The sequence below is a fragment of the Ranitomeya imitator genome, chromosome 6 (genome assembly GCF_032444005.1).
Source record: "Ranitomeya imitator isolate aRanImi1 chromosome 6, aRanImi1.pri, whole genome shotgun sequence".
In the NCBI taxonomy this organism is placed as follows: domain Eukaryota; kingdom Metazoa; phylum Chordata; class Amphibia; order Anura; family Dendrobatidae; genus Ranitomeya; species Ranitomeya imitator.
Window position 1 is genome coordinate 102,562,782 of NC_091287.1, and position 144,179 is coordinate 102,706,960.

General features: G+C 44.6%; 2 protein-coding genes across 3 annotated transcripts; one reads left to right on the forward strand and one right to left on the reverse strand.

Annotated features, from left to right (window-relative positions):
* The first annotated feature begins 14,149 nt into the window (after positions 1 to 14,149).
* On the forward strand, positions 14,150 to 60,373 carry LOC138642064 (ras-related protein Rab-5A). Of its 2 annotated transcripts, none has more exons than XM_069729973.1 (6): positions 14,150 to 14,428; positions 41,484 to 41,735; positions 48,074 to 48,225; positions 50,928 to 51,050; positions 54,310 to 54,403; positions 59,281 to 60,373. In XM_069729973.1, exons 2-6 carry the CDS (start codon positions 41,570 to 41,572, stop codon positions 59,394 to 59,396), a joined length of 651 nt encoding a protein of 216 aa, XP_069586074.1. In that variant the 5' UTR covers positions 14,150 to 14,428; positions 41,484 to 41,569; the 3' UTR covers positions 59,397 to 60,373. The 2 variants fall into 2 exon arrangements, with proteins under 2 accessions (XP_069586074.1, XP_069586075.1); XM_069729974.1 differs by having other exon boundaries at positions 14,269 to 14,405.
* A 9,377-nt stretch (positions 60,374 to 69,750) lies between these two features.
* On the reverse strand, positions 69,751 to 107,062 carry PP2D1 (protein phosphatase 2C like domain containing 1). The gene is made up of 3 exons (XM_069732243.1): positions 107,013 to 107,062; positions 101,428 to 102,386; positions 69,751 to 72,566 (listed from the first exon to the last, which is right to left on the reverse strand). Exons 1-3 carry the CDS (start codon positions 107,060 to 107,062, stop codon positions 71,899 to 71,901), a joined length of 1,677 nt encoding a protein of 558 aa, XP_069588344.1. The 3' UTR covers positions 69,751 to 71,898.
* Between the last annotated feature and the right edge of the window lie 37,117 nt (positions 107,063 to 144,179).

A 144,179-nucleotide genomic window follows, 5' to 3' on the forward strand; every position in this document is an offset into this window, starting at 1 on the left:
TAAACAAAACAAGTCATAACTGGTACAGGAGGAGAGAGGACCCTGCCCGCGAAGGCTCACAATCTACAAGGGATGGGTGACAATACAGTAGGCGAGGGTAGAGCTGGTCATGCAGCGGTTTGGTTGATCGGTGGTTGCATGTAGGTAAGTACCAGGAGACGAGGTCACAGATGTATGGAGGGGACAGGTTGTGGATGGCTTTGTACGTCATGGTTAGGGTTTTGTACTGGAGTCTCTGGGCAATGGGGAGCTAGTGAAGGGATTGACAGAGGGGAGAAGCTGGGGAATAGCGGGGGGACAGGTGGATTAGTCAGGCAGCAGAGTTTAGAATAGATTGGAGGGTGCGAGAGTGTTAGAGGGGAGGCCACAGAGCAGGAGGTTGCAGTAGTCAAGGCGAGAGATGATGAGGGCATGGACTAGGGTTTTTGCAGATTCTTGGTTGAGGAATGAACGGATTTGTGAAATATTTTTGAGTTGAAGTCGGCAGGAAGTGGAAAGGGCTTGGATATGTGGTTTGAAGGAGAGATCAGCGTCAAGGATTACCCCGAGGCAGCGAGCTTGTGGAACTGGGGAGAGTGGGCAGCCATTTACTGTAATGGATAGGTTCATTGGGGGGGTCACGTGAGATGGGAGAAAGATGATGAATTCTGTTTTGTCCATGTTAAGTTTCAGAAATATAGCGGAGAAGAAGGATGAAATAGTGGACAGACATTGAGGGATTCTGGTTAGTAGGGAGGTAATATCTGGTCCAGAGATGTAGATCTGTGTGTCATCAGCATAGAGATGATACTGAAAGCCATGAGATTCTATGAGCTGTCCCAAGCCAAAGGTGTACATGGAGAAGAGCAGGGGCCCTAGGACTGAACCATGTAGGACTCCAACAGATAGGGGGCGAGGTGAGGAGGTGGTGTGTAAGTGGGAGAAGCTGAATGTCCGGTCTGTTAGGTATGATGAGATCCAGGATAGGGCCAAGTCTGTGATGCCAAGGGATGAGAGGGTCTGTAATAATAGGGAATGGTCCACTGTGTCAAAGGCAGCCGACAGGTCCAGGAGGAGGAGGACAGAGTAGTGTTGCTTGCTCTTGGCGGTTAAGAGGTCATTGGTGACCTTAGTTAGGGCAGTTTCAGTGGAGTGGTGTGACCGGAAGCCAGATTGTAAGCGGTCGAAAAGGGAGCAAGAAGAGAGATGGGAGGACAGTTCAAGGTAGACGTGTTGTTCCAGTAGCTTGGAGGCATAGGGGAGAAGTGATATAGGGCGATAGCTAGATACAGAGGATGGGTCAAGAGAGGGCTTTTTGAGGATAGGTGTGATTGAGGCATGTTTTAAGCTTGAGGGGAAAACACCAGTTGTTAGTGATAGGTTGAAGAGATGGGTTAGGGTTGGGATGAAGACTGTGGTGAAGTTTGGGATGAAGTGGGATGGGATTGGGTCAAGTGCACAGGTGGTGAGATGTGATCTTGAGAGTAGAGTGGAGAGTCGATCTTCTGTAATGATGGAGAAGTTAATTTTGGAGGTGGAGGGCTGGGAAGTCGGGAGGAAGGGCTCTGGGGGTTGTTGACCAAAACTTTCTCTGATGTTATCAATCTTCTGCTTGAAAAATGAGGCAAAGTCTTCAGCTGAGATGACTGGGGAGGGAGGAGGTGCTGAGGGACGGAGGAGAGAATTGAAGGTGTTGAATAACTGTTTAGGGTTGTGAGACAGGGAGGATATGAGAGATGAGAAGTAGGTTTGTTTAGCTGTGGCAAGTTCTTATGGCACTTTGTGTTTGCTAACTGTGTAAGAAGGCTAATGGATGGTTAGAATACCCTTGAAAACCATTGAGCAAGTATGTTAGCACAGCTGAAAACAGTTTGGCTGATTAGAAAACTTATAAACCTGAACTTCCTTTGAGCTAGTTGAGAATCTGGGGCATTACAGTTGTTGGTTCCATTAAACTCTCAAAATGGCCAGAAAAAAAGAACTTTCATATGAAACTCGACAGTCTATTCTTGTTCTTAGAAATGAAGGCTATTCCATGCGAGAAATTGCTAAGAAACTGAAGATTTCCTACAACGGTGTGTACTACTTCCTTCAGAGGAGAGCACAAACAGACTCTAACCAGAGTAGAAAGAGAAGTGGTCGGCCCCGCTGCACAACTGAGCAACAAGACAAGTACATTAGAGTCTGTAGTTTGAGAAATCGATGCCTCACAGGTCCTCAACTGGCAGCTTCATTAAATAGTACACCTAAAACGCCAGTGTCAACGTCTACAGTGAGGGATGCTGGCCTTCAGGGCAGAGTTGCAAAGAAAAAGCCATATCTGAGACTGGCTAATAAAAGGAAAAGATTAATATGGGCAAAAGAACACAGACATTGGACAGAGGAAGATTGGAAAAAAGTGTTATGGACAGATGAATCCAAGTTTGAGGTGTTTGGATCACACAGAACATTTGTGAGACGCAGAACAACTGAAAAGATGCTGGATGAGTGCCTCACACCATCTGTCAAGCATGGTGGACGTTTGCAACGCCATGCCATACCCTGTGGACAGAGCTTGATTGGAGCCAATTTCATCCTACAACAGGACAATGACCCAAAGCACACCTCCAAATTATGCAAGAACTATTTAGAGAAGAATTAGGCAGCTGGTATTCTATCTGTAATGGAGTGGCAAGCGCAGTCACAAGATCTCAACCCCATTTAGATGTTGTGGGAGCAGCTTGACCGTATGGTACACAAAAAGTGCCCATCAAGGCAAACCAGCTTGTGGGAGGGGCTTCTGGAAGCATGTGGTAAAATTTCTCCAGATTACCTCAGCAAATTAACTGCTAGAATGCCAAAGGTCTGCAATTCTGTAATTGCTGCAAAGGGAACATTCCTTGATGAAAGCAAAGTTTGAAGGAGAAAATTATTATTTCAAATAAGAATTTTTTTTCGAACCTTGTCAATGTCTGGACTAGATTTTCAACTCATTTGATTAATAAAAGTATGAGTTTTCATGGAAAACACAAAATTGTCTGGGTGACCCTAAATGTTTGAACGGTAGTGTACATCTTGAATACTTTGTGTTCATGTGATGAGGGTTTTTTTAGCATTTTTTTCCATCACGTCTATAAAGAATCAAAGAAGTGGCGTGTTACTTCTGAGGCGGATTCCTCCTAGTCTGTGCCTGACGCTGTCAAGGCGAAAGGCTGCAAAATACAATGTGGGGGACAAAGAATCATCCCCCAAAAAGCAGCGTTTACTGAGGCAGATTGTGCTTGAAAAACTTGTTAGATTTTTCAGCCACAGAAAACAAACTAGGAGCCAATAATGTAATAACGCTCAGGAGACAGTCGAAAGCGCGGCCTTGTTTTATGGGTACTGCTATAGGACAGCACTATTTCAGTATTAAGGCCACGTTCAGTATTTGGTCAGTATTTTACCTCAGTATTTGTAAGCAAAAACCAGGAGTGGAACAATCAGAGTAAAAGTATAATAGAAACACGTCACCAGTGCCGGACTGGGGTGACAAGGGCCCACCAGTAACATTGACTTTGGGGGCCCACTTTTCACCTGCATGCAAATATTATAGTACCATCGTTCACAAATTTACCTATATCTCTATATAATAATAAACTGGGTAGCGTGGTTAATGAATGAGATGCTGCTTTTTTCTGTACAGAGTGAATCAAGTGAATTATGCCAAGTTTGTGTGTGTGTGTAGCCCATTCACTATCCCCATCTATTCCCCAACCCCTGAAGATGGCTGGACCATGATTGTAAATACATCATTGTAAATACACACCTGTACTTTGTATCTCTCCCACCTCATTGTAGATTGTAAGCTCTCACGAGCAGGGTTATCTTATTTTGCTTTAATTATTGTATTGTTAACGTTGTTACTTATGACTTGTGTTTGAAACTGTTAAACTGTAAAGCGCTGCGGAATATGTTGGCGCTATATAAAGATTATTATTATTATTATTAAGTCCTGCCCATACAGTTGGGTTGTGGGCCCAGATTTACACAGGGGCCCACCAGGGATTCCCGTTATCCCGTGGGCCAGTCCGAACCTGTTTATTACACATGGAGGAACGACAATTATGGCAGCTAAATAGGAAAGGGTTCTTTACTGTCAGAACAATTAGACTGGAATGCCGACCACAAGAGCTAGTAATGGCAGTTACTATAACAACATTTAAAAAAGGTCTGGATGCTTTTTTAACAAAACATGACATTGTGAGTTACAAATACCGTATATACTCGAGTATAAGCCGACCCGAGTATAAGCCGACCCCCCTAATTTTGCCACAAAAAACTGGGAAAACTTATTGACTCGAGTATAAGCCTAGGGTGGAAATGCAGCAACTACCGGTGAATTTCAAAAATAAAAATAGATCATTATTTCCCCCTAGCTGTGCCATATACGGTGCTCTGCACCGTTCATTGTGCCCCCTAGCTGTGCCTTATACGGTGCTCTGCACCGTTCATTGTGCCCCCTAGCTGTGCCTTATACGGTGCTCTGCACCGTTCATTGTGCCCCCTAGCTGTGCCTTATACGGTGCTCTGCATCGTTCACTGTGCCCCATAGATGTGCTCCATATACGGTGCTCTGCACCGTTCACTGTGCCCCATAGATGTGCTCCATATACGGTGCTCTGCATCGTTCACTGTGCCCCATAGATGTGCTCCATATACGGTGCTCTGCACCGTTCACTGTGCCCCATAGATGTACTCCATATACGGTGCTCTGCACCGTTCATTGTGCCCCCTAGCTGTGCCTTATACGGTGCTCTGCACCGTTCACTGTGCCCCATAGATGCTCCACATTAATCTGTGCTGCCGCTGCTACTGCTGCAATAAAAAGAAAAAAACACATACTCACCTCCCTTGATTGCAGCTCCCAGCGTCTCGTTCCGGCGCCTCCATCTTCCCGGCGTCTCTGCTCTGACTGATCAGGCAGAGGGCGCCGCGCACACTATATGCGTCATCGCGCCCTCTGCCTGATCAGTCAGAGAGCGCAGACGCCGGGAAGATGGAGGCGCCGGCCGGGAAGATGGATCGGCGCCCGGCGGCTGGAACGAGGACAGGTGAATATAACATACTCACCTAGTCCTGGCGATCCTCGCGCTGTCCCCTCCTGTCTTCGGCGCTGCAGCTTCTTTCTCTATCAGCGGTCACCGGCACCGCTGATTAGAGAAATGAATAAGCGGCTCCGCCCCTATGGGAGGTGGAGCCGCTTATTCATTTCTGTAATGAGCGGTCCCACGTGACCGCTGAAGAGAGGAAGAAGCTGCAGCGCCGAAGCCCGTGGGACGGCAGGGACAGCGCGAGGATCGCTGGGACTAGGTAAGTATACCCCAGCGCCCTCACCCCCTCACCCGCCGACCCCACCGCTACCGTGACTCGAGTATAAGCCGAGGGGGGCACTTTCAGCCCTAAAATTTGGGCTGAAAATCTCGGCTTATACTCGAGTATATACGGTAATCTAGCAATATAAAATATATAACTTTGAAGATTGGTTGAACTTTATGGTCATAGGTCTTTTTTCAACCTACGAAATTATGTGAACTGTACATTAGGAAAATGCTTGAAATATAATTCCCTATGATATTATTTTACAAGTAATTTCCCCTTTTTTTTCTGTGTGAAGTGTCAGCTATAAATCCAATCTCTGGATTTAAAAAGTGTAAAACCCTCCTAAAACACTTGCACATTTAATCTGTTTTTCTTATGGTGCCTTAAGGTACCGTCCATTTAGCGACGCTGCAGCGATCTAGACAACGATGCCGATCGCTGCAGCGTCGCTGTGTGGTCGCTGGAGAGCTGTCATACAGACAGCTCTCCAGCGACCAACTATGCGAAGTCCCCTGGTAACCAGGGTAAACATCGGGTTACTAAGCGCAGGGCCGCGCTTAGTAACCCGATGTTTACCCTGGTTACCAGTGTAAATGTAAAAAAAAACAAACACTACATACTTACATTCCGGTGTCTGTCCCCCGGCGCTCTGCTTCCCTACACTGACTGTGAGCGCCAGCTGGCCGTAAAGCAGAGCGGTGACGTCACCGCTGTACTTTACGGCCGGCCGGCGCTGACAGTGCAGGGAAGCAGAGTGCTGGGGGACAGACACCGGAATGTAAGTATGTAGTGTTTGTTTTTTTTAGCAACGATATCGTTAAGGAAATCGTTATGTGTGACAGCGACCAACGATCAGGCCCCTGCTGGGAGATCGTTGGTCGCTGAGGAAAGTCCAGAACTTTATTTCGTCGCTGGATCTCCCGCTGACATCGCTGGATCGGCGTGTGCGTGACGCCGATCCAGCGATGTCTTCACTGGTAACCAGGGTAAACATCGGGTTACTAAGCGCAGGGCTGCGCTTACTAACCCGATGTTTACCATGGTTACCAGCGTAAACGTTAAAAAAACAAACACTACATACTTACCTTCAGCTGTCTGTCCCCGGCGCTGTGCTTCTCTGCACTCCTCCTGCATCCTGTGTCAGCGCCAGCCAGCCGGAAAGCACAGCGGTGACGTCACCGCTCTGCTTTCCGGCTGACCGGCGCTGACAGTGCAGAGAAAAGCAGAGCGCCGGAGGACAGACAGCTGAAGGTAAGTATGTAGTGTTTGTTTTTTTAACGTTTATGCTAGTAACCAGGGTAAACATCGGGTTACTAAGCGCGGCCCTGCGCTTAGTAACCCGATGTTTACCCTGGTTACCGGGGACTTCGGGATCGTTGGTCGCTGGAGAGCTGTCTGTGTGACAGCTCTCCAGCGACCAAACAGCGACGCTGCAGCGATCGACATCGTTATTGGTATCGCTGCAGTGTCGCTTAGTGTGACGGTACCCTTACAGCTGCTTAAAATGTACTGAAACTGGCCAATACCCCATCACCATTTTTTTTTTCGACCAAAATTTAGAAAATGTAAGGGAAGCGACAGTTTAATAAAGAGACACAAGTCTTTGGCACACGGACACACGGTCCGCAAAAAATCAATGACATCTGCACAGAAGCATTGATTTCAATGTGTCTACGTGTGTCAGTGTCTCCTGTACGTGAGGAAACTGTCACCTCACGTACCGGAGCCACTGACGTGTGAAACCTGCCTAACAGCACTTGTGCTGATCTTTATGGGGTGTGAAGAGTCCCACCGATCTGGTAATACTGGCCTATTCGAAGTATCAATAATCTAAACCTCAAGGCGCTGAGTCAGAAATTACTACAGGTGAGTAGGAGCCCTAAAACTGTGTGCCCACGTTGCGTTTTTTAAGCGTTTCTGACACGTTTTTCCCCCTGTAGAAACGCTTATAAAACACTAACAAAACGCATCCCATTAATTTTAATTGCATTCCACAATTGCTGTGCCCATGCTGTGTATTTTTGTGCAGCGGAATCACATCGTGGTAAAATACGCAGCATGTTCATATGCTTTACTGAATCGCGGCGATTCCGCCGCCATAGACTTGTATTGGTAAAAATGCATGAAAAAGCGCCAAAAATGCATGATATATATATGTGTCTCACTGATACATATATATATATATATATATACTAGCTATTGAACCCGTTCTACGCCCGGGTGGCGAGCATTTATATTGGTATATTGTCTCCATCATGGTATGTGCTGCTCCATCCTGCGTCCCCATCCTGTCATGCGCTGCTCCATCCTGCGTCCCCATCCTGTCATGCGCTGCTCCATCCTGCGTCCCCATACTGTCATGTGCTGCTCCATCCTGCGTTCCCTTTCCTGTCATGTGCTGCTCCCATCCTGCGTCCCCATCCTGTCATGCGCTGCTCCCATCCTGCGTCCCCATCCTGTGATGCGCTGCTCCCATCCTGCGTCCCCATCCTGTCATGTGCTGCTCCATCCTGCGTCCCCATCCTGTCATGCGCTGCTCCATCATGCGTCCCCATCCTGTCATGCGCTGCTCCATCCTGCGTCCCCATCCTTATGTGCTGCTGCATCCTGCGTCCCCATCCTTATGTGCTGCTCCATCCTGTTATGTGCTGCTCCATCCTGCATCCCCATCCTTATGTGCTGCTCCCATCCTGCGTCCCCATCCTTATGTGCTGCTCCATCCTGCGTCCCCATCCTGTTATGTGCTGCTCCATCCTGCGTCCCCATCCTTATGTGCTGCTCCATCCTGCGTCCCCATCCTTATGTGCTGCTCCATCCTGCGTCCCCATCCTTATGTGCTGCTCCATCCTACGTCCCCATCCTTATGTGCTGCTGCATCCTGCGTCCCCATCCTTATGTGCTGCTCCATCCTACGTCCCCATCCTTATGTGCTGCTCCATCCTACGTCCCCATCCTTATGTGCTGCTCCATCCTGCGTCCCCATACTGTTATGTGCTGCTCCATCCTGCGTCCCCATCCTTATGTGCTGCTCCATCCTGCGTCCCCATCCTTATGTGCTGCTCCATCCTGCGTCCCCATCCTTATGTGCTGCTCCATCCTGCGTCCCCATCCTTATGTGCTGCTCCATCCTACGTCCCCATCCTTATGTGCTGCTCCATCCTACGTCCCCATCCTTATGTGCTGCTCCATCCTGCGTCCCCATCCTTATGTGCTGCTCCATCCTGCGTCCCCATCCTTATGTGCTGCTCCATCCTGCGTCCCCATACTGCCTCTGACCCGCTCGGCGCCGAGTGCTGGGGGGCCTGAGCAGGCGGGGACACCGGCGCGCTGTGGGGGTCAGGTGCCGGTATCGCCGCCAGCTCAGGCCCCCCCAGCACTTACTATACTCACCTGTCCGGCGTTCCATCGCTGAGCGCCGCCATCTTCCCGGTCTCCTGGCTGTGACTGTTCAGTCAGAGGGCGGCGCCGGCGCGCATTAAGCGCGTCATCGCGCCCTCTGAACTGAAGGCCACAGACCGAAGACCGGGAAGATGGCGCCGCTCAGCGAGGGAACGGGGACAGGTGAATATAGGCCGATACTCACCCTCCTGGCGGTCCCTGCTTCTGCGGTGGAGATCGCGGTGTGTGTTCAGTGTGAACGCACACCGCGAGCTCCCGGGAGCGTCGCTCTGTGAGGCCCAGACTGCGCCGGCGCTTGCGCAGTCTATAGAGGCTTCGGACAGAGTGACGCTCCCAGCGTTATATTATAGATACATATATATATATAGAGAGAGAGTACATATGTTTTTATGTTTTTTGGAGCACATGGATCCCTTGTATATCCGTATGTCGGTTTTGCAAGCCGGCGAGAGAATCTCGAAGTACGGATGCCATACGGATTACATACGGAAGATGCCATGCGCAAAATACGCTGACACACCCTGCCTACGGATGAGATACGGACCACTATTTTGGGGATTTTTCTGCGTATTACGACCTTAAATAACGGACTGTATTTTTATATGCGGAGTGTGAGGCCGGCCTCAGGCTGCCATCACACTAGCAATATTTGGTCAGTATTTTACATCAGTATTTGTAGCCAAAACCAGGAGTGGGTGATAAATACAGAAGTGGTGCATATGTTTCTATTATACTTTTCCTCTAATTGTTGCACTCCTGGTTTTGGCTTACAAATACTGATGTAAAATACTGACCAAGTACTGCTAGTGTGAGGCCGGCCTTAAGATTACAAATACTGAAGTAATATACTGACCAAATACTGATAGCATACACTGATTCAATTATTTGTAGCCGTATTAGGCCGGCGTCACACTTGCGAGTTTTACGGACGTAAGAGCGCAGAAACTACGTCCGTAAAACTCGCATAACATACGGCACAATGATTCTCAATGGGTCTAGTCCTATCAGCCGTATATTACGGATCCGTAATATACGGCATTTTACGGCCGCACAAAATCGCAGCATGCTGCGTTTGTCAGCGTATAGCGCAAAAAATACGCCAATGCAAGTCTATGGGAGAGCGTATAATACGGAATGCATACGGACCATGCGTGTGCCTTGCGAGAAATACGCAACTTACTGGCAGATGTCCGGAAATGTCCAAAGGACTCAATCAGGCAGGTGAGACATGCTAATTAGCTGAAAAAGCCAGACAGTGAACCCGGAAGTCTGCTGCACGCCTCCACGGAGTGAGATTCAGCATGGCCGGCATAATTAATGTAGACATGCTGATCATTTTGGTCCAAGAGAGGCCTGTAATCTGGGACCAAAGAGACCCAAATTATGCCAACAGGGCACAAAAAGAGGCTGCATGGAGGAGTGTGTGTGGGTCCCTCTTCCCACATTATGACCAGCAGCCACGTGAGGCACAGCGACAGATAAGTAAGTACACCCATGTTTGAAATGTAATGTTCTTGTGAAACAGCAGGCCTTTACTACTTAGAATTTAACATCAAGAATGTCTTAAATATTCATGAAAGAACTAGAAAGCACACCAGTAGATACATGGTGTTGTACCTGATAAAAGGATTTCATTAATGTTTTGAATAGGTGTCCCTTACTAACAGTGTTTCCCATGAATTGTCCTTTCTGTGATAGAGGTTAGGGGACTCTGTCCTTGTGGCCTTGCTTCATAATTGTGTGTGTGGTTTGTAAATTTAATATTAAATGTGCTCCACAAATGCCTATTTGTATGCTACACTTAAATCTGTGTATTCAATTTCACCTTGTGTGAGCAATCTGCATAATGGTGTAATGAATGTGTTTATTTTTTGTTGTTTTAGTGGGTGATGTTACAACAAGGTGGCGGAATATCCGTGACCAGTATAGGAGGGAGAGGCAGCAGCGGGAGAAAAGTGGAGCCGGGGCACCTCCTAAAAAAAAAAAATACATCTACTTCGACCGCCTAACCTTCCTTAACCCCAGCATGGACCTCAGGCCGTAAGTACAAACATCACTCACTGTTTTTTTTTTTTTTTTGATACAATTTTACCTTAAAATTTTTAAAAAAATAAATTTTTAATTTTTCAGAACTCAGTCTAACCTCACTGACAGGGAGACAGGGTCTGAGTCAGAGCTGGTCATTGACCCAGTTGGGGAAGGTGAAGAGGTGGCTGGTCCATCTGCTGCTCCCTCCGGCTCCATCCCTCATGGATCCTCCACATCTGGCCAGGCAGCTCCATCTGCATCAGAACCACACCCAGAGGCCCCAGAGTTTGCATCTTCCGCCGCAGCATCATCAGCAGCAGCAGCACCACCACCAAGCCAGGATGACCCTGGAAATAGCAGCAGCCCAACTGTTGCCCTGGATCCATCCCCACAGGCTGCAGTCAGACCACAGCGTTCACGCCGCAGGAGAGAGCTGATCCAAAGCCGGCGAAACGTTGATGCTGGGGTCATTAACTATTTGGCACGGGTTCGAGAGGATGATGGGGAGGAGGGATTTACAAGGAGCCTTGCCCAGTACTTAAGGTCCATAGAGCGGGAGTTGAGGCTGCGTTTGAGAGGGTGTTTTCAGATCCTTGTTGACGCATGCACCCCCCCAAATAACCCATACAATCTCTTGCAGATGATTGAACAGTGGCAGATGTCACCTGAAAATATTCTGCGGCCTCAGAGATTACAAGGCCTGGCTGCTCAACAAGGATCTGAAGCACCCCCTCAACGTCAGCCAACCCCTCAACCCCAACCCACAACGAACCCACAATGGCAACCTCAGCAACATATGGCAGGATATCATCAAACATCCCAATATGGCCACTTGTCCTCACCCAGTGCTGGAGGCTGGTCCCAACCTGGGTATGGACAATATGGTCATTTTGGGTTGGGGTATGATTCCCGGACATATGGTCAGCAACAGCAGGGGTATGTCCCAAATCCTCGGCCCACTCTTCAAACTTTCCAGCATCATAGCTGGGCTAATGTCCCTCAGGCCACTACAACATCTGCACAGGGTGCTGGACAATTGGCCCTACAAAGGCCACCTGATGCTGACCCTGAGCAAGCTACATCTCCTGCACCAACCTACCAGGACTTGCAATTTTTTTTTGGTTTTTTTTTTCCTTGTTATTTTTTTGAGGTTTATATTCTTTTATCCACAATATTGGTTTAGATTGTGCATACATAGCAGTCTTAATTGTGGATTTTGTAAATAATTTTGTTGCCACTAAAAAAAGGCAAATTTGATGCAAAAATCTGGTTATGGGCCCCAAAAAAAAAAACCATAACAAATGTTCTACAGTAAAAAGTTATATTAATACCAATCAAAGTCTGGATGCGCTCGAATCATTCTTCCATCACACACACATGATATGCTGACAACCATATGTGAAATAATTAAAGACAACAGACCGAGTTTATAAATTGGTTAACACATACTTCATAGATCAAAATAATTAAACATGCAAAAATGCATAGTCTTGCCAGGGAGTAGCACCTTGAGGAGTCAAAAAATAATTTGTAAAGACATCACGAACTTTAAGACCAGAAAGTGGACGGCGCGAAGGAGGGACATATGGGGTAGGCCTACTAACATTGTTCATGAGGTGATCTTCAAAATTTTGAGAGGAACAATCATGTACTCTTGTGAAATTATGTAGAATTGCACAGGCTTTGATCACTTCATTGATTGTAGCCTCACTCAGCTGGATGGCAGACTGAAGAACACGCCATTTGGCAACAGGAATCCCAAAGGCGCACGCAACCAGTCTCCGTGCCCTTGCAAGTCTCAAATTAAACACACTCCGCCGGTGGTCAAGGTTGCGCCTGGGGTAAGGCCTCATGACGTGCCTCGTCAGTTGGAAGGCCTCATCTCCAACAAAAACAAAAGGCAGTGCTTCCGCATTGGAGCCTGGGAGTTGTTGTGGTGGTGGGAGGTTCAACTGGTTGTCACGTAGCCGCCGACCCATTATGGACGAATTGAAGACCCTAGAGTCTCCAGTTCGCCCATAGGCACCAATGTCTACAATTATAAACCTGTAGTTACTGTCAGCAACTGCTAACAGAACTACAGAGAAAAACTGTTTGTAATTGTAGAATTGGGAACCAGAGTTCGGCGGCTTACGCACCCTGATATGTTTCCTTTCCCATCCACAGCTCCAATGCAGTTAGGGAAGTCACAAGTGTTTTTGAAACCAGTGGCGATTTTTAGCCAATCCTCCTGTTTGGGCTCAGGCATCACAACTTCCTGAAGTTTATGCCATATTTGGGAACAGGTTGTCCGAGCAATGCCTGAAATTGTCGACCGCCCAATCAGAAACTCCAGGTGTAGACCCGCATAGGACAAGCCTGTGGACAGGAAGCTGAAATACAAGAAAAAGGTACAAAAACCATTAACATGATGACTACGAAAACAGGAATAAGCACAAGTGTATATTTCATTTACTATGACATTATTTAAAATATAAAAAGGTTAATTTTACTATCTTAAAATAATAGCATATTAACAACATTCTTTTATATGTGCTTGTGGCTTCATGTCCAAGTTAAGTGAATGAAACATAGTAGGACACCACACAGTTTTGAACAAACAAAAAACAGTATGTGCGAATGTTGAATACATACCGTAAGGTAAGGAGCAGACGCTCCTCAGCAGAGATGGCTTTTCTCATCCAGGTGTCCTGATAGGTGAGGCCAGGACGTAAGATCTCCAACAACATGTCAAAAGTCCTGATGGACATGCGACTATACAGGTAAAATTTGTCTGGATGTGCCCTCAAAGCTGAATATAGTCTCTGGAAATGTCCTTTACTCTGGCGTTGGGTCAATAGAGGATGGACCCACAATCTTCGTCTCCTCCTTCGCGGATCAACATTGACCGGATATGGCTGGCCAAAGTGACGAGACAACACCCAGTGAAGCAACACCCGCTGAGTTGTGCTTAAATACACATGGTCAGACATGTTTGTAAGGTCCAAGCAACACACCCAAAATATGCTAGAGAACATATAGGGCAGATGGGAGGGGTCCACCTGTTGTAGAGGGCTTAAATAGTGTGGTTAATTATGGTTTAAATGATTTGCAGGCCATAAAACCGTTAAATGTCCATTTTGTGAGGGTGCGTGAAAAAAACGCCATACGGATTACACACGCACATGCGCAAAATACGCGACCACACCTAAGAAACGCAGTAACTACGGAAGTCGATTACGGAGACATTGTGGCGTATTAAACGCGTAGTACGGACGTATAATACGTTCCGTATTGTCTTACGCCAAGTGTGACGCCGGCCTTACTCGTGGACTTCATTTGGGGTCTGTTATTTGAGGCATGTGTGACTTCTGTGCACCCTATCTCCGGCCGGCACTGCTTCTGCGTGTTTTCCCAGCTCCACAGCACAAAGTGACTCGGTGACTGGTGTACAATACGCGTGTGACGGAGGAATGAAAAACTAGGAACAAGAAAAAGAGCTGCGATTCTCGAGGACTTTTGTCCTAGCGACTTCCCGTATGGTGCTGACGTCATCGACATCATGTGACTGGGCCAGACCGGAGCCGTCGGGTAGCCCAGGAAGCTGGCGGAGTGCAGGCAGGCGCAGCAGGCAGAGCCAGCAGAGGAGTCCGTCCGCCTGATATGACTGTGCGGCTGCCGTGAGTGTCTGCTCCGCTCCCCGGTAATGGTGACAGGGCTGTGGGAAGGGGCTGCCATTGACGTGCGTGTGTTGTTATTTACATGGCGCCTCTGGCAGGAGGATCCTGAGCCCATCACACGGCTCAGCCTCAGTCTACGGGGCTGGGACCGGGCCACGGACACTCGGGGAGGACTGGGGCCTCCGATCATCACAGTGAACGCACGGTGGAGGCTGCAGCGATCAGGAGCCGTATATAATGGGTGATCACGTACTGGGAAGCCCCAGATGTGGCCAGGAGGCTAATAATGTTTCCTGTGCACCTTGTGTAATACAGAATGCTGACAGTGGTGGGCAGATAAAGATTGTAGGTCAGATCGCCCAATCACATCTGCTGCATAGATCCCCAGACAGGCGCGGCTGGATGAATCGCTGCGCACAATGCGGTCTGATGATGCGTATACGTGCACCCCCGCCATATATACGTACATGTGAGGGCGCGATTACACCAACCCTGCTGTATACGTCTCTGCTGCCCGTATACGGCACATTCCACTTGTTGGATTTCGGCGCTGATTCCGCCCCCAAATCTATGGAATCCCCATCCAGTGTTGGGGTATGTGCTCACTGAAGGGGTTTTAACAGGTTTTTGGGTAGAAACAGTGTAAAATCTACAAATCCTCCTCAAAAACGCAAAACTTTTCAAAAGCTTGATGGTTCTGCTCCAAAAACGGCAAAAAGGCTGCATGTGTACTTACCCCTAGGCCAAGAGAATCAGATCAGTTATGCAAATCCCACTGATTACTCTCTAATGATGGCGTGATCTGACTCTCTCCGATGAGGAGAAGATGGAGAAAACAATGTCTTAATCTGATGCAGTCTGTTTCTCACGCGCTCATTGACTTACATGGAGGAGTGCAATCTGAATATCAGTTCAAAGTCAGGCGTGCAGCTTCCCCCAACCTCCTGGACACCTGCACATCCCCACAGAGGGACACTGGTCCCAGTGTGATTCCATAGTTTATTGGATCGATGATCCGGTCGTCTGTACGACCCCTTAGGCTGCGTTCCCACGATCCGGAATGAGCAGCACTTCAAACGCAGAGTATTTTTGTTGTGTCCAAAGTGCTGCCTTCTATTGAATGCCGGTGAATCCGCATGTACTCCCTGAACGTGCAGAATTATCGCATCAAATACATTCTAAGGCCGAGATCACACCTCAGTGTCTCCGGTACGTGTGGTGACAGTTTCCTCACGTACCGGAGACACTGACTCACGTAGACACATTAAAATAAATGTGTCTCTCTGCAGATGTCAGCGTGTTTTCACGGACCGTGTGTCCGTTTGCAAAACACGGAGACATGTCGGTGTTCGTGGGAGCGCACGGATCACACGGACCCATTAAAGTCAATGGGTCCGTGTAAACACGTACCGCACACATATGCTGTCCGTGTGCCGTCCGTGTGCGTTTTTCCTGGAAGACACGGACACACGTACAGCACACGGACCCTAAAAACGTACTCACGGACATCACACGGATCCCACACAGATGGCCTATGTGAGCACACGAACACACGGACACTGATAACTCCGGTACTGGAATTATCTGGACGTGTGAGACTGGCCTAAGGCCGGGATCACACATACGCGAGATACAGCCGTATCTCGCGTATGTGTGATCTAATGATGACATTTCTGTTGCGGAGACCAGCGTCTCTGTAAGGCCGGGGTCACACTTACATGTGCAATGTGAGAAACTCGCGCATCAGGCGCTCGGGACCGGAGTGTGCGACTTCATAGAAATACATGCAGCTGAACGTTCCGGTCCAGAGTGCCGACGGCAGTGCCCGGGTATTGATGTGCAAGACTTGGGCGAGGTTCTCGCATTGCACACACAAGTGTGACCCCGGCCTAAGAGAAATTGAAGTGCTGCGGTCCTGAAATACACGCCACATGTCAGTGTCCGCAGGTTATCCGCAGGCGCACAGTCGGTCAAAACCACATCAATTTCTGAACGTGAGCATGTGCCCTTAGTGTTTTGCTATATGCTCCCCTGCTTAGTGTTTTGCTATATGCTATGTTCACACTTAGTGTTTTGAGTAGCAACTCTTCAAAATCCACTTCCAAAAATGCTTTCCACTTCATTTCTATGTAAAATCTGCACTGCCATTCATATGAGGAGTTTCTTTATTTTTTTCCCTCCCTGAGGCCGTTTTCACACGTCAGTGGCTCCGGTACGTGTAGTGACAGTTTCCTCATGTACCGGAGACATTGACTCACGTAGACACATTAAAATGTGTCTCTGCAGATGTCTGCGTGTTTTCACGGACCGTGTGTCCGTGTGCAAAACACGGAGTCATGTCGGTGTTCGTGGGAGCGCACGGATCACACGGACCCATTAAAGTTAATGGGTGCGTGTAGACACGTACTGCACACGGATGCTATCTGTGTGCTTTTTTTTTATACTCATAGGGTTAAAATTTAAATAAATTGTTTCAGCACACGGATGGCCTACGTGCACACACGGACAGGGATAGCTCAGGGACAGTTTCTTCACATACCGGAAAAATCTGGACGTGTGAGACTGGCCTGATGAGGTTTTCAAAAGCTTATGGGGAATAAAAAAAGAAATGACGCGTCACTACTTTGGAGAAGATCACCGCTCCACAATAAGCACTGTCCAGTTAAAAGGGTGTGAAAGAGTCTTCAGGAAAAAAAAATCTGGAGTGTGAACATATCCAGAGGGCTCATGCGAACATCTGTGAAAGTGGGACCGAGAATGGACCCGGCTGCAGTGCACAGACGGGCATATATAAGGCTGTTAGTTAGATATATGCATACGCTATAAAGTCAGAATAACTAATGAATGACCCCGTGGACCACTTATTGGCTAGCGGGTTCTTTATCACATAAATGTAACTCTCAGTAAGGCTATGTTCACATTAGCGTTTTGCGTGTTTGCGTCGGACGACGCAGCGGCGACGCATGCGTCATGCGCCCCTATATTTAACATGGGGGACGCATGGACATGCGTTGTGCTGCGTTGTGCGATGCATGCGTTTTTTTTGCCGCAAGCGTCGGGCGCAGAAAACGCAACAGGTTGCATTTTTCTTGCGTCCAAATTTCGGCAAAAAAGGACGCATGCGTCGCAAAACGCAGCGTTTTTGCGTGCGTTTTTATTTGCGTTGCGTCGCCGACGCAGCGGCGCACAACGCAAATGTGAACGTAGCCTAAAACGTCTATACTGTACAAGGCCAAATTTATACATTGGTGATTATTTTTCCAAAAAGAAAAAACCAACAAATCAAACAATTTTTTTTCGCCTTTGTCCATGTGTAATTTGTATTTCTTGCTTCTAGCGTTACTCAAGGAGAGACAGAAGGAAAGTGGATGAAGCCATTAGTGGCTGTGTTTTTTTTACTGGTCCATTATTGTGAACTGGTGAATTTGGCCCCTAAATTTAATACATCTCAATTTTTTTTTCTTTTTGCTGACCATTAATCCACAAAAAATATGGTCATGAGAAAAAGGTCGTAAACTAGTTTTTGTTTTTTTAAAGATGGATAGCACACAGTCATGAATCTTGAGGCTGTCCAGTCCGGATCAGGATATTTTTGGCCTTTCCGAGGATTGCACTCTCAAATAAAGTCTGAGTACGGCCCGGTGGAATGTGTGAATGCAGTCTAAGCAACTTTTTCCAAAATATATTGGCAAACCTGTCATCTGATTCATGCAGCCCGGACCATGGGTAAAATCAGAGTGTGGCTGCATAACTGCATCTAGGTAGATTTAACGTATCTGCACACAACGTCTTCATTTCAGCGGAGGAGCCGCCAAGGCTTTCTTAATTTTCTAGGCTGGCTGGCGTTTTCCTGGCAGCTAGCGGTTTTGCTTTGGCGCGTTTTTCATTTGTATTGCCTAAACGATCATTCGGAAGGTGCCATAGGATGGACCCGCTACTTCTTGTTCACGGTTTCCGAACCCTGAAGCAGATAAAAGAAGTAACAAAGCTGCGCGTGTGCACAGTAATGTCATTTTACATTAGCGCGCATTATGTTCATTTTTTTGCAGATGAGCTCCAGGAAGGATCCATCTGAAAAAGACGTCGTGTGCACATACATTGACTTTGAAAAACTGCGGTTTTTCAGGCAAAAGTTGTTTAGAAAAGCCGCCCCGGGACTATGCACCTCGGAAGATGTGGGGGGGAAAAAACTGTGCTAATTTTTGAAATAAAAAAACAAACCCAAGTTTGACCACTTACTAATAGAAAGTATATATAAAAGCTGTGCCAAAATCCATACCTGAAAAATCCACAGCAAAAACCCATTGTGAAAATACTTTCAAAGAGAAGTAGAACGTTTCCAAATGTGAGTATAAGATGGAGGCCGAGCCTTCCACGTCCCTGAGTGGGACCTGTACATATCGGCTCCTGCATATTTACATGGGGATTATCGGTGGGAGACGCCTTTTTTCGTTTGCGTTTGTCATACTCCATCATCACTAATATATATATATATATATATATATATATATATATATATATATATATATATATATATATATATATATATATATATATATGTTTAATGCTCACTATTTCCTATGTTTTTCCATATCCTAAAGCAGTAGGAAAGTGAATACCAGTCTCTGTAGGATCAGCATAGGCTTCTCTTTTCTGTAACCAGTCTTCTTATGTGTCCTTGGAAAAGTGGAAAGATAATCTAGAATAAAGTACTAAGGCATTTTATACCAGCACATGTATTAATGCACATGACATCTATCACCTAGAATCCCTTGGAGCTGTAATAGTCATAAGGCTGTGTTCAGACGTTCCAGAATTGCTGCTGATTTTGCATCCAAATTTTTGGGTTGAAAATCTATAGTGTTTCACTGTAACGGCAAAATGTTTTTAACGGCAAAGGGTTTTCTGGTAGGTAGAAAGTATCAGCAGTGAATCGCAAGTATGGTTCACCTGCTTCATTTATTCCCAATGGGGCTGCCGGAGGAAGCGGAGTATGAGAATGAATCGAGTGACGATTGCACCTATAAATTGCTGGCCCAGTTTAGCTGGGGGTAAAAATGCCCCATTATGGTGATCGGTGAGGGTCCTGGCGGTCCGACTACAACTGATCTAGAAGTTATCACCTATGTGCCTACCGGAATAACTCTGAAGAACTCTCATACACATGCTGCCTTTATTTTCTGCGCAGAAATTGATCTTGTGTGCAGATCGACATCACATCAGTTTATGTTGAGGATAAGCTGTGTTTGAGTTCATTCATTGTGGAAGCCATAATCTGTAAGCATGCCTTTTTGCAGAGTTTGCGGCAGATTACCCACAGATTCGCAGCAAAATCCGTAGTTCCAAAATACAGAATAAGCGGAGTCTGGAGGGGCAGATCTTGCAGCCGATTTTCCAGCAACCGCATAATTTGAAGTTTCATCCCGTGTGGCAGCTTCAGTCCATCTGTAATAAACTATAAGGCTATGTGCACACGTTGCGGATTTCCTGCGGATCCGCAGCGTTTTTTGCGGTGCAGAAATGCTGCAGATCCGCAAGTGATTTACAGTACAATGTAAATCAATAGGAAAAAAAATGCTGTGCTGATGGTGCGGAAAATTCCATGCGGAAATGCTGCGGATTAAAAGAAGGAGCGTGTCACTTCTTTGGTGCGGATCTGCAGCATTTTTGTACCCATTCCATTATAGAAATCCGCAGGGGTTAAAACACTGTAAATCCGCAGCAAATCTGCACAAAATCAGCACAAAAAAACGCATCAAACCCGCACCTGCGTTTTCTGTCAAGAGATGCAGAATCCGCACAAAAAATTCCTGAGGTAAATCCGCAACGTGTGCACATAGCCTAAAGCAATCAGTGCTTATGATCATGGTCATACAAGACCTCATTCACACCTTGCAGTTTGGCGCAGCTTTGCAAACACATTAGCAGAGTTGACATTTTTGTTACAATTCTGATTTTCAGCATTGCTATTAATAATTGCTCTGTGCAAACGCAGAATGTTGCAGATGATGAAGGTCCGCACATAAGATATGGCGCGTGTTAGTTGGTCGCTTTCCGCCATTTTTACTATCTGGGCATTTGCAGACAGAGTTGTAAGTAATGTGGTAGTTGTATTGTTATGGCAGTCACTGTACTATTATTTGTAACTTGTAGATGTGCGGTAGGGCTGACCTCTGCAGACATGGTTTCCAAAAGCTAAGACGCTGGTACAACGGCCATGCATCTTCTTATGCTTGTTAGATTTTTTTTTTCTAGAGACTATGATACTGATGGCGTGCTCTTAGGATCGGCCATTAATATCAGATCAGTTTGGACCTGACTCCCAGCACCCATAAGGTCAGCCGATGCGGGGCAGCGCCAGGCACTGTGCCGTATGTCCGGTAGAGGCCGTGTTTGGTTTTACCGCTCGTTCCCCTTCACTTGAGCTGCAGTTAGATGAAGCACCAGGCACTGCCTCTACCAGCTGTGTGGTAAACCATGAAGGGTCCACTCTCCTCATCCATGGTGGTACAAGAAGGTAGACATCAATGGCCCCTTGTGAGTGAGAAAGTTGGATGACATTTGCAGGAATTCCATCTTAAAATGGTCGTATGTCGCTCACAGCTCTTTCCTTTTATTAGGTTGGTTTCACACGTCTGACATTCAGAGTCGGAGTTTGGCTGCGATGTCTGAACTGGCCCCAGATTTTCTCTACTCGGCCAGCCATGAATGTCAGACGTGTGGGAATGATACTAATGCATTGGTTTTACCTCAGCTTGCACAGAGCAGTTGCTGTGGACTGAGACCCTTTGAGAGAACAGTTTAGATTATATGTGATTTACATTTCTAATTACTAAAAAACTAATTTGCCTTGCTAAAGAAACACTTATATCTCCAGTTTTTACCTCATTAGATGCCAGTCAGGGGCATAGGCCAGATAATCCCACCTTGGATTGTGGCCATTTAAGACCCTTCCTATTTCTTAGGCTCTTTTCAGTCTGTGTTCTGCCCATGTGCACACTGCCCAATATTAGCCTACGTGCCAGTGCGCCCGAGCGACAGCATGCACTAGTCCGCTGCATTTTATGGATATGTTGTAGACGAGGATTTGGTGCCAGTGGTGTCTGCAATTTGTAGACGTAAATGGTCTGATTTTAATAACTGCTTAGAGGGATTTTCCCATCTCCAAGATCCTATCCCAATATGCAGTAGGTGTAGTAATAATATTAATACAATTAGCAAATGCGGTACCTCCAATTGCAAATGTAGTATAGTTCTTCTGATTCGCTATGTCTCTTTCCCCATGTGCAGCCATTACAGTAATTTGGGTTACGACCACCGTGGGGATACCTAAGCTTCTGCAATGCCCTGCACAGGAGGTATTTGCTATTATTATTATTATTACATCTACTACATATTGGAGATAGGAATACCTCTTCAAGGAGTTAGCATTGCAGGTAAGTGTCGGTCATCCGATTTAGGCTCTGCTGGATGATTATCTGCGCAGTTAGAGGGCAGTGGCCCATAACATTAGATATTTTTCCGCCCTCATAATTAGTTAGACATTCTGTTAACACCTTGTTTAAGTCTACAATCCCACGTAACCTCTCCATTGTGGACCTCCCGTACCGGACATATCGTAGTTGTGTTTAACTGTGGCTGCCATTGTCATGAAAGAGCGGAGGAGCTGCATATTTCACTTTTTGAAGAACAAGACTTCCCCATTACTCAGGAGATGGCAGGCGCTACGGATATAGTTCTATGTAGATGGAGGAGCTATCTAGATAGGAGATGGTGGGAAAGTGTCTTCACTGAATACAGATTTGACCTCAGAATTGCCTCTTCAGAGAGGACGAGGACTTGAACTCTATAGCGCCACCTGTTGGAGGGCAGCAATCCTACAAGTCACTACTGACTCTTTATCCAGTCTTGCAATATGACTTGGCCAAAGCCAAATCATATTCTCAAATTGCAAACACTGTGCACTGACGAGGGGCAACAGCCCGAAACAAAGTATGAGATCTGATTTGGCTTGGTGAGAGGCTCTGGTCTGAGGTCTAAGGGGTAAGGTTTCTCCTTGTGGAGAGTGACATACCAGCCCTGGCATGGCAATTTAAGGAGGCTTATTCGCTGTGCTTGGTGCAGGTGGCGCTGTCGAGTTCGTCGTCTTCCTCTCTGAGAGGCAATTTGCGTATTACATTTCTCAGAAGAAGATTGCACGGCAAATAAGCCTCCTTACATTGGCATGCCAGAGCCGGTATGTCACTCTCCACAAGGAAAAACGTTACCCCTGAGACTTCGCCTCAGAATTGAGAATTTTGATAATGACTGATCAATTTTGGCAGATAAAGAAGCAGATTTCTCTGATACGATATATTACAAAGTTGCTTATTTTCATGTGTACTATTAATTTATAAAATAAAAATTAAAATGATGGTTATGCTTTAACCTTTTTAAATATAAGAGCATATAATGAAATGTGAGAAGTACAAAGCAGTCTGTCAAGGCTTCTAACTATTACCAGGACAGTTATTGTAAACCCAATTAACTTACAATGGGTCAGCTGGATCACAGCTACCCCTTTTCTGACTGAAAGCAAAGCTATCGAAATGCAAGGAAATGGGCCCAATAATATCTGTACAGGGCCTTTTTGCCACTAAGGCCTGGTGATCAGGATCCAGATTTAGCAGCTCTGCCGTCTATTGAACGCAGGTGAATCCGCATGTGTTCACTGAACCGTGCGCATTCACCGCGTCAAATACATTTTATTCATATAATTGATGTCTCTGCAAGAGAAATTGACATGCCGCTGTCTTGATAGAAGCGCCTCATGTCAGTCTCCGCTGGGAATCCGCAGGCGTCTTTGGACACATAGTGGTGACGGGATTTCTTGAAATCCCATCCACTATGCTGTCACAGCTGGCCGCTGTGGATTTGAAGTGAGTTTGGGGGATCAATAGGACAGAAAATACCCAAAAGTGACACGATACTAAAAACTGCACCCTTCAAGGTGCTCAAAACCACATTCAATAAGTTTATTAACCTTTCAGGTGCTTCACGAGAACTAAAGCAATGTGGAAGGAAAAAATGCACCACAATATTTGTTGTGCAAGTTCTCATGAGTACACCGATACCCCGTATGTGAGGGAAAGTCACTGTTTGGGCAGAAGGCAGGGCTCAGAAGGGAGGGAGCACCGTTTGACTTCTTGAGCGTAAAATTGGCTGGAATGAATGGCAAGTGCCATGTCGCGTTTAAAGAGCCCCTGTTGTACTTAAACAGTGGAAACTCCCCAATTCCAACTCCAAGCCTAACACAGCCCTAACCATAACCCCAACACCAACACCACTCCCCCCCCAACCCTAACTTCGGCTAGGTTCACATTGCGTTAGTGCAGTCAGTTTAGCGCATACGCGAACGGACTGCGTTAACGCAATGTCCAAAAAGGTTCGCGTTTAGCGCTAGCGCTGATGCCCGATCTGCGCTAGTGAGAATGGACCCAAAAACGCTGCAGACAGCGTTAGAGGTCCGTCAGAAAATAACGGAACATCGCTAACGCATGCCAAAAATGGCATGCGTTAGGGATGCGTTACATGCATTGCGGTCAATGGGTGCGCTAACGGATCCGTTACATTGCGTTAGTGGCGCTATGTAACGGATTCCGTTAGCGGATACCCACTAATGCAATGTGAACCTAGCGTAACCCTAATGGAAAAAAAATACATTTTTTTAAACTGTATTATTTTTACCTAAATAAGGGGGTGATAAAGGCGGATTTGATTTACTTTTTTTTTATTTTGATCACTGTGATAGACCCTATCACAGTGATCAAAATTAACCAATAGGAAAAATCTCCTATTGGTGCCGGACGGCAGATCTCACCAGGCGCACTGCGCATGCGCCCACCATTTTCTTCCTGGAAGAAGACGCCGGGGGACAGAGCTAGAGCGACCAGGGGGGCTCAGGGGACCCCATTTCTCTCTACTCTAATATGCTAGATCATATCAGAGAAGAGAGAAACAAATGGGAAATCAGACTTTATTTGTGTGGTTGACGTTAGCGATCGCAACACTAGGGGATGGTAAAAACTGACCCAAATCATGTTCTCCAGGGTCTCCGCTACCCCCGGTAGCCGAGACCCCAGAGATTTTCCGACCCAGGGGCGCGCTATATCCTTATTTCTCAGCACCGCTAAAAAGCGGCACTGAGGAATAAGTACCTTTAACTGCCGCTGTTAAAATGTGTATTGGTGGTCGTTAAGGGGTTAATAAACCAGTTGAAAACTTAAAAGAATAGAGTTCCTGTGACTCCCTCTTTGATCAGCTGAATGAGCCGATCGACCACAGGGGGCCAGATCCATTTTCCTTTTTGACCCGGTCTTATACCTTTTTATAAAAGTTCTTTATTTTGTTACCCTAAGCACAGTAGCAGAGTGGCTCGTTTGGATTGCATATATACACTTCTTATGTTCTTATGGACTATTCATACTTTGTGCCTGAAGATTATATTCCTCCTGACAAGTAGGTGTGTCTACAGAGTGTAGAATTTCTGTAAGTAAGCCCTTGTCAGAATGACATCACCTGTCACTTGCCAAGTACAAACAGGTCACCCTGGAATGTGAAAGTGTAGCGCGCCTCTCGGAGAAGTCTACCTGCGTCACCGTGCTTCTCTGTATTATATATTATACGGCCATCACTTTATCCGCCATGCATTGCAAAGTTACTATTTGTTCTTTCTTCTTTTTAAGCTTTTGATTCAATTCGACTCCCTCCCCCCCCAAAAAAAAGAATTATCTCGCAATTCATCTATTTCATGTAACAAAAATATTTATAGCATCTAAGTGGAAATCAATAGCTGTTCCCTCCATTTCAGAAATAATGAATATAATGTCTACCCATAAATCTTTTCAATATTCTTATGCAATTCTTTAAAAACAAATACTATTCCACATGGTCATCTTGGAACCTATTTCTTTCCTCAAGTCGGAATGCCCCCTTTTAGGTTAAAAGCTTTATTATTTGCCAAGAAGTACAAGTACAATTACATATTTAACGAAGCAAATTGAAAATTGTTTTATTATAAATGTTGTTTCAATAAGGATGATCTTTCCCCCTGTCCCTCCTCTCCACGTTTATCTGACCCAACCTTCTCCTATGCCCTTTTCTTTCCTTGCCCTTCCCCGCTTCCTTTCCTAACTTTTCCTTCCACATTCTTTTCCTCTGGCATTAACCTTTTTTTCCTCTGTTGATTCTTCTTTGAATATATCTTACTTACTGGTTTAATAGAACACATTTTACATCACTATGTTATGTTTTATTACTCACCTTATTGTCTATAACTATAATCACCTTCCAATAAATTGTTTAAAAAAATCCCCCCAAATAAAAAGAATATTGTGGAAAAACTGCTGTTTAGCAAAGATTTGTTCTCCAGTCAAACAGTCTGAGTACAGGACTTAGCCTATCAGAGCCTCGCTGCCCCCCACCTCCCTTAGGGTACCGTCACACAGTGAAATTTTGATCGCTACAACGGTACGATCTGTGACGCTCCAGCGTCGTAACAATATCGCTCCAGCGTCGTAGACTGCTGTCACACTTTGCAATGTACGACGCTGGAGCGATAATTTCATGACGTATGTGCGATGTAGAAGCCGTTGGTTACTATGCGCACATCATATACGATATATGTTACACCATGCGATCATGCCGCCACAGCGGGACACTAGACGACGAAAGAAAGTTTCAAACGATCTGCTACGACGTACGATTCTCAGCGGGGTCCCTGATCGCAGGAGCGTGTCAGACATTGCGATATCGCTCGAACGTCACAGATATATCGCTCGAACGTCACGAATCGTGCCGTCGTAGCGATCAAAATTTCACTGTGTGACGGTACCCTTACTCAGAGGAACTCCTGAATATTTCCAGGATCTTTTTGTGTGCAGAAGTCTAATTCACACTTCTGAAGGTGCTAGCTCTCATTGTCAGTACCTCACTTTTCCGCTTTGGGCCTGATGTACAGACACCAGTCATTGATGTTTTGTTCTTACCATTCATTTGTAGTTAACCATTTGTCTGTAGTATTTTTCCACCAGCTGGCACAGATCCCTGATGTGAGCAAGTACTCGTTTCCCTGAAGAATAGATTTTCGGCAGAAAAATTTGATAGAAAATATTTTCTCTCTTTTGCAACCTTGACCTTCTACTGTAGTTTGCAAAAAAAAAAAAACGTAACGTTCTTTTACTCTGAAAAATTTTAATTACCGTATATACTCGAGTATAAGCTGACCCGAGTATAAGCCGACCTCCCTCCCCCCCCCCCCTTAATTTTGCCACAAAAAAATGGGAAAACTTAATGACTTGAGTATAAGCCTAGGGTGGAAAATGCAGCAGCTACCGGTAAATGTCAAAAGTAAAAATAGATACCAATAAAAGTAAAATTAATTGAGACATCAGTAGGTTAAGTGTTTTTGAATATCCATATTGAATCAGGAGCCCCATATAATGCTCCATAAAGTTTATGATGGCCCCATAAGATGCTCCATATTAAAATATGCCCCATATAATCCTGCATAAAGGTTAATAATGGCCCCATAAGATGCTCCATAGAGATATTTGCCCCATATAGTGCTGCACAAATGTTGATTATGGCCCCATAAGATGCTCCATAGACACATTTGCCCAATATAATGCTGCACAAATGTTGATTATGGCCCCATAAGATGCTCCATAAAGATATTTGCCCCATATAGTGCTGCACAAACGTTATGGCCCCATAAGATGCTCCATACAGACACTTGCCCCATTTGCTGTTACTGCGATAAAAAAAATCACATACTCACCTCTCCGTCGCTCACCGGCACTTTCAATATTCACCTGACTTCGTTACGGCCGCCGCTCCATCTTCAGCGTCTTCTGCACTGACGTTCAGGCAGAGGGCGCGCACTAACTACGTAATCGCGCTTTCTGACCTGAGCGTCACTGCAGAAGATGCTGAAGACGGAGCGGCGCCCGGAACGGGGAGCAGGTGAATATCGCGCAGCGCTCCCCCTCCCCATTATACTCACCTGCTCCTGGCGCGGTGCAGTCCCTGCTTCCCCGGCGCTGCAGCTACTATCTGTACTGAGCGGTCACCGTTACCACTCATTACAGTAATGAATATGCGGCTCCACCCCTATGGGAGGTGGAGCCACATATTCATTACTGTAATGAGCGGTACCATGTGATCGCTCAGTACAGGAAGAAGCTGCAGCGCTGGGAAGCCAGGGACCGCACCAGGAGCAGGTGAGTATAACTAGACAGCCCCCGCTCCCCCTCCCCTGCCAACCCCTGGGTATGACTCAAGTATAAGCCGAGAGCGGCAATTTCAGCCTAAAAAAATAGGTTGAAAATCTCGGCTTATACTCGAGTATATACGGTATTAGTTCTTGTACTGTGCACTTGACAGGTTTCATAACAAAAGATGACTTTCAGGTTACCTTTCAGCCAGTTTTCCAAATAGTGCTTTCTATGTTACCTACGGTGTGGATTGGCTCCTAAATGTGCATTTCCTTCAACCATTGTTTGATTTTTCTTTCATGGTAATATTGATATCTTCACCATAAATATTCTCTTTAGCTAAAGGGGATCAAAAAGGAAATAAGCCACTGTCTGACCAAACTCAACAAATTGTTTCCAATTGGCTACCGACAGAACTGGATTCAGCTCTGAAGGTTAATACACACTGTAAATCAGTGGTCCTCAAGAGCCACCAACAGGTCTTGTTTTCAGGATTTCCTTAGTATTGCACAGGTGATAATTGCATCACGTGGACAGGCAAGCAATCAATCACCTGTGCAATACTAAGGAAATCCTCAAAACATGACCTGTTGGTGGCTCATGAAGACCGGAGTTGGGGAACACTGCTGTAAATCAAGATAATCATTGTAATCGTCATGGTTGGCACACAATAAATTTGACAGCCGTGTGGCCACCAACCAGGGCTGTAGAATCGGTAAGCCAAACCGCCGACTTCTCAATTTCTATGATACCGACTCCCAACTCCACCAAAATGGACTCCGACTCAACGACTCCAACTCCACAGCCCTACCACCAACTTTATCATAGGAGTCCCTGAATTTCTAAAACCTGTTGACTGGTACTGCAGCTCACACATACTTGTCATGGGTTCGGCTCCTACAGGCTGGCAGTGCTTGCCTTCCCCAGGCCAGGAGCCATGTGTGAACAGCACGCACCCTTTTTAAGGAGCTTTACTTGTTGGCCCCTAGTCTATTACCAGATTGAAACCAAACCAAGCCAATTGCATTTTTTTGTTTGTTTTATGGGTAACTGTATACAGATGTCCTATTTGGTGTGGTTTGTGATTCAGATCATTGGCCAACACTGCGTCACTGTTAGACTCTGATCCTTCCTCATTTTGGAGAATGCTATCACAAGATTTGTTTCAGTTTTGTTTGCCTTTTCTTTCATATGGTTCATGTACAACAAATGGGTTATCTATAAAATTGGATGATCTATGACTAGTTAATAGCTTGTCATCTGATAATTCGGGGCTCTTTTCCAGCACAGAAGTGCAGGATAATGTCACCTTTCACAGTACTAGGTGTGGACAAACCAGGCTGAAATGTCAAATTAGAAACAAAGTTGTAAAAGGTTTTATGACTTTTTTTTTTTTTTACCTATGATTTTTTTGTTTTACTTGAATGTTGAAAACTTTTTCAAATGAGTTTTATAAACTATTATTTGGCTAGTTTGAAGCCCAGGATGTTGATAATCTGACTAAAAGCAACCAGTCAGACTCCACATTTATTTGTCACATGTATGATGTGTAAAGAAATGGACTCTGATTCTTGTTTGTCTTCTAGGACCCCACTAAAAATGTTGTACTGGTTTCAAGATGTATTAAGCCTAGGAAGTTATCATACAAGTAAAACTGAAAAGGATTCCTCCCTACAGTTTGTTTCCAGAAATTCAGAGAATGCTAGAGATTTCGAAATGTCTTGTAGAAAGCCTGCAAAATCTTACCATCTTAATACTGCAGAGGGGGGAGGCTCCTGCTGCAGCTGTATAGCAGTAATGATGATAACAGTTGGATCACTGAAGGATAGAAAAGAGTATAGGCTCACCTCCTTCATTTTATATAGGATTGTACTTGCTGAGGAAAGCTTGTGTTGCTGCAATAAAACAAATCTGATCTATTATAGACCAATAAAAGCAAGATGGCTTTCCCCAAGTCAGGTAGTCTGTGTGCTAGTGCTCCTTCACAGGGCTGTGGAGTCTGTGTCATGGAAATTGAGGAGTCGGAGGTTTGGCTTACCAACTCCACAGCCCAGCTCCTTCACTCGGTGTTGTAGCACCAGATAAATCCCAGTGCACAGAAGTACACAGAATAACCCCCAAAAAACTATGTAGGAAAAACCTGTTTTAAATATTTTTAATGATACCCCATTTAACTTCTTTTCTTATTTGTGTGAGCCATATTTTAAGAGGCAGTGGACTCGCATGTTTTTGAAGCCAGCCATCGTTCTCTAAATCCATGCACTGCTCGGTAGAGGCAGCCATTGACGCTAAATATTAAAATGCCTTTTGGCCGCAGTTTCTAGTAGAAATCCATAGATCCATACCTTATTTCTGCAATTGACCATACTGTCAACTAATATGAGCTTTTCTAAATGAGGTAGCATCACTTGCTTCTAGCCTTTGAGCAGTTTGGTACCGTGGGCTCCTTTCGGGCATTTTTATGACTGTACCAAGAGCTATATCTGTATTCTGTTCTATCAGTATACTGAGGTATTAGTGCCTTATTGCCTAATTACTCACATTTTCATTGTGTATTGTTGTATTGTGAGTCTAGGGAAGACACTGGGTCAGAAATGCAGCTGGTTGTGCTTTTTAAAACCTTTTGGTGACAACTTCCGTATATACAGTGGGGAAAATAAGTATTTGATACACTGCCGATATTACAAGTTTTCCCACCGGTAAAGAATATTGGAGATATACGTTCATGTCAATCATTTGTATCCTATATGGCATAGTTTTATAAAACCCCCTTCCTTTGTGCAGCTGTAACAGGACGCCTGGCTTAGTAGGGAGGGCCAGCCTTCTCCGCTTCAGAGAAGTTCACACCCCCACCAGCTATCTAGTATCAAGCGCCTATAGGAAGACCCCCTGTGGATACCATGCAGTCTAACTGCTTTGTTGAGTCAGCTATGATTTCATAAGGAGAATATAGATTTATCGCATGTCCTAGCCACACACTGGTTACATTTTCGAGATCTCTGGAACGTACTGAGCGCCTTCTAGGGTCTCAGTCCATTCTATCAACCCAGTGTTGGGCGATACGTAGAATGGCTAGTAGCAGCCAGGTAGCAAAGCTTTGTGAACACACAGCAGGGGCCCAGCCGGATCCCACTGTGCCAAAACAGCCTCCCTAGGACCGTCCATTAAGGATTTATGACGTATCATAGGTTTTGGCAAGGGGAGGGGATTTAGGTTCAGGCAGGAGGGTAGTGACCCAAAGGGTATAAAGGCTAGTGTAAGGCCATGTGGCCTCTCTCTTTCTGTTATGCTTGCTATTCACTTTGAAAGTGTGTGCCATGTCTATTAACGTGCTGTGAAGGTACTAGGAACCAGCTGGCAACCCACACCCCCTGCAGCCCAGCGCAAGCACGTGGTCGAACATCAAATTGGTAATTAGCATTATCCATCTGCTTATATCTTTTGTACTACCACTATTCGTATTTGCATATCTGACCATTGTATGTGTATTACCATTTTGTATTGTCTAGTGTGCTTTTAAGGCAGTTAAATATATAATTTAGCCTTGGGCTGCTCTTTTATCTTGATCCACGAATCCACACGTCCGTATTCTCGGTTTAACTTTCCATGTTACGGGCTTGTTTCTAGCCTGATATAATTCCATTAACAGATCGGGCTTAAATCTAACGAGGAGCTGCTTGCAGTCCTACCGGGCTAGCAGCGCTCCGTTTCACTGAGGCTGAGAGGCCCCTTTCACTAGCACATCAGGGTTGTGAGTGAGTGCAGTACCACGTCAGCGACTGCGTGGGCCACATCCACTCACTCTCAGAGCCTCCCTTGTCCCGTGTGGTCGGAGTTTGTCTGTGTAAAACTGTATCATGCTGACCTTGCGTGTCCCCAGGGTGTGCAGAACGTCACATTGCTACTAGTGGGGAGACCACACTACGTGATTCTTCTGATGTAATAGTGATGTCAGGCGGGGTGGCCAGGTGCGGATTCATCTCACCCCCTACAAAGACTGGAGAGTAGTGATGAGCGAGTATACTCGTTGCTCGGGTGGTCTTCGAGTATTTGTGAGTGCTCGGAGATTTAGTTTCTGTTGACGTAGCTGCATAATTTGCGGCTGCTAGACAGCTTGAATACATGTGGGGATTCCCTAGCAACCAGGCAACCCCCACATGTACTCAGGCTGGCTAGCAACCGTAAATCATGCCACTGCGTCGACAAAAACGAAATCTCCAAACACTCAAAGATACTCGGAGACCACCCGAGCGTGCTTGGGAAAACTCGAGCAACGAGTATACTCGCTCATCACTACTGGAGAGGTCTGTGATTTTTATCGTAGGTACACTTCAACTGTGAGAGACAGAATCTAAAAATAAAAAAACAGAAAATCACATTGTATGATTTTTCAAAAATTACCGTAAATTGTATTTTATTTCATGGAATAAGTATTTGATCACCTACCAACCAGCAAGAATTGTGTCTCTCTTATCTGTTAGTCTTTCTTTAAGAAGCCCACCTACTCTGCACTTATTACCTGTATTAATTGCTCCTGTGTGAATTTGTTACCTGTATACAAGACACCTGTCCACTCACTCAATCACACTCCAACCTCTCCACCTTGGACAAGACCGAAGATCTGTCTAAGGACAGCAGGGACAAAATTGTAGACCTGCACAAGGCTGGGATGAGCTTCAGGACAATAGGCAAGAAGCTTGGTGATTAGGCAACAACTGTTGGCACAGTTATTTGAAAATGGAAGAAACACAAGATGACTGTCAATCTTCCTCGGTCTGGAGCGCCATGCAAGATCTCTCCTCGTGGGGTAAGGATGATTCTAAGAAAGGTCAGGAATCAGCCCATAACTACTTGGGATGACTTAGTCAGTGACCTGAGGAGAGTTGGGACCACCGCCTCAAACATTACTGTTAGTAACAAACTACGCCATCATCTATTAAAATCCTGCAGGGCATGCAAAGTCCCCCTACTCACACCAGCACATGTTCAGGCCCGTTTGAAGTTCGCCAGTGACCATCTGGATGATCCAGAGGAGGCATGGGAGAAGGTCATGTGGTCAGATGATACCAAACCGTTCTAGTTTGGTCTCAACTACATTCGCCGTGTTTGGAGGAAAAAAAAGGATGAGTACTACAACACCTTGCCAAACATAATTCATGGTGGTGGAAACATCATACTTTGGGGGTGCTTTTCTGCAAAGGAGACAGAACGACTGCACCGTACTGAAAGGAGGATGGATGGGGTCATGTTTCACAAAATATTGGCCAACAACCTCCTTCCCTCAGGAAGGGCATTGAAGATTGGTCCTGGCTGGGTCTTCCAGCATGACAATGACACGAAACACACAGCCAGGGCAACTAAGGACTGGCTCCGTAAGAAGCATTTCAAGGTCCTGGAGTGACCTAGCCAGTCTCCAGACCTGAACCCAATAGAAAATCTTTGGAAGGAGCTGAAACTTAATTTTGCCCAGCCACAGCCCCGAAACCTGAAAGACTTGGAAAGGATCTGTAAGGAGGAACCAAAATCCTTTGCAGTGTGTGCAAACTTGGTCAAGAACAACAGGAAACGTCCAACCTCTGTCATTGCAAATAAAGGTTTCTGTACCAAATATTAAGTTCTGTTTTTCTATTGTATCAAATACTTATTTCATGCAGTAAAATGCAAGTTAATTATGTAAAAATCATACAATGTGATTTTCTGTTTATTTTTAGATTCTGTCTCTCACAGTTGAACACCTACGATAAAAATGACAGATCTCTCCATTCTCTTTAGGTGGGAAAACTTGCAAAATCGGCAGTGTATCAAATACTTACTTTCCCCACTGTATATGTACTGTATGTAGAAATTATTGCTTCTATACAAATCAAGGCATTGCAGTAGTGTAAAAAAGGGGCAAAACAAAGTACCATAGCTAAGAATGCAGGAGACCCTATGGGCAACATAAGCACGAGCTGTCCAGGCAGTAGTACTACCAAATACAAGCTACAATTGGCCTCATTAGCCTCCGGTGGGCATATTAGTGGGGAAAAAGTAGAGGTCACTATGAAATATATAGCAGATCACTCCTCTCAATCACAGCAGAATGATGTTACCTCTGACAGCGACATCAGCTTGTGTCTGTGCTACGTACTCAATATTTGCCTGATCGCAAATTACAAAGAAGGATAACTTTTGAACTGTGTTTTTTTTTATATAATCTGCAGGGAGTCTGTGCAGTTCAGCGCAGACTGTGCAAGCCAAGTATAGCTGCTGGGTGCACCCTTAGGGTATGTGTCCACGGTCCGGAATCCCAGCGCTTTGGACGCAGCGCATACCCCGCTCTGCCTAAAGCGCTGCCCCTTTTTGTACACGCGTTGATTCCGCCTGTGTTCATTGAACACCTGGCGGAATCACCACATCCTATTCATAGACTGTGTTATTTATCTTGCGGAGAATGAGCGTATCCGCAAGATAAATAGACATGCAGCGGTCTAGAAAGATGCGCCGCAGTCCAGCTATTCAGGTCTGCCACCTGCGTGTTTGTATAGTTGAGATGGGATTTCATAAAATCCCCTCCACTGTGCTGTAACATCTGGACGCTGCGGCTGTACGCAGCGTCCATTCTGCAGCAAATACTGAAGGAATACGCCCCATGGAAACACCCTTAGCGTGGGCAAACATTTCATTGCCTTTTCCATCTATCTCCACCATTCTCTGGTTATATAAAGCCAAAGCTGTCAATCAAAGAGGGCAGGATGAAGGAAGAGGGAAAAGCATTAGGCCACGTACACACGTTGAGTGCTTTGAGTTTTTAGGCTCGTTAAAGGGTCGGATTGCTACTTCCTATAGGTGGCACTGGAGTTTTAGTCCTCTTCCTATCTGAAGAAACAATTTGCATATTTCCCAGAGGAGCATTGCGGCTTTAAGTCTCCTTTTTACCCCTCGCCACGACAGCACCCTACAGGAGAGAGGGATCCACCCCACAGGAACAGGAAACCTACAGAAAGATAAAAGGGGGCGGTCCGCCTTTCCTCCTCAGTTTAGGTTTCCTGTTCCTGCGGGAACGACAGGACGCTAAAAAGCTACAGACATACCTAGGCATGTACGCCGCCTGTGCAGTGTCTTCGGAACGGCAGGGGCTGCAGCCTGGAAGCAGCGTCGGGGGAGTTCCGCTAGACGGCTCCCTCCTCGTCTGGGAGGCATACAGATGGCCGGGTCCGGAGAAAGCCGCCCGGCATCTGCATTATGCGGCGGCTCCAGCGTGATCCTCGCCCGGTGGAAGGGTGAGTGGCAGGAGTTCCCTGCATGGCGGTCCGGAGAAGGCCGCACCGCGAGCGCTGTCCGCTATTAGTAAGTTCACCCCGGAAGTAGATGCTAAACTTCCGGGGTAAGCAGGCCGAGATCAGCGGTGGGGGTGGCGCGAGTTCGCGCATGCGCAGTACCGCTACAAAAAAAAAATGGCGCTCTATTTAAGCTGGCTAACCACTGTTACCTGCGATGCAAGATGTCATCTTCAGGTGCCATGGATCTTGCAGCAGGAGAACCAGTTCCTACCAAGGACCGCTCCAGCAGGGGATCATCAGATGCCGGTCGAAAGAGCGACACTGTGGATAAATCCAAAGGATCTCGGCCGTCTGATCCGGTAATAAAAAGCTTCACTGGGTGAGTTTATAAACTCTGCCTATTAAGCTGACGCCGTCTCCCTCCTTTCTCTCTCTTTCTCCTTCTCTCGCTATGTCTTAATTTTGACCAGGCCAAAAAACGGCAAAAAACTAAACATAAGGAATGCGCCTTATGCAGCCAGCCCCTACCAGACGCATACCCCAAAAAACTCTGCAAAGATTGTATAGCAGAAACCACACAAGGAGCAGCGGTGTCCATTACGGACTTACGCGCCATTATAAGGGAAGAGTTAAAAACTATGTCACAGGATAAATCACAAAAAAGTAAATCCAAAAGGCCAACGCCCTCATCAGACTCTGATAGTGAACAAGCTGTACTCTCAGATATCTCTATAGCCTCTTCATCATCATCAGCTTCGGAAATTGAGGGACGTTCATGTTTCCCCTTAGAAAGTGTGGATAATCTAGTGAAATCAATAAGAGACACTATGGGGTGTGAGGAGACAAAGGGCGCACAAACCACGCAGGATATAATGTTTGCGGGTTTGGCGGAGAGAAAAAGGAAATGCTTTCCAGTTATTTCAGCAGTAAAAGCATTAATAAAAAGAGAGTGGGAGAAACAAGATCAGAGAAGTTTTTTGCCCTCTGCGTCAAAACGGAAATACCCGTTTAGTGACGATGAGTTACTTACGTGGACCAAAATCCCTAAGGTTGACGCAGCTGTTGCCTCTACCTCTAAGCCATCCACATTGCCTGTTGAAGACTCGGGACTACTCTCAGACCCTCTAGATCGCAAAGCCGAGTCGTCCCTTAAAAGATCCTGGGAGGCAACTACAGGCATATTTGAGCCAGCAATAGCGAGCACTTGCACCGCCAGGTCAATGCTCATCTGGATTGACCAGCTAGACCAAAGCATTGAGAATAAAATGTCACGGGAAAAATTACGAGCAGCTATTCCCTTAATACGGGGTGCAGCAGCCTTTATGGCGGACGCGTCTGCAGATTCTCTCCGCCTAGCGGCTAGATCCGCAGGTCTGGTAAACAATGCAAGAAGGGCATTATGGATGAAGAGCTGGAAAGGGGACGCACAATCAAAATCTAAGATATGCGCAATCCCATGTGAGGGTGAGTTCCTCTTTGGCAAAACCTTAGACGACATACTCAAAAAGGCAAAAGACAGGAAAAAGGCTTTTCCTGATACATCTATTCCCTTTTATAGGAGAGCCTTTAAGAGAAGGCCATTCGGCAAGAGAAGGCAGACGGACAGGTCGACAACATGGTTCCCTAAAGAAGATAAACAAAGAGGTACCATGTTCAGAAGACCCAACCCCCCAAAAGACAGCAAATAATAAGGATATAACCATTCCAGTAGGGGGCAGATTAAAATTTTTCACTCCCCAGTGGGAAAATATTACAACTAGTTTGTGGATTTTAAATATAATCAGAGATGGAATAAAATTACAATTCTCTCGCTTTCCCCACGAATCATATATTATAACATCTCTCAGCTCGCCTATACAACAAGAGGCCCTGGAGAGTAAAATCCAAACCCTATTATCAAAACGGGTTTTAGTCCAAGTTCCGGAAGGACAAGAGACTAGAGGATTCTATTCCCCTCTATTCTTAATTTCCAAACCCGATGGTTCATTGAGAACAATCCTAAACCTCAAAAAGCTTAATTCATTTATTAAAAATGATACATTTAAAATGGAGTCTATAAAATCCACCATAAAGTTACTTTTTCCAAACTGTATGATGGGGGGCATTGATCTAAAAGATGCTTACTACCATCTCCCTATCCATGACAGATACCAGAAGTTCTTCAGGGTAGCGGTGGCAATCAAAGGCAAGATTTGTCATTTCCAGTATGCAGCCATGCCCTTCGGCCTTTCTACAGCGCCAAGGATTGTCACCAAAGTGATTCTAGAGGTGATGGCTTATCTTCGTCAAAAAGAGACATTAATTGTGCCCTACCTGGATGACTTTTTAGTCATCGGAAACTCATTTTCTCAATGTGCTGACCGTTTAGCTCATGCAGTTTCATCTCTACAGGATCTAGGTTGGATAATCAATATCGGCAAATCCAGACTGACTCCACTATCACTTCAAGCGTTTCTGGGGTTCCATCTAGACTCCATAACTCAAAAATGTCTGCTCCCTCAGGTAAAAATCTCACTCATCAGACATAAAGTCACAACAGCAATAAATAATCCACAAATGACCCTAAGAAAAGCCATGTCATTACTGGGATCTCTTATTTCCTGTATTCCTGCAGTCCAGTGGGCACAATACCATACCCGGACACTGCAGCACCAAATCCTCCAAGAGGAAAGACGGTTACTTAGCTTAAATGCAAGGATAACGTTGTCCCAGGAAGTTTTATCTTCTTTAACGTGGTGGCTGAATTCTAACCATTTGATGAGTGGTGTTCCATGGGTAATAACACCATCTCATATTATAACCACTGACGCCAGTCCTCATGGATGGGGCGCTCATATGGGGAATGATTTTTGCCAAGGGTTATGGGACACTGAAGAATGCCACAACTCATCTAATCTGAAAGAACTAAATGCAGTAAGATACGCCTTATATCATTTTCTCCCACAGCTCCGGGGAAAAGACGTTCGAATCCTTTCAGACAACACCACCACAGTGGCTTATATAAACAGACAAGGAGGTACTCAATCAGAGACTCTGATGTCTTCCGCTGGGAAAATTCTGGATTTGGCAGAAAAACATCTATTATCCCTCACTGCAGTTCACATAAGGGGGAAAAACAACCAGCAGGCAGACTTCTTAAGTCGACATACCCTAAGGCAGGGAGAGTGGTGCCTAAGCCATCATATCTTCAAACGGATAGTATCCCTATGGGGTTGTCCGCAAATAGATCTCTTCGCCACGAGACAAAACAGGCAAGTCCAGAAATTTGCATCCCTATCGTTAGCAGATCATCCGGACGCTTTCCAAATCCCTTGGCAATACAGTCTAGCGTACGCCTTCCCTCCGATAATATTGTTACCACAGGTCATTCGGAAGATCAGGGAGGATGGAGCGAGAGTTGTACTAATAGCACCATTCTGGCCCAAAAGGCCATGGTTCTCATGCCTACAAGCCATGTCGGTTTCGGACCCTTGGGTCCTCCCCTCGACACCCAATCTTCTCTTCCAGGGTCCGTTTTTTCCACCCCCAGGTGGACAATCTCCATCTGACGGCCTGGAATTTGAGAGGCAGATGCTAAAATTAAGGGGGTTTTCCGAGGGACTAATTGACACACTCCTCCAAAGTAGAAAACGCTCTACTACGAAAATTTATACAAAAATCTGGAAAAAATTCCTACAGTTCCATAAATCTCCCAACACATCAGAAATTCCGATACAGTCTATCCTGGAATTCCTTCAAAAAGGGAGGGAACTAGGTTTAGCTGTAAATACGTTAAAAGTTCACGTATCAGCACTAGGAGCCCTCTATGGCCATAACATTGCAGGAAATAGATGGGTATCCCGATTTATCATGGCTTGTGAAAGGATAAATCCTGTTAATATACCTAGAATTCCACCTTGGGATCTAAATCTAGTACTACAAGCCCTAACAGACCCTCCATTTGAACCAATAGATTCAGTATCCATTAAATATTTATCACTTAAAACTGTCCTTTTGGTAGCACTGACTTCAGCTAGGAGAATCAGTGACATCCAAGCTCTTTCTATAGATCCACCTTTCCTGCTAACTTTTCAGGATAAGTTGATTCTTAAATTAGACCCTTCCTATCTTCCCAAGGTAGCGAAGAAATTCCATAGGTCACAAGAAATAGTCCTACCCACCTTTTTCAGTAACCCTTCCACTCCTGAGGAATGTAAATATCACACTCTAGATGTTAAAAGAGTAGTTTTAAAATACATTGAAAGGACCAGTAGCTGGCGACAGTGTAGGGCTCTGTTTATATCCTTTCAGGGTCACAAGAAGGGTCATGCAGTCACAAAGAGCACCCTATCCCGGTGGATCAGGGAGTCTATCACACTGGCTTACTCCGCGAGGAAAGAAAACCCTCCGGAAGGCATAACGGCACACTCTACCAGAGCTATGGCATCCTCCTGGGCCGAAAGAGGAGACGTCCCAATAGAAACTATATGTAAGGCGGCAACTTGGTCAGATCCTTCTACTTTCTATAACCACTATAGGCTTGACCTATCGTCAACTTCTGACCTAGACTTTGGCAGGACTGTCCTCAGCACGGTGGTCCCCCCCCCCCCCCCCCTAGGTGATGGTCTCTGAAAGATCTCCTGTAGGGTGCTGTCGTGGCGAGGGGTAAAAAGCCGGATTACTCACCGGTAATACTCTTTTAGTGAGTCCACGACAGCACCCTCTTACATCCCTCCCTAGGTTAATATAGTACTAACTATTGAGTAAAATTCTTTTAATCATACATGAGCAAATGAGTTTGAAAATGAAATAAATTATATTTGCCTAATACTGGCGGTCCTCCGGGTACTCTGAAATCAAAACTGAGGAGGAAAGGCGGACCGCCCCCTTTTATCTTTCTGTAGGTTTCCTGTTCCTGTGGGGCGGATCCCTCTCTCCTGTAGGGTGCTGTCGTGGACTCACTAAAAGAGTATTACCGGTGAGTAATCCGGCTTATCTCGACATGCTTAACATGTCACTCCACGCAAGGAAAAACGATACTTCTTGTACCTCAGTATTTTTAAGCCAAAATCAGGAGTGGGTAAAATATGCAGAAGTGATGTTTCTATTATACTTTACCTTTGATTGTTCCACTCCTGGTTTTGGCTTACAAATACTGAGGTAAAATACTGACCAAATACTCAATGTGTGCACGTGACCTTAGGTGTGAAGGTGCTCTTTACATGTTTGGCCATGCCACGGGTCCATAAGGAAACAGCCTTACCAACACCTGTCAGATGACAAATGCACTAGCAGGATGCAGCAGACCCCCACTAATAAAGGCAGGGACAGCACAGGTGGAAACTACTGATAGAAACAGCAACCCACAAACCTACCAGATTATAGAGGGATTCTGCCTAGTAGATAAAATGCACACTAATAAGGGGGTTGCTGTTGTCCATTTTTCTCGCAAATGAGTATGAGCCCTAAAAAGAATAGACTGAATGCTTTCCGAAATTGTATTATATGAACACTCCCTAGGTCACACCTGGTGCTTGTCATGTTGTAAATGTATCACTGAGTGCTTTAGCTAATCCATTGCATGTAGATTTATACATTAATTTACGGTAATCTGGCATCTCATAATACCAGAAATTTGGATTATTTCTCACTTTTTCCCCAAAATGGATCTGCTTTATAATCTTGATTTTCACCAATGACATTTCTTGCTTTAATTTCTAGATATAATGAACATGTAATATATCCTTCTGTAACCGATGAATAATCCAGAATGCCTAACCATCTGCCCCGTGATGACCGGCACTGGACATTGCCGGCGGGCAGCTGAGGGGAGCGGAAATGCTGCATTATACATAATCATTAGTGATGAGCGGGTATACTCGTTGCTCGGGTGCTCTCCGAGTATTTGTTAGTGTTCGGAGATTTAGATTTCATCGCCGCAGCTGAATGATTTACAACTACTAGCCAGGCTGAGTACATGTGGGGGTTGCCTGGCTGCTAGGGAATCCCCACATGTGTTCAAGCTGTCTAGTAGCTGTAAATCATGCTGCGGAGGCGATGAAAACGTAATGTCTGAGCAGTTACAAATACTCGGAGACCACCCGAGCAACGAGTACACTCGCTCATCACTAATAATCATAGCTTTTTTTTTTTTTTTTTTTTTTTTAGGAAACCCATGATTTGTGTAATCTGATAATTACTGTGCTTCCAAATCTCGGACTAAATGTTTTAATGAAAGAATTGCATTCCCCTGTGAGAAATGTCTTGGTTATCATGTTCCCTTATGACTTTCCATTGCAGTAAAATAGCATGCATACTTTTAATGGGATTATTAGTCTGAACGCACAACACGAGTATTGTCTGGGTAATCCGTGTGCTGTGGGGGCAGCATTGTTTCACTTTACCCTATTGAATGGTATTACTGTCACAGTAAGTGCGATCCTCCCACACTGAGCTAGAACACTACTAATTGCTCATTCATTGTCAATAAAAATGTAACTGACTGTAAGACTTGCATGTAAACCAAGAAATTATCACAGGCCTCAAAATATAAAGTAAATCTGTCATTTTCTACTTTATTGCAGATTTCCAGAAGGTTAAGTGACCACCGAGCTCTGTTTCCCGGATTGCCCTTCACAATTACAGTAGACCGATCTGTCCGTATACAATCATGGCTAACCGAGGTGGAGCCACCCGGCCCAATGGACCAAATGCTGGAAATAAAATTTGTCAGTTCAAGCTCGTACTCCTGGGGGAATCTGCTGTGGGAAAGTCCAGCTTAGTGCTACGTTTCGTAAAGGGACAGTTCCACGAGTTCCAGGAAAGCACAATTGGAGGTTAGAAAATGTCTAATATTCTTTACTTCAGATGTACAGTACTTTTAGGTATATACAGTACAGACCAAGAGTTTGGACACACCTTCTCGTTTAAAGATTTTTCTGTATTTTCATGACTTTGAAAATTGTACATTCACACTGAAGGCATCAAAACTATGAATTAACACATGTAGAGTTATATACTTAACAAAAAAGTGTGAAAGAACTGAAAATATGTCTTATATTCTAGGTTCTTCAAATTAGCCACCTTTTGCTTTGATGACTGCTTTGCACACTCTTGGCATTCTCTTGATGAGCTTCAAGAGGTAGTCACCGGGAATGGTCTTCCAACAATCTTGAAGGAGTTCCCAGGGATGCTTAGCACTTGTTGGCCCTTTTGCCTTCACTCTGCGGTCCAGCTCACCCCAAACCATCTCAATTGGGTTCAGGTCTGGTGACTGTGGAGGCCAGGTCATCTGGCGTAGTACCCCATCACTCTCCTGCTTGGTCAAATAGCCCTTACACAGCCTGGAGGTGTGTTTGGGGTCATTGTCCTGTTGAAAAATAAATGATTGTCCAACTAATCGCAAACCGGATGGAATAACATGCCGCTGCAAGATGCTGTTGTAGCCATGCTGGTTCAGTATGCCTTCAATTTTGAATAAATCCCCAACAGTGTCAACAGCAAAGCACCCCCACACCATCACACCTCCTCCTCCATGCTTCACGGTGGGAACCAGGCATGTAGAGTCCATCCGTTCACCTTTTCTGCGTCGCACAGAGACACGGTGGTTGGAACCAAAGATCTCAAATTTGGACTCATCAGACCAAAGCACAGATTTCCACTGGTCTAATGTCCATTCCTTGTGTTCTTTAGCCCAAACAAGTCTCTTCTGCTTGTTGCCTGTCCTTAGCAGTGGTTTCCTAGCAGCTATTTTACCATGAAGGCCTGCTCCACAAAGTCTCCTCTTAACAGTTGTTGTAGAGATGTGTCTGCTGCTAGAACTCTGTGTGACATTGACCTGGTTTCTAATATGAGCTGCTGTTAACCTGCGATTTCTGCGGCTGGTGACTCGGATAAACTTATCCTCAGAAGCAGAGGTGACTCTTTGTCTTCTTTTCCTGGGGCGGTCCTCATGTGAGCCAGTTTTTTTGTAGCGCTTGATGGTTTTTGCCACTGCACTTGGGGACACTTTCAAAGTTTGCCCAATTTTTCGGACTGACTGACCTTCATTTCTTAAAGTAATGATGGCCACTCATTTTCCTTCACTTAGCTGCTTCTTTCTTGCCATAATACAAATTCTAACAGTCTATTCAGTAGGACTATCAGCTGTGTATCCACCAGGCTTCTGCACAACACAACTGATGGTCCCAACCCCATTTATAAGGCATGAAATCCCACTTATTAAACCTGACAGGGCACCTGTGAAGTGAAAACCATTCTCGGTGACTACCTCTTGAAGCTTATGAAGAGCATGCCAAGAGTGTGCAAAGCAGTCATCAAAGCAAAAGGTGGCTACTTTGAAGAACCTAGAATATGACATAATTTCAGTTGTTTCACACTTTTTTGTTAAGTATACCATTCCACATGTGTTTATTCATAGTTTTGATGCCTTCAGTGTGACTGTACATTTTTCATAGTCATGAAAATACAGAAAAATCTTTAAATGAGAAGGTGTGTCCAAACTTTTGGTCTGTGCTGTATACACTCCACATTTACTACATTGTTGTCCTCTAATCACTTTATATATGAGATGTTTTACACCTTTCTAATATATCACATAAACATTTGAGAAAAGTTGGCTATACCTGCCGATTTCGGTGGGACCGGTGAACCATCTAGTGTGGAGGCCTCATGATGAAATGATGGCATGGACACAAAAATTGGACATTTTGAATTGAGACTCCAGATCAATTTGATTTACCTGGAGTTAAGCCGCCAACAGCTGTGTCTGGCAGTGGCCTTCTCTCCTTTCTCCATAGAGAACACATACACGCTCCGCTAAAGAGAGCATGTATATGTATGGGAGGTTTAGGAAACAGCAGTTGACTAGTGATGAGTGAACGTGCTTGGATAAGCACGTAACCGAGTGTCTTAGGCGTGCTCGAAAAATATGTTCCAGTCCCTGTGGCCGCATGTCTCGCAGGAGTTGCCTGTTCTTTAGGCAATCCCTAAATGTTTTGCGGCTGTTGAACAGCCACGAGACATGTAGGCGCAGGAACTTAAACATATTGTTCGAGCACACCGAAGAGACTCGTTTAGTGCACAAGCATGCTCGGATAACACCTTATCTGAGCACATTCGCTCATCACTACAGTTGACCAAATGAGTGTTCCCCAACTCCAGTCCCCCAGAGCCATCAACAGGTCATGTTTTCAGGATTTCCTGCATGTTGCACAGGTGATGGAATTCTCACCTGTCCAGGTGATGCATTTATCTTCTGGGCAGTACCAAAGGAAATACTGAAAACATGACCTGTTGGTGGCTCTTGAGGACTGGCATTGGGGAACACTACGCTAAGGGGTATGGGTATATTATGGGTATATTATGCTGGGTGCAGTAGGTGTTTCTTGAGGTATAAGTGGATCTTCCTCAAAATTCTCAAAAAAAAATCACATAAGGTTTTTTTTGTTTGGCTTTTTTTTTATAAGCTTTTCATTTTGAAGATGTTGTGCAAATCACTTCATTGAAAAGTGTCCTGGGGGAAAAAAACCTCTCTAAACTAGATACTGTCTAAGGTTGTAAAGAACACTTTGGGGGGGAAAAAAGCTCCTCCAAAACTCATCAAAACCATTTCAAGAAAAGAAAAGCTCCTTAAACATTCCCCAAAAACAGAGGTAGCAATACGTTATCCATACCTTGTCTTGCGTAGACAACTGGGACTTCAGACTGATGTTTTGTAGCAAAACCCCAGACACATTCGTACAGCTACTTCTATTGTATGAGGGTCTTTTCACACTTTGCCTTTTATTTGTGTTTGTTGTATGTGCTGGAAAAGCTCACTCTGCATATATCAAATCAATCCATAGACCCGAAGGTATCTACGTCACAATCCTATGGGTGCCAGTTGCAACTTTTTATGTCAATTCTTTCTGCATTTTTGCCGTGCATTTCACCTATTCAGTTGAATGGGGGAAAAACTCATGTACTTTACGTAGCATTTTTCCTGCCAACACTCAAAAATATTTGTAAGTTCTGTTTCTATAAACTTTATTGTTTAAAAACAATCCAATTGCCTTCCATTTTTGTTTTTTTTGTCTGACAAAAGTTGTGTAGACTTCATTTTTTAAAGAGGTTGTCAAGTAGGGAAATCCCTTCTCAGTCTGAATGTTTGCCCCCGTTAAAGATCTGGCCGCTAACTTCCTCTCGATTACTTGTACGTCCCGAAGTGAGTACAGTGACGCCAACGCTGATTGGGCGCTGGGCTCTCGTGACATAAGAACTTTGCGTAAGGCCAAGAAACATGAGTGCCGACACCGCTGGAACGGCACCGACACTAGAGGTGAGTATAGGTGTTTTTATTTTAACTGGAGCCAACCTTCAGATTGAGAAGGGGTTGTCCTAGTTATGGACAACCCCTTTAATCCCAAATTTTAGGACTCTTCTGTTCCCAATGCAAATAGTACGTTATTTACTGCATCATTTTATTTCTGATTTTATGATCCTGAAGCTGATCTTATAAGTAAAAAGTCCAATCCAGTGTGTATATAAATCCCAACCTGAAGGAAACCTTTCTAAGACTGAGTGAATGTGATGAAGCTAAAAGAACCTGTATGAACAAAAATCAATACTCTGCCCCTGTGTGATCCTGAAAAAGTGCGCTGTGAACACAGGTAGTTACTAACATTGGCCCCTGCCTTATTAGGGCCACGTCACACCCAGTTACTTGGACACACAGTCAAAAAGCCCAAAGTAGTATTTTTCGTTATTCCCCATATAGAATTGGTGCGCATCAATTCTCAAGACCCGGACTGTTGAGTAATCTTTGGCTACTGACTGGAGGCCCTGAGGGTTGCCTCTTACCTGACTGCATCCGAGGTTCTTCTGTTGATTAGCTGGTGTGACGCAACCTCACTTGTGAAGCAAGTGTGATATTACCCAAGGCTGACCAGTCCGAAGAGGAGCCGGAGGATGCAGTCAGTAAGAAGTCCTCAGGGCTCTTATCCACCAGCCACAAATCACCCAACTGGGCTGCTGGACTGGGTCATGCGAACAGATTCACACCAATGTTAGTGAGCACAAAATTTCTGTTGAAAACAAGCACAGACGCTCCGTTCACCCTTGTTGTGGTTTGAAAATAAAAAAAAAGTTCAGTGCAACTTGCCACCTACTTGTTTTCCATCTATCTCAACCCCTTCTTCCATGATTGACAACTTTGACTTTACAGGAGACATCAAAGGCCAGCGATAAATGGAAAGCAAGTAGGTGGAAGGGTGCACCCAACTGTTTTGCCACAATGAGGGTTTACAGAGCACCGGAGCTTGGTTTGATCAGTGAAACTATCTTTAAAAACAAATTGTCCAATGGAAACGCCCTTTTTCTATGTATTTTTTGGAGTATATGGAAGGTGTAAAGGTTAGCAAAGAGCAAGCTGTGCCCAGGTCAGCTGCTTGTAACCTGATTAGCCACTGCAGTGCACATGTACAGTAGCTTCACAGTATATATACTATAGTATATTATTTACTGAACACCTGATATTCACCAACTAAATATATACAGTGGGGCAAAAAAGTATTTAGTCAGTCAGCAATAGTGCAAGTTCCACCACTTAAAAAGATGAGAGGCGTCTGTAATTTACATCATAGGTAGACCTCAACTATGGGAGACAAACTGAGAAAAAAAAATCCAGAAAATCACATTGTCTGTTTTTTTAACATTTTATTTGCATATTATGGTGGAAAATAAGTATTTGGTCAGAAACAAACAATCAAGATTTCTGGCTCTCACAGACCTGTAACTTCTTCTTTAAGAGTCTCCTCTTTCCTCCACTCATTACCTGTAGTAATGGCACCTGTTTAAACTTGTTATCAGTATAAAAAGACACCTGTGCACACCCTCAAACAGTCTGACTCCAAACGCCACTATGGTGAAGACCAAAGAGCTGTCAAAGGACTCCAGAAACAAAATTGTAGCCCTGCACCAGGCTGGGAAGACTGAATCTGCAATAGCCAACCAGCTTGGAGTGAAGAAATCAACAGTGGGAGCAATAATTAGAAAATGGAAGACATACAAGACCACTGATAATCTCCCTCGATCTGGGGCTCCACGCAAAATCCCACCCCGTGGGGTCAGAATGATCACAAGAACGGTGAGCAAAAATCCCAGAACCACGCGGGGGGACCTAGTGAATGAACTGCAGAGAGCTGGGACCAATGTAACAAGGCCTACCATAAGTAACACACTATGCCACCATGGACTCAGATCCTGCAGTGCCAGACGTGTCCCACTGCTTAAGCCAGTACATGTCCGGGCCCGTCTGAAGTTTGCTAGAGAGCATTTGGATGATCCAGAGGAGTTTTGGGAGAATGTCCTATGGTCTGATGAAACCAAACTGGAACTGTTTGGTAGAAACACAACTTGTCGTGTTTGGAGGAAAAAGAATACTGAGTTGCATCCATCAAACACCATACCTACTGTAAAGCATGGTGGTGGAAACATCATGCTTTGGGGCTGTTTCTCTGCAAAGGGGCCAGGACGACTGATCCGGGTACATGAAAGAATGAATGGGGCCATGCATCGTGAGATTTTGAGTGCAAACCTCCTTCCATCAGCAAGGGCATTGAAGATGAAACGTGGCTGGGTCTTTCAACATGACAATGATCCAAAGCACACCGCCAGGGCAACGAAGGAGTGGCTTCCTAAGAAGCATTTCAAGGTCCTGGAGTGGCCTAGCCAGTCTCCAGATCTCAACCCTATAGAAAACCTTTGGAGGGAGTTGAAAGTCCGTGTTGCCAAGCGAAAAGCCAAAAACATCACTGCTCTAGAGGAGATCTGCATGGAGGAATGGGCCAACATACCAACAACAGTGTGTGGCAACCTTGTGAAGACTTACAGAAAACGTTTGACCTCTGTCATTGCCACCAAAGGATATATTACAAAGTATTGAGATGAAATTTTGTTTCTGACCAAATACTTATTTTCCACCATAATATGCAAATAAAATGTTAAAAAAACAGACAATGTGATTTTCTGGATTTTTTTTTCTCCGTTTGTCTCCCATAGTTGAGGTCTACCTATGATGTAAATTACAGACGCCTCTCATCTTTTTAAGTGGTGGAACTTGCACTATTGCTGACTGACTAAATACTTTTTTGCCCCACTGTACGTATTATCATTTTTTTTTATTTTTTTTTCACAGCTGCATTTCTTACCCAAACTGTCTGCCTTGATGACACAACGGTAAAATTTGAAATTTGGGATACGGCTGGCCAGGAGCGATACCACAGCCTTGCACCAATGTACTACAGAGGAGCCCAGGCTGCCATAGTTGTATATGACATCACAAATGAGGTACCAGGAGTTTATTTTGTGGATTTGTGTCAATGTTATAAAATCCATTTATTTATTTCCCCTCATACGTGATCTGACCCGGAGCTGACATCCGTGGCTTGTTTCTTTGTATTCTGTCACTGCTTTTATTGCCGATGATACTGGGACTTGAGTTATTTATTACTTTTCTTAAAAGGATTTTGTCAGCACAGAATGACTGTTCAAACAAAGCCCCAGCGCCGGTGCTCCATTGCGGGACCTTTCATTTAAATACACCTTCCCATCTGCTTGTTGTCCCTCCATCTCCACACTCCCCTCATTTGATTGACAGATCTCGCTTCATAGAGCCAGAGAAAAGAGGAGACGGAGGGGAAACAAGCAAGTGGGAAGGTGCATTTAAACGATTTGGCCACGCTATTATGCACTGTACTAGGTTTACACAGTCATTCTGTGCTGACAGTCATTTTAAAGGGAAATGGTCAGCAGTTTGATATTTAATCTGAAACCAGCATAACCTAGGGCACAAGAAGTTGATTAAAGGGATATGTCACTTACTAGGCGGTGTGGTGTAGTGTCAATACAGTCTACACAATGTAGGGGACTACATCTCATGTGCAGACCTGTCAAGCTAATCCCTGTAACCCTGCCCCCACCACTGATTTGCAGCTTGCTGACAGTTCAGTGTACACGGCTAGTTGTCAATCAGGGGTGTGGGTGGCATGATATACAGTCGAAAAGCCTTAGCTCCTCTACATCAGACACACAAGGATTGTATGAAAACCAAGCAGCCCAGTAAGTGACACATCCCTGGGATCAGGCTTTCTTGCCCTATGTTATGAGGCTCTCGGATTATACAGCAAAATCCTGCTGACAGATTGCTTTTAAAATTCACTATTCAGAAAAAAGCTATTTCAATTGACCTCTTGACAGTCCTGAGTTGTGTAGTCTGAAGAGTCTGTGCTTTAGTTAGTACCAGACACTACACCTACTCTATTCCTGGGTTTTGGGATGTCCCTTTAATATAAAAATAGTCTTGGCAGTAATATTTTTATTATCAATGTCAGATGTGTGTAGTAACACTTACCGTATTTTTCGGACTATAAGACACACTCCCCTTCCCCCACCCCCGCAAATTTGTGAGAAAAATGGGTGTGTGCGTATTATAGTCCAAATGCAGGCTTATCTGGGGGGAGGGGTTGCGGCAGTAGGGGTCCCTTCCTCAGAAAGCCACCAAGGGCAGAAATGTGGCGATGCTGCAGGTCCAGTGTCAACGTTTAGCAGAGTGCATCATTGGTTCCCTGCGGCCATTTTCTTGAAGACGTGGGCCGCTTGCAGAGATTGAGATCTCAGCCCGGCCGAGCTCTCAAACTTTGCATACGCCGCCTCCAACAGCCATTTTCCAGAGGTTGTGAGGGTCAGGGAAATGGCCACCGGAGGCGGGGCGTGCGCAGATTGAGATCTCAGCCGGGCCGAGATCCCAATCTGGGCATGCACCACCTCCGGCAGCCCACAGCTTCGGAAGACTGGCCACCGGGAATGCAGCATCGACACATTTCTGCTGCTGCCAGCTTCCTGAGCAATGGACCCTGCTCCACACAACACACTGTGCTCTGCCCCACCGCTGACACCAGGCCCACAGCATCGCACCGCTGGGATATCCCCTCTTCACACCCAGAGCCCTCAGCATTACCTCACGTCTGCCGCCACCGGCTTCCAGTGGAAGGGACCATGCCTCCTTTAACCCCACTCCACCGCCGCCGGCCCCCAGGTAAGATGCCTTAAATTCGGACTATTAGACGAACCCTCATCTTACAAAAATCTTTTTTTTTTCCCCCTAAAAATTATGGACTGGTGTGTCTTATAGTCTGAAAAAACGGTACTTACCTGGGCACAGAGCCAGTTTCGGACTGTTTCTTAGCCCTATTCTGACACAATGGGTCGGTTGTTCCAGCTCGTTAGTTTCTTTGGATCAAGAAAAGTAACAAGGAGCGAAAGCATATTAAGGAACACTTGGGAGTCATGCAGGCATTGTCATAAGGATTAGGTCTGCAAGTGGCCAATAACTTTTTTTTTTTTTGTCCAGAAATAACAAAAATCACTGAAACAGTTGTTTAAGCTGTAAATTACTCTTCTTATAAGAACCAAAGTGACTGCGCGGAGAAAGTGACATTTCAGTTGCTTTGTACACAGTGGTTAGCTACAGCTGCAATTAGGAAAATCAGCTTGTGAGTCATACTTATGTACATGCTGGGAGAGCTTTGTGTCTATAGTCACTGTGAAGAAAAAGAACATAATTTAAAGGTATCAAGAAGGTTTAGCCCCCCGAGCCATCACCCACTTGTAATCCTGGCCAGTAACAGGTTTCCGCTGATGTCCTATGTTCTGTCTAACAAAGCAGACCAGAGAGAAACTTCTTTGAAAACTGTGCCCCCTTGATTCTAATGAGCAGTAGGGGGTCCTGGGGGTGGAGCTGGTCCTCCTGCTGGCTTCACAGGTGCCCATCAGGTCGGGAGCAATGTATGAGCAGTGAACTGAACAGTAGTGGTCCTGGCTTCGTCCGTACATATAACAGATGATATTGGTGGTTTTCCACGATTTCCTCAGCCTGTAGAACATCAGTTGAGCTAGTGGGAAGATTGTTTATGTTCCATAATTATGACCGTACTAAAGTGCTGAGCAAGTATCCCGCCCAGATGTAATATATCGTCTGTATTCTAATGCAGGAATCATTTGCAAGAGCAAAGAACTGGGTAAAAGAGCTTCAGAGGCAAGCAAGCCCCAATATTGTCATAGCCCTGTCTGGTAACAAAGCCGATTTGGCTTCTAAGCGAGCCGTGGACTTCCAGGTACGTGGCCGTTTTTCCTTTTTTATGTATTTGTGTTGACAATCTATCTGTGTGCCTCTGTGTAAAGACTGGCAGTAATCAGATTGTCAATGAGATGTCTGTCTTCATAAAATGTGATTGCAGCGTCCGTGACTCGTACGGCAGAAATAACTATGGTTATGGATGATCATTGTGATTCTCCTCTATACTGTGCAGACGATATTTCATTCCAGGCTTTGATTACTCTGTATGGTCTGTAAGGAAAAAAGTCAAACGGTGGGGAAGCAAGTGTATATATACCATATTTTTCAGATTATAAGACGCACTTTTTCCCCAAAAATTTTTGGGGAAAATGGGGTTGCGTCTTATGATGTGGATATACCTTACCTGTACCGTTACTGCAGGCCACAGGCTGCGATGAGGGCGATTTCCAGCGCTGCTGCGGGTGGTGCACGGCGTTGCTGCGGGTGTTTCCGGTGCTGCTGCTGGTGGGCTCTGCCGACATTTTGTGAAAGGCCAGAGCCCCCCAGTTCCATGGTTTCCTGTGCCGGTTACCTGTAGCAGCGCCAGACACCCCCACAGCGACGGACACCCCGCAGCGACGCGCTGCACATCGAACACCTCCTCATCCCGGCCTGCAGCATCACCCCACTCCTGCCTCCTCCTAGGACGCCGCTTCACCCCAGCCACCACCCCCGGTAAGCAGTAAGACAAATAGATTATAAGAAGCACCACCATTTTATTAAAAAACTATTTTCTTCCTATTTTTATCCTCAAAATTTAGGGTGCGTTTTATAATCCGGAGCATCTTATAATGTGAAAAGTACGGTATATCAGAGCCTGGAATGAAATGTTGTCTGTACAGTACTGAGGAGAATCGCCAGAACTACCATATTAGGTTGTGTTCACGCATTGCATTTTTTTTAAGCATTTTTTTAATGCTAATCGAAAGCTGACTTTTAAAGTACCAGCAGAAGCTATGAGATTTCAGAAAACTGATGCACACGATTGTTGTTTTTTTTATTATTATTATTTTTCCCTGACTGAATTGGAAAACTGCTGCAAAAAAATATTTGCTGCTTTTTTGATGAATACTATTACCGTATATACTCAAGTATAAGCCGACCCCCCCTAATTTTGCAACAAAAAACTAGGAAAACTTATTGACTCGAGTATAAGCCGACCCCCCTAATTTTGCAACAAAAAACTGGGAAAACTTATTGACTCGAGTATAAGCCTAGGGTGGAAAATCCAGCATCTACCGGTAAATGTCAAGAATAAAAATGGATACCAATAAAAGTAAAATTAATTGAGACATCAGTAGGTTGTGTTTTTGAATATCCATATTGAATCCATATAATGCTCCATACTGTTCATTATGGCCCCATAAGATGCTCCATACAAAATAGGCCCCATATAATTCTCCAGACAGTTCATTATGGCCCCATAAGATGCTCCATATACAAATATGCGCCATATAATGCTCCATGCAGTTCTTTATGGCCCCATAAGATGCCCCATATAATGCTCCATTCAGTTCGTTATGACCCCATAGATGCCCCATACAATGCTCCATGCAGTTCTTTATGGCTCCATAAATGCCCCAAGTAATGCTCCATGCAGTTATGGCCCCATAGATGCCCTATATAATGCTCCATGCAGTTCATTATGGCCCCATAGATGCCCCATATAAAGCTCCAAGCAGTTAGGTCCCCATAGATGCTCCATATAATGCTCCATGCAGTTCTTTATGGCCCCATAGACGCTCCATATAGCATTGTGCCACATGTAATGCTGCTGCTGCACTAAAAAAAAATGACATACTCACCTTTCGTCGCTGCCCGCTGCTCCTCAGCGTCCTGACTCTCCTCACTGACTGTTCAGGCAGAGGGGGGCGTGCACACTAATACGTCATCGCGCCCTCTGACCAGAACAGTCACTGCAGAGGACGAGGCGGCAGTGGAACGCGGAAAGGTGAATATAACATACTCACCTGCTCCCGACGCTGCTGGCGCGGTCCCTGCATGTCCCACGTCTCTGGGAGCAGGCAGCTTCTTCTTGTAGTGAGCGGTCACATGGCACCGCTCATTACAGTAATGAAAATGCGGCTCCACCCCTATGGAAATGGAGTCCATATTCATAACTTTAATGAGTGGTACCAGTGACCGCTGAACAGGGGAAAAAGCAGCCGCGCCCGAAGACCGTGGGACATGCAGGGACCGCATCAGGAGCGCCAGGAGTAGGTGAGTATTTGACAGGCGTCGCTCCCCCTCACCCGACTTGTCTATGGGCTATGTATTCTCTGTAGTCGATATAAGACTCTTAAGGTACCTTCACACTCAGCGACGCTGCAGCGATACCGACAACGATGTCGATCGCTGCAGCGTCGCTGTTTGGTCGCTGGAGAGCTGTCACACAGACAGCTCTCCAGCGACCAATGATCCCGAGGTCCCCGGGTAACCAGGGTAAACATCGGGTTACTAAGCGCAGGGCCGCGCTTAGTAACCCGATGTTTACCCTGGTTACCAGCGTAAAAGTTAAAAAAACAAACACTACATACTTACCTACCGCTGTCTGTCCCCGGCGCTCAGCTTCTCTGCACTCCTCCTGCACTGGCTGTGAGCACAGCGGCCGGAAAGCAGAGCGGTGACGTCACCGCTGTGCTTTCCGGCTGACCGACGCTCACAGCCAGTGCAGGAGGAGTGCAGAGAAGCTGAGCACTGGTTACTTTTATGCTGGTAACCAGGGTAATCATCGGGTTACTAAGCGTGGCCCTGCGCTTAGTAACCCGATGTTTACCCTGGTTACCAGTGAAGACATCGCTGGATCGGTGTCACACACGCCGATCCAGCGATGTCTGCAGGGAGTCCAGCGATGAAATAAAGTTCTGGACTTTCCTCAGCGACCAACGATCTCCCAGCAGGGGCCTGATCGTTGGTCGCTGTCACACAGAACGATTTCCTTAACGATATCGTTGCAACGTCACCAAAAGCAACGATATCGTTAACGATATCGTTATGTGTGAAGGTACCTTTAGAGGAGGGATGTAAAAAATCCCAAGGTGATGGTTTGATCTTTGGCTCTCAGTATCAGAGCCCCGATTGCTCACAGCAAAATTACATGCTAGTGGGGTATGTATGTATGTGTGTGGTTTTTTTTGGTTATTTTTTTTTTTTTTTGCCAAGTTTATTTTTGGGTGTCATGCAATGCATTCTCTTCTTAGACTGAACCGTTTCACACGTAGGTACTCATATGAACTCTGTGTATGGATCTTTTACAGGAGGCTCAGGCTTATGCAGATGACAACAGTTTATTGTTTATGGAGACATCTGCCAAAACATCAGCAAATGTGAATGAAATATTCATGGCAATAGGTAAGCTTAAAGAATGAATTAAGTGTCCCTATACACGGAGTATTGAATAGTGTCTTATGGGTTTGCTTCATTAATACCAAATACTTTGCAAAAGATTTCTCAGTGTTGTGAAATATACATCTTATATTCCCTTTTTAAAAGTAGCTTATCTGGTGGAGCGGGATCATAGGAGGCAGGGTTGCTGCTTCAGGAGGCTGGCGGCGGTAGGATCGGGGGGATGCTGTGGTGCCTCAGATCTCCGAAGGTGTCGGAACCGGTGAGCCGAGTCAAATTTCCCAATGATATCTCTTGGGAGGGCTTTGGGAAAATGGCTGCTGGAGGCTGTTCATGCTCAGATTGAGACCTCAGGTCTTAGTGAACCAGCGACTCTGCCTCCTGTGACCCCGCTCCACCGCCGCCGTCGCCCCGATAAGCTCACATCAGATTATAAGACCCACCCTCATTTTCCCCCCAAATTTGGATTCTGGCTCACCTGCCAAGTTTTCCCAGGTGAAGCCACTTGAGGGAAAAGCCAGCTGTTGTTTTCCTTAAACGGCTTTGCCAGCGGTTCTTTGGGCAGAATCTGAATGAAAAAGATGGTGCAGTATGTTATACAACTTTATTATAGTTGTAGTGGCCCAGATCTGAAGTTTGCTGCTCATTTGCTAGAAATAGGACAGTGTTTTCTGCTTCAGAATGTAATGGCAACAGCGTGTAAAGGGGACTGGACGACTGCTTATTTCAGTTTATAAGCTGGCCCCCTTGATTGGCTATGTGACAGAGCAGACAGGTGACTAAACTATTGAACCCTGGAGCGGGGCACCACCCAGGGGATGGAAGCTCCTGGAGTACTACGGATATACACAGCTCGAAAAAAATAAACGGAACACTAAAACACTACATCCTAGATATCACTGAAATATTCCTGTTGCAAATCTTTATCCATCACATAGTAGAATGTGTTGAGAACAGTAAAACAAAAATAATCAATGTAAATCACAACTAATATCCCATGGAGGTCTGGATTTGGAATGAAACGCAAAATGAAAGTAGAAAATCAAGTTACAGGCTGATCGAACTTCAGAGGAAATGCTTCAAGACAAGGAAATGATGCTCAGTAGTGTGTGTGGCCTTTAAGTACGTGTCTGTATGACCTCCCTACAATGATCCTGATGAGTTGTCGGATATTCTCCTGAGGTATCTTCTTCCAGATCTGGATTAAAGCACCAGTCATATCCTGGACAGTCTGTGGTGCAACGTGGCATTGGTGGATGGAACAAGACATGATATGCTCAATTGAACTCGGGTCTGGGGAACAGGCAAACCAGTTCATAGCATCAATGCCTTCATCTTGCAGGAACTGCTGACACACTTCAGTCACATGAGGCCTAGCATTATCATGCATCAGAAGGAACCCAGAGCCCACTGCACTTGCATATGGTCTTCTAATGGGTCTGAGGATCTCATCCCGCTACCTAATGGCAGTCAAGGTAGCTCTGGCTAGGACATGGAGGGCTGTGCGCCCACCCCCCCCCCCTCCCCCTGCAGCATTACAAACCCGCTGCCAAAATGGTCATGCTGGAGGATGCTGCAGGCAGCAGAATGTTCTCCTCGGCCTCTCCAGACTCTGTCACATATGCTCAGTGTAAACCGGCTGTCATCTGTGAAGAGAAGATGGTGCCGACGTGAAATCTACAAATCTCTTTTGTTCTCTGCAAATGCCAATCACCCTGCGCGGTGTTGGGCTGAAAGCCCAACACCCACTTGTGAACGTCGGGCCCTCATACCACCCTCATGGAGTCCTGTTTCTGACAATTTGATCAGACACATGGTTGTTAGTGGCCTGCTGGAGGTTATTTTGCAGGGCTCTGGCACTGCATCTCCTGTTCCTCTTTGCACAAAGGAGGAGGGAGCAGTCCTGCTGCTGGGTTGTTGCCCTCCTATGGCCCCCCTCCATGTCTGGCCTGTCTTCTAGTATCTGCTCCATTCTCTGGACACTGTGCTGACAGACACAGCTACCATTCTTGCCACTACTCGCATTGATGTGCCATCTTGGATGAGCTGCACTACCTGAGCAACTTCTGTGTGTTGTTGACACCGCCTCATTCTACTGTACAGCACCTCTAAGGGTAAGGGCAATGACAAAATGCAAAAGTAGCCAAAACCTCCAAAAAGAATGAGAACAGAGAAATGGCCTTTAGTCCCCCCTCTGCAGAACCCTTCCGTTATAGAGGTTGTCTTGCTAATTTCTATCTGTTTGTTTCAGTTGCACAATTGCAGGAGAAATTTATTCACAATCGGTGTTGCTTCATAACTGGACAGGTTGATTTCACAGAAGTGTGATTTGACTTGGAGTTGCATTGTGTTGTTAGTGGTTCCTTTATTTTTTTGAGCAGTATATTATTAATTTATGTAATTTATTATAACAATAATTATTCCAGGAAAATCCATCCAGAGGGAACTTGTATGCTCTTTTATGCTACTTTTAAACTGCTGTAATCAACATATAGCTGATGGCAAGTGCAAACAGTACAGCCTAATCTACACTGAGCTCTGCTGAAAGCGCATGTGCTGAAAGAAAGCGAGACCAATGCCAGGACCAGCCTGTGTTCACTGTTCCATTGTAGAAGAATGTGGTGCAAATAGAGTTTGGGCACCCCTTGTCAACATTACTGTTATTGTGAACAGTTAAGAAAGTTGAAGATTAAATGATCTCTAAAAGCCCTGAATTTCCATATATATACAACAATGGAGGTCAAGATAAGGTCTGGAAGGCCAGGCAATAGTTGAGTGAGAGTTGCTCGTAGGATTGCTAGACAGGCAAATCAGAACCCCCACTTGACTGAAAAAGACCTTCAAAAATATTTAGCAGGCTCTGGAGTTGTGGTACATTGTTCTACTGTTCAGAGACACCTGCACAAATACGGCCTTCACGGAAGAGTCATCAGAAGAAAACCTCTCCTGCATCCTCACCGTAAAATTCAACGTCCGTATAATGGAAAAGAACATCTATGAGGTTAAACTAGAACTGTTTGGCCACTATGATAAAAGGTATATGTGGAGAAAAAAGGGCACAGAATTTCAGGAAAAAAAACATCTTGTCAACCGTGAACATCACTGAAAATCTGGGGCTAGACCTCAAAATAGCTGTGCATACAAGACTACTAAAGAATCTCACAGAATTGGAATAATTTTCCAAGGAAGAATAAATGAAACTCCTTCAAGCAAGAATGGAAAGACTTGGATGGCTGCAAAAAGCCTTTACAAGTTGTGATGCTTGCATCAGGAGGTATTAGTAGTTACTAGCCATGCAGGGTGCTAAAACTTTTGTATTGGCCCATTTTCCTTTTTGTATTTTTTAAAATGTAAAAAAATGACAATTAGTGATAAACGAATGTGGTTGGATAAGGTGTTGATTGAGCATGCTCGGTTGCTATCCGAGTGTCCTCAGCATGCTCGAAAAATATGCTCACGTCCCCACACCTGCATGCCTCGCGGCTGTCGAGCAGCCTCAAGATATGCAGACGCAGAGACACAAACCTATTTTTGGAGCACGCCGAAGACACCAGTTAGCACCCATGCATGCTCAGATAACACCTTATCCAACCACATTCGTTTATCACTAATGACCATATTTGTTGTCTTTTTTTTTTGCCTAAAATACAAAGTAAACATGTCATCTTTATAACTTTTGCCCTTTTAGAGATAATTTCATCTTCAACTTGCTTAACTGTTCACAATAACAATAATTTTGACCAGGGGTGTCCAAACGTTTACATGCTACTGTATAATCGTGTGTTTGCACCTAAATAGGAAGCACCCATCGGCAACTTGTTGGATGTTTTAATTGCCTGTTTACGCAGGTAGACTGCAACCTTGATGCACACTGGACAATCTAATAGATCTTCAGTGCGCCTAGGATGCCATTGTTCTCGGCAGCACAGGTCCTGATTACACTGGATGCAGCTGCCGAGAACAATGATTTATTGAGCTGCAGAAAAAGATATCACCTGATTGAACAAGCGTTGTGCTCGTACATCAGGTGATTGGAAACCTATTCCCACAGTTAAATTAAAGGGAATCTGTCACCCCAAAAATCGTATGTTAGCTAAGACCACCGCTATCAGGGGCTTATCTACAGCATTCTGTAATGCTGTAGATAAGACCCCGATGTAACCTGAAAGGTAAGAAAAACAGGTTATAGTATACTCACCTAGGGGCGGTCCGGTCTGATGGGCGTCGCGGTTCAGCGCCTCCTAGCTTCATACGCTGACATTGTCTTCTTGCCGCGGCTCCGGCGCAGGCGTACTTTGTCTGCCCTGTTGAGGGCAGAGCAAAGTACTGCAGTGCGCAGGCGTTGGGAAAGGTTAGAGCGGCCCGGCACCTGCGCATTGCAGTACCTTGCTCTTCCCTCAACAGGGCAGACAAAGTACGTCTGTGCCAGAGCCGCGGCAGGAAGACAAGAAGAGGATGTCATCGTATGAAGATGGGAGGCGCCGGACCCGGACCGCGACGCCCATCGGACCCGAAACGAACCGGGACCGCCCCTGGATGAGTATAATTTAACCTCTTTTTCTCATCTTTCAGGATACATCAGGGGCTTATCTACAGTATTACAGAATGCTGTAGATAAGCCCCTGATGCCGGTGGGCTTAGCCCATCTTCGATTTTTGGGGGTGACAGGTTCCCTTTAAATGTAAGACGAGCTCGTTCACAGTAATTGCAGGATCATGGAGAATCTTTCCTATTCAAGACCAATGCATCTGACACTTCTCTGGTTTCATACAGCATGGAAGGGGTGGTGGAGGAGGGTTATCTAGAGGTGTGCGACTGTATACTGGTTTATATTAAATTGTCAATCTTATTATTCCTAATATTTTTCTTTTCTTGTTTTAAAGCCAAAAAGCTTCCCAAGACGGAACCACAGACTGGCGGAGGCAACACTGTCAGAGGACGGGGAGTAGATCTTACCGAAAGCGCACAGCCTAGCAAAAGTCAATGCTGTAGTAACTAAGCCTTCATGTACTTATAAAACTATTGATATTCTCTTGCTTCCTAATTGTTAAAATAACAATTGAGTGTTTAACCCTTTTTTCTCACCTGGGTGGCGACCCTTCAGCGCAATGCGTTGGAAGTCCCCCTGGCAATAGATTCAGTAACGTGGCCCAGTGGAACTTTCCACCGCTGATGAAGAGACTTGCAGTGTTGTCTCTCCCCGAGTTCTTTTAAGTGCTGAATCTGGTTTTTAACATGCATGCATTAATTTCTAAAAGCAGATAAAATGTCGTCTTGTCGCAGATACACTCAAGAAAACCTGTCGCCAAATGTTAGCAAATGAAATTCCTAACTTTTTATCAGTGATGAATTCCGGGCCCGACTAATTTATAATGGTGATCATTAACCCTTTGGGGCACATTTTAAATGGTTCGTTTGAAGCAATTGATTTTTAATGAGTAAACGTATAATAGGAAATGGGTTCAGCCTCTTCACAGTATTCATTAAACGTCGCCTCCTCTGCTAAAATGTACATTCCGCTTCTTACTGTATAACTTATCATCCACTAATAGTTCTGCTTCTTAACAGGAGATTGGGAAATACAATACTGGTTTTATTAGCTCTTTGGGGAATAGTTTGCCATTTTATTTCAAGAGCAACTTCTTAAAATCATGCTAAACTTGTCAGCTATTATTCTAAAGTGATTTGAGATGTTACATTTTTTTGCCTTCACAAAAGAACTTTAGTATCCGTTAATTCTGCTTTTATGGGGTTAATCTTTTTTGTTTTGTCTTTGCCCAATACAAATACAATGTTCTAACAATTATGTGTACTCCATTTAGTTATCTTAAAATTGGATGGTAAAATTGTATTGTAAATAGGGTACTGGATTGTAGTCTTCATTTATGTTTAATATGTTCTGTTACTTGTAAGATTTGGTTAAAATTGTACAGTTACTAAAATGATTAAATAAAAAGCTAATGTTTTTTTCCTCTATCTGGATGGTATCGTGTCTACTTGTATTAAATATCATCTGATATAAATGATCCAAGCAGTTCCATATTTAAAGGGGTTTTCTCATCATCATAAATGGGTAAAATGTTTCTGTAACTTTGCCATTTACATGTGGCTTCAAATATTCTGCGTTCTCAAGTATGGAGGGATTGATGATTACTGTATATACTCGAGTATAAGCCAACCCGAGTAAAATATGAGTAACTAATTTTTGCCATGCAAAACTGGGAAAACTTATTGACTCGAGTATAAGCCGGGTATGCATTGTCCCCTCATCCACATCATGGTATGCACAGCCTCCTCATTCCCATCCTGGTATGCATGGCTCCTCATCCTTATCCTGGTATGCATGGCCTCGCCACCCCCATCCCTATCCTGGTATGCATGGCCCCCTCATCCCCATACTGGTATGCATGGTCCCCTTATCAGGCCGGGCAATCACATGTCCCCACTACTTAAGGGAATGAATATTCACCTCTCTCCATGCCTATGGGAGTGGAGAGAGGTGAATATTCATTTCTCTTAAGTAGCGGGGACATGTGACCGCCCAGTCGCTGCACAAAGCCGGCGGTTGCGACCACTGTGTACGCTATTACAGAGAAATAAATATTCACCGCTAGCGCAGTGAATATTCATTTCTCTTTAGCAGCGGGCACAGGAGTTAGCCGCAGCAGCCTGCTCCTGTGACCAACTGCTCCTCCGCTGCCGTTCCCCCTCCATGTTCTGTACCCTCACTCAAGTATAAGCCGAGGGGGCGTTTTCAGCACAAAAAAAGTGCTGAAAAACTCGGCTTATACTCGAGTTTATACGGTATATAGTTTACGCCAGGTGTCTCAAACTCAGCCGGGTAAATGGGCCACACATAGTAAAAATTTGAATATGACGGGCCATGTTCTTTGCAGGACAAGATGGTTTTCAGTGATACCATTTTTGTTCTATATAACTTTTAGATAATTTTTTTAACCATTTTTGGTGTTTTTTTATGGTGTTTATCACGTGGTATAAATTTTCTTTTTTACTTCAGATTTTACATAAAACTTCTTCTTTAGTGGCAAAATATTTTTATTTGTTTAGTTTGAATTTTTTTTTTTATTTATAATTTATTTTTTGTTATCCCCCAATCGGCCCCATACAGTAATATAGTTTAACAATTAGTCCCATATAGCAATTCTGTCCCCCGTCCTGTAATAATGTCCCCATCCTAGTCCAGTTCTTGTACTAATGTCCCCCTACTGAGCCCTATCTTTTAGTAATTTCTCCATGTTGTAGTAATGTCACTTTTCTGCGCCCCATCTTATAATTTTCCCTATCCTGGTCCTCTTCTTGTAATATTGTCCCCCCTATATGTTGTTTTTCACATACACATTCATAAACGGCGCACATTCAGCTGAAAACTATCGCTGGCATAAATGGTCCTCTGACTCCCACGACTCCCAGGGACTTCACACTGGAGCCTCGGGGGCCATACAATCGAGCCTCGCGGGCCGCGTGTTTGTGATCCCTGGTTTACAGCTTATTGCGAAAGTTACCAGCCACCTCTTCAGTGTATCGGAGGAGGCCAATTTCCTACACAAGGAGTGCATGCTTATAAACTTTTTTTTTTTAGAGCTTGAATGATCTGCTCTGAAGCTGGCCAGATCCCTGGATCCTGCCAACTTTAGTGTCACTGTGCTTTTTTGAGGTAAAGCTTTCAACTATGAGAAGCATAGTTTGGGTCAGTAGCTGGTTAATTGCGATCTGACGCGCATAGTAGGGCAGTACCGCAAAAGAAATGAGAGGGGGTGATGGTAGTGCTCAACTGGGGTAGTTGTGTATGGACGCAACACCATTAAGTGTCTTAGAATCTGCGGCTTCAGCCCCATGGCTAGAGGAACAGCAATTCCTTTAGTGGAGAGATCAGTGCCGAAATCGCTTCACTAAAGTGATGGTGCTGGTCTGAAATGGTATTTAACAGTGAGAAATGTAAGATTCTACATCTGGGCAAGAAAAATGAAAATTACATCGACAGAATGGGAGGAATAGAACTAAACAACAGCATGTGTGTATACTAATAGATCACAACTGCACATGAGTCAACAGTGTGATGCAGCAGTAAGGCTACGTTCACATTAGCGTTGCGCCGCCGTGCGTCGGCGACGCGACGCACGCTAAAACGCGCGTTTTGCGACGCGTGCGTCGTTTTCCGACGAAAATCGGACGCACAGAAAATGCTACATGTAGCGTTTTCTTGCGTCCGACGCTAGCGTCGGAAACGACGCACGTGGCGAAAAACGCCACCAAAACGACGCACGCGTCCCCTATGTTAAACATAGGGGCGCGTCGCCGGCGCAACAGCGACGCACATTGGCGGAACGCCAATGTGAACGTAGCCTAAAAAAGACAAACACGGTCCTAGGATATATTGAGAAGAATTGAGTCTAGATCACATGAAGTAATTCTCCCCCTCTACTCCTCCTTGGTCAGGCCTCATCTGGTACTGTTTCCAGTTCTTGACACCACATTTTAAAAAAGACATTGAAAAATTGGAGCAAGTTCAGAAAAGAGCTACCAGCACTATGACATATGCAAAAAAGAAGGCTAAGAGTAATGGCTGTCTAGAAATATCTCAAGGGCTGTCACAGTACAGAGGGATCATCCTTTATTCTCATTTTCACATGGAAACACGAGAAGCAATGGAATGAAATTGAAAGGGAGAAGACACAAATTAGATATTAGAAACTTTTTGACAGTGTGAGTGATCAATGAGTGGAACAGGCTGCCACGAGAGTTGGTGAGTTCTCCTTCAATGGAAGTCTTCAAACAGGCTGGGCACACATCTGACTGAGATGGTTTTGTGAATCCTGCATTGAGCAGGGGGTTGGTACATGATGACTCTGGAGGGTCCCTTCCAAGTCTAACATTCTATGATTCTATGTCAATCAGGAGTGCACTGCTCCAAAGCAAGTGGCTGGGGAACAGTGTGGTCCTGAATGTAGTTCATTAGAAAAACCGTTTTAAAGTGGCCATCTAAGACACATTAATAACCTAATCCATGGATATGTCAATATCAGATCTGTGGGCATCCAACACCCGGCACCTCCACCGATCATCTGTCTGGACCCCATTCTGCAGCTGCGTGTACACAATGTACAGTACCAGGACAGCACAGCTCTGTGCACTGTGTAGTGGCTGTACTTGGGTACCACATCTCATCTCATATTGAAGTGAATGATAGCTGGACAATCACTTCAACACTGTTGCCCCCATTGTATATGGAACCTTCAATCCCCGCTTCCTCTGTTCTCATGTTCTGAGGACCCTTCCTCTGTGGAAATTGTGAACCTCTCCACTGGTGTGGAAAAGATAAGTGCTGATGTCGGCAGCAAAGATCGAAGGGAGAGCGCCAGGTTTGATCACTATACATTAGTAAGTAGGGGTGGAGGGTCTCTGGTAAGGAAAGGTTCCAGTTTCTGCAAATACTATAAATAAGTGATACAGTTTCTAATATATTTTTTGTTTTACTCCCTTGTGACCTTCAAGATTTGATGATAATGTCTGTCCATTGATGGCCACTGTTCTGAAACCTCACATTATACCGATGGAAAAAATGTATTTTTCCTTTATTGAAGGCATCGCTAATGGGTACAGTTCTGGTTAGTCAATTAATGGGGTTGTCAGCCAATAAAATATTATTTGGATGTTTTACATAAACTTACTAATGTAAGTTTGGAAGGGGATAGGGGATAACTTCACTAATTTCTGGGGTCTGACCAATGAGCCCGACTACTGGGACTCTTTTGACCCTCTTTATTTATTCGTATGGGAGTTCTGAAGACAGCTGAGCGCTGCACTTGCCTATCTCCAACAGTCCCATTAAGAATGTATTGAGTGGCAATGCGTTTGATCGACCGCCACTCCATTCACAATGTCCCAGTTCTCAAGATCAGTGGGGATCTCGGTGACTGAACCCCAGGTGATTGGAAAAGTAGTGTATGGAGGATAATACCCTTTTTAAATTATGAAATCCTGTTCCCAAAATTTTCTCTTCTGTGTTCATCACCTAATCCATCCCCCCTTCTCTGTCTCTGCATAAACCATGATTGAGAAGGTGGCTATATGAAGTAACAAACCATCCCATTATGATGTTACTGGTTACATCCCCACATACCGAAGGAGAAACCCTCCTACCTGTGCTGGAAAGAACATGGAAGGGAAGCCATGACCAGCAGATTGGTGTGACATTAAGGCTGTGTGCCTACGTTGCGTTTTTTTATGCATTTCTGCCGTGTTTTTTGCAGCAGTGGAAACGCATAAAACGCTTAAAAACCGCATTCCCATGCAATCCTATGGGATTCCGCAGTTGCTGTGCCCATACTGCAGATTTTCCCGCGGCGGAATCGCATAGCGCTAAAATCTGCAGCATGTTCATTATTTCTGTGGAATCGCGGCGATTCCGCAGTCATAGGATTGCATTGAACGATCACTTTACGCATGTGGCTATGCCCACCATGCGTAAAGTGAGCGCTTCATGTGCGGCTGGTACCTGGGTCTGGAGGAGAGCAGACTCTCCTCCAGGCCCTTGGGAACCATATTCATGTAAAAAAAAAAAATAATAAATAAGGGTATACTTACCTTCTGATGGCCTCCCGGCTCTCAGCGGTGCACGCGGTGGCTTCCGTTCCCAGGGATGCATTGCGCGAAGGACCTGGGATGACGTTGCGGTCAAGCGACCGTGACGTCACAAAGGTCCTTCACGCAAAGCATCCCTGGGAACGGAACGTACCGGGAGTGCCGCTGAGGAGATCGGGGGCCGTCGGAAGGTGAGAATAACAATATTTTTTATTTTTAACGTTCTGTGTTTTACTATTGATGCTACTTGGGCAGCATCAGTAGTAAAAAGTTGGTCACACTTGTCAAGCACTATGCTTGACAAGTGTGACCAACCTATCAATCACTTTTCCAAGCAATGCTTCAAATCGCTTGGAAAACGCAAGCATTCTGCAAGCTAAAAACGCTTGTGTTTTGTGGGAAAACGCATGCGAATTCCGCATTCATTTTACCTGCTGCAGGGAGTTGCGGAAATGCTGCGGACATTTCCGCAGCATTTCTGCAACGTGGGCACATAGCCTAAGACATTGCCTGTATGAAGCGTAGGGCGCACCACAATGCAAGAAAAGATATATATAACTGGAGGTGCTACGACAGGTAGAAGCCAAAATATGAGAAGTTGAGCGAGAAAGGGCTACCTGTATGAAAGTGCACGCTCACAGAATTCATGATGTAAAATGAAAATTTTATTCGACAACAAGCATCAGACAAGACATGACTAAAAACTAAAAAATGAAACAAGAACGGTACCCCAGACCCAAAAACCTCATGAGAGCTAATACCATAATGTGCAGAAAAACAATATACAGACATAGAAGGATGTGACTGAAGAATCACAATATATAGAATAATAATCTTTATTTTTATTTAGCGCTAACATATTCCGCAGCGCTTTACAGTTTGCACACATTATCATCGCTGTCCCTGATGGGGCTCACAATCTAAATTCCCTATCAGTATGTCTTTGGAATGTGGAAGGAAACTGGACTACCCGGAGGAAACCCACGCAAACACAGAGAGAACATACAAACTCTTTGCAGATGTTGTCCTGGGTGGGATTAGAACCCAGGACTTCAGCGCTGCAAGGCTGCAGTGCTAACCTCTGCGCCACCGTGAAGAATCTAATGGTGGGAGCGTCACTCTGTCCTTAGCCTTTATCGACTGCGCAAGCGCGATGCTCCTGCGCAGTCTGGTATCCCGCAGTGTTACGCTGCCGGGGATGAAGATTGTGGCCCAGGAGATACTATAACTGTATTGGCGTGCACAGCGCGCCGATACAGTTACATTCTGCGGCAGAGCAGGGAGAATCAATCTCCCTACTCTGCCGCCCAGCCGCTATGGGTCCCCTGATCAAGTGGGGGGCCGGTGCCAGCAGTGGGCCCCGCGCCTGTCATCGCAGGGTCTGCTGTATCTGCATTTAGCCGATGCAGCTGACTGCATTGATGAGGGAAGGAGCGCTGCGCTCCTCCCATCATCCCCCTGTCAGCATCTGACGTTACCGACACCGACAATGACAGGAGGCGTGATAACTTCACTGCCCGGTGCCTGCGGTCCGGAGGTGAGCGGGAGCAGCACAGGAACCAGGAAGAAGAGAGGAGTATTTATTGTTTTTTTTATGGGGGCTGCCTTATACTACAGAGTCTGCCTGTGGGAGGGTGCTGCCTTATACTACAGAGTCTGCCTGTGGGGGGGGGTACTGCCTTATACTACGGAGTCTGCCTGTGAGGGGTGCTGCCTTATACTACAGAGTCTGCCTGTGGGGGGGTGCTGCCTTATACTACAGAGTCTTCCTGTGGGGGGTGCTGCCTTATACTACAGAGTCTGCCTGTGGGGGGGTGCTCTGACTGTGGGGGGTGCTGCCTTATAATACAGAGTCTGTCTGTGGTGGCTGCTGCCTTATAATACAGAGTCTGCCTGTGTGGGGGGTGCTGCCTTATACTACAGAGTCTGCCTGTGGGGGGGGTGCTGCCTTATACTACAGAGTCTGCCTATGGGGTGCTGTCTTATACTAGAGGGTCTGCGTATGGGGTGCTGTCTTATACTACAGGGTCTGCCTATGGAGTGCTGTCTTATACAACAGGGTCTGCCTATGGGGTGCACAAGATTGGGGCGCAGGATGGCAGCAGCACAGCACATACCAGGATGGAGACCATATACCAATATAAATGCTAGTGTTATTCTAAATGCACAAATCATTGCTGCCAACATGGAAGGGAAGCCATGACCAGCAGAGGTTGGTGTGACATTAAGACATTGCAGCACTCAAACACCACTTTTATATGTTGAACAATCTTTTCACCCCATTCATGATCATGAATGATGTAACCTTTTTATGGTGGTAATAAGGGGCCTTGTATAGCATTGCTCAATGTGTGCAGGCTGAGATTTTGTCAGCTGTGTGTCACAGCTGACGTCCTGCATAAGTAACAATCGGTGGAACCTCCTATCACGGTCATTGAAACCTCTAATTTCTACTGTCAACGATGACAGCCTGGAACCTGGAAAAAACAAGCCTTCTTATAGCTTTGTCATTGAAAAATTAAGAAAAAAAATACTGCTTTAATAATATGGCAAAGCAAAAACAATTTCTCGTCACTTCACTGGGGGGACGCAGGAACCGTAGGTTAATATGCTGCCTCCTGGAGAATATTATGGTAAATCATTACTATGTCTCTCAATGAAGACTACAAGAAAGATTTTATTGTAAGTACCAAAATTCTTCATTTTTTTCTTTGTAAAAAATCTCTTTTAGTGTGCCAAAGGAAGCAAATCATAAAAATCTGTATAAATCACTGTAATTGTATTGACTCAATGTAACTGCCTCATCACTTTGACCGCACGGTGTATGCCGATAAATTAATAAAAAAATAGAAAAACAATTCTTAAACTGCTGTATATTTATTTATTCTGCCTCCTAAATATCAGGCTAAGTCTCCGTTCAGTAATTACATCGATTTCTGGCTAAATCCACTAAAAACTGTAGTCAAACCAACCCCCCCAAACCAAAAATGTCACTATAACGAGGTAGAAGGCAAAGTCACTTTGGACTTTGTTTGGCCTCTCTTCCGGGGGCATCCATTTTTTAAGGTTGTGTGATTGATCACTGTTTTGTGCATAAATTTAAAAAAAAGACACTTCTAAAATGAAAGCAAGATGGAGTCTATATCCTTAAGGCCGGAGTCACACTACAGTGAGATACGGCCGAGTCTCGCAGGTTAAAACCAAACTCTGGCACCGGCACTCCGGAGAGGAGCGTGCGGCTCCATGTATTGCTATGTGGCCGCACGCTCTGCTCTGGAGTGTCTGTGCCAGAGCTTGGTTTTAACCTGCGAGACTCGGCTGTATCTCGCCGTGTGTGATCCCGGCCTAACTCTGCTGCCCGACTAATCTCTCTTCTCACTACACTCCTGCTTCCCCTCTTTGCAAATCCCTTCACTGGCTCCCAATTTCCCAGCGTGTCCAGTTTAAACTACTAACGCTGACCTAGAAAGCCATCCTTAACCTTTCTCCTCCATATGTTTCCGAACTAGTCTCTCAATATCTTCCCTCATGTAATCTCTGGTCCTTCCAAGACCTCCTTCTCTCCTCCTTGCTTATTCGCTCCTCACGCAATCGCCACCAACACTTCTCCCGAATATCCCCCATCCTCTGGAATTCTGTGCCCCAACACGTACAGTTATCCACCACATTTGGATCCTTCAAAAGAAACCTGAAAACCCACCTCTTCAAAGAAGCTTACAGCCTGTAATGACCACATGGCCACCTCAACACCATTGGAGCTACTGCAACCCTCGACCTACTGTCTCCTTCCCCATAATCCTGTAGAATGTGAGCCCACAAGGGCAGGGTCCTCTTCCCTCTGTACCTGTCTGTCATTGAATAAAAACTTCAACTCATCTTGCAAAATATAAATCCCCACTCAGGTCCGCCATCTGTCAACGTAATAATATGGGGTTTCATATTATTAGTAGCGCAAAGACTCTGAAAAAGCTACATAGTCCCTTCCACCTCCGCTAAAAAAAAATATATACCAAAATCCGTGCTCCTAAAGCCAAATGCCCCAATTTTCTCCAAATCTAGGGTTAACAGAACAATTTGGTAGTAAAAATGTAAATTTCTATTTTCAAGTCCAATATTAAAAAATTCTGAGTTGTCAAAATACTCAGCCCACATCTACATGAATTCTGAGAGGAATGTAGTTTCCAAAATTGGGTAACTTTTGGGGGTTTCTGCTGTTTTGGTACCTCTGCAAATCGTGCCAACAAATAAATTTAGTGTAAATCGATTAGCAGGACCCCATCCATCTGCCACATCATTAATTTCTAGCCATTGGCCGCAAGCTCTTCGAATCACCTCCTACCTGATGGCATTCACGGATCTTCTTTGCGCAATGTCACGTGTCTATGACATCACAACTATAATATTGTGATAGGTCGGACAGCCAAAAGAGCCGCTGACGCTGGAGGCAAAGGATGGTTCTCAGGGCTCCTCCCCAGCAGTCTGAAATTACATGACTGATTGACAGAAGCCTATGAATCGTTTTGCACCAACTCTACCACAATCTATTCCAACAAAATCTGCATTTCAAGAAACAAATGATGCCCCTCTCCTTCCTAGCTCTGCCATATATCCAAAACAGTGATGTATGACCACACATGCGGTATTGCTGCATTCAGTATAAATTATGTAATAAACATCCATTTTCTACTAAAACCCCTTGTGGAAATGAAAAATTGGGGGCTAAAACAACACTTTAGCAGAATTTTTTATTTTATTTTTTTAATTTTCACAATCAAATGTTATAAAATACTGTGAAGCATCTGTGTGTTCAAAATGCTCATTAAATTAATTACTTGAGGCATCAAGTTTCCAAAATTATTTATGCTGTTTTGGGACCCCAGGAGCTCTGCTAATGCAACAACCAACACTGTGTCTGCGATCTATTCCCGTCAAATTTGCTCTCCAAAAATCAAATAGTGCTCCTTTCGTTCAAAGTCTCAGTGTGCGCCCAAACAGTAGATTCCTACCACGTATGGAGTATTGCTGCGTCTCAGGTGAAATTGCGAAACAAACTGAGTTAATTCTTCCTTATTCACCCTTCTGAAAAGGAAAACAATAGAGCTAAGGCAGCATTTTATGTAAAAAAAAAACGTAATTTTAACTTTTTTTTTAATTCCACTTTGCATTAATTATGTGAAGCACCTAAAGGGTTAACACGTTTCCAGACACAAGTTTTGAATTCTTTGAGGGAGCAGATTTTAAAATGGTGTCATTTAGACTTTTCCCAATATATAGGGCCAGCAAAGTCATTTTAAAACTGCAATGGTTCCTTAAAAAAACAGATTTAGTAAAATTCCTTGATTAGATGAAAAATTGCTGGCAAACTTTTAAGCCTTCTAACATCATAATAAAGTAAAAGGACTTTTGAAAAATAATGCCGATGCGGATTAATTATATGGTAAATGTTATTCATTAGATATCGGATATAATAGGGGGATCTATTCACAAATACATGAAAACCATGGATCCTAGTGTGAGATCCGTGAAACTCAGGCCATGTTCTATTTTGATATATACAGTAGTATCCTTTCTCACCCTCCTCGGGTCCAGTGCTGAGTCTCTGCCACTGCTCCCAAGTTTCTGTTACTGGTTGCAGTGCTAATTTCACTTCAAAAGCGCTGCAGCCAATCAGTGAACTCAGCGGCTTGTGCGGTAAACTCAGAGTATTTGAGCTCTGTTATTGGCTGCAGCAGGACAAAGAGAGCAACCATGGAGACACCGTACTTGACCTGGGGAGGGCGAGAAAAGGACAGATTTTTTTTTAAACAAGCTGCAGTTGGGGAAGAGATGTTTTGTGAAACATGATAAACACCTTTAAGGGTATAACTTTTAAAACTGCTAAATTGTGTCAAATTTCTGATGCTTTGATCAATAGATGCAAAAAATATCAACCTAAATTTACCAAAAAATATTGTGCCACAGAAAAACAATCACTGGGATATGTAGGCGCATTCCTGAGGTATTGCTATGTAAAGTGACATGGCAGATTTGGAAAATGGGTTTGGTTGTGAACACCAAAACTGGTGGCGTCACTATTGGGTTAAAAGTCGTGTCCCAACTGGACAAGCACTTCTCCAAAGGAAGTCAGGTCGGGGTGTTGACCCCAGGGATCCGATGCTATCACCATTGGAAGATGCGGGGTGGCCACACTCTTAGGCTAGAGCATCACTGCAACATTTGTTCACCCACTGATTTAAAGCTAAAAGTTAAAGGTATTCTTAAGTAATATAATATTGATGGTCTATCCTCACCATGGGTAACCAGTGTTTGATCGGTGGGGGTCAATACCCGACAACCTAACCACTCAGCTGCTACTAGGTCCAGCGAAGTAAATATTGGCACAGACGTGACAGCACAGCCAGGTTCTGCCTGGAGCTGTGAGGCTGAATGGAGGTACTAGTAGCTGATCGGTGGGGGTGATGATGGGTGTCAGACCCCCATTGATCTGAGATAGATAATTTATCCTTAATTCACCTCTTTACATGACTATCACAAGAATTCTAACATGGCTGATATTCTTGCGATGTCACAAATATCTGGCAACTCTATCATATGTAGACATTGACAATATTACCCCAACTCCAGGGAGACCAAAAGTCATAATGGAGATTGGGCCTCATCCAGCTTTGGCTGCTTCAGAGTGATTGTGTTTGCTGATCCACAAGCTTGAATTTATTTGTACATGCTGAAAACTGGCGTAATTATGAACAAAAACAGAATTTCTCTTGGCTGCTGTTCTGTAGGTAACAGATATTGTTGAACGAGTTAGCAGTCTGCTAAGGAACAACTGAGCACAACTCAAATGCTGAGTGATGAGAGGGAGACTCTGGTTTATTTGGTATCTGTGTGCCATAACACGGTCAGCCGGATGACTGGTCTGGACTGAAACCTTTTTCACACCCAGGTAGAAGAATGAGGCACACTGTAATGTTCTGTTGAGATCCTGCCAACATGGCTGCCTTCATTATCTGCTGGCAAACACAAATTGCTGCTGTATTGTACATCTTACTTGTATCATCTGTCTTTATTTCTTTTTCTGAATTGTTCCCTTGAATATCTGGTTCTCCATTAGTAGCACAGAATTGCTTAGGTGTTCCTAGCTCATCTTGACCACACTCTATGTCATCGGATTCAGATTCCTCTTCAGTTCTCATATTGTTTGGATTTACATCTTGCGGGAACATGAAGAAAGTCATTAAGAGATCCCGCGCCATTGCTACAACTTCACTGGTACTCAGGACTTCCCACAAACCACTGGAGGCAAGGATGAGGAATTGGCTTCTGCTGTATATCGGTACAGATATGGTATGGGGTGCTGGGATGACAGATTTCTTAAGTTGAGCATCGCCATGGAAACCAAGTCCCCTCGTAACAGTGCAGAATCCTTCAATTAATCCATAGCTTTCATTAGAACTGACAGAACCTCCGGATTTCAAGACTCGCTTTCTTTCTTGACCATTTGCTGTACTGTGATCTCTAGTGAGGCAGTGACTCTTCCCATTCTTACATAAGACTGCCTTAATGTTTCCTTATAAAAGCAAACAAAGAAAAGATTAACAGAATTATGAAGCATCTTCGCTCATCATAGTTGCAAGATGTACTATATGTTTCGGTACGGCCGTGTTATTTAGACACCTAATAGAGTGGGTTAAAAAAAAATTGAAAAAATGGCAAATTTAAAGGGAACTGTGTCAGCAGAAAATGACCAATTGTATAAATCAGGGTTTTGTGTTAAATGTATTTCTTTTTTTACATATCACAATCTGGATTAAAAATAAAAAAAATAAAAATAATGGCCCTTGTGGCTTTTTTTTCTACACTTCTCATTGTTTGAGAAAATAACGCATGTATATAGTCACAATGATCAGATGCCAACCCTATCTTTTGTAGTAAAGGGACAAATGAGAGGTGCAAAGGTCAAAGGGAAAGGAGCAGGGTGAGCTGCAACATGGCCTATTGTTATTGGTGGCTCCTATGTTATCAGCCATGTATAGAGGAATCACATGTCACTGTAATCCTACCTCTGATAATATGGAGCCTTTCTGCAAACTAATTCTGAAAGAGCAAAGTTTGAGTCTAAAAAAGCGCTCATGGTTAGTGTGAAAATTTCAATTACTGATTTTATTTTTAATTTTTAAATAAAGATTATAGTATGTAAAAAACACATTGCAATTTAAAAAAAGAAATACATGTAACTCCAAAACATGATTAAAGCAATAGGTCATTATCTCATGAGAGTTTCACTTTAAAAACAAATCTGAGGCAACGGTGATATCTTTTAGTAATCCAAAGCTCTCTTTTTTCACATCATGTGTGCACGTATGAGCTTAATAAACATTTAGATCAATTAGATAACTAACCTTAAGAACACTGATATTAGATTAAGTCCAAGAGGTTTTATTTTATCAATGTGGTGGGGGCTAAACCTGACCCATCCAACCCCAGTGACCATATCTCATTGTATTTCTTCCTCACTCCTGTTTTTTTTTATACATTATTATGCAAAGGTTTTAAACAGATGTGGAAAATATGCTGACAAGTAAAAATGTTTTTACAAATACAAGTGTTAATAATTTATGTTTTTAGCAATTAAAATGAAAAGTGAATGAATAAAATAAAAAACTAAATTAAATCAGTATTTTATGTGACCAACCTTCCAAACAGCATCAAAGCATTACTGTAATTCTACTGGAGTCTTTGATGTTGCTCCAAACGTCTTGGAGAACTAACCACAGATCTTCTCTGGTGGTAGGCTTGTGCAATTCCTTCTGTCACTTCATGTAATCCCATACAGGCTAGAAGATGATGAGATTAGGGCTCTATGGGGCCTTTTCATGACTTCAATCTGCACAAGCACTGCCTCCTGCGTCTATTTTCCTGAAGCCCTTCGCCAGGGTAACAATGTGCAGAGTGGGGACTCTGCTCCTGCCGCCACCGCTGACATTTGTCTTGAAGCCCACGGCCGGGACACCCCCTTCTCCCAGCCCAGGGCCTGCAGCATCGCCCCACTTCTGCAGCTGCCGGCTTCCAACATGTGACCCTGCCTCCTGTGACCACGCTCCACCGCCGCCACCCCCCAGTAAACTAAATTCGAACTATAAGACGAACCCCCAGTTTCCTTCCCAAAACTTGAGTTGAGTTTTATGATCCGGTGCATCTTTTAGTCCGCAAAATATGGTAGTTCGCTATGTAAAATTTTTCATGACGAGGAGATTTTGAATTTGCTGTGCACAGATATCTGTAGTTTCACTTTTTTTGTCCTTTCATATCACACAATGAAATGTGCAGATTCCAATAATGTGGCATAATAATAACAGAGGTCCCAAGTAGGGTTGAGCGAAACGGGTCGTTCATTTTCAAAAGTCGCCGACTTTTGGCAAAGTCGGGTTTCATGAAACCCGATCCGACCCCTGTGCGGGGTCGGCCATGCGGTACGCGACTTTCGCGCCAAAGTCGCGTTTCAATGACGCGAAAAGCGCCATTTCTCAGCCAATGAAGGTAAACGCAGAGTGTGGGCAGCGTGATGACATAGGTCCTGGTCCCCACCATCTTAGAGAAGGGCATTGCAGTGATTGGCTTGCTGTCTGCGGCGTCACAGGGGCTATAAAGGGGCGTTCCCGCCGACCGCCATGTTACTGCTGCTGATCTGAGCTTAGGTAGAGGTTGCTGCCGCTTCGTCAGAAGCAGGGATAGCGTTAGGCAGGGTCCATTAACCACCAAACCGCTTGTGCTGTAGCGATTTCCACTGCCCAACACCACCTTCGGTGTGCAGGGACAGTGGAAGCTACATTTTTTTTTTTTCCCTCAGCGCTGTAGCTCATTGGGCTGCCCTAGAAGGCTCCCTGATAGCTGCATTGCTGTGTGTACGCCGCTGTGCAAACCAACTGCTTTTTTCAAAGCACAAATCCTCTTGTTCCTTCCTTTCTGCACAGCTATCTTTTTTGTTTGTCCACACTTTTTATTTAATTTGTGCATCAGTCCACTCCTTATTGCTGCCTGCCATACCTGGCTGAGATTACTGCAGGGAGATAGTAATTGTTGGACACTCCCTGTTTTTTTTTTTTTTGTGGGAGATTAAGATTGACATTTCTGCTAGAGTGCCATCCCTGTGTGTGCCATCTCTCACTTTGGGTTATAAAATCTACCTGAAAAAATCACTACATCAATCAGTGGGAGAAAAATATTGGCCTCAGGGCTTGTGTGCCACTCTTGACTCCTGTGTGTGCCATCTCTCAGTCAGTGGGCCATAGAAAGCCTATTTATTTTTTTGCTTGATTTGGGTTCTAAAATCTACCTGAAAAAATCACTACATCAATCAGTGGGAGAAAAATATTGGCGCAGGGCTTGTGTGCCACTCCTGACTCCTGTGTGCATCATCACTCACTCAGTGGGCCATAGAAAGCCCATTTTTTTTTTGCTTTATTTGGGTTCTAAATTCTACCTGAAAAAATCAATCAGTGGGAGATTAATATTGGCCTTTGGGCTTGTGTGCCAGTCCTAAGCGTGCCATCTCTCTCTCTCAGATAGTGGGCCATAGAAAGCCTATTTATTATTTTTTTTATTGGGTTTATAAATTTTCCCTGGAACAAAAAAAAAAAGTGGGAGATTAATATTGGCCTCTGGGCTTGTGTGCCAGTCCTGAGCGTGCCATCTCTCTCACAAATAGTGGGCCATAGAAAGCCTATTTATTTTTTTTTTTTTGGTTTTATAAATTCTCCCTGAAAAAAAAAAGGGAGATTAATATTGGCCTTTGGGCTTGTGTGCCAGTCCTAAGCGTGCCATCTCTCTCTCTCAGATAGTGGGCCATAGAAAGCCTATTTATTATTTTTTTTATTGGGTTTATAAATTTTCCCTGGAACAAAAAAAAAAAGTGGGAGATTAATATTGGCCTCTGGGCTTGTGTGCCAGTCCTGAGCGTGCCATCTCTCTCACAAATAGTGGGCCATAGAAAGCCTATTTATGTTTTTGGTTGATTTGGGTTCTAAATTCTACCTGAAAAAATCAATAAATCAATCAGTGGGAGATAAATATTGACCTCTGGGCTTGTGTGCCACTCCTGACTCCTGTGTGCGTCATCTCTCACTCAGTGGGCCATAGAAAGCCTTTTTTTGTTTTATTTGTTTTCTAAATTCTCCCTGAAAAAATCATTTTATTTTATTTGGTTTCTAAATTCTTCCTGAAAAAATAATTTTATTCTATTATTTTTTTTTCCTAAAGTCTCCCTGAAAAAAAACAAAAAAAAACAAAAAAAAACAAATCAGTGGGAGATTAATATTGCCCTTTCTGCTTGTGTGCCAGTCTTGACTCCTGGGTGTGCCATCTCTCTCTCTCTCTCCAATTGTGGGCCATAGAAAGCCTATTATTTTTTTAGCTTGATTTGGGTTCATAAATCTACCTGAAAAAATCACTACATCAATCAGTGGGAGATAAATATTGGCCTCTGGGCTTGTGTGCCACTCCTGACTCCTGTGTGCGTCATCTCTCACTCAGTGGGCCATAGAAAGCCTTTTTTGTTTTATTTGTTTTCTAAATTCTCCCTGAAAAAATCATTTTATTTTATTTGGTTTCTAAATTCTTCCTGAAAAAAACATTTTATTCTATTATTTTTTTTTCCTAAAGTCTCCCTGAAAAAAAAAAAAAAATCAAATCAGTGGGAGATTAATATTTACATTTGTGCTTCAGTGACAGTCCTGCGTGTGTGGCATCTCTCTCATTTGTTGCCACCAAAAACAGAGTGTGTAACATTGTGCCTGATTTTCCTTGTGGTCTCACCCACCTGTAAAGGGGTAGCTAAATCATTCTGAAGTTATAGCTCACCGTGTAAGTTGTGTGACAGCAACAAATACCGTTAGTTTGGTTATGTTTTTAAAACAATGAGGAAGTCTGGTGGAAGAGGTCGTGGCCGGGGGCGTTCTTTATCAGCTGGTAATGAGGGTAGTGGTAGTGGTGGAGCATCAGGTGGTTGTGGGAAAAAAAATATTGCACCTAAGTCTGGAGCTGTGGAGCCAGGTTCGTCGTCTGGCTACACAAGGCCTCGAACGCTCCCTTTTCTGGGAGTAGGAAAACCGCTTTTAAAGCCGGAGCAGCAAGAGCAAGTTTTGGCTTATCTTGCTGACTCAGCCTCTAGCTCTTTTGCCTCCTCTCTTGAAACTGGTAAATGTAAAAGCAGCGCGTCGTTAGTGGATGTTCACGGTCAGGGACAAGTCGCTTCCTTGTCCACTTCAGCAAAAACAACAACAGAGAAGAATGCAGCAGGCGACACAATGGGTTACTCCATGGAGCTCTTTACACATACCGTCCCTGGCTTAGAAAGTGAAGCAGTTAACAGTCCATGCCCATTACAAGTTGAATCTGACATGGAGTGCACTGATGCACAGCCACAGCCAGACTACTATGCTGGTCCTTTGACTCAGACCACAACATTGCCCTCGCAGGGTAATGATCAAGAATCAGACCCTGATGAGACTATGTTGCCCCATCACGAACGCTATACCACCGACCGACACGGTGACACAGACGAAGTTGCACACGAGCTACAAGAAGAGGTAATAGATGACCCAGTTCTTGACCCCGATTGGCAGCCATTGGGGGAACAGGGTGCAGGCGGCAGCAGTTCTGAAGCGGAGGAGGAGGGGCCGCAGCAGGCATCAACATCGCAACAGGTTCCATCTGCCGGGCCCGTATCTTGCCCAAAACGCGTGGCAAAGCCAAAACCTGTTGGAGGACAGCGTGGCCATCCGGTTAAAGCTCAGTCTGCAATGCCTGAAAAGGTATCCGATGCTAGAAAGAGTGCAGTCTGGCATTTTTTTAAACAACATCCAATTGATCAGCGCAAAGTCATCTGTCAAAAATGTTCAACTACCTTAAGCAGAGGACAGAATCTGAAAAGTCTCAATACAAGTTGCATGCATAGACATTTAACCACCATGCATTTGCAAGCCTGGACTAACTACCAAACGTCCCTTAAGGTTGTAGCACCCTCGGCCAATGAAGCTAGTCAGCAACGCAACATCCCTTCCGGCAGTGTAGGGCCACCATTTTCCGCACCACCTGCAGTATCTGTGCAGGTTTCTTTGCCAGGCCAAAGCAGTCAGGGTCAGGGAATCACCAGTTTCGTAGTAGGAAACACTGCATCTAGGGCACCGGCGGCAACAATACCATCTCCCACCGTCTCTCAGTCTGCCATGTCCACCGGCACCCCCGCTAGTTCCACGATCTCCAGCTCTCCAGTCCAGCTCACCCTACATGAGACTATGGTTAGAAAAAGGAAGTACTTAGCCTCGCATCCGCGTACACAGGGTTTGAATGCCCACATAGCTAGACTAATCTCGTTAGAGATGATGCCCTACCGGTTAGTTGAGAGTGAAGCTTTCAAAGCCCTGATGGACTACGCTGTACCACGCTACGAGCTACCCAGTCGACACTTTTTTTCCAGAAAAGCCATCCCAGCCCTCCACCAGCATGTTAAAGAGCGCATCATCCATGCACTCAGGCAATCTGTGAGCACAAAGGTGCACCTGACAACAGATGCATGGACCAGTAGGCATGGCCAGGGACGTTACGTGTCCATCACGGCACACTGGGTGAATGTTGTGGATGCAGGGTCCACAGGGGACAGCAAGTTTGGGACAGTTCTGCCTAGCCCACGGTCTAGGAAACAGTTGGCTGTAGCCGTTCGCACCCCCTCCTCCTCCTCTTCGTCCTCCTGCAGAAGCGAGAGCTCGTCCACAGACCGCAGTCGCACAACCACTCCATCCGCAGCTGCCACTGTTGCACACCAGGTCTCCCATTATGGGGCAGCTACTGGCAAACGTCAGCAGGCTGTATTGGCTATGAAGTGTTTGGGCGACAACAGACACACCGCGGAAGTTCTGTCCGAGTTCTTGCAGAAAGAAACGCAGTCGTGGCTGGGCACTGTAGATCTTGAGGCAGGCAAGGTAGTGAGTGATAACGGAAGGAATTTCATGGCTGCCATCTCCCTTTCCCAACTGAAACACATTCCTTGCCTGGCTCACACCTTAAACCTGGTGGTGCAGTGCTTCCTGAAAAGTTATCCGGGGTTATCCGACCTGCTCCTCAAAGTGCGTGGACTTTGCACACATATCCGCCGTTCGCCCGTACACTCCAGCCGTATCCAGACCTATCAGCGTTCTTTGAACCTTCCCCAGCATCGCCTAATCATAGACGTTGCAACAAGGTGGAACTCAACACTGCACATGCTTCAGAGACTGTGCGAACAGAGGCGGGCTGTTATGTTTTTGTGGGAGGATACACATACACGGGCAGGCAGTATGATGGCAGACATGGAGTTGTCAGGTGTGCAGTGGTCGAAGATTCAAGACATGTGTCAAGTCCTTCAGTGTTTTGAGGAATGCACACGGCTGGTTAGTGCAGACAACGCCATAATAAGCATGAGCATCCCCCTAATGCGTCTGCTGATGCAAAGTTTGACTCACATAAAGGATCAGGCGTCTGCAGCTGAGGAAGAGGAAAGCCTTGATGACAGTCAGCCATTGTCTGGCCAGGGCAGTGTACAGGACGAGTTAGCGGGCGAAGAGGAGGAGGAGGACGAGGAGGATGATGGGGATGATTATATTTTTAATGAGGAAGCTTTTCCGGGGCCACTGGAAATTGGTGGCGTGGCAAGGCCGGGTTCTGGTTTTTGGAGGGACACAAGTGACGTGGATTTGCCTGAAACTGCCCCTCAACCAAGCACAACCGCAGATTTGAGAACTGGAACTTTGGCCCACATGGCGGATTATGCCTTACGTATCCTCAAAAGGGACACACGCATAACAAAAATGATGAACGATGACGATTACTGGTTGGCCTGCCTCCTTGATCCTCGCTATAAAGGCAAATTGCAAAATATAATGCCACATGAGAACTTGGAACTAATATTAGCAACCAAACAATCAACTCTTGTTGACCGTTTGCTTCTGGCATTCCCTGCACACAGCGCCCGTGATCGTTCTCACACGAGCTGCAGGGGCCAGCAGACCAGAGGAATTAGAGGGGCAGAAATCAGAAGTGGCGTTGGCCAGAGGGGTTTTCTGACCAGGTTGTGGAGTGATTTTGCTATGACTGCAGACAGGACAGGTACTGCAGCATCAATTCAAAGTGACAGGAGACAACATTTGTCCAGTATGGTTACAAACTATTTTTCATCCCTTATCGATGTTCTCCCTCAACCGTCATTCCCATTTGATTACTGGGCATCAAAATTAGACACCTGGCCAGAATTGGCAGAATATGCATTGCAGGAGCTTGCTTGCCCGGCAGCTAGTGTCCTATCAGAAAGAGTATTCAGTGCTGCAGGTTCAATACTAACAGAAAAAAGGACTCGTCTGGCTACCCAAAATGTAGATGATCTAACCTTCATTAAAATGAACCACAACTGGATTTTGAAATCTTTTGCCCCACCTTGCCCGGCTGACACCTAGCTTTCCTATGAAAAGGTCTTGCCTGTGGACTATTCTGAATGCCTTTTCCAATCTCGTAATTTTCTGCACCTGATTGTCCAGCATACGACATGTTTACACCTCACTAAATGGCCAAACTCCCCACACGGGGCCGTGGTATCGACACTTAGCGACAGCACCCGTGAGAGTGCTGTTTGTCTGAAGAGGTGGGTGTGCCCGATTTTGGTCGACGGCACTGCCACTGGGTCCCTCCTAGTACAATAAAGTGTCTCTGGCGGTGGTGGTGCGCACCCAACGTCAGACACACCGTTGTAATATGAGGGGCCCTGGGCCTGTACCGCCGGCCACAAGACAGTTCCCCCCCAGCTCAAACAGTGCTCTACCACTTGCAAAATTATCTCACAGCTCCACCAATGTTTAGTCTATGCGCTGACATCCTTCAATGCCTGCCACTGACAATACCATTGTATTGACATTTTTGTTATGTTAGGCCTCCGAAGCCTGTCTGCGGTCACTCCTTCCACTATGCCTCCACTGACCACACCACTGCTGCCCGTGTACCCCTGGAACCAATTTAAAATTGCCTACAGCCATGTGTTATTATTTTAGGCCTTCGATGCCTGTCTGCGGTCACTCCTTACAATATGCCTCCACTGACCACACCACTGCTGCCCGTGTACACCTGGAACCAATTTAAAATTGCCTACAGCCATGTGTTATTATTTTAGGCCTTCGATGCCTGTCTGCGGTCACTCCTTCCACTAGGCCTCCACCGACCACACCACTGCTGCCCGTGTACCCCTGGAACCAATTTAAAATTGCCTACAGCCATGTGTTATTATTCTAGGCCTTCGATGCCTGTCTGCGGTCACTCCTTACAATATGCCTCCACTGACCACACCACTGCTGCCCGTGTACCCCTGGAACCAATTTAAAATTGCCTACAGCCATGTGTTATTATTTTAGGCCTTCGATGCCTGTCTGCGGTCACTCTTTCCACTAGGCCTCCACTGACCACACCACTGCTGCCCGTGTACCCCTGGAACCAATTTAAAATTGCCTACAGCCAGCCCAATTTTTTTATTTTAGGCCTTCGATGCCTGTCTGCGGTCACTCCTTCCACTAGGCCTCCACTGACCACACCACTGCTGCCCGTGTACCCCTGGAACCAATTTAAAATTGCCTACAGCCATGTGTTATTATTTTAGGCCTTCGATGCCTGTCTGCGGTCACTCCTTCCACTAGGCCTCCACTGACCACACCACTGCTGCCCGTGTACCCCTGGAACCAATTTAAAATTGCCTACAGCCAGCCCAATTTTTTTATTTTAGGCCTTCGATGCCTGTCTGCGGTCACTCCTTCCACTAGGCCTCCACTGACCACACCACTGCTGCCTGTGTACCCCTGGAACCAATTTAAAATTGCCTACAGCCATGTGTTATTATTTTAGGCCTTCGATGCCTGTCTGCGGTCACTCCTTCCACTAGGCCTCCACTGACCACACCACTGCTGCCCGTGTACCCCTGGAACCAATTTAAAGTTGCCTACAGCCATGTGTTATTATTTTAGGCCTTCGATGCCTGTCTGCGGTCACTCCTTACAATATGCCTCCACTGACCACACCACTGCTGCCCGTGTACTCCTGGAACCAATTTAAAATTGCCTACAGCCAGCCCAATTTTTTTATTTTAGGCCTTCGATGCCTGTCTGCGGTCACTCCTTCCACTAGGCCTCCACTTACCACACCACTGCTGCCCGTGTACCCCTGGAACCAATTTAAAATTGCCTACAGCCAGCCCAATTTTTTTATTTTAGGCCTTCGATGCCTGTCTGCGGTCCGTTCTTTCTACTACTACTACACTGACCAGGCCACTGCTGCCCGTGTTCCCCTGGAACCAATTTAAAATTGCCAACAGCAATGTGTTATTATGTTAGGCCTTCGAAGCCTGTCTGCGGTCACTCCTTCCACTATGCCTCCACTGACCACAACACTGCTGCCCGTGTACCCCTGGAACCAATTTAAAATTGCCTACAGCCATGTGTTATTATTTTAGGCCTTCGATGCCTGTCTGCGGTCACTCCTTACAATATGCCTCCACTGACCACACCACTGCTGCCCGTGTACCCCTGGAACCAATTTAAAATTGCCTACAGCCAGCCCAATTTTTTTATTTTAGGCCTTTGATGCCTGTCTGCGGTCCGTTCTTTCTACTACTACTACACTGACCAGGCCACTGCTGCCCGTATACCCCTGGAACCAATTTAAAATTGCCTACAGCCATGTGTTATTATTTTAGGCCTTCGATGCCTGTCTGCGGTCACTCCTTCCACTAGGCCTCCACTGACCACACCACTGCTGCCCGTGTACCCCTGGAACCAATTTAAAATTGCCTACAGCCATGTGTTATTATTTTAGGCCTTCGATGCCTGTCTGCGGTCACTCCTTACAATATGCCTCCACTGACCACACCACTGCTGCCCGTGTACCCCTGGAACCAATTTAAAATTGCCTACAGCCATGTGTTATTATTTTAGGCCTTCGATGCCTGTCTGCGGTCACTCCTTCCACTAGGCCTCCACTGACCACACCACTGCTGCCCGTGTACCCCTGGAACCAATTTAAAATTGCCTACAGCCATGTGTTATTATTTTAGGCCTTCGATGCCTGTCTGCGGTCACTCCTTCCAATAGGCCTCCACTGACCACACCACTGCTGCCCGTGTACCCCTGGAACCAATTTAAAATTGCCTACAGCCAGCCCAATTTTTTTATTTTAGGCCTTCGATGCCTGTCTGCGGTCACTCCTTCCACTAGGCCTCCACTGACCACACCACTGCTGCCCGTGTACCCCTGGAACCAATTTAAAATTGCCTACAGCCATGTGTTATTATTTTAGGCCTTCGATGCCTGTCTGCGGTCACTCCTTCCACTAGGCCTCCACTGACCAAACCACTGCTGCCCGTGTTCCCCTGGAACCAATTTAAAATTGCCAACAGCAATGTGTTATTATGTTAGGCCTTCGAAGCCTGTCTGCGGTCACTCCTTCCACTATGCCTCCACTGACCACACCACTGCTGCCCGTGTACCCCTGGAACCAATTTAAAATTGCCTACAGCCATGTGTTATTATTTTAGGCCTTCGATGCCTGTCTGCGGTCACTCCTTACAATATGCCTCCACTGACCACACCACTGCTGCCCGTGTACCCCTGGAACCAATTTAAAATTGCCTACAGCCAGCCCAATTTTTTTATTTTAGGCCTTCGATGCCTGTCTGCGGTCCGTTCTTTCTACTACTACTACACTGACCACACCACTGCTGCCCGTGGACCCCTGGAACCTATTTTTAATTGCATAGAGCATCCTTTTTTTAATAGTAGGCGTACAAAGTCTGTCTGCGGTCCACTATTGAAATTGTCCTCCACTGCCCAGAGCACTGCTGCTTGTGTACCCCTGTAACTTTTTTAAGCTGCAGTGAGCCACATTTTTGGTTTAAGTCCTACTACCTGTGTCTGTCTGCGCCACTCAATTCAGCTGTGTTCCTTTGAAAAAAGCTGAGCGTCAATAGTCTTGTTTTCAGCCTCTAGGAATTTTAAAACTGCATTGGGGGTACAACTTTGGTAGGGCCTACTAACGGTGTCTGCCTACCCAAGGTGTGCCCCAGGTTTCCTCGCCATTGCTTCGATCTTAATGCTCTCGTTTAGTAGTTGTTGGAAACTACACTGCATTAGGCCTACAAATTGGGTATGGGGTGTAGAGAGATGGTGTGTTCCACTCCAAGGTGTTCTCCAGGTTGCCTTTCCTGAGGTTCGATCTTCTGGCTCTCGTTTAGTAGTTGTTGGAAACTACGCTGCATTAGGCCTACAAATTGGGTATGGGGCGTAGAGAGATGGTGTGTTCCACTCCAAGGTGTTCCCCAGGTTTCGTCCACATTGCTTCGGTCTTCCGACTCTCATTTAGTAGTTGTAGAAAACTACACTGCATTAGGCCTACAAATTGGGTATGGGGTGTAGAGAGATGGTGTGTGCCACTCCAAGGTGTTCTCCAGGTTGCCTTTCCTGAGCTTCGATCTTCCGGCTCTCGTTTAGTAGTTGTTGGAAACTACGCTGCATTAGGCCTACAAATTGGGTATGGGGTGTAGAGAGATGGTGTGTTCCACTCCAAGGTGTTCCCCAGGTTTCCTCGCTAATGCTTCGATCTTCATGCTCTCGTTTAGTAGTTGTTGGAAACTACGCTGCATTAGACCTACAAATTGGGTATGGGGTGTAGAGAGATGGTGTGTTCCACTCCAAGGTGTTCTCCAGGTTGCCTTTCCTGAGCTTCGATCTTCCGGCTCTCGTTTAGTAGTTCTTGGAAACTACACTGCATTAGGCCTACAAATTTGGTATGGGGTGTAGAGAGATGGTGTGTTCCACTCCAAGGTGTTCTCCAGGTTGCCTTTCCTGAGCTTCGATCTTCCGGCTCTCGTTTAGTAGTTCTTGGAAACTACACTGCATTAGGCCTACAAATTGGGTATGGGGTGTAGAGAGATGGTGTGTTCCACTCCAAGGTGTTCTCCAGGTTGCCTTTCCTGAGCTTCGATCTTCCGGCTCTCGTTTAGTAGTTGTTGGAAACTACACTGCATTAGGCCTACAAATTGGGTATGGGGTGTAGAGAGATGGTGTGTTCCACTCCAAGGTGTTCCCCAGGTTTCCTCGCCAATGCTTCGATCTTCATGCTCTAGTTTAGTAGTTGTTGGAAACTACACTGCATTAGGCCTACAAATTGGGTATGGGGTGTAGAGAGATGGTGTGTTCCACTCCAAGGTGTTCTCCAGGTTGCCTTTCCTGAGCTTCGATCTTCCGGCTCTCGTTTAGTAGTTGTTGGAAACTACACTGCATTAGGCCTACAAATTGGGTATGGGGTGTAGAGAGATGGTGTGTTCCACTCCAAGGTGTTCTCCAGGTTACCTTTCCTGAGCTCCGATCTTCCGGCTCTCGTTTAGTAGTTGTAGAAAACTACACTGCATTAGGCCTACAAATTGGGTATGGGGTGTAGAGAGATGGTGTGTTCCACTCCAAGGTGTTCCCCAGGTTTCGTCCACATTGCTTCGGTCTTCCGGCTCTCGTTTAGTAGTTCTTGGAAACTACACTGCATTAGGCCTACAAATTGGGTATGGGGTGTAGAGAGATGGTGTGTTCCACTCCAAGGTGTTCTCCAGGTTGCCTTTCCTGAGCTTCGATCTTCCGGCTCTCGTTTAGTAGTTCTTGGAAACTACACTGCATTAGGCCTACAAATTGGGTATGGGGTGTAGAGAGATGGTGTGTTCCACTCCAAGGTGTTCTCCAGGTTACCTTTCCTGAGCTCCGATCTTCCGGCTCTCGTTTAGTAGTTCTTGGAAACTACACTGCATTAGGCCTACAAATTGGGTATGGGGTGTAGAGAGATGGTGTGTTCCACTCCAAGGTGTTCTCCAGGTTGCCTTTCCTGAGCTTCGATCTTCCGGCTCTCGTTTAGTAGTTCTTGGAAACTACACTGCATTAGGCCTACAAATTGGGTATGGGGTGTAGAGAGATGGTGTGTTCCACTCCAAGGTGTTTTCCAGTTTGCCTTTCCTGAGCTTCGATCTTCCGGCTCTCGTTTAGTAGTTGTTGGAAACTACGCTGCATTAGGCCTACAAATTGGGTATGGGGTGTAGAGAGATGGTGTGTTACACTCCAAGGTGTTCTCCAGGTTGCCTTTCCTGAACTTCTATCTTCAGGCTCTCATTAAATTGTGGTTAAACGGAACAACTGCATTTGGCGTACTAGTTGGTTTGGGGCCTACTATCGGTGTCTGCCACTCCTTGCAGTTCTCCTGGTTTCCTGTCCTGAAATTCCATTTTCAGGCTCTCGTTAAGTAGTTGTTAATGTTAGACTGCATTTGGCCTACTAGTTGGGTTGGGGCCTACTATCGGTGTCTGCCACTCCTTGCTGTTCTCCTCCACTGAACAAAGCTGTGCCGCCTGTTTACTACGGTTGCCAATTTTGAACTGCATTTCGACTACTTACTGATTTGGGCCTACTCTCTGTGTCAGCCTCTCATTCCAGTTGTCCTCCACTGCAATGCCCCCTGGTTATTCCTGTGTTACCAATTTTGAACTGCATTTAGCCAACTTTATTCTTTGGGCCTATATCTGTGTTTCCTCCTCATCCTGCCCATTGCCCAGCCAGTGATAGATGAGTCTGCTGGTACATTGACCCATAATGCAAAATTCCCCGTGCACGCTACACAGCAAGATTGTGACCCTGCTGAAAGTCAGGTTCCTCTTCCCGCATACCATATCACCTTACACGGGGACAAAGAGGAAGGTGCAGATGAAAGTGCAGGTTCCTTCATCAGGTGGGGGGAGGAATACTAGTTGGCGACGTCACTGGCACAGGGCCTCTCATAGTACGCAAAAGTGTTGCTGCCGATGGGAGGCGCCCCCGCCGTGCAAACACACCGCTGTACTTTGAGGGGCCCTGTGCCTGTGCCAATGCCAACGAGTGGGCCCCCCCTGCTTGCTCAGGATCACAGCACTTGCAAAGTTGAAATACTTACCTCTCCCTGCTCCACTGCCGTGACGTGGTCCAGATTTACTGGGCCCACTAATTACTTGAACCAGCCCTACCCCCCACAACTTTAGCCAAATGACCCCCAATTTCAAATGCCTTCCAATTATTATAAAGGTAAATTACGATTGACAAGCTTCTTTAACAAGAATGGATGTTTTTGCCATTAAAATGGGCAGTGTAGGTGTTTTCCTGGCCTCCACTCACTGCCGACTATGCTCCCCCATTGACTTGCATTGGGTTTCGTGTTTCGGGCGATACCCGACTTTTCGCGATAATCGGCCGATTCCACTCGACTCGACTTCTAAGATAGTCGGGTTTCGCGAAACACGGCTCGACTCTAAAAAGGTCAAGGTCGCTCAACCCTAGTCCCAAGTCATCATTTGCATTTTTAACTCACTTTTCTTTTTTACTCTTGTGGTATTTGCTGACATTTATTGTGCCAAATTCATCAAATGGCGCTTGGCTCATTAATTTGGCGCAAAGCCAAAAAGGGGATTCTTTCCTGTCAATAATGTTTTTTGCTAAATTTTTGGCACAAAAATGTTACATCTTTTTCAAAATATCTCAAAAAAGATGCAACTTTTGGCAAGTTGTGCCAAATTTGACGACTTTTTAAAGTCACATTTGATGATTCGGGCGAAGACATCTAGGATTACTAAACTCCCACAAAGTGGAAAACAGGCAAACACATATAGAATAGACTGTAGGGACACACCTTGGCGCAGTGGGATGGCTTTTAAGCTTTTTTTTTTTATCAATAAAAGTGTTTATTAAGTACCCTATGTTATTTATATGCACTATTGCTTTGTTACTTATTTATAACTGGGTATATGTTCATTTTGCCTTGGTATTCACACCGATAATTCTGATTTTTCGAGTACAATTTCAATCCCCCTCTTTTCACGCATGACAACATTTATGTACAATAATGCTACACACATATTCATATTTTTTATCCTTATATATGTGTAACAAGTACATTCTTTATTCTTATATTTTGTTTTATTCTGTTTGCAATCTTAGTATTTGTCACTATGACGGAGTATCATATGACTGCACAGGCTCGTTACTGCGTCTTTTTTTTATGCATTGCCCATATATTCCCGCCCTTTTTGAGTTGTACCTTATCATTGTGGTTACGTCCAGATGAAGAGGTTTGGAAACCTTGAAACGCATTGACAATCCGAATTCATGCTTCACCTCCGCGTGTCATGACATGTTTGGAACCTCGGGCAGCGCGGATTTTAAACCACCATATTTTTCATTCATTGCATTGTATCTCCTTGGTGGTCTTGCTGCAGCCTTTACATGCTTCTATAGGTATTGTGTCTGTCACAACCCCATCCGGCGTGCGTATCTAAATATCTGATACCACTTGGCTATCAGAAACGACCCTATTTGAGCTTTGTTTCTCTCAAGTTTTAGGTTTTATATATATATATATATATGTTGCTATACACTGCCCAATAAACCGGCAAGCTGGCAGTTTCAAGAACAGTCTGTTTTAGGAATTATACTGCACTTCATTCAGATGAAATAAGGAACTTTCCCCTTTTTTCCGCATGTTAAACATTTCACAAGTCCTCATGATCAAAGTCTTTCCTAAGCCAAAATTTGTGCTGTTCGAGCTCCTGTGAAACAGCTCTTTTTTCGTAACAGAATGTTTCTCTGTGAAAATTGTGTTAGTGGAATAATATTACATATGTCAGCATATTATTTTGTTCTCTATTTGAGACTACATCCGTCTGCGCTTCATTTTCAATCCACGTACATAATATGTGCAGTCTGGTGAAATTACTTGCTCATACTGCATTGTTGCAGATTGTTTGACCCAATTTAGAAAGTGCTTCTTCCACAAACAACCCAAGAGGCATAAAGTCTATTAATTATAACCTTACACCTATTTGTTAGGCTTAATGATGGACACAAAAGGGGGCTCTTGCGGTTTGCTGTATAAGGCCGGAGTCGCACTAAACGTATGAAAAATCGGTCCGAGTCTCTCTGCTGAGAGTCGCAGGAGTGTAATGCGAGCGTCATGCGAGTACAATCCGATTTTTCACACCTAGCATCCGATTTACATCCGAGTGCAGTGTGAATGCTATCCGATTGCAATGCGATTTTAACATGAGCTTTTACATACAGCAATTCTTTAAGTCATTTACACATTGTTTTCAAAGGAAATATTCTTCAAGACACACACACACACACACACATATATATATGTATATCTCCACAAAAAATGGAAGTGGCACACCATAGTTGTCACGATTCATGTATATCTGTGGCAGATCTGGCCTCTCATATTAAAACTTTTTTCCTTTCAGGTTATCGGGGGTTAATGCAGTTTTTCCCCTGTGACCACTGGTGTAATTACATTGCTGCCTAGTTTGCTTATGCAGTTGGTGACCACTCTCACCTTCTCTAAAAGGTCACCTGATGCATCAGCTGACTGTTGGTCATAGAGGTTCTTGTGGAGACCAACCTAGCTGGAGACAGGAGCTTGCTGAGTGTTGTGGTTCTTCAGCTGAATACTGATATCTGTCGCCTTAGGCTTGGTTCCCATTGCGTTAATGGGAACGCGCTAACGGACAGCGTTGCACGGCAAAATTAACGCCGTGCAACGCGTCCGTTAGCGCGCCCATTCACGGCAATGGGAACGCGCAGCACTAGCACGTGCAATGTTCGGCACGCGCTAGCGACGTGCCGGTGTTTCCTGGCGCGCCGCGGACGCTGCTTGCAGCGTCCGAGGCGCGCCCGCGGTCCGTTCCCCGCTCTCGCAGATCGGGGATCTGCGAGAGCGGGGACGTTACCGCGACCCCGGGACGCGGCCACATAAAAAACATTGCGTTAGCGCAACCCGCTAGCGCTAGCGCTAAACGGGTTGCACTAACGCAATGTGACCCTAGCCTTACTCTGTTGTGCGGTGCATTGCAGCAGAAGAAGCTAAGTGTGGGGTTTATTGTTGCTTTGTCCCTTTGTTGTCTGTAACTTTCCTCTGTGTTGTTTTAGTGCAGCGATGGGACGAGTGCTCTCACCTGCCAGTTCCCTACTTAGGGATAGGAGCAGGGCAAGTGAGGGATTAGGTGTCCTGCTCGGCGAAAGAACCCGTATAGAGACGATAGTAAAGGTACCTTCACACTCAGCAACTTTACGAGAACGACAACGATCTGTGACGTTGCAGCGTCCTGGATAGCGATCTCGTTGTGTTTGACACGCAGCAGCGATCTGGATCCCGCTGTGCCATCGCTGGTCGGAGCTAGAAGTCCAGAACTTTATTTGGTCGTCAGGTCGGCATGTATCGTCGTGTTTGACATCAAACGCAACGATGTCAGCAACGTTTTACATGGAACTAACAACCAGCTACAACGATAAGTGAGTCGCCATTACGTCACTGGATCGCTCCTGCATCGTTCTGGAGTTGCTGTGTTTGACGTCTCTACAGCGACCTAAACAGCGACGCCCCAGCGATCGGCTCGTTGTCTATATCGCTGCAGCGTCGCTGAGTGTGACGGTACCTTAAGAGCAGAGCACATCTTCAGGTGAGTGCAGGAGGTGTCCAATTCCCCGTTTCCTATTGTCAGGGACCACCGTTGGTATTGTGTCCCCGGTGTACCCTTGTGTTTCCCCGTTTTGTGACGCTAGGACAGTCACTTCGTGACAATAGTAGAGTCAATTCACATGCAGTTTAATAGCCCATCTGGTTGCCAGATGGGCAATTAAACTGCACGTGAATTGACTCTACTGTGGTGTGCTGCTTCCATTTTTTGTAGATATATTTACAAGGATTGGTACATGCCTGGGAAGCTTTTGCACCCTGTGACAATTTTTGTGCTGCTTTTTCACTATATATATATATATATATATATATATATATATATATATATATATATACACACCGTAATATACTCGAGCGTAAGCCAACCTGAGTATAAACCGAGGCACCTACTTTTGCCATGGAAAACTGGGTAAGCTCATTGACTCGAGTATAAGCCGGGTATGCATTGTCCCCTCATCTCTGTCCTGCTATGCGTGGCTCCCCCGTCCCTGTCCTGGAATGAATGCCTCCCCATCCATGTCTGCATGCCTCCCCCTTCCCTGTCATTGTATGCATACCTCCCCCTTCCCTGTCCTGGTATGAATGCCTCCCCCGTTATGTTCCTGTATGCATGCCTCCCAGTTCGTCCCTGTATGCATGCCTCCTTATTCCCTATCCCTGTGTGCATGTTTCCTACAAAAAAATAAAAATCATCATACTCACCTACCTGTGTGCCCTAGGTGGTGGCACTGCATCAGCCAGTGCCTGCCTGTAGCTCTTCCTGTGCTCAGCGGTCATGACTGCGCGCTCCACCCCTATAGGAGTGGAGTCGTGTCCATATTCATCACCTTAATGAGCGGTACCACGTGACCGCTGAACACAGGAAGAGCAGCTGGAACGAGATGCAGTGCCAGCACGGAGAGCGCACAGGTAAGTGATTATGATGTGTGCGCCGGCTCCTGGTGTCCGCTGCCTCCCTCCCCCCCATCTGCTTTCTGTGCCGTGACTCGTGTATAAGCCGAGGGGGGCGTTTTCAGCACAAAAAAATGTGCTGAAAAACTCGGCTTATACACGAGTAAATAGATAGATAGATAGATATAGATATCTATATAGAAATACAGCTCTGGCAAAAATTTAGAGGCAACTGCAAAATGTTCATTTTGTCTGATTTTTCTCTTTATAGGTCTGTTTTTGAGTAAAATGTAAATTTTTCATTTATTCTATAAACTACTGACATGTCTCCGAATTTCCAAGCAATAAATTTTGTATTTTTTTTCTGAAAAGGAGAAATGGTCAAAATTCCAAAAAAAACAAAACAAAATTGTGCTTTCAGACCTCAAATAATGCAAAGAAAACAAGTTCATAATCATTTAGAAACAACAATACTAATGTTTTAACTCAGGATGAGTTCAGAAATCAACATTTTGTGGAATAACCATGATTTTTAATCACTTCATGCATCTTGGCATGCTTTCCACCAGTCTTTCACACTGCTTCTGGCGCAAAAAAATTTAAGCAGTTCTTTTTGTTTGATGGCTTGTGACTATCCATCTTCCTCTTGATTACATTCCAGAGGTTTTCAATGGGGATCAGGTCTGGAGATTGGGCTGCCCATGACAGGGTTTTGATGTGGTGGTCTCTTAATTTTTGCCAGAGCTGTAAATATGATAGATAGATAGATAGATAGATAGATAGATAGATAGATAGATAGATGATAGAAAAAAACGGAACAGCACAACGTTTTACTTATCTTCAGGGTGCAAAGCCTCCAGGTAGCCCGTCCACCGGCTCTCCTTAGTCCATAGATTCAAATGAAAAACAGGCAGCACTCCATCTTATTCAAATGTGCAGGGTTTATTAGACCCACATGTCTATACCACAACGTTTCGGCTCCAAATGAGCCTTTCTCAAGCAGTGGGTAAGCTATTCAAGTGCGTATAAATACATTTCCAACCATAACTTGCCTTAATGAGCCATAAGTGAAACAGTGCATGTGTTCATGATTTACATATTGATCATACTAATTGACGTTATAAAGTGCCAAAAGTGCATCATACAGTACTTCCCATATTTGTGCTTTTATATAACATAATCTTATATTCCACATCTCATACCTCCGGAGCAGCTATCTGGTAATGGAGGACGTCTTCATATTGTTCGGCGTTCTCTAAGCGCAACTGCGCATGTCCGCTACGTCACAATACTGTGTCTGACCGTAGACCAATCAACCAGCGCCAGCGCCTGCGCATTGGCACTCTGTACCGCCATCTTTGTAGTAGCACCCTTCCTTAGAAGGTCAATCTTCAACAGACCGGACAGCGCCTGCGCATACTGCACTCGTAGTTCATGGCAATAACCTGTAATAACAAGTACTGAGTTCGGCCTCTCTATAGCCATATTTGTTCCAAGTAAGTCCTCTCCTTTAAGAGCATACCATCTTCATATATTTATGCCATATAGACATTAAAGGTGCATAAATTCGCCCTGACTCTCCAGGCCTGGCCTGCAATAAGCCATAGTCCGGGGGTCATACAGTCCCATACCCAGTAGCAGGCTAACCCTCTCAGGCCAGCATGCCCTAGGCTTAGCCTGTAATAGGCGACAGCACCTATGTCTTGGCCTTTAAGTTCTATTAAGGTAGTTTCACTCTATACCTCCATTAATCATGATGGAGGGTTGAGAGCAATCAATAGAATGTTGGATGCGAAACAATATACACCGGAGGGTAAGAGATTTCTGCTGACAATGTTGGAGATAATATTAAGACGTAATTATTTTCTTTTTGGAGACGCGTTTTATACGCAAAAACGGAACGGCTATGGGGGCCAATATGGCCCCTTCATATGCCAACCTGGTTATGGAAGTCCTGGAGGAGGACCTTGTCTATGTGTCCCACCACTTCCGGTATGTACAGGGGTGGTGGAGATACATAGACGATGTCTTCCTCCTTTGGACGGGTACAGAACTGGAATTGGATGAATTTCACTCATACCTCAACACAGTAGATCTGACTATAAAGTTCACTTTAGTTAAATCTTGGACTGAAATCCAATTTCTAGATGTACTGGTTGAACAAAAGAATGGTCAACTCACTACGACACTTTATGTAAAAGATACAGATAGGAATAATTTGCTCCTATACGATAGTCAACACCCTTGCTCAATGAAACGGTCTATCCCCCTCAGCCAGCTACTTAGAGTTAGGCGTATAGTAAAAGATGAGGACATAGTGGACACAACAATAGACCAGTTAATTAAGAAATTTCAAAATAGGAGATATCCAGAGAGATTATTAGAACAGACTAAAAAGAAAGTAATGGAAAAAGATAGACTACAATTACTCCATAGAGAACCACACAGGAGTAATAAGAGAACTCTGAATAGGGTCCCGTTTGTCTCCACGTATAGTGAGGAGAGTAGGGAGTAGTGTTGAGCGATACCGTCCGATACTTGAAAGTATCGGTATCGGATAGTATCGGCCGATACCCGAAAAATATCGGATATCGCCGATACCGATATCCGATACCAATACAAGTCAATGGGACATCAAGTATCGGAAGGTATCCTCATGGATCCCAGGGTCTGAAGGAGAGGAAACTCTCCTTCAGGCCCTGGGATCCATATTAAAGTGTAAAATAAAGAATTAAAATAAAAAATATTGTTATATTCACCTCTCCGGCGGCCCCTGGACATCAGCGGGAGGATCCGGCGTCCGGCACGGCTTCTTTCTTCAAAATGCGCGCCTTTAGGACCTGTGGAATGACGTCCCGGCTTCTGATTGGTCGCGTGCCGCCCATGTGACCGCCACGCGACCAATCAGAAGCCGCGACGTCATTCCTCAGGTCCTAGAAGGCGCTCATTCTAGGACTTTAGCTGAGGAATGACGTCGCGGCTTCTGATTGGTTGCGTGGCGGTCACATGGGCGGCACGCGACCAATCAGAAGCCGGGACGTCATTCCACAGGTCCTAAAGGCGCGCATTTTGAAGAAAGAAGCCGTGCCAGACGCCGGATCCTCCCGCTGATGTCCAGGGGCCGCCGGAGAGGTGAATATAACAATATTTTTTATTTTAATTCTTTATTTTACACTTCCGATACCGATACCCGATATCACAAAAATATCGGATCTCGGTATCGGAATTCCGATACCGCAAGTATCGGCCGATACCCGATACTTGCGGTATCGGAATGCTCAACACTAGTAGGGAGATATCAAATATTATTAAAAAACACTGGACTATGTTGGGAAGATGTTTACCTAATGTACCAGAATTCAAAATGCCACCCCTATACTCCTACAAGAGAAGTAGGAATATTAAAGATATAATAATACGATCAGATATTGGTCCCAAAAGAAAAGATACTCAAAGATATCTTACAGGCAACAAGAGAAATGGATGCTTCCCTTGTTTGAACTGCATTAATTGCGCCTATATGGTGAAAGGACCCACATTTGTACATCCAAAAACAGGAAAGACATATGATATAAAACAGTTCCTTACGTGTAGTTCAACTTATGTCATATACGTACTTATGTGTCCATGTAACCTTTGGTATGTGGGGGAGACAACTTGTGAGTTCAAAACAAGAATGAATCAACATAGATACAGTATAAGGAAAAATAGAGTAGACCTCCCTGTTCCTAAGCATTTTGCCGATTGTAAGCATACGGAGAAAGATTTAAAATGTAAAATTATAGATACTGTTCCAGTCCAAAGGAGAGGAGGAGATAGGGAACTGATATTAAAGAGAAAAGAACTTATGTGGATTTATGAATTAAACACCCTGAGACCAGGAGGATTAAACGCTGATTTTAAAATACATACAATCATTTAATGGAATTATGCTGTAATATAATTATAGGTCCCTTTGATCCAGTAATGTGATTACTTGCTTTTTAACTTTGATAATGTGATATAACATCTATTGCATTTTTTAATTTTATTTAGATTCCATGTGATGAGAGCAAAGTACCACCGAGGGGCAGCATATGGATATGGAGGACACATAGATATATGCCAAATGTTAAAGATGGTTATAATAATGTAATACATTATCTTTTTTGTCCAGTACTGTGGTAGACCGTGGATTAATTAATAAAAGCAGATAAAACCATTTCAAAATAATTTATTTCTTATTTTTTACTTCTTTATACAATCTGTACCTTAATAGAACTTAAAGGCCAAGACATAGGTGCTGTCGCCTATTACAGGCTAAGCCTAGGGCATGCTGGCCTGAGAGGGTTAGCCTGCTACTGGGTATGGGACTGTATGACCCCCGGACTATGGCTTATTGCAGGCCAGGCCTGGAGAGTCAGGGCGAATTTATGCACCTTTAATGTCTATATGGCATAAATATATGGAGATGGTATGCTCTTAAAGGAGAGGACTTACTTGGAACAAATATGGCTATAGAGAGGCCGAACTCAGTACTGGTTATTACAGGTTATTGCCATGAACTACGAGTGCAGTATGCGCAGGCGCCGTCCGGTCTGTTGAAGATTGACCTTCTAAGGAAGGGTGCCACTACAAAGATGGCGGTACAGAGTCTACGGTCAGACACAGTATTGTGACGTAGCGGACATGCGCAGTTGCGCTTAGAGAACGCCGGATCAATATGTAAATCATGAACACATGCACTGTTTCACTTATGGCTCATTAAGGCAAGTTATGGTTGGAAATGTATTTATACGCACTTGAATAGCTTACCCACTGCTTGAGAAAGGCTCATTTGGAGCCGAAACGTTGTGGTATAGACATGTGGGTCTAATAAACCCTGCACATTTGAATAAGATGGAGTGCTGCCTGTTTTTCATTTGAATAGATAGATAGATGGATAGAATAAAAGCCGGCAATTCATGTGCCGCGTACAGTAATATCACAGAGTGATAGGATAGAATAGATAGATACACATAGAATGCATAGATATATAGATGTCAGTGACACACACTATATACAGGTGCTTCTCACAAAATTAGAATATCATCAAAAAGTTAATTTATTTCAGTTTTTCAATACAAAAAGTGAAACTCATATACCGTATTATATAGAGTCATTACAAACAGAGTGATCTATTTCAAGTGTTTATTTCTGTTAATGTTGATGTTTATGGCTTACAGCCAATGAAAACCCAAAAGTCATTATCTCAATAAGTTAGAATAATTAACAAAAACACCTGCAAAGGCTTCCTCAGCGTTTAAAAAGGTCCCTTAGTTTGTTTCAGTAGGCTCCACAATCAATGGTGAAGACTGTTAACTTGACAGATGTCCAGAAGGCAGTCAGTGACACACTCCACAAGGAGGATAAGCCAAAAAATGTCATTGCTAAAGAAGCCGGCTGTTCACAGAGTGCTGTATCCAAGCATATTAATGGAAAGGTGAGTGGAAGGAAAACGTGTGGTAGAAAAAGGTGCACAAGCAACCGGGATAACTGCAGCTTTCAAATGATTGTTCAGAAAAGGTCATTCAAAAATTTGGGGGAGATTCACAAGGAGTGGACTGCTGCCGGAGTCATTGCTTCAACAGCCACCACACACAGACGTATCCAGGACATGGGCTACAAGTGTCGCATTCCTTGTGTCAAGCCACGCATGACCAATAGACAACGCCAGAAGCGTCTTACCTGGGCAAAGGAGACAAAGAACTGGACTGTTGCTCAGTGGTCCAAGGTGTTGTTTTCAGATTAAAGTAATTTTTGCATTTCATTAGGAAATGAAGGTCCCAGAGTCTGGAGGAAGGGTGGAGAGGCCACAATCCAAGCTGCTTGAGGTCTAGTGTGAAGTTTCCACAATCAGTGATAGTTTGGGGAACCATATCATCTGCTGCTGTAGGTCCACTGTGTTTTATCAAGACCAAAGTCAGCACAGGTGTCTACCAGGAAATTTTAGAGCACTTCATGCTTCCCTCTGCCGACATTCTCCAGCAGGATTTGGCACCTGTCCACACTGCCAAAAGTACTAATACCTGGTTTAAAAACAACAGTATCACTGTACCTGATTGGCCAGCAAACTTGCTTGACCTTAACCGCATAGAGAATCTATGGGGTATTGTCAAGAGGAAGATTAGAGACACCAGACCCAACAATGCAGACGAGCTGAAGGTTGCTATCAAAGCAACCTGGGCTTCCATAACACCTCATAGATCACTCTGTAATGACTCTATATAGGAGTCACTTTTTGCATTGTAGAACTGAAATAAATTCTCTTTTTGATGATATTATAATTTTGTGAGAAGCACCTGTATACAGTTAGGGCCAGAAATATTTGGACAGTGACACAATTTTCGCGAGTTGGGCTCTGCATGCCACCACATTGGATTTGAAATGAAACCTCTACAACAGAATTCAAGTGCAGATTGTAACGTTTAATTTGAAGGGTTAAACAAAAATATCTGATAGAAAATGTAGGAATTGTACACATTTCTTTACAAACACTCCACATTTTAGGAGGTCAAAAGTAATTGGACAAATAAACATAACCCAACCAAAATATTTTTATTTTCAATATTTTGTTGCAAATCCTTTGGAGGCAATCACTGCCTTAAGTCTGGAACCCATGGACATCACCAAACGCTGGGTTTCCTCCTTCTTAATGCTTTGCCAGGCCTTTACAGCCGCAGCCTTCAGGTCTTGCTTGTTTGTGGGTCTTTCCATCTTCAGTCTGGATTTGAGCAAGTGAAATGCATGCTAATTGGGTTTAGATCTGGAGATTGACTTGGCCATTGCAGAATGTTCCACTTTTTGGCACTCATGAACTCCTGGGTAGCTTTGGATGTATGCTTGGGGTCATTGTCCATCTACTATGAAGCGCCGTCCAATCAACTTTGCAGCATTTGGCTGAATCTGGGCTGAAAGTATATCCCGGTACACTTCAGAATTCATCCGGCTACTCTTGTCTGCTCTTATGTCATCAATAAACACAAGTGACCCAGTGCCATTGAAAGCCATGCATGCCCATGCCATCACGTTGCCTCCACCATGTTTTACAGAGGATGTGGTGTGCCTTGGATCATGTGCCGTTCCCTTTCTTCTCCAAACTTTTTTCTTCCCATCATTCTGGTACAGGTTGATCTTTGTCTCATCTGTCAATAGAATACTTTTCCAGAACTGAGCTGGCTTCTTGAGGTGTTTTTCTGCAAATTTAACTCTGGCCTGTCTATTTTTGGTATTGATGAATGGTTTGCATCTAGATGTGAACCCTTTGTATTTACTGTCATGGAGTCTTCTCTTTACTGTTGACTTAGAGACAGATACATCTACTTCACTGAGAGTGTTCTGGACTTCAGTTGATGTTGTGAACGGGTTCTTCTTCACCAAATTAAGTATGCGGCGATCATCCACCACTGTTGTCATCCGTGGACGCCCAGGCCTTTTTGAGTTCCCAAGCTCACCAGTCAATTCCTTTTTTCTCAGAATGTACCCAACTGTTGATTTTGCTACTCCAAGCATGTCTGCTATCTCTCTGATGGATTTTTTCTTTTTTTTCAGCCTCAGGATGTTCTGCTTCACCTCAATTGAGAGTTCCTTTTACCGCATGTTGTCTGCTCACAGCAACAGCTTCCAAATGCAAAACCACACACCTGGAATCCACCCCTGACCTTTTAACTACTTCATTGATTACAGGTTAATGAGGGAGACGCCTTCAGAGTTAATTGCAGCCCTTAGAGTCCATTGTCCAATTACTTTTGGTCCCTTGAAAAAGAGGACGCTATGCATTACAGAGCTATGATTCCTAAACCCTTTCTCTGATTTGGATGTGGAAACTATCATATTGCAGCTGGGAGTGTGCACTTTCAGCCCATATTATATATATAATTGTATTTCTGAACATGTTTTTGTAAACAGCTAAAATAACAAAACTTGTGTCACTGTCCAAATATTTCTGGCCCTAACTGTATGTATTTACAGTGGGTACGGAAAGTATTCAGACCCTTTAAATTTTTCACTTTGTTTCATTGCAGCCATTTGGTAAATTCAAAAAGTTCATTTTTTTTCTCATGGATGTACATTCTGCACCCCATCTTGACTGAAAAAAAACAGAAATGCAGACATTTTTACAAATGTAATAAAAACGAAAAACTGAAATATCGCATCGTCATAAGTAGGGTTGAGCGACTTTTATTTTTATAGGATCGGGTCGGGTTTCACGAAACCCGACTTTCTCAAAAGTCGGGTCGAGTAAAATCGGCCGATCCTATAAAAAAGTCGGGGTCGGCCGAAACACGAAACCCAATGCAGTGCAATGGGATACTATGGTTCCCAGGGTCTGAAGGAGAGGAAACTCTCCTTCAGGCCCTGGGATCCATATTAATGTGTAAAATAAAGAATCAAAATAAAAAATATTGATATACTCACCCTCGGACGCGCCCTGGTACTAACCGGCAGCCTTCCTTCCTAAGAATGAGCACGTGAAGAACCTGCGGTGACGTCGCGGCTTGTGATTGGTCACGTGAGCGGTCACATGGGCGGTCACGCGACCAATCACAAGCCGCGACGTCATCTAAGGTCCTTCACACGCTCATTCTTAGGAAGGAAGGCTGCTGGAAAGAAGTATATCAATATTTTTTATTTTGATTCTTTATTTTACACTTAAATATGGATTCCGATACCGATTCCCGATATCACAAACATATCGGAACTCGGTATCGGAATTCCGATACCAGATTCAGAAGATCGCCGACCTCATGGCCGACCCCACACAGGGGTCGGGTTTCATGAAACCCGACTTTGCCAAAAGTCGGCAACTTCTGAAAATGGCCGACCCGTTTCGCTCAACCCTAGTCATAAGTATTCAGACCCTTTATTCAGTATTGAGTAGAAGCATCCTTTTGAGCTAGTACAGCCATAAGTCTTCTTGGGAATGATGACTGTTTTTTCAGTCGAGATGGGGTGCAGAGTGTACATTAATGAGAAAAAAATGAACTTTTTGAATTTACCAAATGGCTGCAATGAAATAAAGAGTGAAAAATTTAAAGGGGTCTGAATACTTTCCGTACCCATTGTATATTACATAGATAGATAGAAGAAAAGCCAGCAATTCAGCAGCCACATACTGTAAAATCCCTGCAAGAGCCGATAGGAAAGAAGAGATGGATTATACACAGTAAATACAAATAGAATAGATAGATATACAGATGTCTGTGACAAATACAATTAGTGCAGTGTGTGTGCAGCTTACTGTACATGTATTTAATAAAAGATTATTTTTCTGAAAAAAAATGCCTTGGGCTACCATGTAATTTTTGTAACAAGCAGAGGGAAAGCCGATGGCTGGGGGACGATGTTTATAGCCTGTGAAGAGGGTAATACCCATGGAACTTCCCAGGCTATTAATATTAGCTCACAACTGTATACTTAGCCTTTACTGGCTATTAAAATGAGGTATCCTAAAAAAAAAGTCGTAGGGTCCCCCTATAATTAATGATCAGCAAAGGCTATGCAAACAGCTGCGGGCTGATATTAATAGCCTAGGAAGGAGCCATGGATACTGGGCCCTCCCCTGGCTAAAAACATCAGCTCTCTGCCACCCCAGAAAAGGTGTCTCTCTAATATGAGCCAATTATAGCACTTAGCCTCACTCTTCTCACTTGCCCTGCAGCTGTAACAAGTGGGATGATAGTTGGGGGGGTTGATGTCACCATTGTACTGTCAGGTAACATCAAGCCCCGATGTTCGTAATGGGGAGGCGTCAATAAGAATGTGATTACCAATAATGTTATTTTGTATGTATTTGATTTATAACCATCAAGTGATTTTCTACACTAATGTATGGTCCTATAGGATTATAGGATGTGTTATTTTTTACGTACAGATTTAGGTAATTGATTATTTCTGCTACATTAGTATTCGTGTAGAATCTCACTTACCGATATTTGCTACATGAAACATCCCGAGCCGTTTTGTATCTTCATCTGTTGGAATTTGGTTGTCTGGTTCTGCAAACCCCTCTATAAGACAGGTCACAGCAGCGCACCCACTCCACCTTGACTTTGAACTCTCCTTCCTTCCTAACTTCAACATTCTGTCCATTCGCCAAAAAGCTTTAGCGTAAGCTTGGTGTATGCTTTCTACATGTCTTTCAGTGGCTCCTTTCTTGTTCTCTATGGAGAAAACATGTTCTGATTCCTTGTAATCGTCTTTAAAAATGGTATTGAATGATCCGATAAAAAGCCTTTCTTCTTCAGTTAACTTGTAAGATGGATCCATAGCTGATATATGATCTAGCAGTAAAATGGGAAACTCTGCAGCTGCAGCAAGTGCTGTCGCATTCCCGTGATACCCATCAAAAATACCAGCAAAACATGACTTTTGTCTGTGCCCATAGTTATTAAGAACCGTAAACGAGTCTTCCATGCAACTTTGCCAAGAAGCATTTTTATCAGAACAGATAACTATAGATTTTACTAAGCCATTGTTTCCATTCATGTCATAAACATGGCAATTAGCTTCAGAGGGCATCCACATCCTACTAGTATATGTCGCCATAGAGAGCAGCTTTCCTTTTAATATTTCGAAGGATTGATTAATCTTCTGGTGTTCTCTATATTTGCACTGTGACGCGCTTTCAATCCTAGATATCATTTTCTCCTTTTGAACTGCGAGGATATGAAGATTTGACGGACTGTCCTCTGGCTTACAGCCCAGTTCATTATTAGCTTTATGCCATTGTTTGTGGTTTATAAGTGAACACAGATTAACTCGTTCCTGGCACATAGAACAAGGCAACCAGATCTCATTAATTTGAGATACTTGCTCATTCTTATCATTTGAAATATGTAAATCCACATTTGACGTTTCTTTGATAGTTGACAGAACTTTTCTCATTCTATGATCAAGTAAGAAAAACAAGAAGTGAGGATCTAAGATCTTTTCATAAATAAAGTTACTCTTACTCTCAAGAATAATTTTTGGAAAATGGTTTAGCTTTAAAGCTTCCAAATTACAACCCAAAAGCTGATAGCACCAGGAGCGCATCACCATAAGACGCACAACTGTTATTTTTTATACCCTTTAGTATATTCCCTTTTGTATATTCCCCTGATTGTTTCATTAGCGAAGGCGCCTGGGTTATTTTTTTGCCTACGGGCTTCTGCCAATGTTAATCGAGCCCTGGTGGAACATGATAAAAGGATTCAGAGATCATGAAACAGAGTTTAGGTCAAGAACCAACTATTTAAAATTCCCATACACCTTGGAATGCTGTTGGTCAAACTCTCATTTGGCCACCAGATACTTCTTCCGACTCTCCCATACACCGAATGTTCATGTGTTGGGATAGGGAAGAAAGCCGCTTCCATAGGGCCCCTGCTATCTAAAAGTTTCTCCTGGATTGTTCTTTTAAAACATTGTTTTTGCCCCTTATATCCTCTCTGAAGGTACACAGAAAGTTTTGTGTCCCAAAGACCACATATCTTCACTGACATTTGGCACTAAGCTCAAAAACATATCATTCGCAGCTACCATTAGATTAAAAGCCATGTAATTTGGTCATAGATCAGAACTTTTTTGACAGGGTCTTCCACCTTAGTTTACACTGCAGACCAAATTTACAAATGTTGAAGGGATAAATTGTTAGTGCGGGAGAATTGATTTCAGCCAATCTATCCTTCTGAAGGCGATTGTGCAGGGCCATAAAATGGCACTTGCCCATGATGTGCATACAAGTCATTGTACAGGAAAGTTGGTTTCATGGGACTTCCTTAGCTGCACTAAAGGAGTGTCGTGAGACTTATGTTTGAGATTTCCAATGACATAAATTATTGTACTGCTTCTACATGTAAAATTAAAAATTCTAAAACTAATATTATCTTTTGTTACTAGATATAAAAAGGCTGCGTCTTAAAATCCGCATTATGGCTGCCACAAATTGCCGCTTTGGTTTTAAAAAACTGAACTTTGCAATAGGTTTTATGGTGTTTTGTAAAAGTATAAACTTATAATATCGTGGACAGTTCAAGAAGCCCAATTATGTTACAAATCCAACCTACAATCTCCTAGTTAACATTTTGGATTGTAAAGGGCGTCAGTCATGTTAAATTACGGTCTCTCCGGCCCATTGATTTCAGCAGGACTGTCCCAATCTTCTAATATGTATGGAGTGTCTTGGTGGCAGATCCGTCATTGGAGGTAAGAAGGATTGAGCTACTGGATTTCATCATGACTGATCCTTTTCCTTCTAAGAGAGATAGACCACTTACAAAGGTGTGTGTGGCTCCATTCTTTCCTTACAGATTGTGTGCACGCTCATCTGAGCCATACGTCCATGTATATGAGGGGTTGCAAAACATAACTGTATAGCTAAGTGTAGAGCCTGTATAGATGTATGAATGTCTATGGCCAGCTTAGGGAATTGCACTGTTTGACTTATAGACTAACTTCTCTTTATTTCTCCAGACCATTTTTGATTTTTTGTGTGAAATTATGTCCAATTTTACTTTTTTTCCTCTGTTTTTTTTTAGGGGGGTTATTCCAATGGACACCAAGGAAATAAACCGGTGTATAGCAAAACATGTGCAATTGCAATAATGTTCTTATAATAAAGTCTCTTAAACAGCTTCTCACAATTTTTGCTCCTAAACGTTTCATCACAATAGAAATAATTATAATAATAGTCAGATGAATAATTAGCATTAAAGAAATTCATCAACTTGACTCAATATTGATCAGGTAGATGGCTCAGAGAATATATGTGGCATGTGTTTATATGTTACTATGGTTACCGTAGCCCTGGATACATCAGTAACAGTCACACCTGTAGCCAGGATTCTAGTGCGATGTCTCGTGTGTGAACAATAGTCAGTCATACATCCAGTCGTGCCCCTTATATTAATACTACTTTATAGCATTGATTACGATACCAAAATGAGAAGACACCAGCCTCACTTTGTTTTTTCTTCCAAGAAAGTGATATTTGGGTGTATGATGTTAAAAATACCATGACTGATACCCGACTACGAGAAGCGTACATATTCCCGGGGAACTTGATTTCTATCCTCATTGTAATATCAGTGATAATGACAGCGATAAGGATTTTTGTATAGCCCTGGGCTGTGAGGACATTGCATCCTTTATTTTAAAAAAAATTGGATTAGGGAAAAAGAAGATTTGTGAATAACATACAATCCCTTAAAACTACATTTTATTATAAATGTTTAAAAACACCAATCATTTGTGTAAAAACACATATGTGACACAAGACACAATAACTAAATAACCCTGGGTATGACCCTATATGTCCCTACCTAACTGTGGAGGTTGGCACCCTATAAGAAATGATTGCTTGGCGCCCCCACTCAGCGATGTCTATCCCAATCTGTCCTTATTAGACCCTATAACTGAATGAAGGTGGGAAAACAAAAAGCTTTAAAAGAGATGAATTATAGCTTAAGAGACAAAAAATTAATTCAAATATAGGGTAGATACTCAGGGTATAAAGGGATATATTGACAAAAAATACTTATAATAGATAGTACATCCCTCTATTTAGAAAAGGGGGAATGATATCCCTACAAACCCTCAACACCTTTCATACTGATGATCCAATATGAAAAAATAGCCCATGCATCGATACAGATGCATTAAGCACACATCATTAAATGTAGACAAAGTCCATATTCATAGTGAGAGGTTTGCAAATAATAAGGGGAACTTATCCCGTCTAGAAGGATTTGCCTCGACGCGTTTCCCCGTCCGTTCGGTTCATCAGGAGGCCCGGTGTGGTCTATGTTATGCCACAAGAATGAGGTGTCCATATAGAGGAAGCATACCTGACTGATTTCATATAAGGAGGGGTTAAATATCCCTCCATAGAACTAAGGGGCAAATCGGAACCGCGGATATAATACCCACCTGAAAAAAGAATCAATTAGGTCTCTCCAGAAGTCCGTCCCTTAGCGTGCCGCAATGGCGGACGACATGTGCTTGAAAAAGATTTACCGGCAACTTCCAGCATACCACGCCGTATTGCGTTCCACAGTGGAGCGCAAGGAAGTAGATCCATTGACATTTCATACACTTCTGATCATGCGCAGAACTTGCGGCATAGCTTGTCAGATTGCGTGCCATGATGGAACGCAAGGAAATAAATCCCTTGACCTTTAGTATGTTTCTGGTCGTGCGCAAATCAGTGTGTTTCAAGCTGGCACGCAAGGGTATATCCCCGATCATGCGCAGATGAAAGCAAAATGATACACGGGTATTGTTATTGTATTCTATCGTTTCTTATATACAAACTACTAGAATTACTGTAAGGTGTTAGTATAAAGGGTCTTACTGGTCCAATTATGATAAGTGTTACTGATTTTAGAAGCTTTTAGATCTTTAATTAAGGCGGAGAGAGCCACAGGTATACAATAATAAATAATAGAACCACAGATATTACAAGAATGAAGTCTCATTAATAGAGAAGCCAACAAGTCAAATTTATTGGACAGACCAGGCCAAGAAAACTATTCCAACGTATCACCAAGAAACTGTGGGACCAAAAAACAACAAACATATAAGCTCATAAGGATGTTAGTATAGCAACTAGAATATGCAGATTAAATGAAGCAAGTATAAGAAAGGCACTCATTTAGACCCCCAGGAGACAAAGATTGCATCCTGAAAATCCATTCTGCCTCACGTTTCAGAATTGTCTTATCAAAGTCACCCCCCCCAATACCATCTCCAATGCTGCCAGTTTTGATGAACTTCGGGCCACTATAACTTCAGTTTCTAGAATAGGAGCGAATCGATTTGAAGGACTCAGTCCAGCGTCAGTAATCTGTTGCCACCGAACAGGTGCCCTGATAGACCCTTCTTTCCAGCCAGAATTCCCAGCTCCTCTTTTGATTTAGCAGGCCTCGTACGACGTCGTTGTTGTGGCGTGATGCATATCATAGAATCATGTCAGGACAACTAATCAATGGAAAAGCTGGGGATGGCAGCAGTTAAATGGCGGTTTTCCGGACTCTCCTCTGATGGCCACAGATTACTGAACCAGGTTTTGAGAATTGATTTGCATCACCTCTGTCAATTTTCTGTTCTCATCTGACAGGAGCAGAATCCGGTGTGGTCTGATCCATTTTTGAAGTGTTTTCCACTTAGGGTTAGGGATCATGTAGACATCCGTGAAAATAAGTCCAAGCACCGACCACTAATGCACAGACTATATGTGACTCTCCCGACTTGAGCATGACAGCCTCATAGAAATATATGAAGCTATCACACTCGAGACGCAGCCAGTCCGTGCAATAGTGGTCCGAGATCAGACCGATTTCCACAGATGTCTGCATGAGACCTTAGTCTTTTGCTAACATGTTAGTGTTCGTCACCCATGTGCTGGCCGTTTTTTAATGAATAGTACATGAACACAATAAGTTCAATGGGTCGTTTCACACGTTTATTTTTTGCCAATGTTTGCAGAAAGGGAGATGTCCTACTTGTGGACATCTTTGTGGACAATACTCACCCATTTAAGTGAATGGGTTTATGAGGAAACAGCACATGGATGCCATTCATGTTGCATGAGTGTTTTTTTGTTTTTGCGTACCAGAAAAATCAAAAGATCAAAAATAGATAAAAACTGGTCCAATACAGTGATCAAAAATTATCTGTTTGTCTGTATATATGAAAAATCATGAACATATGAATAAGCCTTAAGTCCACACATAGCAGGTCTAAGGATTTTCCAGCTATTTTTTCTCTGCAAAATTGCTGGATTGCTAGCAGTGAAACGTCTCTGATACAACAGTTCTTGACCACATAAGAAGAAACCACATCACTCAAACTGGATCAAAGCGAACCTTCTTTATTCACTATTGCACAGGAAACCCAGATGTTGCAGATCATTTTCTCAAGCTGATCACGAGTGCACAAGCTGACATATACAGTTTTCAAAACAAATTGTGTAAAAAAATCAAGGCAGCAAAGATTGAGACAGACTCATTGTCAAAGAAAGTAAAAATGATCCAAAAATATTCTTCCTCTACATAAACAGAGGTAAAAATTATGGTAAATAGAACCTAAACAGGAAGAACTGAGCGGAAAAAAAGGAAAAATGCTCTGATCACTGTAGTTAGTCGTATCGTGGTTTGTGTGAACAAGAATGAATTGTGCTCACCTGAGCAGGTCATGCAATTCAGGCACAATACTACAAGTCGCTTTAGACAAATGGGAAAACCTTGAATGGTATGCTGCTCATCTAAGACATGAGGAGGGAAGCTTTCCTTGCCCAGAGTAGTTCCTCCATGTGAACGTGTTGCAAAACATGGAGATTCGGAAACATTTCCGGATATGTGGAAGCACATCCAGTTCTCCATATTTTTATTTTTAAATTATACTGTTAGCCCCCTCAAAAATAATCTACATGAAATGGTGGAAAAGGATGAGCACGGTCGTGACCAGGCCTGTGCGGGTGGGGGTCCAGCAGACACCAGCACAAACTTCAACTGGATGTGCGTTCTCCGATGCATATTCAGCTGAAGTGTATTGCGGTGCAGAGACACATTGTTTTTTAATATATGTTACTTGATTAAATATATTTTTTTATAATGGACATGTATTCACTTCTCTTCTGTTACTGAGCAACACCTGCTTGAAGATTGGTTATAGTACATAGGTATTGAAATGGTTTCCCCATGAGGATCTTATTGTGATATTTTTTTCTGTGCATTAACCTCTTCACCCCGAAGCTTGTTTTCAACTTCCTGACCAGGCCATTTTTTTCAATTCTGACCACTGTCACTTTATGAGGTCATTACTCTGAAACGCTTCAATGGATCCTCGTGATTCTGAGATTGTTTTCTTGTGAGATATTGTACTTTATGATAGTGGTAAAACTTATTTGATTTGACTTGCGTTTATTTGTGAAAAAAATGGAAATTTGGCAAAAATGTTGAAAATTTTGCAATTTTTAAATTTTAGTATTTATGCCCTTAAATTAGCGAGTCATATCATACAAAATAGTTAATAAATAACATTACCCACATGTCTGCTTTACATTAGCACAATTTTGGAAACATAATTTTTTTGTTAGGAAGTAATAAGGGTTAAAAATTGACCAGCAATTTCCCATTTTTACAACAAAATTTTCAAAAGCATTTTTTTTAGGGACCACCTCACACTTGAAGTGACTTTGAGGGGTCTATATGACAGAAAATGCCCAAAAGTGACACCATTCTAAAAACTGCACCCCTCAAGGTACTCAAAACCACATTCAAAAAGTTTATTAACCCTTCAGATGCTTCACAGGAATTTTTGGAATGTTTAAAAAAAATTGAACATTTAACTTTTTTCACATAATTTTTTAGTTCAGATCCAATTTGTTTTATTTTACCAAGGGTAACAGGAGAAATTGGACCACAATTGTTGTTGTACAATTTGTTCTGAGTACGCTACTGTTTGGGCGCATGGCAGAGCTCGGAAGGGAAGGAGCGCCATTTGACTTTTCAATGTAAAATTTGCTGGAATTGAGATCGGACACCATGTCGCGTTTGGAGAGCCCCTGATGTGCCTAAACAGTGGAAACCCCCAACAAGTGACCACATTTTTGATAGAAGATCCCCTAATAAACTTATCTAGATGTGTGATGAGCACTTTTAACCCCCAATTGTTTCACTAAAGTTTAGAATGTAGAGCCCTGAAAATTAAAAAATCATTTTTTCTTTCCACAAAATGATCTTTTAGCCAACAATTTTTTCCCAAGGGTAACAAGAGAAATTGGACCCCAAAAGTTGTTGTCCAATTTGTCCTGAGTACGCTGATACCCCATATGTGGGGGAACCACTGTTTGGGCGCACGGCAGAGCTCGGAAGGGAAGGAGCGCCGTTTGGAATGCAGACTTAGATGGATTGGTCTGCAGGCGTCACGTTGCATTTGCAGAGTCCCTGATGTACCTAAACAATAAAAAAAACACAAGTGACCCCATATTGGAAACTAGACCCCCCCCAAGGAACTTATCTAGATGTGTTGTGAGAACTTTGAACCCCCAAGTGTTTCACTACAGTTTATAACGCAGAGCCGTGAAAATAAAAAATCCTTTTTTTTTCCCACAAAAATTATTTTTTAGCCCCCGGTTTTGTATTTCCCCAAGGGTAACAGGAGAAATTGGACCCCAAAATTTGTTGTCCAATTTGTCCTGAGTACGCTGATACTCCATATGTTGGGGTAAACCTCTGTTTGGGCGCACAGGAGAGCTCGGAAGGGAAGGAGCACTGTTTAAGCTTTTCTATGCAGAATTGGCTGGAATTGAGATCGGACGCCATGTCGCGTTTGGAGAGCCCCTGATGTGCCTAAACAGTGGAAACCCCCCAATTCTAACTGAAACCCTAACCCAAACACACCCCTAACCCTAATCCCAACCATAACCCTAACCACACCCCTAACCTTAATCCCAACCCTAGTCCCAACCGTAAATGTAATCCAAAACCTAACTTTAGCCCTAACCCTAACCCCAACCCTAACTTTAGCCCTTTGTTAAGATGGAGTTTGCTGTTTTTGTCTGCCCTACTTCCTGTTCATTTGTTTAAAACCCAGGTCAGGTGTCAGCCTCTTTGTTTGAGTATTCTGCTTCCATTTCTCCTTCAGCTCAGCTGCTTGCTTTGCTGTACTTCTACCCGTGGCTCTGGACATTCTCTGCCTATGTAAGCTACACTGTAAGTCTGTTGACTTTGGAACTTAACCCTTGGTTCACTCCTCCGGGTAAGAACTCTGTTTTGGAACTATGCTGCTGGACTGTGTTTTTGCTACTTAATCCTTATTTACTCCCCCCGGTGGGAGCTACTGGAAGTTACACCAGTATAATACTTTAATGTGAACTTGTTCGGGACTTACCCGTGTTTATGCCACAACTGAGATCAACTTGAGAACTTGTTTCTGGACTTACCCGTGTGCATGCCACATCTGGGATTAACCTGAGGACTTGTTTCTGGACTTCCCTGTGTTTACTACATACCTGAATTTGACTCTTTCTGCACCAAATGTGTTTTGGATCTGCACCACGTCACCCGTCACACTCACCTTGCCGAAGACTCTATCCCAAGAACTCTTCCGATTTGCTGTATATGGTTAAGGGACTTGTTTCATTGCGGGTTATCAGTATATTGTTTTGAGTGTTATTGCTGTGATACAAATACACTATTTACACTAAAGAAACCTGTCTCTGTCTGTTCATTGTCCCATGCTACCAGAATCCTAGAGTTCCTACAATAGTATTACAGGATACTCCAGCCAAAAAAGGATTCTGCTGGGGCAATGACAGCGACACGAGTAGACAAGATATTTGCTATGATTAACGTGATCTCCGGTCCTCCCAAGACCTCCTTCTCTCCTCCACACTTATTCGCTCCTCATCCAATCGCCTCCAAGACTTCTCCCGAATATCCCCCATCCTCTGGAACTCTCTGCCCCAACACGTCCGACTATCAACCACAGTCGGATCCTTCAGACGGAACCTGAAAACTCATCTCTTCAGGAAAGCCTACAGCCTGCACTGACACCGCTGCCGTCTCATCACTATCGAAGCTACCGCCTCACCAACATCGGAGCTCCTGCAACCCTCAACCTACTGTCTCCTTCCCCATATTCCTGTAGAATGGGTCCTCGCCCCTCTGTATCAGTCCGTCATTGTTAGTTTGTTTACTGTATGTGATATCTGTAACTTGTATGTAACCCCTTCTCATGTACAGCACCATGGAATCAATGGTGCTATATAAATAAATAATAATAATAATAACTCCTTGCAGCAGGAGGTGGCGGCTGTACAAAATAAGATTAGAGACATGGACTCCCGGGCTAACCACAATGCGCAGGTGTTTGGTCAGGCTCTCCAAGATTTATGTACCTTAGTAGAAGCTCAGGTTACACCACCTGTTCAGCATACACCACCTGTTCAGCATACACCATCCACCAGTATGCCTAAATTGCCTCCTTTCCGGTTTAATGGTGACCGAAGTCAATTCCGCGGGTTTGTTAATCAATTCATATTGTTTTTCGATGTACATGCCTCCTACTATCAGTCTGATAGATCTAAGGTGCTATGTATTATTATGCTGTTGACATCACGGGCACTGGCTTGGGCAAATCCTATGGTTGAAAGTCGCGATGTCCGTCTAAATAATTTGGATGATTTTCTGGCAGCTATGGCGCAAATGTTTGATGATTCCAACCACCGTGCCTCCGCTGAAAAATCCTTGCTTTCCTTACGCCAGGGGAAACGTTCAGTCATAGAATATATTACTGAATTTAAGAGGTTAGTAGTGGATACCAACTGGGATAACAATGCTTTATTGCCAATTTTTAGGAAAGGGTTGTCCAGTACAATCAAGGATGAGCTAGCTCGCTCAGAGTCTCCACAGGAGTTTGAGGTTTTTTACAACACTGTGTGCGTATTGATATCCGCCTAACTGAAGGCAGACAAGAGAAATGGGCGGCCTTAAATCGCATCACTAATTTTACTCTTCCGTCTAGGGAAACTACCAGAAAGAACCCGCGGGAAGCCTATGCAAGTGGACTCACTACAAAAATGTGAGAGTAACGAACGCCGTGAATATCGCTTTCATGAACGCTTATGCTTTTACTGCGGTCAATCGGATCATTTCCTTATTAATTGTCCTAAATGTCCCAGGCGACCTAACAAAGTGTTGGCAGCAGTAGGGGATTATGACAATACGGACACTGAGTCAGAAGTTTCGGAGACCAGTTTACATCTAGATGCTGTGGTTCCCCTAACAGTGATGTCGACTTCCCCTAAAGATCAAGGGAGAAATACTCACATTGTTCTCTTCCTATTCAGATTCTGTGGGAGGGACAGTGGATACCAAGTTCTGCTATGATAGACTCTGAAGCAGGTGGAAATTTCATGGATTCTTCTTTTGCCAGGGAACATGGTATTAAGACACAGCTAAGAGCCTCACCAGTCACCATGTAAACCGTGGATGGTTCTCCATTAGTTTCCGGGCCAGTAGACCGGGAGACGGTGCTTCTGAAGTGTAAGATGGAACCAGACCATCTGGAAACCCTATCATTTATGTTAACATCTTTTCTTCATTTTCCTGTAATTTTAGGAATTCCCTGGTTACAGTCACAGAATCCAAACATCAATTGGGCAACCACGGAGATATCTTTCCTTCCGAAGTGTAGCCCTATCATCAGTCCAACGGTAACGGTTCGAGTTACCCAGAATTTGGAGGATCGAAACAGGTACCTACTCTCCCACTAGTTTACCAGGAATTCTCGGACATTTGTGACAAGAGGACGGCAGACCAACTCCCTCCACACAGACCACATGACTGCCCCATAGAGCTGCTTCCTGGGGCAGCGATTCCTTTCGGCCATGTTTATCCATTGGCAGCTTCAGAATTAAAGACATTACGGGAGTACATAGATGAGAATTTAGCCAAGGGGTTTATCCGACCATCTTCTTCACCAACATATTCCCATATTCTTTGTAAAGAAGAGAGATGGCACTCTAAGACCGTGTATTGACTATCGGGAGCTAAACAAGGTAACCATCCGTAACAGGTACCCGTTGCCGTTAATTCCTGAATTGTTGGAGAGAGTTCACCAAGCTAAAATATTCACCAAATTAGATCTTCGCGGGGCATATAATTTACTCCGTATACATCCCGGAGATGAATGGAAGACAGCTTTCAGATGTCAGTATGGACATTTTGAATATTTAGTGATGCCATTCGGACTCTGTAACGCTCCTGCTGCTTTCCAACACTTAGCCAACGATATTTTCAGGGATTTACTGGATCTGTCATGGTTAGGATAAGGTTATGTCTTGTACTCTCAAGGGTTAATGTTCTTGGCCTCTCTTTCAAGATTGGAGGGCTATTTATATTCGCTCCTAACCTGGTATCCTTGTCAGCTATAGGTTTTCTGCAGTCTGTATGCTTGACCTCTGTAGTGTGTGCTGGCTTGCTTAGTGTCTTACTGTCACGTTCTTTATTCGCTTTCCTGGATTACTGACCCCTGGCTTGGCTTCTGACTATTCTCTGACTCTCCCTGTTGGTATCTTGTAATCTCCTGGCTACGACCTCGGCTTGTTTCACTATTCTTTTATGCTTGTCCCTTCTCTGTTTCCCCGGTGTCTGGCTCCGCCCCTGACCACCTCCCACTCTGTCATATGATCATAGGTCCTTCTGCTTTACCTGGTCACTCTGTCTCATGTGAAAGGTCCCGTTACTGTTCATGTTAGTTACCCGGTTTCTGGTTCAGCTCTGTTGCTGCTGGGTGCAGTTTCCCCTGCAGCATTTATACCCGGGTATCGTGACAGGATCATTATGTAGTAATCTACCTGGATGACATCTTGATTTTCTCTGATTCCCCACAGGAACATCAGGAACATGTCAAGACCGTGCTCAGACGTTTGAGAGATGATCATTTGTACATCAAACTCGAAAAGTGTGAATTTCATTGCTCCAAGATTCAGTTTTTAGGCTATGTTATTTCTCCCCAGGGATTGAATATGGAGTCCAGCAAGATCCAGGCGATCATAGATTGGCCGGTACCAGGAAACATTAAAGAGGTACAACGATTCATTGGTTTTGCTAACTTTTATAGACGTTTTATCCGGAATTTTTCAGAAATTGTCTGTCCCATCACTCTCCTCACAAAAAAGGGGAAGAAGTTTGTATGGTCTTCGCAAGCCCAGGAAGCCTTTGATCGCCTCAAGGTTTGTTTTAGCACAGCTCCGATATTGACGCACCCGGATCCTGCACTGCCTTTTGTCGTGGAGGTGGACGCTTCTGACTGTGCTCTGGGAGCAATCCTCTCACAATGAACCGGAGACAAAGGTTTGCTGCACCCGTGTGCCTTCTTTTCTCGCAGGTTATCATCTGCTGAACTGAACTATGATATTGCATATAAGGAACTTTTGGCAATCATTTCCGCCTTTAAGGAAGACACCATTTGCAGGGAGCAACTCAACCCGTACCATGTCGACCTTGGGGGTCTATTTCGATGGACTTTATTGTAGAGAAGGCCACCTCTGGTGGTAAAAATACTATTTTGGTAGTAGTGGACCGTTTAACGAAGGCTGCTCATTTTATTCCTTGCACCGGTCTTCCCTCAGCTACAGAGACAGTGGATCTGGTTATCCAAAACGTTTTCCGGCTGCATGGGGTACCAGATGAGATCATCTCTGACCGGGGAATACAATTTACCTCTAGGTTTTGGAAAGGATTTTGTTCTGCGCTCCACATTAATGTTTGCTTGTCTTCTGCATACCACCCTCAGACCAATGGGCAGACCGAACGGACCAATCAAACTTTAGAGCAATATCTACGCTGTTACGTCAGTCATTTGCAGGATGATTGGCTGAAGCTACTTCCGTAGCGAATTTTCGTATAACAACTCACAGAGCAGTTCCACGAAGGTAACGCCTTTTTTCACCAATCTGGGATATCATCCAAATATTTTGCCTAGGTCTCCGGTTGCTACTTCGGTACCGGCAGTTCAAGACAGAGTGGCGTTGTTGCAACGTAATCTTGAAGTTTTGAAAGACTTCCTGACCGCAGCACAGGAGCGTTACAAGACGTTGGCCGATAGATTCCAGAAACCAGCACCCATGTATAAGGTAGGAGACTCGGTTTGGTTGTCTACCAAGAATCTAAGATTGGGTGTTCCTTTGCAGAAGCTGGGCCAGAAGTTCATCGGTCCATTCAAGATGACCGGGATTGTTAGCTCTGTTGCTTGTCGACTGAAGCTGCCACGAACTCTAAAGGTACACCCAGTATTTCATGTTTCTTTATTAAAACCGGTCTCTCTTAACACATTTCAGGGACGTATCGTACCTCCTCCTCCACCACTGTTGGTTGATGGCGAAGAACAATTTGTTGTACAGGACATTATCGATTCAAGACTTCATAGGAACCAGCTTCAGTATCTTGTTAGATGGCAGGGTTCCTCTCCTGAAAACGATTCTTGGGAACCAGTAAGTAACATCAATGCTCCCCTGAAGGTTACTCAATTTCATCTTAGATACCCAGTCAAGCCTGGTCCAGGATCGTCCTGAGGCTGTTTCTAGGGGGGGAGTAATGTCAGTATTCCGGGTTTTCCAAGTCACCTTGTGAATAATTTTGCCCTTTGTTAAGATGGAGTTTGCTGTTTTTGCCTGCCCTACTTCCTGTTCATTTGTTTAAAACCCGGGTCAGCTGTCAGCCTCTTTGCTGGAGTATTCTGCTTCCATTTCTCCTTCAGCTCAGCTGCTTGTTTTGCTGTACTTCTACCCATGGCTCTGGACATTCTCTGCCTATGTAAGCTACACTGTCAGTCTGTTGGCTTTGGAACTTAACCCTTGGTTCACTCCTCTGGGTAAGAACTCTGTTTTGGAACTGTGTTTTGGAACTATGCTGCTGGACTGTGTTTTTGCTACTTAATCCTTATTTACTCCCCCCGGTGGGAGCTACTGGAATTTACACCAGTATAATACTTTAATGTGAACTTGTTCGGGACTTACCCGTGTTTATGCCACAACTGAGATCAGCCTTAGGACTTGTTTCTGGACTTCCCTGTGTTTACTACATACCTGGATTTGACTCTTTCTGCACCAACTGTGTTTTGGATCTGCACCACGTCACCCGTCACACTCCCCTTGCCGAGGACTCTATCCTAAGAACTCTTCTGATCTGCTGTATATGGTTAAGGGACTTGTTTCATTGCGGTTTATCAGTATATTGTTTTGAGTGTTATTGCTGTGATAAAAGTACACTATTTGCACTAAAGAACTGTCTGTTCATTGCCCCATGCTACCAGAATCCTAGAGTTCCTACAATAGTATTACAGGCGCTTTTACACAATAAAAACTATTTTATATAAAAAATAATTGTTTTTGCATCGCTTTATTCTGAGAGCTATAACTTTTTTATTTTTCTGCTGATGATGCTGTATGGCGGCTTTCTTTTTGCTGGACAAGATGACATTTTCAGTGGTACCATGTTTATTTATCTGTTTTTTTTATCGCGTGTTATTCCACTTTCTGGTTGCCGGTATGATAATAAAGCATTGTTTTTTGCCTCGCTTTTTTTTTTTTTTTTTTTTGCGGTGTTCACTGAAGGGGTTAACTAGTTGGATAGTTTTATAGAGCAGGTCGTTACGGAGCGGCGATACCAAATATGTGTACTTTTACTGTTTTTTTTATTTTTTTTTATACAAAAATAAATAGATTTAATGGGAAATATTTTTTTTTTCTTTATTTGGGGATTTTTTTTTTACTTTCTAACATTGACCCAGGGTGGAATATCACTACGTATATTAGATCAGATAGCTGATCTGACACTTTGCATAGCACTGTGTCAGATCAGCGATCTGACAAGCAGTGCAGGAGGCTTTCCGGCGCCTGCTCTCAGCAAGTGCTGGCAAGCCACCTCACTTCAGGACCCAGAAGGAGCCCCGCGGCCATTTTGGATCCGGGGACTCCTTCCAGAACACCGGAACAACGCAATCGCGTTAAATGCCCATGATCGGTGCTAGCGCCGATCGTGGGCATTGCTGCGGGGTGTCAGCTGTCATATACAGCTGACACCCGCACGCGATCTCCCTCGGCGCTCAGCGTGAGGCCGTGTGATCGTGCTGTCGTACTAGTACTGTGGTTTGCCGAAACTCAGTTCCCGCAGAGCAGTACTAGTATGGCGCATGTCAGGAAGGGGTTAAAGCAGGGCCGGACTGGCCATCTGGCAATTCTGGCAAATGCCAGAAGGGCCTCTCTGGTCATGGGCTGCCTTGTCTGCTACGTTGTTAACAGAATCAGTGTTCTTAAGACACCCATACTGCTAAGCGTTATGATGGAGCACAGTCGCTGATTTCATCACTTACCCCAGCAGGCCACGGATATCATTAGAAATATTGATCTCGTAGAAAATCTTCCTTTCCTCCATCCAGGGTAATATTAGTGATATTTCCCATCTGGTTCATGGGGACGGGGACACCATGGGCCTGTGTGATTTCAAATGCCAGGACTGAATTTCAGTCCCAGTCCGTACCTGGTGGTGGCCCCAGAGTGTAACTCCATATCCTTATACAGATGATCAGGTTTTTAAATACATCAGATAGGGATTATATACATTAGATAGGACTGCTCTATTATGGGTATACCTTGGTGATTGGTGGAGCAGCTTAATATACATTTTTTTGCAAAAAAACGTATTAACTAAATACCCTGTATTTTTTTCATTTTTTGACTAGCACTTGCTTATTTACTGTGACTTTTTTACAACAGAGTATTTTTGCCCTCGCTGTGCTCTTTTGTGTCTTCTAAATAAGTAAGTAGGCTAAATGCAGTTCAAAATTGGTAACTGGAGTACACAGGCGGCATAGCTTTGTTCAGTGGAAGACAGCTGTAAGGAGTGGCGCAGACAGACACAGGTAGTAGGCCTAAAATAAAAAACTAGGCAAAATGCATTTAAAATTTAGTAACGGGAGTACACAGGCGGCAAAGCTTTGTTCAGTGGAGGACAGCTGTAAGGAGTGGCGCAGACAGACACAGGTAGAAGGCCTAAAATAAAGAAGTAGGCTAAATGCAGTTCAAAATTGTTAACAGGAGTACACAGGCGGCATTGCTTTGTTCAGTGGAGGACAACTGTAATAAGTGGCTGACACAGTTAGTTGGCCAAAATAATAAAGTGGGCTAAATGTCAGCCCAAAAAATTTTCATAAATAAACTGGTGGCATAGCTAGGTACAGGGGTGGGCTCCCCTGCTGAGTAGCAAACAGTGGTAGTTAGCGCAAAGTATTAACTGGTCAAAATGGAGGCCAGGGCCCCTGTATATTTTTACTATCATCTATCATTTCAACAAATTTGTATTGGCAGTGCCATTGAAGGATTTAACAGCACAGACTACACAGTGGTGGAGCAGGGAGAGGTAAGTTTTGCAAGTGGTGAGCACTGTTCGAGCGGGGGGGACACTCTCTCGTGGGCGGCGGTACTGGCACAGGGCCCCTCATATTACGACGGTGTGTCTGACGTTGGTTGTGCATCACCACCATCAGAGACACTTCATTGTACTATGAGGGACCCTGTGCCAGTGCCGTCGCCCAAGAGTGGGCACACCCACCTGTCCAGGCAAACGGCACTCGCACGGGTGCTTGCGCCAAGTGGTGACCACGGCCCTGTGGGGGTAATCAGCCCATTTAGGGAGGTATAAATATGGCCTATCAAGAAGGACGACAGCCGTTTTGCTCTCCTGCGCTTCTACGGGTCCGAGGAGGAGTGGCACGTTCTGCCACTTACATTGTGTAGTGCAGTGATTTTTTACCAGTGTTCCACGGCACACTAGTGTGCCGCGACACATGGTCGGGTGTGCCGCAGGGAACGTTCCCCAAACTATGGTGCCCCCTTTGTTTTGTTCCCCGGCAATGCGCAGCGATGCGCAGTCACGGAATAACACATGCGCGAGCTTTGAATGCTCGCGCGACTTATTGACGTCACCGAGGTCGGCGCGTCATCCTGAGAGCGGAGAGACTCTCGCATTTGCCTGCCGCCAAGGTAATGCCCGCCAATAATGCTGTGTATAATCATTAAGTCAGCAACAGCTCATTAACAGTTAATGAGCTGCTGCTGACTATATGAGCTTTTGCCTGAGTATATGAACTGTTGGCAGAATACTCAGCATATGAGCTGGTACTTTTAGTACTCCAGCAGTATACTGCATATAACAATGAGAAATGTACAATGAGAAATACTATGGTCATGAGGCTGGAGTACTACAAGTACCAGCTCATATGCTGAGTATATGAGCTGGCACTTGTACTCTGGCCACATGGCCATAGTATTTCTCATTGTACCCCTTTATTTCAGTATATGAGCCACATAATTATCAGCAGCATATACTGTGGCGCTGTACAGTGCACATCACCACAGTATATGGTGCTGATAATTATGTGCTCATATACGTGGGACTGTATGTATGAGTTTACATGGGACTGTATATATATATATATATATATATATATATATATATATATATATGTGAATACATGGGACTGTATGTATGAGGTTACATGGGATTGTATATATGAGGGGGTTATCCTTTTTTATTTCACTTTTTTAAAATAAATAATTTATTGAAAGGACCTCTGCCAGGCATATTTCACTCTTGAGGGCTTAAAAAGCAGCTCTTGTGGTGATAAGAAGCTGATTTAAAACCCCCAAGAGTGAACTCCGTGAGAGCTGTATGTGTGGAATAATAAATTATATTTTGCCGGTCTTCAGCAGTCATGTCCTGCTTGAATTGACTCTAGTGGCGTAGCACTTTGCAGCCGGCTCTATTCTACTTATAGAGAAAACTGAGTGCTACGTCACTAGTGTCAATTCAAGCAGGAAATGCAGACCGTAGTAATATACCGTATATACTCGAGTATAAGCCGAGATTTTCAGCCCAAATTTTGGGGCTGAAAGTGCCCCCCTCGGCTTATACTCGAGTCACGGTGGGTGGCAGGGTCGGCGGGTGAGGGAGAGAGGGCGCTGAGGCATAGTCACCTAGTCCCGGCACTCCTGACGCTCCCCCTGCCCGTCACACGGTCTTTGGGTGCCGCAGCTCTTCCCCTCTTCAGCGGTCACATGGGACCGCTCATTAAACTCATGAATATGGACTCCACTCCCATAGGGGTGGAGCCACATATTCATTCCTCTGAGCGGTGCCAGTGACCGCTGACAGGAAGAGCTGCGGCACCCGGGGACAGTGTGACAGGCAGGGGCAGCGTCAGGAGCGGCAGGACTAGGTGAGTATTATATTCACCTGTCCGCGTTCCACCCGCCGGGCGCCGTTCTGTCTTCCCGGCGCCGCTCCGTCTTCCCGGCGTCTCTGCGCTCTGACTGTTCAGGTCAGAGGGCGCGATGACGCATATAGTGTGTGCGGCGCCCTCTGCCTGATCAGTCAGCAGAGAGACGCCGGGACGAGACGCCGGAACGAGACGCCGGGAGCTGCAATCAAGAGAGGTGAGTATGGCTTTTTTTTTTTTTTTTATTATTGCAGCAGCAGCAATGGCAGAGCTTTATAAGGAGCATATATGGGGCAAAAATGAACGGTGCAGAGCACTATATGGCACAGCTATGGGGCAAGAATGAACGGTGCAGAGCACTATATGGCACAGCTATGGGTCAAGAAAGAACGGTGCAGAGCGCTATATGGCACAGTTATGGGGCAAGAAAGAACGGTGCAAAGCACTATATGGCAGTTATGGGGCAGGAATGAATGGTGCAGAGCACTATAGGGTACAGCTATGGGGCAAGAAAGAACGGTGCAGAGCACTATATGGCAGTTATGGGGCAAGAATGAATGGTGCAGAGCACTATATGGCACAGCTATGGGGCAATAATGAATGGTGCAGAGCACTATATGGCACAGCTATGGGGCAAGAAAGAACGGTGCAGAGCACTATATGGCACAGTTATGGGGCAAAAATGAACGGTGCAGAGCACTATATGGCACAGTTATGGGGCAAGAATGAACGGTGCAGAGCACTATATGGCACAGCTATGGGGCAATAATGAACGGTGCAGAGCACTATATGGCACAGTTATGGGGCAAAAATGAACGGTGCAGAGCACTATATGGCACAGTTATGGGGCAAGAATGAACGGTGCAGAGCACTATATGGCAGAGCTATGGGGCAATATGAACAGTGCAGAGCACTATATGGCACAGCTATGGGGCAAGAAATAACGGTGCAGAGCACTATATGGCACAGTTATGGGGCAAGAATGAACAGTGCAGAGCACTATATGGCACAGCTATGGGGCAATAATGAACGGTATGGAGCATCTATTTTTATTTTTGAAATTCACCGGTAGCTGCTGCATTTTCCACCCTAGGCTTATACTCGAGTCAATAAGTCTTCCCAGTTTTTTGTGGCAAAATTAGGGGGGTCGGCTTATACTCGGGTCGGCTTATACTCGAGTATATACGGTAAGTTATTATTCCACACATACAGCTCTCACGGAGTTCACTCTTGGGGGGTTTAAATCAGCTTCTTATCACCACAAGAGCTGCTTTTTAAGCCCTCAAGAGTGAAATATGCCTGGCAGAGGTCCTTTAAGTGTGGCAGATAATGTAATACTCTTCTATATTAGTGTGTGGCTGCGCACACTATCTCAGCAGTGATGGAGAAGTATTTGAGAATGGAAAAGGCAAATGCCGAACAGGACCCTGGACACAATTCTAACCCAGATGAAGGCCCTAGTATGAGAGGTCGACAAAAGAAAAAAGACAAGACGGTGAGCTCAAGGCAATACAGTGAAAGCTATCTTTCATTTGGATTTACTTTCACTGGGGATGCGACAGCACCAACACCACTGTGCTTGGTGTGTGGTGAGAAGCTATCCAAGTGCAGAGCACTATATGGCACAGTTATGGGGCAAAAATGAACGGTGCAGAGCACTATATGGCACAGTTATGGGGCAAGAATGAACGGTGCAGAGCACTATATGGCAGAGCTATGGGGCAATATGAACAGTGCAGAGCACTATATGGCACAGCTATGGGGCAAGAAATAACGGTGCAGAGCACTATATGGCACAGTTATGGGGCAAGAATGAACGGTGCAGAGCACTATATGGCACAGCTATGGGGCAATAATGAACGGTATGGAGCATCTATTTTTATTTTTGAAATTCACCGGTAGCTGCTGCATTTTCCACCCTAGGCTTATACTCGAGTCAATAAGTCTTCCCAGTTTTTTGTGGCAAAATTAGGGGGGTCGGCTTATACTCGGGTCGGCTTATACTCGAGTATATACGGTAAGTTATTATTCCACACATACAGCTCTCACGGAGTTCACTCTTGGGGGGTTTAAATCAGCTTCTTATCACCACAAGAGCTGCTTTTTAAGCCCTCAAGAGTGAAATATGCCTGGCAGAGGTCCTTTAAGTGTGGCAGATAATGTAATACTCTTCTATATTAGTGTGTGGCTGCGCACACTATCTCAGCAGTGATGGAGAAGTATTTGAGAATGGAAAAGGCAAATGCCGAACAGGACCCTGGACACAATTCTAACCCAGATGAAGGCCCTAGTATGAGAGGTCGACAAAAGAAAAAAGACAAGACGGTGAGCTCAAGGCAATACAGTGAAAGCTATCTTTCATTTGGATTTACTTTCACTGGGGATGCGACAGCACCAACACCACTGTGCTTGGTGTGTGGTGAGAAGCTATCCAATAGCGCCATGGTGCCAAGCAAGCTTAAACGCCATCTCCAAACGAAACACCCTTCCGTTCAAAACAAGCCGATGGAGTATTTTGTACGCTTACGTACAAACAATGAGAAAGGGGCAACTTTTTTGAGAAAAAGCACAAAGGTAAATGAGAGAGCCCTCAAAGCTAGCTACCTTGTTGCTGAACTCATAGCTAAATCAAAAAAGTCCCACACTGTGGCAGAAACATTAATACTGCCAGCTTGTAAAGCTATTGTAAATGAGATGCTTGGCCCTGACGCAGCCAAAGAGATAGCTAAAGTGCCTCTCTCTGATAACACAATTGCCAGACGGATTGATGACATGTCTGCGGACATTGAAACAGTTGTTTTGGAAAAAGTGCGCATCAGTAAGAAATTTGCCTTGCAACTTGATGAGTCGACGGATATCAGTGGACATTGTCAGCTGTTGGCCAATGTGCGTTTTGTGGATGGAGAAGCCATTAGAGAAAACTTCCTATTTTGCAAGGCACTGCCTGAAAAATCAACAGGAGAGGTAATATTCCAGGTCACATCGGAATATCTTGATAAAAGTGGGCTTACATGGGAAAACTGCACAGGTGTCTGCACTGATGGAGCCGCAGCCATGGTCGGGAGCATCAAAGCCTTTGTAAGTAGGGTTAAAGAAAGAAACCCAGATGTTCTTGTTACCCACTGTTTCTTGCATCGTGAGGCCCTCGTTGCAAAGACCTTACCAGCAGATCTAGCTCCTGTGTTGGATGATGTTGTGCGCATAGTGAACTTTGTGAAGACGCGACCTTTGAGATGTCGCTTATTTGCGTCTTTGTGTACAGAAATGGGAGCGGAACATAAAATCTTATTGCTCCACACGGAGGTCAGGTGGCTGTCACGCGGCAAAGTGCTGGCCCGTGTGTATGAGTTGCGAGAGGAACTTAAAATATTTCTGACAAACGAGAGGTCCGATTATTCAAAGCTGCTTGCAAGTGATGAGTGGTGTGCAAAGCTGGCATACCTGGCTGATATATTTCAATATCTGAATGAACTAAACACACGGATGCAAGGCCAAAATGAAAACCTGCTTACAAGCACTGATAAAATGAACGGATTCCGTTTAAAGGTGCAGCTCTGGCAGCAACATGTGCAGGGTGGCAACCTTCAGATGTTCCCGCTCACTGAGAAACTGCATGATGACAACACTGCTGCAATGTGCGAGGTGATTGGCAGACATTTGAAAACTCTTGAGGAGAAGTTATCGTTTTATTTCTCTTCAACCTTCACAGAATGCCTTGACTGGGTTAGGGACCCATACAGCTCATTATCCGTTGCTGGAAAGGACATGACTTTAAAGGAGCAAGAGGAACTCATTGAACTGAAGCAAGATCGCGGTTTAAAGTTAAAGTTTGCTGATCTTCCTTTGGACAGGTTTTGGTTATCTGTTGCCAAGGAGTTCCCCATTCTGGCCAACAAAGCTATTTTGACATTGCTCCCATTTTCGACCACATATCTATGTGAGCTGGGCTTCTCAAGCTTGACTGCGATAAAAACTAAAAACAGGGAGAGACTGAGAACTGTTGAGGAAGAGCTTCGTGTGTGTCTTTCCACCATTCCTGCTAGAATATCCCTTTTGTGTTTATCGAAACAGGCCCAGGTTTCACACTGAGTGAGTATAAATACATTTAGAATCTATATTATTAACTATATGTATAATATGTACTGTTTTAGTGTCATTTTGTGCCATTTTGGTTGGTGGTGTGCCCCGGGATTTTTTAAGTATAAAAAGTGTGCCGCGGCTCAAAAAAGGTTGAAAATCACTGCACTACACAATGTAAGTGGCAGAACGTGGCTGGCAGATATACGACTAGCAGAACTGACGTAGATCCACTTAGTGGCAATTTAAATCTCCCTTTTTTTATGGGGGAGACTGCACCAAAACTCAGGCCCAGTGTATTACACTACACAATGTAAGTGGCAGAACTTGGCTGGAAGATATACGACAAACAGAACTGAAGTACAGTAGATCCACTTAGTGCCAATTCAAATCTCCCATTTTTTGGGGGGAGACAGCAACAAAACTCAGGCCCAGTGTATTACACTACACAATGTAAGTGGCAGAACCTGGCTGGAAGATATACGACACACAGAACTGACGTAGATCCACTTAGTGCCAATTCAAATCTCCCTTTTTTGGGGGGGGGGGGAGACAGCAACAAATCTCAGGCCCAGTGTATTACGCTACACAATGTAAGTGGCAGAACGTGGCTGGCAGATATACGACTAACAGAACTGACGTACAGAAACTTGTTGGCAATTTAAATCTCCCTTTTTTGGGGGGAAATTGCAGAAAAAAACAGGCCCTGTGTATTACACTACACAATGTAAGTGGCAGAACGTGGCTAGCAGATATATAAAAAAATACAAGGGCTGTAGTACAATTTCAATCTCCCAACAATGATCAAAGTATGGCAGCAGTAAAAAGGACTGCTGCACACAAAAGTGTGGACAAAGAAACAAGAGATCTGTGCAGAAAGGAGCAACAGGATTTTTGCTTTTAAAAAAGCAGTTGGTTTGCACAGCTGCATACAAACAGCAATGAAGCACAGTAAAACCAAAAACACTCTGTTGCAAAAAAATCACAGTGGACAGCAAGTGCTAGTAAAAGATGGAAAAAACGGGGTATTTGGTTGATACGTTTTTTGCAAAAAATGTATATTAAGCCGCTCTACCAAACGTCAAGGTATACCCATATCAGAGCAGTCCTAACTAATGTATGTAAACCCTATCTGATGTATTTAAAACCTGGTCATATGTATAATACCTAAGGGGTCAGCAGGAGGACCTAGGACACTTGTTATTATGGGTGAGTGATGGCATCCGATCTAGAGGTGTGGTGAATATGGGGACTTTGTAATTAAGGTAGCATCCGTATATAGTTACACATGGAGTCTGGATGTTAGACCTATATAGAGTGTATCTCTCCCCCCTTCTCACTATACTCAGGATTAACTGTACCCACCCGTACATATATTGTAGTATTGGTCCATAGAGTCTGCTGTATTAGTAGATTCCCTATATATATGTATATTATTTTTCCTCTTTATGGTATTTTGCCCTCAGATTGGGCTGCTTTTGTATGTTTTTAATGTATTAATAAAATGATTGTTTTACTTTTACAATCAGTTGGTGCTTTTTGTACTCCATGTTCTCTAGTTTGTTACATGCTTTAGGAGTAGTACACCTATGATTATTTTGGTTTCATCCATGTACGTACGGAGAGAGCAGGGCCTTTGCCCCTCTCAGTCTGGTTACTTTGCTAGATTTGTTGTGATTTTTGTTCTAAATATATATATGTATAATACCTGTATGAGCAGGATTCAGAAAAGGAATGTCCATGTGGACACGCTGGACAGAACGGCTCCTGTGCGCACAGCTCAAAAAAGAGTCCTGCTCATAGAGGTATTATATATATGACCAGGTTTTAAATACATCAGATAGGGTTTACATACATTAGTTAGGACTGCTCTGATATGGGTATACCTTGACGTTTGGTAGAGCGGCTTAATATACATTTTTTGCAAAAAACGTATCAACCAAATACCCTGTTTTTTCCATCTTTTTACTAGCACTTGCTGTCCACTGTGATTTTTTTGCAACAGAGTGTTTTTGGTTTTACTGTGCTTTTTTGTGTTTTCAAGTCTCTTGGTGGTGTGAACATGTCTCTACGGGCTTGTTCACTGTGCGTGCAGCTCATGTGTTCTGTTTTCATAATTGTTTTCTTGTGTCCACAAGACTGGGGAGGCCTCCACCCCTCTTTTTTGAGCTGTGCGCACAGGAGCCGTTCTGTCCAGCGTGTCCACATGGACATTCCTTTTCTGAATCCTGCTCATACAGGTATTATACATATGACCAGGTTTTAAATACATCAGATAGGGTTTACATACATTAGTTAGGACTGCTCTGATATGGGTATACCTTGACGTTTGGTAGAGCGGCTTAATATACATTTTTTGCAAAAAACGTATCAACCAAATACCCTGTTTTTTCCATCTTTTTACTAGCACTTGCTGTCCACTGATTTTTTTGCAACAGAGTGTTTTTGGTTTTACTGTGCTTTTTTGTGTTTTCAAGTCTCTTGGTGGTGTGAACATGTCTCTACGGGCTTGTTCACTGTGCGCGCAGCTCATGTGTTCTGTTTTCATAATTGTTTTCTTGTGTCCACAAGACTGGGGAGGCCTCCACCCCTCTTTTTTGAGCTGTGCACACAGGAGCCGTTCTGTCCAGCGTGTCCACATGGACATTCCTTTTCTGAATCCTGCTCATACAGGTATTATACATATGACCAGGTTTTAAATACATCAGATAGGGTTTACATACATTAGTTAGGACTGCTCTGATATGGGTATACCTTGACGTTTGGTAGAGCGGCTTAATATACATTTTTTGCAAAAAACGTATCAACCAAATACCCTGTTTTTTCCATCGTTTTACTAGCACTTGCTGTCCACTGTGATTTTTTTGCAACAGAGTGTTTTTGGTTTTACTGTGCTTTTTTGTGTTTTCAAGTCTCTTGGTGGTGTGAACATGTCTCTACAGGCTTGTTCACTGTGCGCGCAGCTCATGTGTTCTGTTTTCATACAAACAGCAATGCAGCTATCAGGGAGCCTTATAGGGCAGCCTAATAAGCTACAGAGCTGATGCACAAAAAAAAAAAACCTCCACTGTCCCTGCAAAGAAAAGGTGGTGTTGGACAGTGGAAATCGCTACAGCACAAGCAGTCTCGGGGTTAATCTTCCCTCCCTAACTATATCTCTTCTTCTGATGAAGCTGCAGCAACCTCTCCCTATGCTAAGATCGGCAGAAGTAAGATGGCGGTCAGCGTGCATGCCCCTTTATAGCCCCTGTGACGCCGCAGAAAGCAAGCCAATCACTGTAATACCCTTCTCTAAGATGGTGGGGACCGAGACCTATGGCATCACGCTGACCACACACTGCATCCTCCTTCATTGGATGAGAAATGGCGCTGAAAGCGTCATACGAAACACGACTTTGGCGCGATGATCGCCGACCTCATGGCCGATCCCACACTAGGATCGGGTTTCACGAAACCCGACTTTGCCGAAAGTCGGTGACTTTTGAAAATGTCCGATCCGTTTGGCAGAGAGGAAGAGAGAGGGGTGTGGTCAGAAAAGAGCGGGAGAGCAGAGCGCGAGGCACAGAGAGGACAGTGCGCCAGAGAGAGAGCAGGCTTCAGCGTAACGCTCCCCGAAAGAGAGTGCTCCCCGTGAGGGCACTAAGGCTGAGATACCAGCCGTAGTGAAGGCTGGATGTGAGAGTGTGGACTTGGAAGCCTCCGTAATCAGAGAAGACGTATCCCCTTACAGTGACCTGAGCACGCAGCCCCGGTCACCACACTGACAAGCCAGGACCCCTGAGTGTGACAAAGTAAACTGCTCAGTGTGTGTGTAGCATTGCTGCTGCAGAGAGAAACTGCCAGCCTAATATACAGAGACTCGCAGCAAAGTGGCTGTGTTACTTCCTGCTTCCAGCTTCACTGGGAGAAAAGACTGCAAAGACTTAACCCCGGAGTCTCCAGTTCCCAGGAGACAGAGGAGAGACTTCAGGATCTTCAAGCGCTGCTGGTGACTGTACCCACGTTGGAATAAGGACCCTCCAGTCAGATCTCCTTCTCGACTCCACTCTTATCTCCTCTTCCCACAAACGCATGCAAGATTTCTCCCGCGCATCTGCCCTACTCTAGAACTCTCTACCACAACATATCAGACTCTCACCTACCGTGGAAACCTTCAAAAGGGACCTGAAGACCTACCATTTCTGACAAGCCTACTACCTGCAGTAACCTGCACCGATCCACCAATCCACTGCACGACCATCTCTGCCCTTACCAGGGCTGCCACTAGAAATTTCGGGGCCCCATACTGGCAACATTTTTGGGGCCCCCTTGATACTCCGCCCAGGCTCCACCCCAGCCCCGCCTCCACGCTCCACCCCTCGAACTGTCCACAGTCCCACCGCTCTCTCTTGGAAAAACTCCACTTCTCACCTATCGCACATTAACAGTTCCCATCACCAGATCACACATATAGCCGGCAGCTTTTGTTTTGGCCAAAAGATTTTTTAAGCCGCCACCATAACACGGTAGACACTTTTGGCCGGGCCCTACTCTACTGTAACCTATTAAATATTTGTTAAAATATGCAATACAATTTAAGTATATTTTTATTTATTTTTCAATTTTTAAAATGACCAATAATATCACATACAAGGAACAAATACCGCTACACCATGACCAGACCGCATATTACCACCACAGTGATCGAATAATAACACATACAAGGAACAAATACCGCAACACCATGTCCAGACCACATATTACCACCACGTAAAGACTGAATACTACAATTCTGATCAGTAATTTAAAAAAAGCACCATACTATCACCATAAGTGCCATTATACACAGGAGATCTGTACTTAGTATGCAGTGTCTGTGTACAGATAATACAGTGATCACTAGTGAAATTATACACAGGAGCTCGGTATACAGTATACAGTGAATAGTGTCAGTGTATAGGTAACACACTGACTCACCAGTGACGTCTCTAGGTGAAGTCCTTCATCTTTCATCCAGCACAGACCGCCATCATTTCATCCAGCCAGGACTTCTCTCTGCAGGAAATAACACAGTTATCTCGAGCTCCGCTTGTAGAATACATTACTTAATTTTTCCCAACTTCTACATTACACAACATGAAGAAAAAGAGGCGACATAGTGTCACTCTACACAGTAACAGGACCGCCCCCCCCATTTAAAACCGTGTCCTCAAAAAATAAAATAAATACATCACTGCAGTAATAATATCCCTAAATTAGCCCCTATGGTAATAATATTCCCCATCCTGGCCACCGTGTGTCTCATTCCTGGCGTCAGCCATATGTTCTCCCATCCTGCCCTCATGAGTATCCATTCTGCCCCATATGATCTCCCCATCCTGCCCCATATGATCGCCCCATGTGATCTCTCCATCCTGCCCCATCTGTCTCCATCGTATCCATCCTGCCCCATGATCCTGCATGATCTGTCTCCAATTCTGTCCCCAGTGTCTCCAATCATGCCCCATGTCTCCATTCTGCCCCCTATGTCTCCAACCATGCCCCCATGTCTGAAATCCTGCCACTTGTCTCCAATCATGCCCCATGTCTCCATTCTGCCCCCTATGTCTCCAACCATGCCCCCATGTCTGCAATCCTGCCACTTGTCTCGAATCATGCCCCCTGTGTCTCCATTCTGCCCCATCTGTCTCCAGTCCTCCCCATCTGTCTCCAGTCATGCCCCCATGTCTTTCATCCTGCCCCGTGTCTCCAATCATGCCCCGTATCTCCATTCTGCCCCGTGTCTCGCATTCTGCCCCAATGTCTAGCATTCTGCCCCAATGTCCAGCATTCTGCCCCCGGGTCTCACAGTCTGCCCCTGTGTCCAGCATTCTGCCCCTGTCACTGTGTCCAGCATTCTGCCCCAGTGTCTCCAGCATTCTGCCCCAGTGTCTCCAGCATTCTGCCCCACTGTCTCCAGCATTCTGCCCCTGTCACTGTGTCCAGCATTCTGCCCCTGTCACTGTGTCCAGCATTCTGCCCCCACTGTGTCCAGCATTCTGCCCCCACTGTGTCCAGCATTCTGCCCCCACTGTGTCCAGCATTCTGCCCCCACTGTGTCCAGAATTCTGCCCCCACTGTGTCCAGCATTCTGCCCCACTGTGTCCAGCATTCTGCCCCCACTGTGTCCAGCATTCTGCCCCCACTGTGTCCAGCATTCTGCCCCCACTGTGTCCAGCATTCTGCCCCCACTGTGTCCAGCATTCTGCCCCCACTGTGTCCAGCATTCTGCCCCCACTGTGTCCAGCATTCTGCCCCACTGTGTCCAGCATTCTGCCCCCAGTGTGTCCAGCATTCTGCCCCCAGTGTGTCCAGAATTCTGCCCCTGTGTGTCCAGCATTCTGCCCCTGTGTGTCCAGGCATTCTGCCCCCCGGGCCCCCCCTGGATCGACGCTCTCAAAGAAAAAAAAACACAAGTTCTTACCTGGCCGTGCTCCTGCGACGGGCGAAGCTCCCTCCAGGCTCCACGCAGACGCACTCGCCGGGCCCGGTGGCTGAGAATGACGTCAGATGCCGGCGAGTGCACACTGCGGCCCTATTCAGCTTCCAGCCTCAGACTGGCTGGCGGCTTTTAACTATTGACGTGCGGGCCAGCAATAGCTTTCCGTAGCGCCTGCAGGGGGGGCCCGATGACCAGATGAGACGGGGCCCGATGCGGGCCCCCTCTGCTCAACGGGCCCCATACGCCAGTCACGGCTGTAATGCCCTGATGGCGGCCCTGGCCCTCACCTACAGTATCCTCACCTAGCCCTTGTAGATTGTGAGCCCTCGTGGGCAGGGTCCGCGCTTCTCTTGTACCAGCCGTGACCTGTGTTGTAGAAAACTACTGTACTTGTCTTTTATTATGTATACCCCTCCTCACATGTAAAGCGCCATGGAATAAATGGCGCTATAATAGTAAATAATAAGAATAATAATAAATAATAATAAGACTTTTGGTTTGGCGTTCCAGTGATTTCTACATATGCTCCTGCTCAGGGGCATTACTATCAGGAGGCAGACTGCAAAATCAGTATTATTACAGGGAGAGAACATGAGATATATTATTATACAATCACAGGGGTAAGAAGGTATGGGGTCAATATTATTATTATAAAGGGTGAAGGAGAATTATTATAAGGAGGCATGGGGGCATTATTTCTATTTTCTGCTGTACTTAGATATAAGGAACCATACGGGAGGCATTATTACCCTAAGTGTGTACAGAGGGAACATTATTACTGTGTAGGGGCATGGAGGAGGCACTGCTATTGTGGGGGGGACACAAAAAGAGGCTAGGATTACAATACAGGGCACAGACGGGCATTATAACTGTCTAGATTACTTATTATTGCACTACATGGTATGTACAGGAATGGGGGAATCTATGGAGGGTAAAAGCTGTAAGGAGTGATGGGCAAGCACTAAAATGCTCGGGTGCTCGTTGCTCAGATCGAGCAAATTGGAATACTCGGGTACTCAACCAGAGCAATGAGCCCAATGTAAGTCTATGGGAAACGCGAGCATTTTTTCCGTGATCTGTTAAGGAACATGCTTTCCAGGGTAATAATTTGTATGTAAGGCAAAATAAAGACCCCCGCCCCTCAAAAAAATGCACCTCCACCACTTGGGCTATGTTCACATGTAGCATTTTTGATGCGTTTTTTCAACTTTAGCATTGCTTTCAACTAGTGATGAGCGAGTGTACTCATTGCTCGGATTTGCCCGAGCACGCTCGGGTGACCTCCGAGTGTTTATGACTGCTCGGAGATTTAGTTTTCATCACGGTAGCTGAATGATGTACAGCTATTAGCCAGGCTGAGTACATGTGGGGGTTGCCTGGTTACTAGGGAATTCCCACATGTAATAAAGCATGCTAGTATCTGTAAATCATTCTTTTGCCGCAATGAAAACTAAGGCTATGTTCACACTTTGCGGATTTTGCTGCGGATCCGCAGCGGATTTGACCGCTGCGGATCCGCAGCAGTTTCCCATGAGTTTACAGTACAATGTAAACCTATGGGAAACAAAAAACGCTGTGCACATGCTGCAGAGAAATCCGCGCGGAAACGCTGCGGATTACATTCCGCAGCATGTCATTTCTTTTCTGCGGATTTTCACCTGCTCCAATAGGAAACTGCAGATGAAAATCCGCAGAAGAAACCGCAGTAAAAACCGCGATAAATCCGCAGTAAAAACCGCGACGGGTTTTCACTGCGGATTTTGGAATTCTGCTGCGGAAAAATCCGCAGTGGAATCCGCAAAGTGTGAACATAGCCTAAATCTCCGAGCAGTCATAAATGCTTGGAGGTCACCCGAGCGTGCTCGGGAAAACTCGAGCAACGAGTACACTTGCTCATCACTACTTTCAACCAATACAAATGCATTAACTGGGAAATTTGATTGGAACATTTAACAACGTTAGCTGTCCATGTGGTGTGTGACACGTCCTCAGACACATCTTGTTTCATTTCTGAAGGAGGGACTCTTAAAGTCACAAAGCCTATTTTTATGGTGACATCAGGCGGCATTAATATTCTTAAAGGACCATTATTAAACAGTGGGTCTCCTATACTGTTATTGCCTATGCAGTGAGTGGCTGGGCTGCCAAAATTAGGACGCATCCCAATACTCCTTTCATGAGACGTACAGGAGGGCCTCCTGAAAATATGTTCCTATTATAAGAAAGTGGGTCTCCCATAGTGTTTGCCTGTGCATTAAATGCAATGCCTGCCCTGGCCCAAAGTTACACACACCCCAATAAGCCTTTGAGCCCCCGTACTGGATGGCAACACGAAAACCTAGTTCACATTATTCATTTGGTACTGCCATATTGTTTGCTTAGGCATTGAATGCAAGGCCTGCCCTGCCCCAAAGTTACACGAACCCCAATAAGCCTTTGAGCCCACGTACTGGATGGCCACAGGAAAACCTCGTTCACATTATTCATTTGGTACTGCCATACTGTTTGCTTAGGCATTGAATGCAAGGCCTGCCCTGCCCCAAAGTTACACGCACCCCAATAAGCGTTTGAGCCCACATACTGGATGGCCACAGGAAAACCTAGTTCACGTTATTCATTTGGTACTGCCATACTGTTTACTTAGGCATTGAATGCAAGGCCTGCCCTGCACCAAATTCACAGGCACCCCAATAAGCCTTGGAAGAGACGTAGAGGTGGGCCTCCTGAAAACAATGTTCCCATTATTAGGAAGTGAGTCTCCTATAGTGTTTGCCTATGCAGTGAATGCAATGCCTGCCAAAAATTAGGAGGCACTCCAATGCCCCTTGAAAGAGATGTGGCGGAGGGCCTCATAATAAAATGTTCCCATTATAACGGAGCGGGTCTCCTATACTTGGAATGCCCATACACTAAGTTTATGGGCTGACAAACATTTCCCCATGGGGGTACACATAATTATTGTTTTTTTTTATATTTTTTACAGGCATCATAAATACACTTTACAAAAAATAGAGTGACTGTTGCATCACGGAATACGTTCACCCTGGTGTTCTAGTGGTGGTGTCTGAAGAGACGTGGAGGATGTCCTCCTATAAATCTTTTCCCAATTTAAAGGAGCAGGTCTCCTATACTTGGAATGCCCAAACACTAAGTGTATGGGCTGACAAACATTTTCCCATGGGGTGTACACATTATTTTTTTTATACAGTACAGACCAAAAGTTTGGACACACCTTCTCATTTAAAGATTTTTCTGTATTTTCATGACTATGAAAATTGTACATTCACACTGAAGGCATCAAAACTATGAATTAACACATGTGGAATTATATACTTGACAAAAAAGTGTGAAACAACTGAAATTATGTCTTATATTCTAGGTTTTTCAAAGTAGCCACCTTTTGTTTTGATGACTGCTTTGCACACTCTTGGCATTCTCTTGATGAGCTTCAAGAGCTAGTCACCGGGAATGGTTTTCACTTAACAGGTGTGCCCTGTCAGGTTTAATAAGTGGGATTTCTTGCCTTATAAATGGGGTTGGGACCATCAGTTGTGTTGTGCAAAAGTTTGGTGGATACACGGCTGATAGTCTTACTGAATAGACTGTTAGAATTTGTATTATGGCAAGAAAAAAGCAGCTAAGTAAAAAAAAAAACGAGTGGCCATCATTACTTTAAGAAATGAAGGTCAGTCAGTCCGAAAGATTGGGCAAACTTTGAAAGTGTCCCCAAGTGCAGTGGCAAAAACCATCAGGCGCTACAAAGAAACGGCCTCACATCAGGAAAGGAAGACCAAGAGTCACCTCTGCTTCTGAGGATAAGTTTATCCGAGTCACCAGCCTCAGAAATCGCAGGTTAACAGCAGCTCAGATTAGAGACCAGGTCAATGTCACACAGAGTTCTAGCAGCAGACACATCTCTACAGCAACTGTTAAGAGGAGACTTTGTGCAGCAGACCTTCATGGTAAAATAGCTGCTAGGAAACCACTGCTAAGGACAGGCAACAAGCAGAGGAGACTTGTTTGGGCTAAAGAACACAGGGAATTGACATTAGACCAGTGGAAATCTGTGCTTTGGTCTGATGAGTCCAAATTTGAGATCTTTGGTTCCAACCACCATGTCTTTGTGCGATGCAGAAAAGGTGAACGGATGGACTCTACATGCCTGGTTCCCACCGTGAAGAATGGAGGAGGAGGTGTAATGGTGTGGGTTGCTTTGCTGGTGACACTGTTGGGGATTTATTCAAAATTGAAGGCATACTGTACCAGCATGGCTACCATAGCATCTTGCAGCGGCTTGCTATTCCATCCGGTTTGCGTTTAGTTGGACCATCATTTATTTTTCAACAGGACAATGACCCCTAACACACCTCCACACTGTGTAAGGGCTATTTGACCAAGAAGGAGAGTGATGGGGTGCTACGCCAGATGACCTGGCCTCCATAGTCACCAGACCTGTACCCAATCGAGATGGTTTGGGGTGAGCTGGACCGCAGAGTGAAGGCAAAAGGGCCACCAAGTGCTAAGCATCTCTGCGAACTCCTTCAAGATTGTTGGAAGACCATTTCCGGTGACTACTTCTTGAAGCTCATCAAGAGAATGCCAAGAGTGTGCAAAGCAGTCATCAAAGCAAAAGGTGGCTACTTTGAAGAACCTAGAATCTAAGACATATTTTCAGAGGTTTCACACTTTTTTGTTAAGTATATCATTCCATATGTGTTAATTCATAGTTTTGATGCCTTCAGTGTGAATGTACAATTTTCATAGTCATGAAAATACAGAGGGCATCATAAACACCCTTTCCAGGGCAGGCCAGGACCTCCAAGGCATAGAGAGCCACTTCATGTCACGTGTCCAGCTTGGATACCCAATAATTAAATGGCACAGAGGAATCATGGAGGACATAGGTACAGTCAGCAAGGTACTCCCTCAGCATCTTCCCAAACATTGCCTTCCTTCTGACAGAACCCCGTGCCTCTGGGCCAGGGCGATGGGAGAGTCTGAGAAAACACTCCCAGAACTTTGCCGGTGTTCCTCTGCCTCTGCTGGATTGGAGTTGTGTCTCTCTCACCTGTACTCCTTGGTTGTCCAATGAACTATGATGCCTGCCAGCAGCATTCTCAGATGGGAATTTTTTTTAGTAATTCCATAACAAGAGCCCTCTGGTACTGCACCATTTTAGTAGACCTGTCTGCCTCTGGAAGAACAGATCGAAAGTTCTCCTTGTAGCGTGGGTCTAGAGGTGTCACCAACCAGTAATGAGTGTCCCCGAAAAATGTCATAATGCGGGAGTCACGGGAAAGGTATCACAACATAAAGTCAGCCATGCATGCCAGACTGCTAACAGGCAAGACTTCTGTGTCCTCACCAACAGGATGACTGACCATGCTGTCCTCCTCCTCCCTGTCCTCAGGCCATCCATGCTGAACAGACGGTATGACAGTTGTGCTTGTAGTACCGTCCATAGCGCATGAAAGTAGCTCCCGTTCTTCCCCCTCCTCTTTCTTATTGTCTACCAATCCACATTGGGACGACTTGAGGCTGGGCTGTGTGTTATCACCCTGTATGGCTCCTTGCTCTATGTCCTCAAGCTCTGCCTGCAATGCATCCTCTTTCATTGTGAGCAGAGAGCTTTTCAGAATGCAGAGAAGTGGAATGGTGACACTAATTATGGCATCATCGCTGCTCAACCATCTTGGTGGAGTCCTCAAAGTTTTGTAGGATGGGACATAAGTCTGAACTGAATAACGACGGCTTTGTTGATGCTGGTAGTCAACAACTGCCCTCTTCTGCTCACAAATTCTTTCCAACATATGCAGTGTAGAGTTCCAATGCGTCGGGACATCACACACCAGTCGGTGACCCAGAAGCTGCAAACGCTGCTGAAGCACGGCAAGGGCGGCTAAAACTGTAGCTGACTTTCTAAAATGGGCACACAGGTGGCATACTTTCAAAAGCAGATCTGAGTAGCTTTTGAGAAACTGTTGAATGACGAGGATAAGCACATAGGCCAGGCATGGTACATGTGTGAGCTCACCTCGCCTCAGCGCCACCACCAGGTTCCAGCCCTTGTCACACACAACCATGCCGGGCTGTAGGTTCAGCAGTGTCGGCCACAAATCTGACTGCTCTTTCAGAGCTGTCCACAACTCTACAGCATTGTGCGGTTTATCACCTAAGCAGATTAGCAACAGCACAGCCTGATGCCTCTTGGCTGTGACAGTGCTGCAGTGCTTCCTGTTTGTGACTGATGCGCTCATTTCAGAGATGGAGGCTGAAGATGAGAAGGAGGAGGAGGTGCAGGAGCTGTTGACTGTGGGGCTAACCCTGATTTATGTAGGGCCCGCAATCTTCGGTGTCGGGAGGACGTGTACCATCCCAAGATCCAACTGGATCCCATCTTCCACTATGTTAAACCAGTGTGCCATCAGTGAGATGTACCATCCCTGCCCAAAAGCACTTGTCCACTTGCCCATGGTTAGGTAGACTTTCCCAGTAACAACATTGTTAAGGGCATGGGTAATGTTGTGGGACATGTGCTGGTGTAATGCCGGTACGGCACTGGGAGAAATAGTGATGACTGGGGACCGAGTACCTTGGGATGGCCCCCCACATCAGGTTGCAGAAAGCTTACATCTCCACGAGCCTAAAAGGCAACATTTCGAGCGCAAGTATACGAGAAATGTGTGAATTTAGTACTGTAGCCTATGAAGCGTTGGCTGCGTATTTCTGACCGGTGTTCCAATGACTGGGGTATGGACAACTGAAGGCTGCACTGGGACAAGGACATGGAATTGCTTGATGATGGTGCTAGTTGACTATGGGTAATGACAGGTGCAGGGCATAAGGATCTTCGTATGGACCATGGACGGGGATTGGCTTGCATGCACAACAGTGGAAGAAGCAGTGGTGTCACCCGCAGACACTGTTCCTGGAGGCTGGGGCTCAGCCCACAAAGTTAGGAGCTTTGCTGCCATGTGCCTTGACAAGCTGGTCAGGCTAGTAGTTTTGCTACCCCTGTTGATGCGGGCATGGCAGGTGGTGCAAATGGCCTGTTTGGGGTTATCGGCAGTGTCTTTTAAAAACATCCAGACTCGGGAAGACCTGAAAGTTGGAATGGCAACTTCCGTCATGTTGGTGTTAAAGGGAATGGATGCACACCTTCTGTCTGCGGCCACCACACTGCTTCTTCCTGCCTGTTGGGGTGCTATGCCTACTTCCCCATGTGTGCTGCTGTCCTCACTCAGCATGTCCTCCTGCCAGGTTGAGTCAGTTACTATATCATCCACCACCTAGTCTTGCACATCCGCACCCTGGTCTTCCTACTGACTTTCTGGCAATTGTCTCATCATCGTCCACCTCTTGTGACACTTTCCCACCTGTTGCCTTCGTGTGACCGTGGCTGCTCAAATATTTGGGCATTGCTACATGCAATCTCATCTTGCCCCGCTTCAAGTGGACTGGACGAAAGTCCCGAATCTATAAATGGAAAAGTGAACAGCTCTTCAGAGTGTCCAAGTGTGGGATCAGTTGTCTCCGGGCACTCGGCATTGTGGGAGGAAGGAGGATCAGGGTAAGTAATATGCGGTCCAGACTCACGGCTACTCAAACTTGAACATGTGGAAGACGTGGTAGTGGTGGTGGCAAAGTGACTGGAAGCAGTATCCGCTATCCAACCAACAACCTTTTGACACTGCTCTGGGTTCAATAGTGGTGTGCTGTGGTTCCCTAGTAATTGGGACAGGAAGGTCGAGCAAGAAGATGTCAGTGTTTGTTGTGGCCCACTTTCAGCTTGCCCACGGCCTCGGCCTCTGCATGCACCATCAGCATCACATCCTCTTCCCTGTCCCTTGCCACGCGTCTTGCCCATTTTAAATGGACTACTAAAATATTTTCCATGTTCACTACAAATGGCTGAATTTGGAGCAAACATATGTGATCAGTGTACGTAAAAACCACAGTTTAAATTATCTGGACTGTAGGTAACTTTTTATTTTGTTTAAAAACTGTTGTTAATAACTAGCGTAAGAAACAGCAAAACCTGTTCAATGGAGCCCTCAAATGCCACAATTTTTAGCCCACAGATAGAGGAGGCGTTTGACAGAGATACCACACTGTTCAATATGTGGCCTATATATTTTTAATTTAAACAGAAAATACTGTATAGAACTAGGGTAACACACCACAAAAAAAGGTGAATGTAGGCCTGAAATGCCCAAATTTGTAGCCCACAGATAGATCAAGAGTCTGACAGTGGTACCACACTGTTGAATCTGTGGCCTGTTTTTTTTTAACCAAAAATACTGTTTAGAACTAGGGTTACAGATAGCAAATACAGTGGAATGGAGGCGTGAAATGCCCAAATTTGTAGCCCACAGATAGATCAGGCGTCTGACAGAGAAACCACAATGTCCAATATGTGGCCTGTATTTTTGTATTTTTTACCCCAAAATACTGTTTAGAATGAGGGTAACAGACAGCAAATGCAGTGGATTGGAGGCCTGAAATGCCCAAATTTGTAGCCACAGATAGATCAGGCGTCTGACAGAGAAACCACAATGTTCAATATGTGGCCTGTATTTTTTTCCCCCAAAATACTATTTAGAACAAGGGTAAGAGACAGCAAATACAGTGGAATGGAGGTATGAAATTCCCAAATTTGGAGCCCACAGATAGAATAGGCCTCTGACAGAGATACCACAATGTTCAATATGTGGCCTGTATTTTTTTACCCCAAAATAATGTTTAGAACTAAGGTGACAGCAAATACAGAGGAATGCAGGTGTGAAGTTCCCAAATTTGGAGCCCACAGATAGATCAGGCCTCTGACAGAGATACCACAATGTTCAATATGTGGCCTGCCTTTTTTTTACCCCAAAATACTGTTTAGAACTAGGGTAACAGACAGCAAATACAGTGGAATGGAGGCCTGAAATGCCCAAATTTTTAGCCCACAAAAAGATCAGGCGTCTGAAAGAGGTACCACAATGCTCAATATGTGGACTGTATTTTTAACACAAAATAGTCTTTAGAACTAGACAGCAAATACAGTGGAATGGAGGTGTGAAATGCCCACGTTTGTGGACCACAGATAGATCTGGTGTCTGACAGAGAAACCACAATGCTCAATATGTGCTTTGTATTTTTGTATTTTTTACCCCAAATATTTTATAGAACCAGGGAAACAGACAATAATTACAGTGGAATGGAAGCGTGAAATGCCCAAATTTGGAGCCCACAGATAGATCTGGCGTCTGACAGAGGTACCACAATGCTCAATACGTGGCCTGTATTTTTGCATTTTTTACCTCTAAATACTGTATAGAACGAGGGTAACTGACAGCAAATACAGTGGAATGGAGGCGTGAAATGCCCAAATTTGTTGCCCACAGATAGATCTGGCATCTGACAGAGGTACCACAATGCTTAATATGTGGCCTGTATTTTTGTATTTTTTACCCCAAAATGCTGTTTAGAACAAGGGTAACAGACAGCAAATACAGTGGAATTGAGGCCTGAAATGCCCACATTTTTAGCCCACAGGTAGATCAGGCATCTGACAGAGAAACCACAATGTTCAATATGTGGCTTGTATTTTTTTTACCCCCAAATACTGTTTAGAACAAGGGTAAGAGACAGCAAATACAGATGGCCAGTCCGGCCCTTCCTATAATGCCACTTATGAGTAACACATACCACCACACCATGTCCAGACCACATATTACCACCACAGTGACCGAATGCTATCACATACAAGGACAAATACCACCGCACCATGTCCAGACCACATAGTACACCACATGATGACCAATAATACCACATACAAAAAACAAATACCACCGCACCATGACCAGACCACATATGACCATCACATAGTGATGAAATAATAGCACATACAAGGAACAAATACTGCCACACCATGGCTGGACAACATATTACCACCACATAGTGACTGAATACTAAAATACTGATCAGTAATAAAAAAAAACACAATACTAATATCACCATAAGTGCCATTATACACAAGAGATCTGCACTTAGTATGCAGTGTCTGTGTACAGGTAATACAGTTATCACTGGTGACATTATACACAGGAGCTCTGTATATAGTGTATAGTGTAAAGGTAATACAGTGATCACTGGTGACATTGTACACAGGATCGCTGTATATAGTATAGTGTCAGTGTACAGGTAACACACTGACTCACCAGTGACGTCTCTAGGTGAAGTCTTAGGTGAAGTCCTTCACCGCCATCGCTTCTTCCAGCCAGGGCTCGTCTCTGCAGGAAATAACACAGTTACCTAGAGCTCTGCTTGCAGAACACATTACTTTTTTTTCCAAAATTCTAAACTACACCAGCAAGGCTGGAATTGGGCAGGTTAACCTTTGCAAAGGAAGAACGAATTAAGCGGCATACAAGGTTATCCTGGAAAAACAGTTGATTCCGTCTGCTCAGGCAATGTTCCCCAACTCTGGGGACTGTTTTTTCCAGCAGGACAATGCGCCATGCCACACAGCTAGGTCAATCAAGGTATGGATGAAGGACCACCACATCAAAACCCTGTCATGGCCAGTCCAATCTCCAGACCTGAACCCCATTGAAGACCTCTGTAATGCAATCAATAGGAAGATGGATAGTGACAAGCCATCAAACAAACAAGAATAGCTTTAGTTTTTGTACCAGGAGTGGCATAAGATCACCCAAAAGCAGTGTGAAAGACTGGTGGAAAGCATGCCAAGACGCATGAAAGCTGTGATTAAAAATCATGGTTATTCGACAAAATATTGATTTCTGAACTCCTCCTGAGTTAAAATATTAGTATTGTTGTTTCTAAACGATTATGAACTTGTCTTTTTTTTTTTGCATTATTTAACGTCTGCAAGCAACGCAGTTTTTCTTATTTTGACCATTTCTCATTTTCAGAAAATAAATACAAAATGTATTGCTTGGAACTTCGGAGACATGTTGTCAGTAGTTTATAGAATAAAAGAATAATTTACATTTTACTCAAATATATACCTATAAAGAGAAAAATCAGACAAACTGAAAGTTTTGTAGTGGTTTCTTATTTTTTTGCTAGAGCTGTATATTGTCTGCAGTGCATTTGTGTAGAACTGATAATACCATTATATGGACACTGTATGGTGGTGATATCAGTTCTAGTACATTGGTTTTAGATCTGTATGGCGGCATTATCATTACTGTATATGCTGGTAATATTTTGATCTGCTCTGGTGCTATTTGTTTGGTAGGCTAAGTTCCCGTGATGAGTAGTTGGTGACTTTTTGGTTTTTCCACCTATTAGGTAAACTAGGCTACTTGCATTTTTATTACATTCTGGTATCTTTTTGACTCTGTTTTTTGGTTATTTGCTATGTTATGTGTTGAATAAATCTGCTTTATTTTTTATACTTCCTGGTACTCGGCTTTAAAGGGAACGTGTCACCCCGAAAATCGCGGGTGAGGTAAGCCCACCGGCATCAGGGGCTTATCTACAGCATTCTGTAATGCTGTAGATAAGCCCCCGATGTTACCTGAAAGAGGAGAAAAAGACGTTATATTATACTCCCTGCACCCCTCAAGGGCGGTCCCGCTGCTGGTCAGGTCAGATGGGCGTCTCCGGTCCGCTGAGGCGCCTCCCATCTTCATTACAAGACGTCCTCTTTTGATCTTCAGCCACGGCTCCGGCGCAGGCGTAATTTGCTCTGCCCTCTTGAGGGTAGAGGATAGTACTGCAGTGCGCAGGCGCCGGAAAGTTCAGAGGCCCGGAGCCTGCGCACTGCAGTACTTTGTCTGCCCTCAACAGGGCAGAGCAAAGTACGCCGGAGCCGGAGCCGTGGCTGAAGATCAGAAGAGGACGTCTTGTAATGAAGATGGGAGGCGCCGCAGCGGACCAGAGACGCCCATCCGACCTGACCAGCAGCGGGACCGCCTCTGAGTGAGTATAATATAACGTCTTTTTCTCCTCTTTCAAGTAACATCGGGGGCTTATCCACAGCATTACAGAATGCTGTAGATAAGCCCCTGATGCCGGTGGGCTTACCTCACCCGCAATTTTCGGGGTGACAGGTTCCCTTTAACAAAGCTTTATTGATAGAGTCATGTGTGGATTTTATGCTTTTTGTGCTTTTTACCTGCGTATTTTCCTCATCTAATGCAATTCTATGGATAAAATCTGCATATAAATCTCAGCGTAATCGCATGAAAAATTTATCCTGTACTTTTTGGATTTTAACCCCTTAGTGACAGAGCCAATTTGGTACTTAATGACCGAGCCAATTTTTACAATTCTGACCACTGTCAGTTTATGAGGTTATAACTCTGGAACGCTTTTACAGATCCCGCTGATTCTCAGATTGCTTTTTCATGACATATTGTACTTCATGTTAGTGGTAACATTTCTTCGATATTTCTTGCAAATATTTATGAAAAAGACAGAAATAAGGCGAAAATTTTTGTATTTTTATGCCCTGAAATCAGAGAGATATGCCACAAAAAAATAGTTAATAAATAACATTTCCCACATGTCTACTTTACATCAGCACAATTTTGGAACCAAATTTTTTTGTTTGTTAGGGAGTTATAAGGGTTAAAAGTTGACCAGAAATTTCTCATTTTTACAACATCATTTTTTTTGAGGGACCACATCACATTTGAAGTCATTTTAAGGGGTCTATATGATAGAAAATAACCAAGTGTGACACCATTCTAAAAACTGCACCCCTCAAGGTGCTCAAAACCACATTCAAGAAGTTTATTAACCCTTTACATGCTTCACAGGACCTGAAACAATGTGGAAGGAAAAAATGAACATTTAACTTTTTTTGCAAACATTTTACTTCAGAACCATTTTTTTTTAATTTTCACAAGTGTAAAAAACAGAAATTTAACCATAAATTTTGTTGTGCAATTTCTCCTGAATACGCTGATACCCCATATGTGGGGGTAAACCACTGTTTGGGCGCACCGCAGAGCTTGGAATAGAAGGAGCGCCGTTTGACTTTTTCAATGCAGAATTGGCTGGAATTGAGATCGGATGCCATGTCACGTTTAGAGAGCCCCTGATGTGTCTAAACAGTGGAAACCCCCCCAATTCTAACTCCAACCCTAACCCAACACACCCCTAACCCTAATCCCAACCTGATCCATAATCCTAATCATAACCCTAACGATAATCACAACCCTAACCCCAAAACAACCCTAATCTCAACCCTAACCATAACCCTAATCAAAACCCTAAATCCAACACACCCCTAATCCTAATTTCAACCCTAACCTCAAACCTAACCCTAATCCCAATACATCCCTAACCATATTCCCAACCCTAACCTTAACCCTAATCCCAAACCTAACCCTAATCCCAAACATAACCCTAATG

Bases quoted from the DNA above. Each gene is read 5' to 3' on its own strand.
- LOC138642064 (XM_069729973.1), top strand. From the start codon at position 41,570: ATGGCTAACCGAGGTGGAGCCACCCGGCCCAATGGACCAAATGCTGGA. The intron at 51,051-54,309 runs GTACGTGGCCGT...GATCTTTTACAG, and splicing joins AGCGAGCCGTGGACTTCCAG to GAGGCTCAGGCTTATGCAGA. The intron at 54,404-59,280 runs GTAAGCTTAAAG...CTTGTTTTAAAG, and splicing joins TGAAATATTCATGGCAATAG to CCAAAAAGCTTCCCAAGACG.
- PP2D1 (XM_069732243.1), bottom strand. From the start codon at position 107,062: ATGAATGGCATCCATGTGCTGTTTCCTCATAAACCCATTCACTTAAAT. The intron at 102,387-107,012 runs GTGAGTATTGTC...ACTTGATCATAG, and splicing joins AAACCCATTCACTTAAATGG to AATGAGAAAAGTTCTGTCAA. The intron at 72,567-101,427 runs GTAAGTGAGATT...TGCTTTTATAAG, and splicing joins GTTTCATGTAGCAAATATCG to GAAACATTAAGGCAGTCTTA.